Genomic DNA, 144179 nt, shown 5'->3' on the forward strand with positions numbered 1-144179 from the left:
ATGAACCTGTACCCTCCATAACCTCCCTGTCTGACTGGAAAGTACCAATGCAGAACTCCACACAAATATGCCCTGAAACTGTACTCGTCCATAACCTCCCTGTCTCACTGGAACGTACCACTGCTGAACTCCACACAAATATGCCCTGAACCTGTACCCTGCATAACCTCCCTGTCTCACCGGAACTTACCAATGCAGAATTCCACACAAATATGCCCTGAATCTCTACCCTCCATAACCTCCCTGTCTCACTGGAACGTACCATTGCAGAACACCACACAAATATGCCCTGTGCCTGTACCCCTCCATAACCTCCCTGTCTCACTGGAACGCAGCAATGACGAACTCCACTCAGATATACCCTGAACCTGTACCCTGCATAACCTCCCTGTCTCACTGGAACGTCCCATTGCAGAACACAACACAAATATGCCCTGAACCTGTACAGCTCCATAACCTCCCTGTCTCACTGGAACGTACCAATGCAGAACTCCACACAAATATGCCCTGAACCTGTACACCTCCATAACTTCCCTGTCTCACTGGAACGTACCAATGCAGAACTCCACACAAATATGCACTGAACCTGTACCCGTCCCTAACCGCCCTGTCTCACTGGAACGTCCCACTGCAGAACTCCACACAAATATGCCATGACCCTGTACCCTCCATAACCTCCCAGTCTGACTGGAAAGTTCCAATGCAGAACTCCACACAAATATGCCCTGAAACTGTACCCGTCCATAACATCCCTGTCTCACTGGAACGTACCACTGCAGAACTCCACACAACTATGCCCTGAACCTGTACCCTCCATAACCTCCCTGTCTCACTGGAACGTACCATTGCAGAACACCACACAAATATGCCCTGTTCCTGTACCCCTCCATAACCTCCCTGTCTAACTGCAACGTACCAATGCAGAACTCCACACAAATATGCCCTGAACCTGTACCTTCCATAACCTCCCTGTCTCACTGGAACGCACCAATGCCGAACTCCACTCAGATATACCCTGAACCTGTACCCTGCATAACCTCCCTGTCTCAGTGGAACGTACCATTGCAGAACACCACACAAATATGGCCTGAACCTGTACCCCTCCATAACCGCCCTGTCTCACTGGAACGTACCAATGCAGAACTCCAGACAAATATACCCTCAACCTGTACCCCTCCATAACCTTCCTGTCTCACTGGAACGTACCAATGCTGTACTCCACACAACTATGCCCTGAACTTGTACCCCTCCATAACCTCCCTGTCTCACTGGAACGCACCAATGCAGAACTCAACACAAATATGCCCTGAACCTGTACCCTCCATAACCTCCCTGTCTCACTGGGACGTACCAATGCAGAACTCCACACAAATATGCCCTGAACCTGTACCCCTCCATAACCTCCCAGTCTCACTGGAACGTACCAATGCAGAACTCCACACAAATATACCCTGAACCTGTACCCCTCCATAACCTCCCTGTCTCACTGGAACGTACCAATGCAGAACTCCACACAAATATACCCTGAACCTGTACCCTCCATAACCTCCCTGTCTCACTGGCTCGCACCAATGCAGAACTCCACACAAGTATGCCCTGAACTTGTACCCCTCCATAACCTCCCTGTCTCACTGGAACGCACCAATGCAGAACTCAACACAAAAATGCCCTGAACCTGTACCCTCCGTAACCTCCTGTCTCACTGGGACGTACCAATGCAGAACTTCACAAAAATATGCCATGAACCTGTACCCTCCATAACCTCCCTGTCTCACTGGAACGTACCATTGCCGAACACCACACAAATATGCCCTGAACCTGGACCCCTCCATAACCACCCTGTCTCACTGGAACGTACCAATGCAGAACTCCACACAAATATGCCCTTAACTTGTACCCCTCCATAACCTCCCTGTCTCACTGGAACGCACCAATGCCGAACTCAACACAAATGTGCCCTGAACCTGTACCCCTCCATAACCTCCCTGTTTCACTGGCTCGTACCAATGCAGAACGCCAAACAAATATGCCCTGAACCTGTACCCCTCCATAACCTCCCTGTCTCACTGGCTCGCACCAATGCAGAACTCCACACAAATATGCCCTGAACTTGTACCCCTCCATAACCTCCCTGTCTCACTGGAACGCACCAATGCAGAACTCAACACAAATATGCCCTGAACCTGTACCCTCCATAACCTCCCTGTCTCACTGGGACGTACCAATGCAGAACTCCACACAAATATGCCCTGAACCTGTACCCCTCCATAACCTCCCAGTCTCACAGGAACCTTCCAATGCAGAACTCCACACAAACATACCCTGAACCTGTACCCCTCCATAACCTCCCTGTCTCAGTGGAACGTACCATTGCAGAACACCACACAAATATGCCCTGAACCTGTACCCCTCCATAACCGCCCTGTCTCACTGGAACGTACCAATGCAGAACTCCAGACAAATATACCCTCAACCTGTACCCCTCCATAACCTTCCTGTCTCACTGGAACGTACCAATGCTGTACTCCACACAACTATGCCCTGAACTTGTACCCCTCCATAACCTCCCTGTCTCACTGGAACGCACCAATGCAGAACTCAACACAAATATGCCCTGAACCTGTACCCTCCATAACCTCCCTGTCTCACTGGGACGTACCAATGCAGAACTCCACACAAATATGCCCTGAACCTGTACCCCTCCATAACCTCCCAGTCTCACTGGAACGTACCAATGCAGAACTCCACACAAATATACCCTGAACCTGTACCCCTCCATAACCTCCCTGTCTCACTGGAACGTACCAATGCAGAACTCCACACAAATATACCCTGAACCTGTACCCTCCATAACCGCCCTGTCTCACTGGCTCGCACCAATGCAGAACTCCACACAAGTATGCCCTGAACTTGTACCCCTCCATAACCTCCCTGTCTCACTGGAACGCACCAATGCAGAACTCAACACAAAAATGCCCTGAACCTGTACCCTCCGTAACCTCCTGTCTCACTGGGACGTACCAATGCAGAACTTCACAAAAATATGCCATGAACCTGTACCCTCCATAACCTCCCTGTCTCACTGGAACGTACCATTGCCGAACACCACACAAATATGCCCTGAACCTGGACCCCTCCATAACCAGCCTGTCTCACTGGAACGTACCAATGCAGAACTCCACACAAATATGCCCTTAACTTGTACCCCTCCATAACCTCCCTGTCTCACTGGAACGCACCAATGCCGAACTCAACACAAATGTGCCCTGAACCTGTACCCCTCCATAACCTGCCTGTTTCACTGGCTCGTACCAATGCAGAACGCCAAACAAATATGCCCTGAACCTGTACCCCTCCATAACCTCCCTGTCTCACTGGCTCGCACCAATGCAGAACTCCACACAAATATGCCCTGAACTTGTACCCCTCCATAACCTCCCTGTCTCACTGGAACGCACCAATGCAGAACTCAACACAAATATGCCCTGAACCTGTACCCTCCATAACCTCCCTGTCTCACTGGGACGTACCAATGCAGAACTCCACACAAATATGCCCTGAACCTGTACCCCTCCATAACCTCCCAGTCTCACAGCAACCTTCCAATGCAGAACTCCACACAAACATACCCTGAACCTGTACCCCTCCATAACCTCCCTGTCTCACTGGAATGTACCAATGCAGAACTCCACACAAATATGCCCTGAACCTGTACCCCTCCATAACCTCCCTGTCTCACTGGAACGTAACAATGCAGAACTCCACACAAATATACCCTGAACCTGTAACCTCCATAACCTCCCTGTCTCACTGGAATGTACCAATGCAGAACTCCACCCAAATATGCCCTGAACCTGTATCCCTCCATAACGTCCCTGTCTCACTGGAACGTACCAATGCAGAACTCCACAAAAATATGCCCTGGACCTGTACCCGCCATAAGCTCCCTGTCTCACTGGAACGTAGCAATGCAGAACTCCACACAAATATGCCCTGAACCTGTACCCCTCCATAACCTCCCTGTCTCACTGGAACGTAACAATGCAGAACTCCACACAAATATACCCTGAACCTGTACCCTCCATAACCTCCCTGTCTCACTGGAATGTACCAATGCAGAACTCCACCCAAATATGCCCTGAACCTGTATCCCTCCATAAAGTCCCTCTCTCACTGGAACGTACCAATGCAGAACTCCACAAAAATATGCCATGAACCTGTACCCTCCATAAACTCCCTGTCTCACTGGAACGTACCACTGCAGAACTCCACACAAATATGCCCTGAACCTGTACCCTGCATAACCTCCCTGTCTCACTGGAACATACCAATGCAGAACTCCACACAAATATGCCCTGAACCTGTACAGCTCCATAACCTCCCTGTCTCACTGGAACGTACCAATGCAGAACTCCACACAAATATGCCCTGAACCTGTACACCTCCATAACTTCCCTGTCTCACTGGAACGTACCAATGCAGAACTCCACACAAATATGCACTGAACCTGTACCCGTCCCTAACCGCCCTGTCTCACTGGAACGTCCCACTGCAGAACTCCACACAAATATGCCATGACCCTGTTCCCTCCATAACCTCCCAGTCTGACTGGAAAGTTCCAATGCAGAACTCCACACAAATATGCCCTGAAACTGTACCCGTCCATAACATCCCTGTCTCACTGGAACGTACCACTGCAGAACTCCACACAAATATGCCCTGAAGCTGTACCCTGCATAACCTCCCTGTCTCACTGGAACTTACCAATGCAGAACTCCACACAAATATGCCCTGAAGCTGTACCCTCCATAACCTCCCTGTCTCACTGGAACGTACCATTGCAGAACACCACACAAATATGCCCTGTTCCTGTACCCCTCCATAACCTCCCTGTCTAACTGCAACGTACCAATGCAGAACTCCACACAAATATGCCCTGAACCTGTACCTTCCATAACCTCCCTGTCTCACTGGAACGCACCAATGCCGAACTCCACTCAGATATACCCTGAACCTGTACCCTGCATAACCTCCCTGTCTCAGTGGAACGTACCATTGCAGAACACCACACAAATATGGCCTGAACCTGTACCCCTCCATAACCGCCCTGTCTCACTGGAACGTACCAATGCAGAACTCCACACAAATATGCCCTGAAACTGTACTCGTCCATAACCTCCCTGTCTCACTGGAACGTACCACTGCTGAACTCCACACAAATATGCCCTGAACCTGTACCCTGCATAACCTCCCTGTCTCACTGGAACTTACCAATGCAGAATTCCACACAAATATGCCCTGAATCTCTACCCTCCATAACCTCCCTGTCTCACTGGAACGTACCATTGCAGAACTCCACAAAAATATGCCATGAACCTGTACCCTCCATAAACTCCCTGTCTCACTGGAACGTACCACTGCAGAACTCCACACAAATATGCCCTGAACCTGTACCCTCCATAACCTCCCTGTCTCACTGGAACGTACCAATGCAGAACTCCACACAAATATACCCTGAACCTGTACCCTCCATAACCGCCCTGTCTCACTGGCTCGCACCAATGCAGAACTCCACACAAGTATGCCCTGAACTTGTACCCCTCCATAACCTCCCTGTCTCACTGGAACGCACCAATGCAGAACTCAACACAAAAATGCCCTGAACCTGTACCCTCCGTAACCTCCTGTCTCACTGGGACGTACCAATGCAGAACTTCACAAAAATATGCCATGAACCTGTACCCTCCATAACCTCCCTGTCTCACTGGAACGTACCATTGCCGAACACCACACAAATATGCCCTGAACCTGGACCCCTCCATAACCACCCTGTCTCACTGGAACGTACCAATGCAGAACTCCACACAAATATGCCCTTAACTTGTACCCCTCCATAACCTCCCTGTCTCACTGGAACGCACCAATGCCGAACTCAACACAAATGTGCCCTGAACCTGTACCCCTCCATAACCTCCCTGTTTCACTGGCTCGTACCAATGCAGAACGCCAAACAAATATGCCCTGAACCTGTACCCCTCCATAACCTCCCTGTCTCACTGGCTCGCACCAATGCAGAACTCCACACAAATATGCCCTGAACTTGTACCCCTCCATAACCTCCCTGTCTCACTGGAAAGCACCAATGCAGAACTCAACACAAATATGCCCTGAACCTGTACCCTCCATAACCTCCCTGTCTCACTGGGACGTACCAATGCAGAACTCCACACAAATATGCCCTGAACCTGTACCCCTCCATAACCTCCCAGTCTCACAGCAACCTTCCAATGCAGAACTCCACACAAACATACCCTGAACCTGTACCCCTCCATAACCTCCCTGTCTCACTGGAATGTACCAATGCAGAACTCCACACAAATATGCCCTGAACCTGTACCCCTCCATAACCTCCCTGTCTCACTGGAACGTAACAATGCAGAACTCCACACAAATATACCCTGAACCTGTACCCTCCATAACCTCCCTGTCTCACTGGAATGTACCAATGCAGAACTCCACCCAAATATGCCCTGAACCTGTATCCCTCCATAACGTCCCTGTCTCACTGGAACGTACCAATGCAGAACTCCACAAAAATATGCCCTGGACCTGTACCCGCCATAAGCTCCCTGTCTCACTGGAACGTAGCAATGCAGAACTCCACACAAATATGCCCTGAACCTGTACCCCTCCATAACCTCCCTGTCTCACTGGAACGTAACAATGCAGAACTCCACACAAATATACCCTGAACCTGTACCCTCCATAACCTCCCTGTCTCACTGGAATGTACCAATGCAGAACTCCACCCAAATATGCCCTGAACCTGTATCCCTCCATAAAGTCCCTCTCTCACTGGAACGTACCAATGCAGAACTCCACAAAAATATGCCATGAACCTGTACCCTCCATAAACTCCCTGTCTCACTGGAACGTACCACTGCAGAACTCCACACAAATATGCCCTGAACCTGTACCCTGCATAACCTCCCTGTCTCACTGGAACATACCAATGCAGAACTCCACACAAATATGCCCTGAACCTGTACAGCTCCATAACCTCCCTGTCTCACTGGAACGTACCAATGCAGAACTCCACACAAATATGCCCTGAACCTGTACACCTCCATAACTTCCCTGTCTCACTGGAACGTACCAATGCAGAACTCCACACAAATATGCACTGAACCTGTACCCGTCCCTAACCGCCCTGTCTCACTGGAACGTCCCACTGCAGAACTCCACACAAATATGCCATGACCCTGTACCCTCCATAACCTCCCAGTCTGACTGGAAAGTTCCAATGCAGAACTCCACACAAATATGCCCTGAAACTGTACCCGTCCATAACATCCCTGTCTCACTGGAACGTACCACTGCAGAACTCCACACAAATATGCCCTGAACCTGTACCCTGCATAACCTCCCTGTCTCACTGGAACTTACCAATGCAGAACTCCACACAAATATGCCCTGAAGCTGTACCCTCCATAACCTCCCTGTCTCACTGGAACGTACCATTGCAGGACACCACACAAATATGCCCTGTTCCTGTACCCCTCCATAACCTCCCTGTCTAACTGCAACGTACCAATGCAGAACTCCACACAAATATGCCCTGAACCTGTACCTTCCATAACCTCCCAGTCTCACTGGAACGCACCAATGCCGAACTCCACTCAGATATACCCTGAACCTGTACCCTGCATAACCTCCCTGTCTCAGTGGAACGTACCATTGCAGAACACCACACAAATATGGCCTGAACCTGTACCCCTCCATAACCGCCCTGTCTCACTGGAACGTACCAATGCAGAACTCCACACAAATATGCCCTGAAACTGTACTCGTCCATAACCTCCCTGTCTCACTGGAACGTACCACTGCTGAACTCCACACAAATATGCCCTGAACCTGTACCCTGCATAACCTCCCTGTCTCACTGGAACTTACCAATGCAGAATTCCACACAAATATGCCCTGAATCTCTACCCTCCATAACCTCCCTGTCTCACTGGAACGTACCATTGCAGAACACCACACAAATATGCCCTGTGCCTGTACCCCTCCATAACCTCCCTGTCTCACTGGAACGCAGCAATGACGAACTCCACTCAGATATACCCTGAACCTGTACCCTGCATAACCTCCCTGTCTCACTGGAACGTCCCATTGCAGAACACAACACAAATATGCCCTGAACCTGTACAGCTCCATAACCTCCCTGTCTCACTGGAACGTACCAATGCAGAACTCCACACAAATATGCCCTGAACCTGTACACCTCCATAACTTCCCTGTCTCACTGGAACGTACCAATGCAGAACTCCACACAAATATGCACTGAACCTGTACCCGTCCCTAACCGCCCTGTCTCACTGGAACGTCCCACTGCAGAACTCCACACAAATATGCCATGACCCTGTACCCTCCATAACCTCCCAGTCTGACTGGAAAGTTCCAATGCAGAACTCCACACAAATATGCCCTGAAACTGTACCCGTCCATAACATCCCTGTCTCACTGGAACGTACCACTGCAGAACTCCACACAAATATGCCCTGAACCTGTACCCTCCATAACCTCCCTGTCTCACTGGAACGTACCATTGCAGAACACCACACAAATATGCCCTGTTCCTGTACCCCTCCATAACCTCCCTGTCTAACTGCAACGTACCAATGCAGAACTCCACACAAATATGCCCTGAACCTGTACCTTCCATAACCTCCCTGTCTCACTGGAACGCACCAATGCCGAACTCCACTCAGATATACCCTGAACCAGTACCCTGCATAACCTCCCTGTCTCAGTGGAACGTACCATTGCAGAACACCACACAAATATGGCCTGAACCTGTACCCGTCCCTAACCGCCCTGTCTCACTGGAACGTCCCACTGCAGAACTCCACACAAATATGCCATGACCCTGTTCCCTCCATAACCTCCCAGTCTGACTGGAAAGTTCCAATGCAGAACTCCACACAAATATGCCCTGAAACTGTACCCGTCCATAACATCCCTGTCTCACTGGAACGTACCACTGCAGAACTCCACACAAATATGCCCTGAAGCTGTACCCTGCATAACCTCCCTGTCTCACTGGAACTTACCAATGCAGAACTCCACACAAATATGCCCTGAAGCTGTACCCTCCATAACCTCCCTGTCTCACTGGAACGTACCATTGCAGAACACCACACAAATATGCCCTGTTCCTGTACCCCTCCATAACCTCCCTGTCTAACTGCAACGTACCAATGCAGAACTCCACACAAATATGCCCTGAACCTGTACCTTCCATAACCTCCCTGTCTCACTGGAACGCACCAATGCCGAACTCCACTCAGATATACCCTGAACCTGTACCCTGCATAACCTCCCTGTCTCAGTGGAACGTACCATTGCAGAACACCACACAAATATGGCCTGAACCTGTACCCCTCCATAACCGCCCTGTCTCACTGGAACGTACCAATGCAGAACTCCACACAAATATGCCCTGAAACTGTACTCGTCCATAACCTCCCTGTCTCACTGGAACGTACCACTGCTGAACTCCACACAAATATGCCCTGAACCTGTACCCTGCATAACCTCCCTGTCTCACTGGAACTTACCAATGCAGAATTCCACACAAATATGCCCTGAATCTCTACCCTCCATAACCTCCCTGTCTCACTGGAACGTACCATTGCAGAACTCCACAAAAATATGCCATGAACCTGTACCCTCCATAAACTCCCTGTCTCACTGGAACGTACCACTGCAGAACTCCACACAAATATGCCCTGAACCTGTACCCTCCATAACCTCCCTGTCTCACTGGAACGTACCAATGCAGAACTCCACACAAATATACCCTGAACCTGTACCCTCCATAACCGCCCTGTCTCACTGGCTCGCACCAATGCAGAACTCCACACAAGTATGCCCTGAACTTGTACCCCTCCATAACCTCCCTGTCTCACTGGAACGCACCAATGCAGAACTCAACACAAAAATGCCCTGAACCTGTACCCTCCGTAACCTCCTGTCTCACTGGGACGTACCAATGCAGAACTTCACAAAAATATGCCATGAACCTGTACCCTCCATAACCTCCCTGTCTCACTGGAACGTACCATTGCCGAACACCACACAAATATGCCCTGAACCTGGACCCCTCCATAACCACCCTGTCTCACTGGAACGTACCAATGCAGAACTCCACACAAATATGCCCTTAACTTGTACCCCTCCATAACCTCCCTGTCTCACTGGAACGCACCAATGCCGAACTCAACACAAATGTGCCCTGAACCTGTACCCCTCCATAACCTCCCTGTTTCACTGGCTCGTACCAATGCAGAACGCCAAACAAATATGCCCTGAACCTGTACCCCTCCATAACCTCCCTGTCTCACTGGCTCGCACCAATGCAGAACTCCACACAAATATGCCCTGAACTTGTACCCCTCCATAACCTCCCTGTCTCACTGGAACGCACCAATGCAGAACTCAACACAAATATGCCCTGAACCTGTACCCTCCATAACCTCCCTGTCTCACTGGGACGTACCAATGCAGAACTCCACACAAATATGCCCTGAACCTGTACCCCTCCATAACCTCCCAGTCTCACAGCAACCTTCCAATGCAGAACTCCACATAAACATACCCTGAACCTGTACCCCTCCATAACCTCCCTGTCTCACTGGAATGTACCAATGCAGAACTCCACACAAATATGCCCTGAACCTGTACCCCTCCATAACCTCCCTGTCTCACTGGAACGTAACAATGCAGAACTCCACACAAATATACCCTGAACCTGTACCCTCCATAACCTCCCTGTCTCACTGGAATGTACCAATGCAGAACTCCACCCAAATATGCCCTGAACCTGTATCCCTCCATAACGTCCCTGTCTCACTGGAACGTACCAATGCAGAACTCCACAAAAATATGCCCTGGACCTGTACCCGCCATAAGCTCCCTGTCTCACTGGAACGTAGCAATGCAGAACTCCACACAAATATGCCCTGAACCTGTACCCCTCCATAACCTCCCTGTCTCACTGGAACGTAACAATGCAGAACTCCACACAAATATACCCTGAACCTGTACCCTCCATAACCTCCCTGTCTCACTGGAATGTACCAATGCAGAACTCCACCCAAATATGCCCTGAACCTGTATCCCTCCATAAAGTCCCTCTCTCACTGGAACGTACCAATGCAGAACTCCACAAAAATATGCCATGAACCTGTACCCTCCATAAACTCCCTGTCTCACTGGAACGTACCACTGCAGAACTCCACACAAATATGCCCTGAACCTGTACCCTGCATAACCTCCCTGTCTCACTGGAACATACCAATGCAGAACTCCACACAAATATGCCCTGAACCTGTACAGCTCCATAACCTCCCTGTCTCACTGGAACGTACCAATGCAGAACTCCACACAAATATGCCCTGAACCTGTACACCTCCATAACTTCCCTGTCTCACTGGAACGTACCAATGCAGAACTCCACACAAATATGCACTGAACCTGTACCCGTCCCTAACCGCCCTGTCTCACTGGAACGTCCCACTGCAGAACTCCACACAAATATGCCATGACCCTGTACCCTCCATAACCTCCCAGTCTGACTGGAAAGTTCCAATGCAGAACTCCACACAAATATGCCCTGAAACTGTACCCGTCCATAACATCCCTGTCTCACTGGAACGTACCACTGCAGAACTCCACACAAATATGCCCTGAACCTGTACCCTGCATAACCTCCCTGTCTCACTGGAACTTACCAATGCAGAACTCCACACAAATATGCCCTGAAGCTGTACCCTCCATAACCTCCCTGTCTCACTGGAACGTACCATTGCAGAACACCACACAAATATGCCCTGTTCCTGTACCCCTCCATAACCTCCCTGTCTAACTGCAACGTACCAATGCAGAACTCCACACAAATATGCCCTGAACCTGTACCTTCCATAACCTCCCAGTCTCACTGGAACGCACCAATGCCGAACTCCACTCAGATATACCCTGAACCTGTACCCTGCATAACCTCCCTGTCTCAGTGGAACGTACCATTGCAGAACACCACACAAATATGGCCTGAACCTGTACCCCTCCATAACCGCCCTGTCTCACTGGAACGTACCAATGCAGAACTCCACACAAATATGCCCTGAAACTGTACTCGTCCATAACCTCCCTGTCTCACTGGAACGTACCACTGCTGAACTCCACACAAATATGCCCTGAACCTGTACCCTGCATAACCTCCCTGTCTCACTGGAACTTACCAATGCAGAATTCCACACAAATATGCCCTGAATCTCTACCCTCCATAACCTCCCTGTCTCACTGGAACGTACCATTGCAGAACACCACACAAATATGCCCTGTGCCTGTACCCCTCCATAACCTCCCTGTCTCACTGGAACGCAGCAATGACGAACTCCACTCAGATATACCCTGAACCTGTACCCTGCATAACCTCCCTGTCTCACTGGAACGTCCCATTGCAGAACACAACACAAATATGCCCTGAACCTGTACAGCTCCATAACCTCCCTGTCTCACTGGAACGTACCAATGCAGAACTCCACACAAATATGCCCTGAACCTGTACACCTCCATAACTTCCCTGTCTCACTGGAACGTACCAATGCAGAACTCCACACAAATATGCACTGAACCTGTACCCGTCCCTAACCGCCCTGTCTCACTGGAACGTCCCACTGCAGAACTCCACACAAATATGCCATGACCCTGTACCCTCCATAACCTCCCAGTCTGACTGGAAAGTTCCAATGCAGAACTCCACACAAATATGCCCTGAAACTGTACCCGTCCATAACATCCCTGTCTCACTGGAACGTACCACTGCAGAACTCCACACAAATATGCCCTGAACCAGTACCCTCCATAACCTCCCTGTCTCACTGGAACGTACCATTGCAGAACACCACACAAATATGCCCTGTTCCTGTACCCCTCCATAACCTCCCTGTCTAACTGCAACGTACCAATGCAGAACTCCACACAAACATGCCCTGAACCTGTACCTTCCATAACCTCCCTGTCTCACTGGAACGCACCAATGCCGAACTCCACTCAGATATACCCTGAACCAGTACACTGCATAACCTCCCTGTCTCAGTGGAACGTACCATTGCAGAACACCACACAAATATGGCCTGAACCTGTACCCCTCCATAACCTTCCTGTCTCACTGGAACGTACCAATGCTGTACTCCACACAACTATGCCCTGAACTTGTACCCCTCCATAACCTCCCTGTCTCACTGGAACGCACCAATGCAGAACTCAACACAAATATGCCCTGAACCTGTACCCTCCATAACCTCCCTGTCTCACTGGGACGTACCAATGCAGAACTCCACACAAATATGCCCTGAACCTGTACCCCTCCATAACCTCCCAGTCTCACTGGAACGTACCAATGCAGAACTCCACACAAATATACCCTGAACCTGTACCCCTCCATAACCTCCCTGTCTCACTGGAACGTACCAATGCAGAACTCCACACAAATATACCCTGAACCTGTACCCTCCATAACCGCCCTGTCTCACTGGAACGTCCCACTGCAGAACTCCACACAAATATGCCATGACCCTGTTCCCTCCATAACCTCCCAGTCTGACTGGAAAGTTCCAATGCAGAACTCCACACAAATATGCACTGAACCTGTACCCGTCCATAACATCCCTGTCTCACTGGAACGTACCACTGCAGAACTCCACACAAATATGCCCTGAAGCTGTACCCTGCATAACCTCCCTGTCTCACTGGAACTTACCAATGCAGAACTCCACACAAATATGCCCTGAAGCTGTACCCTCCATAACCTCCCTGTCTCACTGGAACGTACCATTGCAGAACACCACACAAATATGCCCTGTTCCTGTACCCCTCCATAACCTCCCTGTCTAACTGCAACGTACCAATGCAGAACTCCACACAAATATGCCCTGAACCTGTACCTTCCATAACCTCCCTGTCTCACTGGAACGCACCAATGCCGAACTCCACTCAGATATACCCTGAACCTGTACCCTGCATAACCTCCCTGTCTCAGTGGAACGTACCATTGCAGAACACCACACAAATATGGCCTGAACCTGTACCCCTCCATAACCGCCCTGTCTCACTGGAACGTACCAATGCAGAACTCCACACAAATATGCCCTGAAACTGTACTCGTCCATAACCTCCCTGTCTCACTGGAACGTACCACTGCTGAACTCCACACAAATATGCCCTGAACCTGTACCCTGCATAACCTCCCTGTCTCACTGGAACTTACCAATGCAGAATTCCACACAAATATGCCCTGAATCTCTACCCTCCATAACCTCCCTGTCTCACTGGAACGTACCATTGCAGAACTCCACAAAAATATGCCATGAACCTGTACCCTCCATAAACTCCCTGTCTCACTGGAACGTACCACTGCAGAACTCTACACAAATATGCCCTGAACCTGTACCCTCCATAACCTCCCTGTCTCACTGGAACGTACCAATGCAGAACTCCACACAAATATACCCTGAACCTGTACCCTCCATAACCGCCCTGTCTCACTGGCTCGCACCAATGCAGAACTCCACACAAGTATGCCCTGAACTTGTACCCCTCCATAACCTCCCTGTCTCACTGGAACGCACCAATGCAGAACTCAACACAAAAATGCCCTGAACCTGTACCCTCCGTAACCTCCTGTCTCACTGGGACGTACCAATGCAGAACTTCACAAAAATATGCCATGAACCTGTACCCTCCATAACCTCCCTGTCTCACTGGAACGTACCATTGCCGAACACCACACAAATATGCCCTGAACCTGGACCCCTCCATAACCACCCTGTCTCACTGGAACGTACCAATGCAGAACTCCACACAAATATGCCCTTAACTTGTACCCCTCCATAACCTCCCTGTCTCACTGGAACGCACCAATGCCGAACTCAACACAAATGTGCCCTGAACCTGTACCCCTCCATAACCTCCCTGTTTCACTGGCTCGTACCAATGCAGAACGCCAAACAAATATGCCCTGAACCTGTACCCCTCCATAACCTCCCTGTCTCACTGGCTCGCACCAATGCAGAACTCCACACAAATATGCCCTGAACTTGTACCCCTCCATAACCTCCCTGTCTCACTGGAACGCACCAATGCAGAACTCAACACAAATATGCCCTGAACCTGTACCCTCCATAACCTCCCTGTCTCACTGGGACGTACCAATGCAGAACTGCACACAAATATGCCCTGAACCTGTACCCCTCCATAACCTCCCAGTCTCACAGCAACCTTCCAATGCAGAACTCCACATAAACATACCCTGAACCTGTACCCCTCCATAACCTCCCTGTCTCACTGGAATGTACCAATGCAGAACTCCACACAAATATGCCCTGAACCTGTACCCCTCCATAACCTCCCTGTCTCACTGGAACGTAACAATGCAGAACTCCACACAAATATACCCTGAACCTGTACCCTCCATAACCTCCCTGTCTCACTGGAATGTACCAATGCAGAACTCCACCCAAATATGCCCTGAACCTGTATCCCTCCATAACGTCCCTGTCTCACTGGAACGTACCAATGCAGAACTCCACAAAAATATGCCCTGGACCTGTACCCGCCATAAGCTCCCTGTCTCACTGGAACGTAGCAATGCAGAACTCCACACAAATATGCCCTGAACCTGTACCCCTCCATAACCTCCCTGTCTCACTGGAACGTAACAATGCAGAACTCCACACAAATATACCCTGAACCTGTACCCTCCATAACCTCCCTGTCTCACTGGAATGTACCAATGCAGAACTCCACCCAAATATGCCCTGAACCTGTATCCCTCCATAAAGTCCCTCTCTCACTGGAACGTACCAATGCAGAACTCCACAAAAATATGCCATGAACCTGTACCCTCCATAAACTCCCTGTCTCACTGGAACGTACCACTGCAGAACTCCACACAAATATGCCCTGAACCTGTACCCTGCATAACCTCCCTGTCTCACTGGAACATACCAATGCAGAACTCCACACAAATATGCCCTGAACCTGTACAGCTCCATAACCTCCCTGTCTCACTGGAACGTACCAATGCAGAACTCCACACAAATATGCCCTGAACCTGTACACCTCCATAACTTCCCTGTCTCACTGGAACGTACCAATGCAGAACTCCACACAAATATGCACTGAACCTGTACCCGTCCCTAACCGCCCTGTCTCACTGGAACGTCCCACTGCAGAACTCCACACAAATATGCCATGACCCTGTACCCTCCATAACCTCCCAGTCTGACTGGAAAGTTCCAATGCAGAACTCCACACAAATATGCCCTGAAACTGTACCCGTCCATAACATCCCTGTCTCACTGGAACGTACCACTGCAGAACTCCACACAAATATGCCCTGAACCTGTACCCTGCATAACCTCCCTGTCTCACTGGAACTTACCAATGCAGAACTCCACACAAATATGCCCTGAAGCTGTACCCTCCATAACCTCCCTGTCTCACTGGAACGTACCATTGCAGAACACCACACAAATATGCCCTGTTCCTGTACCCCTCCATAACCTCCCTGTCTAACTGCAACGTACCAATGCAGAACTCCACACAAATATGCCCTGAACCTGTACCTTCCATAACCTCCCAGTCTCACTGGAACGCACCAATGCCGAACTCCACTCAGATATACCCTGAACCTGTACCCTGCATAACCTCCCTGTCTCAGTGGAACGTACCATTGCAGAACACCACACAAATATGGCCTGAACCTGTACCCCTCCATAACCGCCCTGTCTCACTGGAACGTACCAATGCAGAACTCCACACAAATATGCCCTGAAACTGTACTCGTCCATAACCTCCCTGTCTCACTGGAACGTACCACTGCTGAACTCCACACAAATATGCCCTGAACCTGTACCCTGCATAACCTCCCTGTCTCACTGGAACTTACCAATGCAGAATTCCACACAAATATGCCCTGAATCTCTACCCTCCATAACCTCCCTGTCTCACTGGAACGTACCATTGCAGAACACCACACAAATATGCCCTGTGCCTGTACCCCTCCATAACCTCCCTGTCTCACTGGAACGCAGCAATGACGAACTCCACTCAGATATACCCTGAACCTGTACCCTGCATAACCTCCCTGTCTCACTGGAACGTCCCATTGCAGAACACAACACAAATATGCCCTGAACCTGTACAGCTCCATAACCTCCCTGTCTCACTGGAACGTACCAATGCAGAACTCCACACAAATATGCCCTGAACCTGTACACCTCCATAACTTCCCTGTCTCACTGGAACGTACCAATGCAGAACTCCACACAAATATGCACTGAACCTGTACCCGTCCCTAACCGCCCTGTCTCACTGGAACGTCCCACTGCAGAACTCCACACAAATATGCCATGACCCTGTACCCTCCATAACCTCCCAGTCTGACTGGAAAGTTCCAATGCAGAACTCCACACAAATATGCCCTGAAACTGTACCCGTCCATAACATCCCTGTCTCACTGGAACGTACCACTGCAGAACTCCACACAAATATGCCCTGAACCAGTACCCTCCATAACCTCCCTGTCTCACTGGAACGTACCATTGCAGAACACCACACAAATATGCCCTGTTCCTGTACCCCTCCATAACCTCCCTGTCTAACTGCAACGTACCAATGCAGAACTCCACACAAACATGCCCTGAACCTGTACCTTCCATAACCTCCCTGTCTCACTGGAACGCACCAATGCCGAACTCCACTCAGATATACCCTGAACCAGTACCCTGCATAACCTCCCTGTCTCAGTGGAACGTACCATTGCAGAACACCACACAAATATGGCCTGAACCTGTACCCCTCCATAACCTTCCTGTCTCACTGGAACGTACCAATGCTGTACTCCACACAACTATGCCCTGAACTTGTACCCCTCCATAACCTCCCTGTCTCACTGGAACGCACCAATGCAGAACTCAACACAAATATGCCCTGAACCTGTACCCTCCATAACCTCCCTGTCTCACTGGGACGTACCAATGCAGAACTCCACACAAATATGCCCTGAACCTGTACCCCTCCATAACCTCCCAGTCTCACTGGAACGTACCAATGCAGAACTCCACACAAATATACCCTGAACCTGTACCCCTCCATAACCTCCCTGTCTCACTGGAACGTACCAATGCAGAACTCCACACAAATATACCCTGAACCTGTACCCTCCATAACCGCCCTGTCTCACTGGCTCGCACCAATGCAGAACTCCACACAAATATGCCCTGAACTTGTACCCCTCCATAACCTCCCTGTCTCACTGGAACGCACCAATGCAGAACTCAACACAAAAATGCCCTGAACCTGTACCCTCCGTAACCTCCTGTCTCACTGGGACGTACCAATGCAGAACTTCACAAAAATATGCCATGAACCTGTACCCTCCATAACCTCCCTGTCTCACTGGAACGTACCATTGCCGAACACCACACAAATATGCCCTGAACCTGGACCCCTCCATAACCACCCTGTCTCACTGGAACGTACCAATGCAGAACTCCACACAAATATGCCCTTAACTTGTACCCCTCCATAACCTCCCTGTCTCACTGGAACGCACCAATGCCGAACTCAACACAAATGTGCCCTGAACCTGTACCCCTCCATAACCTCCCTGTTTCACTGGCTCGTACCAATGCAGAACGCCAAACAAATATGCCCTGAACCTGTACCCCTCCATAACCTCCCTGTCTCACTGGCTCGCACCAATGCAGAACTCCACACAAATATGCCCTGAACTTGTACCCCTCCATAACCTCCCTGTCTCACTGGAACGCACCAATGCAGAACTCAACACAAATATGCCCTGAACCTGTACCCTCCATAACCTCCCTGTCTCACTGGGACGTACCAATGCAGAACTCCACACAAATATGCCCTGAACCTGTACCCCTCCATAACCTCCCAGTCTCACAGGAACCTTCCAATGCAGAACTCCACACAAACATACCCTGAACCTGTACCCCTCCATAACCTCCCTGTCTCACTGGAATGTACCAATGCAGAACTCCACACAAATATGCCCTGAACCTGTACCCCTCCATAACCTCCCTGTCTCACTGGAACGTAACAATGCAGAACTCCACACAAATATACCCTGAACCTGTACCCTCCATAACCTCCCTGTCTCACTGGAATGTACCAATGCAGAACTCCACCCAAATATGCCCTGAACCTGTATCCCTCCATAACGTCCCTGTCTCACTGGAACGTACCAATGCAGAACTCCACAAAAATATGCCCTGGACCTGTACCCGCCATAAGCTCCCTGTCTCACTGGAACGTAGCAATGCAGAACTCCACACAAATATGCCCTGAACCTGTACCCCTCCATAACCTCCCTGTCTCACTGGAACGTAACAATGCAGAACTCCACACAAATATACCCTGAACCTGTACCCTCCATAACCTCCCTGTCTCACTGGAATGTACCAATGCAGAACTCCACCCAAATATGCCCTGAACCTGTATCCCTCCATAAAGTCCCTCTCTCACTGGAACGTACCAATGCAGAACTCCACAAAAATATGCCATGAACCTGTACCCTCCATAAACTCCCTGTCTCACTGGAACGTACCACTGCAGAACTCCACACAAATATGCCCTGAACCTGTACCCTGCATAACCTCCCTGTCTCACTGGAACATACCAATGCAGAACTCCACACAAATATGCCCTGAACCTGTACAGCTCCATAACCTCCCTGTCTCACTGGAACGTACCAATGCAGAACTCCACACAAATATGCCCTGAACCTGTACACCTCCATAACTTCCCTGTCTCACTGGAACGTACCAATGCAGAACTCCACACAAATATGCACTGAACCTGTACCCGTCCCTAACCGCCCTGTCTCACTGGAACGTCCCACTGCAGAACTCCACACAAATATGCCATGACCCTGTACCCTCCATAACCTCCCAGTCTGACTGGAAAGTTCCAATGCAGAACTCCACACAAATATGCCCTGAAACTGTACCCGTCCATAACATCCCTGTCTCACTGGAACGTACCACTGCAGAACTCCACACAAATATGCCCTGAACCTGTACCCTGCATAACCTCCCTGTCTCACTGGAACTTACCAATGCAGAACTCCACACAAATATGCCCTGAAGCTGTACCCTCCATAACCTCTCTGTCTCACTGGAACGTACCATTGCAGAACACCACACAAATATGCCCTGTTCCTGTACCCCTCCATAACCTCCCTGTCTAACTGCAACGTACCAATGCAGAACTCCACACAAATATGCCCTGAACCTGTACCTTCCATAACCTCCCTGTCTCACTGGAACGCACCAATGCCGAACTCCACTCAGATATACCCTGAACCTGTACCCTGCATAACCTCCCTGTCTCAGTGGAACGTACCATTGCAGAACACCACACAAATATGGCCTGAACCTGTACCCCTCCATAACCGCCCTGTCTCACTGGAACGTACCAATGCAGAACTCCAGACAAATATACCCTCAACCTGTACCCCTCCATAACCTTCCTGTCTCACTGGAACGTACCAATGCTGTACTCCACACAACTATGCCCTGAACTTCTACCCCTCCATAAACTCCCTGTCTCACTGGAACGCACCAATGCAGAACTCAACACAAATATGCCCTGAACCTGTACCCTCCATAACCTCCCTGTCTCACTGGAAAGTAGCAATGCAGAACTCCACACAAATATGCCCTGAACCGGTACCCCTCCATAACCTCCCAGTCTCACTGGAACGTACCAATGCAGAACTCCACACAAATATACCCTGAACCTGTACCCCTCCATAACCTCCCTGTCTCACTGGAACGCACCAATGCAGAACTCAACACAAATATGCCCTGAACCTGTACCCTCCATAACATCCCTGTCTCACTGGGACGTACCAATGCAGAACTCCACACAAATATGCCCTGAACCTGTACCCGTCCATAACCTCCCAGTCTCACTGGAACGTACCAATGCAGAACTCCACACAAATATACCCTGAAACTGTACCCCTCCATAACCTCCCTGTCTCACTGGAACGTACCAATGCAGAACTCCACACAAATATACCCTGAAACTGTACCCCTCCATAACCTCCCTGTCTCACTGGAACGTACCAATGCAGAACTCCACACAAATATGCCCTGAACCTGTACCCATCCATAACCTCCCTGTCTCACTGGAACGTAACAATGCAGAACTCCACACAAATATACCCTGAACCTGTAGCCTCCATAACCTCCCTGGCTCACTGGAATGTACCAATGAAGAACTCCACCCAAATATGCCCAGAACCTGTATCCCTCCATAACCTCCCTGTCTCACTGGAACGTACCAATGCAGAACTCTACACAAATATACCCTGAACCTGTACCCCTCCATAACCTCCCAGTCTCACTGGAACGTAACAATGCAGAACTCCACACAAATATACCCTGAACCTATACCCTCCATAACCTCCCTGTCTCACTGGAATGTACCAATGCAGAACTCCAGACAAATATGCCCTGAACCTGTACCCCTCCATAACCTCCCTGTCTCACTGTCTCGCACCAATGCAGAACTCCAGACAAATATGCCCTGAACCTGTACCCCTCCAGAACCTCCCTGTCTCACGGGAACGTCCCAACGCAGAACTCCACACAAATATGCTCTGAACCTGTACCCTCAATAACCTCTCTGTCTCACTGGAAAGTACCATTGCAGAACACCACACAAATATGCCCTGAACCTGTACAGCTCCATAACCTCACTGTCTCACTGGAACGTACCAATGCAGAACTCCACACAAAAATGCCCTGAACCTTTACCCCTCCATAACTTCCCTGTCTCACTGGAACGTACCAATGCAGAACTCCACACAAATATGCCCTGAACCTGTACCCGTCCATAACCTCCCTGTCTCACTGCAACGTCCCACTGCAGAACTCCACACAAATATGCCATGAACCTGTACCCTCCATAACCTCCCTGTCTGACTGGAAAGTACCAATGCAGAACTCCACACAATTATGCCCTGAAACTGTACTCGTCCATAACCTCCCTGTCTCACTGGAACGTACCACTGCTGAACTCCACACAAATATGCCCTGAACCTGTACCCTGCATAATCTCCCTGTCTCACTGGAACTTACCAATGCAGAATTCCACACAAATATGCCCTGAATCTCTACCCTCCATAACCTCCCTGTCTCACTGGAACGTACCATTGCAGAACACCACACAAATATGCCCTGTGCCTGTACCCCTCCATAACCTCCCTGTCTCACTGGAACGCAGCAATGACGAACTCCACTCAGATATACCCTGAACCTGTACCCTGCATAACCTCCCTGTCTCACTGGAACGTCCCATTGCAGAACACAACACAAATATGCCCTGAACCTGTACAGCTCCATAACCTCCCTGTCTCACTGGAACGTACCAATGCAGAACTCCACACAAATATGCCCTGAACCTGTACACCTCCATAACTTCCCTGTCTCACTGGAACGTACCAATGCAGAACTCCACACAAATATGCACTGAACCTGTACCCGTCCCTAACCGCCCTGTCTCACTGGAACGTCCCACTGCAGAACTCCACACAAATATGCCATGACCCTGTACCCTCCATAACCTCCCAGTCTGACTGGAAAGTTCCAATGCAGAACTCCACACAAATATGCCCTGAAACTGTACCCGTCCATAACATCCCTGTCTCACTGGAACGTACCACTGCAGAACTCCACACAAATATGCCCTGAACCTGTACCCTGCATAACCTCCCTGTCTCACTGGAACTTACCAATGCAGAACTCCACACAAATATGCCCTGAAGCTGTACCCTCCATAACCTCCCTGTCTCACTGGAACGTACCATTGCAGAACACCACACAAATATGCCCTGTTCCTGTACCCCTCCATAACCTCCCTGTCTAACTGCAACGTACCAATGCAGAACTCCACACAAATATGCCCTGAACCTGTACCTTCCATAACCTCCCTGTCTCACTGGAACGCACCAATGCCGAACTCCACTCAGATATACCCTGAACCTGTACCCTGCATAACCTCCCTGTCTCAGTGGAACGTACCATTGCAGAACACCACACAAATATGGCCTGAACCTGTACCCCTCCATAACCGCCCTGTCTCACTGGAACGTACCAATGCAGAACTCCAGACAAATATACCCTCAACCTGTACCCCTCCATAACCTTCCTGTCTCACTGGAACGTACCAATGCTGTACTCCACACAACTATGCCCTGAACTTGTACACCTCCATAACCTGCCTGTCTCACTGGAACGCACCAATGCAGAACTCAACACAAATATGCCCTGAACCTGTACCCTCCATAACCTCCCTGTCTCACTGGGACGTACCAATGCAGAGCTCCACACAAATATGCCCTGAACCTGTACCCCTCCATAACCTCCCAGTCTCACTGGAACGTACCAATGCAGAACTCCACACAAATATACCCTGAACCTGTACCCCTCCATAACCTCCCTGTCTCACTGGAACGTACCAATGCAGAACTCCACACAAATATACCCTGAACATGTACCCTCCATAACCTCCCTGTCTCACTGGCTCGCACCAATGCAGAACTCCACACAAATATGCCCTGAACTTGTACCCCTCCATAACCTCCCTGTCTCACTGGAACGCACCAATGCAGAACTCAACACAAAAATGCCCTGAACCTGTACCCTCCGTAACCTCCTGTCTCACTGGGACGTACCAATGCAGAACTTCACAAAAATATGCCCTGAACCTGTACCCTCCATAACCTCCCTGTCTCACTGGAAAGTACCAAAGCAGAACTCCAAACAAATATGCCCTGAACCAGTACCCGTCCATTACCTCCCTGTCTCACTGGAACGTACCACTGCAGAACTCAACACAAATATGCCCTGATGCTGTACCCTCCATAACCTCCCTGTCTCACTGGCATGTACCAATGCAGAACTCCACACAAATATGCCCTGAACCTTTACCCCTCCATAATCTCCCTGTCTCACTGGAACGTACCAATGCAGATCTCCACACAAATATGCCCTGAACCTGTACCCTCCATAGCCTCCCTGTCTCACTGTAACGTACCAATGGAGAACTCCACACAAATAAGCCTTGAACCTGTACCCCTCCATAACCTCCCTGTCTCAATGGAACTTACCAGTGCAGAACTCCAAACAGATATGCCCTGTTCCTGAACCCCTCCATGACCTCTCTGTCTCACTGGAACTTACCAATGCAGAACTCCACACAAATATGCCCTGAACCGGTACCCCTCCATAAACTCCCTGTCTCACTGGAACGTACCAATTCAGGACTCCACACAAATATGCCCTGAACCTGCACCCTCCATAAGCTCCCTGTCTCACTGGAAAGTACCAAAGCAGAACTCCACACAAATATGCCCTGATCCTGTACCCCTCCATAACCTCCTTGTCTCAATCGAACGTACCAATGCAGAACTCCACACAAATATGCCCTGAACCTGTACCCCTCCATAACCTCCCTATCTCAATGGAATGAACCAATGCAGAACTCCACACAAATATGCCCTTTTCCTGTACCCCTCCATAAACTCCCTGTCTCACTGGAACGTACCAGTGCAGAACTCCACACAAATATGCCCTGTTCCTGAACCCCTCCATGATCTCTCTGTCTCACTAGAACTTACCAATGCAGAACTCCACACAAATATGCCCTGAACCGGTACCCCTCCATAAACTCCCTGTCTCACTGGAACGTACCAATGCAGATCTCCACACAAATATGCCCTTAACCAGTATCCTCCATAACCTCCCTGTCTCAGTGGAACGTACCAATGCAGATCTCCACACAAATATGCGGTGAACCACAATCCTCCATAACCTCCCTGTCTCACTGGAACGTACCAATGCAGAAATCCACACAAATGTGCCCTGAACATGCACCCCTCCATTAACTCCCTGTCTCACTGGACCGTACCAATGCAGAACTCCACACAAATATGCCCTGAACCTGTACCACTCCATTACCTACCCGTCTCCCTGGAACTAACCAATGCAGAACTCCACACAAATTTGCCCTGAACCTCTACCCTCCATAACATCCCTGTCTCACTGGAACGTATCAATGCAGAACTCCACACAAATATGCCCTGAACCTGTACCCCTCCATAACCTCCCTGTCTCACTGGAACATACCAATGCAGAACTCCACACAAATATGCCCTGTTCCTGTACCCCTCCATAACCTCCCTGTCTCACTGCAACGTAACAGTGCAGAACTCCACAAAAGTATGCCCTGAACCTGTACCCCTCCATAACCTCCCTTTCTCACTGGAATGTACCAATGCAGAACTCCACACAAATATGCCCTGAACCTGTACCCTCCATAACCTCCTTGTGTCACTGGAACGTACCAATGCAGAACACCACACAAATATGCCCTGAACCTGTACCCCTCCATAACCTCCCAGTCTCACTGGAACTTACCAATGCAGAACTCCACACAAAAATGCCCTGACCCTGTACACCACCATAACATGCCTGTCTGACTGGAACGAACCAATGCAGAACTCCACACAAATATGCCCTGAACCTGTACCCTCCATGACCTCCCTGTCTCACTGGAACGTACCAATTCAGAACTCCACACAAATATGCCCTGAACCCGTACCCCTCCATTACCTCCCCATCTCACTGGAACTAACCGATGCAGAACTCCACACAAATATGCCCTGAAGCTGTACCCTCCATAACCTCCCAGTCTCACTGGAATGAAACAATGCAGAACTCCACACAAATATGCCCTGTTCGTGTACCCCTCCATAACCTCTCTGTCTCACTGGTATGTACCAATGCACAACTACGCACAAATATGCCCTGAACCTGTACCCCTCCATAACCTCCCTGTCTCACTGGAACGTACCAATGCAGATCTCCACACAAATATGCCCTGAAACTGTACCCTCCATAGCCTCCCTGTCTCACTGGAACGTACCAATGGAGAACTCCACACAAATATGCCCTGAACCAGTATCCTCCATAACCTCCCTGTCTCACTGGAACGTACCAATGCAGATCTCCACACAAATATGCCCTTAACCAGTATCCTCCATAACCTCCCTGTCTCAGTGGAACGTACCAATGCAGATCTCCACACAAATATGCGGTGAACCACAATCCTCCATAACCTCCCTGTCTCACTGGAACGTACCAATGCAGAAATCCACACAAATGTGCCCTGAACATGCACCGCTCCATTAACTCCCTGTCTCACTGGACCGTACCAATGCAGAACTCCACACAAATATGCCCTGAACCTGTACCACTCCATTACCTACCCGTCTCCCTGGAACGTACCAATGCAGAACTCCACACAAATTTGCCCTGAACCTCTACCCTCCATAACATCCCTGTCTCACTGGAACGTATCAATGCAGAACTCCACACAAATATGCCCTGAACCTGTACCCCTCCATAACCTCCCTGTCTCACTGGAACATACCAATGCAGAACTCCACACAAATATGCCCTGTTCCTGTACCCCTCCATAACCTCCCTGTCTCACTGCAACGTAACAGTGCAGAACTCCACAAAAGTATGCCCTGAACCTGTACCCCTCCATAACCTCCCTTTCTCACTGGAATGTACCAATGCAGAACTCCACACAAATATGCCCTGAACCTGTACCCTCCATAACCTCCTTGTGTCACTGGAACGTACCAATGCAGAACACCACACAAATATGCCCTGAACCTGTACCCCTCCATAACCTCCCAGTCTCACTGGAACTTACCAATGCAGAACTCCACACAAAAATGCCCTGACCCTGTACACCACCATAACATGACTGTCTGACTGGAACGAACCAATGCATAACTCCACACAAATATGCCCTGAACATGTACCCTCCATGACCTCCCTGTCTCACTGGAACATACCATTGCAGAACACCACACAAATATGCCCTGTTCCTGTACCCCTCCATAACCTCCCTGTCTAACTGCAACGTACCAATGCAGAACTCCACACAAATATGCCCTGAACCTGTACCTTCCATAACCTCCCTGTCTCACTGGAACGCACCAATGCCGAACTCCACTCAGATATACCCTGAACCTGTACCCTGCATAACCTCCCTGTCTCAGTGGAACGTACCATTGCAGAACACCACACAAATATGGCCTGAACCTGTACCCCTCCATAACCGCCCTGTCTCACTGGAACGTACCAATGCAGAACTCCAGACAAATATACCCTCAACCTGTACCCCTCCATAACCTTCCTGTCTCACTGGAACGTACCAATGCTGTACTCCACACAACTATGCCCTGAACTTGTACACCTCCATAACCTGCCTGTCTCACTGGAACGCACCAATGCAGAACTCAACACAAATATGCCCTGAACCTGTACCCTCCATAACCTCCCTGTCTCACTGGGACGTACCAATGCAGAGCTCCACACAAATATGCCCTGAACCTGTACCCCTCCATAACCTCCCAGTCTCACTGGAACGTACCAATGCAGAACTCCACACAAATATACCCTGAACCTGTACCCCTCCATAACCTCCCTGTCTCACTGGAACGTACCAATGCAGAACTCCACACAAATATACCCTGAACATGTACCCTCCATAACCTCCCTGTCTCACTGGCTCGCACCAATGCAGAACTCCACACAAATATGCCCTGAACTTGTACCCCTCCATAACCTCCCTGTCTCACTGGAACGCACCAATGCAGAACTCAACACAAAAATGCCCTGAACCTGTACCCTCCGTAACCTCCTGTCTCACTGGGACGTACCAATGCAGAACTTCACAAAAATATGCCCTGAACCTGTACCCTCCATAACCTCCCTGTCTCACTGGAAAGTACCAAAGCAGAACTCCAAACAAATATGCCCTGAACCAGTACCCGTCCATTACCTCCCTGTCTCACTGGAACGTACCACTGCAGAACTCAACACAAATATGCCCTGATGCTGTACCCTCCATAACCTCCCTGTCTCACTGGCATGTACCAATGCAGAACTCCACACAAATATGCCCTGAACCTTTACCCCTCCATAATCTCCCTGTCTCACTGGAACGTACCAATGCAGATCTCCACACAAATATGCCCTGAACCTGTACCCTCCATAGCCTCCCTGTCTCACTGTAACGTACCAATGGAGAACTCCACACAAATAAGCCTTGAACCTGTACCCCTCCATAACCTCCCTGTCTCAATGGAACTTACCAGTGCAGAACTCCAAACAGATATGCCCTGTTCCTGAACCCCTCCATGACCTCTCTGTCTCACTGGAACTTACCAATGCAGAACTCCACACAAATATGCCCTGAACCGGTACCCCTCCATAAACTCCCTGTCTCACTGGAACGTACCAATTCAGGACTCCACACAAATATGCCCTGAACCTGCACCCTCCATAAGCTCCCTGTCTCACTGGAAAGTACCAAAGCAGAACTCCACACAAATATGCCCTGATCCTGTACCCCTCCATAACCTCCTTGTCTCAATCGAACGTACCAATGCAGAACTCCACACAAATATGCCCTGAACCTGTACCCCTCCATAACCTCCCTATCTCAATGGAATGAACCAATGCAGAACTCCACACAAATATGCCCTTTTCCTGTACCCCTCCATAAACTCCCTGTCTCACTGGAACGTACCAGTGCAGAACTCCACACAAATATGCCCTGTTCCTGAACCCCTCCATGATCTCTCTGTCTCACTAGAACTTACCAATGCAGAACTCCACACAAATATGCCCTGAACCGGTACCCCTCCATAAACTCCCTGTCTCACTGGAACGTACCAATGCAGATCTCCACACAAATATGCCCTTAACCAGTATCCTCCATAACCTCCCTGTCTCAGTGGAACGTACCAATGCAGATCTCCACACAAATATGCGGTGAACCACAATCCTCCATAACCTCCCTGTCTCACTGGAACGTACCAATGCAGAAATCCACACAAATGTGCCCTGAACATGCACCCCTCCATTAACTCCCTGTCTCACTGGACCGTACCAATGCAGAACTCCACACAAATATGCCCTGAACCTGTACCACTCCATTACCTACCCGTCTCCCTGGAACTAACCAATGCAGAACTCCACACAAATTTGCCCTGAACCTCTACCCTCCATAACATCCCTGTCTCACTGGAACGTATCAATGCAGAACTCCACACAAATATGCCCTGAACCTGTACCCCTCCATAACCTCCCTGTCTCACTGGAACATACCAATGCAGAACTCCACACAAATATGCCCTGTTCCTGTACCCCTCCATAACCTCCCTGTCTCACTGCAACGTAACAGTGCAGAACTCCACAAAAGTATGCCCTGAACCTGTACCCCTCCATAACCTCCCTTTCTCACTGGAATGTACCAATGCAGAACTCCACACAAATATGCCCTGAACCTGTACCCTCCATAACCTCCTTGTGTCACTGGAACGTACCAATGCAGAACACCACACAAATATGCCCTGAACCTGTACCCCTCCATAACCTCCCAGTCTCACTGGAACTTACCAATGCAGAACTCCACACAAAAATGCCCTGACCCTGTACACCACCATAACATGCCTGTCTGACTGGAACGAACCAATGCAGAACTCCACACAAATATGCCCTGAACCTGTACCCTCCATGACCTCCCTGTCTCACTGGAACGTACCAATTCAGAACTCCACACAAATATGCCCTGAACCCGTACCCCTCCATTACCTCCCCATCTCACTGGAACTAACCGATGCAGAACTCCACACAAATATGCCCTGAAGCTGTACCCTCCATAACCTCCCAGTCTCACTGGAATGAAACAATGCAGAACTCCACACAAATATGCCCTGTTCGTGTACCCCTCCATAACCTCTCTGTCTCACTGGTATGTACCAATGCACAACTACGCACAAATATGCCCTGAACCTGTACCCCTCCATAACCTCCCTGTCTCACTGGAACGTACCAATGCAGATCTCCACACAAATATGCCCTGAAACTGTACCCTCCATAGCCTCCCTGTCTCACTGGAACGTACCAATGGAGAACTCCACACAAATATGCCCTGAACCAGTATCCTCCATAACCTCCCTGTCTCACTGGAACGTACCAATGCAGATCTCCACACAAATATGCCCTTAACCAGTATCCTCCATAACCTCCCTGTCTCAGTGGAACGTACCAATGCAGATCTCCACACAAATATGCGGTGAACCACAATCCTCCATAACCTCCCTGTCTCACTGGAACGTACCAATGCAGAAATCCACACAAATGTGCCCTGAACATGCACCGCTCCATTAACTCCCTGTCTCACTGGACCGTACCAATGCAGAACTCCACACAAATATGCCCTGAACCTGTACCACTCCATTACCTACCCGTCTCCCTGGAACGTACCAATGCAGAACTCCACACAAATTTGCCCTGAACCTCTACCCTCCATAACATCCCTGTCTCACTGGAACGTATCAATGCAGAACTCCACACAAATATGCCCTGAACCTGTACCCCTCCATAACCTCCCTGTCTCACTGGAACATACCAATGCAGAACTCCACACAAATATGCCCTGTTCCTGTACCCCTCCATAACCTCCCTGTCTCACTGCAACGTAACAGTGCAGAACTCCACAAAAGTATGCCCTGAACCTGTACCCCTCCATAACCTCCCTTTCTCACTGGAATGTACCAATGCAGAACTCCACACAAATATGCCCTGAACCTGTACCCTCCATAACCTCCTTGTGTCACTGGAACGTACCAATGCAGAACACCACACAAATATGCCCTGAACCTGTACCCCTCCATAACCTCCCAGTCTCACTGGAACTTACCAATGCAGAACTCCACACAAAAATGCCCTGACCCTGTACACCACCATAACATGACTGTCTGACTGGAACGAACCAATGCATAACTCCACACAAATATGCCCTGAACATGTACCCTCCATGACCTCCCTGTCTCACTGGAACATACCAATGCAGAACTCCACACAAATTTGCCCTGAACCCGTACCCCTCCATTACCTCCCCATCTCACTGGAACTAAGCGATGCAGAACTCCACACAAATATGCCCAGAAGCTGTACCCTCCATAACCTCCCAGTCTCACTGGAATGAAACAATGCAGAACTCCACACAAATATGCCCTGTTCGTGTACCCCTCCATAACCTCCCTGTCTCACTGGAATGTACCAATGCAGAACTACACACAAATATGCCCTGAACCTGTACCCCTCCATAACCTCCCTGTCTCACTGGAACGTACCAATGCAGATCTCCACACAAATATGCCCTGAACCTGTACCCTCCATAGCCTCCCTGTCTCACTGGAACGTACCAATGGAGAACTCCACACAAATAAGCCTTGAACCTGTACCCCTCCATAACCTCCCTGTCTCAATGGAACTTACCAGTGCAGAACTCCACACAGATATGCCCTGTTCCTGAACCCCTCCATGACCTCTCTGTCTCACTGGAACTTACCAATGCAGAACTCCACACAAATATGCCCTGAACCGGTACCCCTCCATAAACTCCCTGTCTCACTGGAACGTACCAATTCAGGACTCCACACAAATATGCCCTGAACCTGCACCCTCCATAAGCTCCCTGTCTCACTGGAAAGTACCAATGCAGAACTCCACACAAATATGATCTGAACCTGTAACCCTCCATTACCTCCCTGTCTCACTGGAACGTACCAATGCAGAACTCCACACAAATATGCCCTGAACCTGTACCCGTCCATAACCTCCCTGTCTCACTGGAACGTCCCACTGCAGAACTCCACACAAATTTGCTATGAACCTGTACCCTACATAACCTCCCTGTCTGACTGGAACGTACCATTGCAGAACACCACACAAATATGCTCTGAACCTGTACCGCTCCATAACCACCCTGTCTCACTGGAACGTACCAATGCAGAACTCCACACAAATATGCCCTGAAACTGTACCCGTCCATAACCTCCGTGTCTCACTGGAAGGTACCACTGCAGAACTCCACACAAATATGCCCTGAACCTGTACCCAGCATATCCTCCCTGTCTCACTGGAACGTACCAATGCAGAACTCCACACAAATATGCCCTGAACATGTACCTGTCCATATTCTCCCTGTCTAAGTGGAACGTCCCACTGCAGAACTCCACACAAATATGCATTGAACCTGTACCCTCCATAACCTCCCTGTCTCACTGGAAAGTACCAAAGCAGAACTCCAAACAAATATGCCCTGAACCTGTACCCGTCCATTAACTCCCTGTCTCACTGGAACGTACCACTGCAGAACTCAACACAAATATGCCCTGATGCTGTACCCTCCATAACATCCCTGTCTCACTGGAATGTACCAATGCAGAACTCCACACAAATATGCCCTGAACCTGTACCCCTCCATAACCTCCTTGTCTCACTGGAACATACCAATGCAGAACTCCACACAAATATGCCCTGAACCTGTACCCCTTCATAACCACCTTGTCTCACCTGAACGTACCAATGCAGAACTCCCCACAAATATGCCCTGAACCTGTACCCTGCATAACCACCCTGTCTCACTGGAACGTACCATTGCAGAACACCACACAAATATTCCCTGAACCTGTACCCCTCCATAACCACCCTGTCTCACTGGAACGTACCAATGCAGAACTCCACACAAATATGCCCTGAACCTGTACATTGCATAACCTCCCTGTCTCACTGGAACGTACCACTGCAGAACACCACACAAATATGCCCTGAACCTGTACCCCTCCATAACCGCTCTGTCTCACTGGAACATACCAATGCAGAACTCCACACAAATATGCCCTGAACCTGTACCCCTCCATAACAACCCTGTCCCACTGGAACGTACCAATGCAGAACTCCACACAAATATGCCCTGAAAATGTAACCCTCCATAACACCCCTGTCTCACTGGAACGTACCAATGCAGAACTCCACACAAATATGCCCTGAAACTGTACCCGTCCATAACCTCCCAGTCTCAGTGAAACGCACCAATGCCGAACTCCACTCAAATATGCCCTGAATCTGTACCTTGCATAACCACCCTGTCTCACTGGAATGTACCACTGCAGAACACCACACAAATATGCCCTGAACTTGTACACCTCCATAACCGCCCTGTCTCACTGGAACGTACCAATGCAGAACTCCACACAAATATGCACTGAACATCTACCCGTCCATATTCTAACTGTCTCAGTGGAACGTCCCACTGCAGTACTCCACACAAATATGCATGGAAACTGTACCCTCCATAACCTCCCTGTCTCACTGGAACGTACCACTGCAGAACTCAACGCAAATATGCCCTGAAACTGTACCCGTCCATAACCTCCGTGTCTCACTGGAAGGTACCACTGCAGAACTCCACACAAATATGCCCTGAACCTGTACCCAGCATACCCTCCCTGTCTCACTGGAACGTACCAATGCAGAACTCCACACAAATAAGCCTTGAACCTGTACCCCTCCATAACCTCCCTGTCTCAATGGAACTTACCAGTGCAGAACTCCAAACAGATATGCCCTGTTCCTGAACCCCTCCATGACCTCTCTGTCTCACTGGAACTTACCAATGCAGAACTCCACACAAATATGCCCTGAACCGGTACCCCTCCATAAACTCCCTGTCTCACTGGAACGTACCAATTCAGGACTCCACACAAATATGCCCTGAACCTGCACCCTCCATAAGCTCCCTGTCTCACTGGAAAGTACCAAAGCAGAACTCCACACAAATATGCCCTGATCCTGTACCCCTCCATAACCTCCTTGTCTCAATGGAACGTACCAATGCAGAACTCCACACAAATATGCCCTGAACCTGTACCCCTCCATAACCTCCCTATCTCAATGGAATGAACCAATGCAGAACTCCACACAAATATGCCCTTTTCCTGTACCCCTCCATAAACTCCCTGTCTCACTGGAACGTACCAGTGCAGAACTCCACACAAATATGCCCTGTTCCTGAACCCCTCCATGATCTCTCTGTCTCACTAGAACTTACCAATGCAGAACTCCACACAAATATGCCCTGAACCGGTACCCCTCCATAAACTCCCTGTCTCACTGGAACGTACCAATGCAGATCTCCACACAAATATGCCCTTAACCAGTATCCTCCATAACCTCCCTGTCTCAGTGGAACGTACCAATGCAGATCTCCACACAAATATGCGGTGAACCACAATCCTCCATAACCTCCCTGTCTCACTGGAACGTACCAATGCAGAAATCCACACAAATGTGCCCTGAACATGCACCCCTCCATTAACTCCCTGTCTCACTGGACCGTACCAATGCAGAACTCCACACAAATATGCCCTGAACCTGTACCACTCCATTACCTACCCGTCTCCCTGGAACTAACCAATGCAGAACTCCACACAAATTTGCCCTGAACCTCTACCCTCCATAACATCCCTGTCTCACTGGAACGTATCAATGCAGAACTCCACACAAATATGCCCTGAACCTGTACCCCTCCATAACCTCCCTGTCTCACTGGAACATACCAATGCAGAACTCCACACAAATATGCCCTGTTCCTGTACCCCTCCATAACCTCCCTGTCTCACTGCAACGTAACAGTGCAGAACTCCACAAAAGTATGCCCTGAACCTGTACCCCTCCATAACCTCCCTTTCTCACTGGAATGTACCAATGCAGAACTCCACACAAATATGCCCTGAACCTGTACCCTCCATAACCTCCTTGTGTCACTGGAACGTACCAATGCAGAACACCACACAAATATGCCCTGAACCTGTACCCCTCCATAACCTCCCAGTCTCACTGGAACTTACCAATGCAGAACTCCACACAAAAATGCCCTGACCCTGTACACCACCATAACATGCCTGTCTGACTGGAACGAACCAATGCAGAACTCCACACAAATATGCCCTGAACCTGTACCCTCCATGACCTCCCTGTCTCACTGGAACGTACCAATTCAGAACTCCACACAAATATGCCCTGAACCCGTACCCCTCCATTACCTCCCCATCTCACTGGAACTAACCGATGCAGAACTCCACACAAATATGCCCTGAAGCTGTACCCTCCATAACCTCCCAGTCTCACTGGAATGAAACAATGCAGAACTCCACACAAATATGCCCTGTTCGTGTACCCCTCCATAACCTCTCTGTCTCACTGGTATGTACCAATGCACAACTACGCACAAATATGCCCTGAACCTGTACCCCTCCATAACCTCCCTGTCTCACTGGAACGTACCAATGCAGATCTCCACACAAATATGCCCTGAAACTGTACCCTCCATAGCCTCCCTGTCTCACTGGAACGTACCAATGGAGAACTCCACACAAATATGCCCTGAACCAGTATCCTCCATAACCTCCCTGTCTCACTGGAACGTACCAATGCAGATCTCCACACAAATATGCCCTTAACCAGTATCCTCCATAACCTCCCTGTCTCAGTGGAACGTACCAATGCAGATCTCCACACAAATATGCGGTGAACCACAATCCTCCATAACCTCCCTGTCTCACTGGAACGTACCAATGCAGAAATCCACACAAATGTGCCCTGAACATGCACCGCTCCATTAACTCCCTGTCTCACTGGACCGTACCAATGCAGAACTCCACACAAATATGCCCTGAACCTGTACCACTCCATTACCTACCCGTCTCCCTGGAACGTACCAATGCAGAACTCCACACAAATTTGCCCTGAACCTCTACCCTCCATAACATCCCTGTCTCACTGGAACGTATCAATGCAGAACTCCACACAAATATGCCCTGAACCTGTACCCCTCCATAACCTCCCTGTCTCACTGGAACATACCAATGCAGAACTCCACACAAATATGCCCTGTTCCTGTACCCCTCCATAACCTCCCTGTCTCACTGCAACGTAACAGTGCAGAACTCCACAAAAGTATGCCCTGAACCTGTACCCCTCCATAACCTCCCTTTCTCACTGGAATGTACCAATGCAGAACTCCACACAAATATGCCCTGAACCTGTACCCTCCATAACCTCCTTGTGTCACTGGAACGTACCAATGCAGAACACCACACAAATATGCCCTGAACCTGTACCCCTCCATAACCTCCCAGTCTCACTGGAACTTACCAATGCAGAACTCCACACAAAAATGCCCTGACCCTGTACACCACCATAACATGACTGTCTGACTGGAACGAACCAATGCATAACTCCACACAAATATGCCCTGAACATGTACCCTCCATGACCTCCCTGTCTCACTGGAACATACCAATGCAGAACTCCACACAAATTTGCCCTGAACCCGTACCCCTCCATTACCTCCCCATCTCACTGGAACTAAGCGATGCAGAACTCCACACAAATATGCCCAGAAGCTGTACCCTCCATAACCTCCCAGTCTCACTGGAATGAAACAATGCAGAACTCCACACAAATATGCCCTGTTCGTGTACCCCTCCATAACCTCCCTGTCTCACTGGAATGTACCAATGCAGAACTACACACAAATATGCCCTGAACCTGTACCCCTCCATAACCTCCCTGTCTCACTGGAACGTACCAATGCAGATCTCCACACAAATATGCCCTGAACCTGTACCCTCCATAGCCTCCCTGTCTCACTGGAACGTACCAATGGAGAACTCCACACAAATAAGCCTTGAACCTGTACCCCTCCATAACCTCCCTGTCTCAATGGAACTTACCAGTGCAGAACTCCACACAGATATGCCCTGTTCCTGAACCCCTCCATGACCTCTCTGTCTCACTGGAACTTACCAATGCAGAACTCCACACAAATATGCCCTGAACCGGTACCCCTCCATAAACTCCCTGTCTCACTGGAACGTACCAATTCAGGACTCCACACAAATATGCCCTGAACCTGCACCCTCCATAAGCTCCCTGTCTCACTGGAAAGTACCAATGCAGAACTCCACACAAATATGATCTGAACCTGTAACCCTCCATTACCTCCCTGTCTCACTGGAACGTACCAATGCAGAACTCCACACAAATATGCCCTGAACCTGTACCCGTCCATAACCTCCCTGTCTCACTGGAACGTCCCACTGCAGAACTCCACACAAATTTGCTATGAACCTGTACCCTACATAACCTCCCTGTCTGACTGGAACGTACCATTGCAGAACACCACACAAATATGCTCTGAACCTGTACCGCTCCATAACCACCCTGTCTCACTGGAACGTACCAATGCAGAACTCCACACAAATATGCCCTGAAACTGTACCCGTCCATAACCTCCGTGTCTCACTGGAAGGTACCACTGCAGAACTCCACACAAATATGCCCTGAACCTGTACCCAGCATATCCTCCCTGTCTCACTGGAACGTACCAATGCAGAACTCCACACAAATATGCCCTGAACATGTACCTGTCCATATTCTCCCTGTCTAAGTGGAACGTCCCACTGCAGAACTCCACACAAATATGCATTGAACCTGTACCCTCCATAACCTCCCTGTCTCACTGGAAAGTACCAAAGCAGAACTCCAAACAAATATGCCCTGAACCTGTACCCGTCCATTAACTCCCTGTCTCACTGGAACGTACCACTGCAGAACTCAACACAAATATGCCCTGATGCTGTACCCTCCATAACATCCCTGTCTCACTGGAATGTACCAATGCAGAACTCCACACAAATATGCCCTGAACCTGTACCCCTCCATAACCTCCCTGTCTCACTGGAACATACCAATGCAGAACTCCACACAAATATGCCCTGAACCTGTACCCCTTCATAACCACCTTGTCTCACCTGAACGTACCAATGCAGAACTCCCCACAAATATGCCCTGAACCTGTACCCTGCATAACCACCCTGTCTCACTGGAACGTACCATTGCAGAACACCACACAAATATTCCCTGAACCTGTACCCCTCCATAACCACCCTGTCTCACTGGAACGTACCAATGCAGAACTCCACACAAATATGCCCTGAACCTGTACATTGCATAACCTCCCTGTCTCACTGGAACGTACCACTGCAGAACACCACACAAATATGCCCTGAACCTGTACCCCTCCATAACCGCTCTGTCTCACTGGAACATACCAATGCAGAACTCCACACAAATATGCCCTGAACCTGTACCCCTCCATAACAACCCTGTCCCACTGGAACGTACCAATGCAGAACTCCACACAAATATGCCCTGAAAATGTAACCCTCCATAACACCCCTGTCTCACTGGAACGTACCAATGCAGAACTCCACACAAATATGCCCTGAAACTGTACCCGTCCATAACCTCCCAGTCTCAGTGAAACGCACCAATGCCGAACTCCACTCAAATATGCCCTGAATCTGTACCTTGCATAACCACCCTGTCTCACTGGAATGTACCACTGCAGAACACCACACAAATATGCCCTGAACTTGTACACCTCCATAACCGCCCTGTCTCACTGGAACGTACCAATGCAGAACTCCACACAAATATGCACTGAACATCTACCCGTCCATATTCTAACTGTCTCAGTGGAACGTCCCACTGCAGTACTCCACACAAATATGCATGGAAACTGTACCCTCCATACCCTCCCTGTCTCACTGGAACGTACCACTGCAGAACTCAACGCAAATATGCCCTGAAACTGTACCCGTCCATAACCTCCGTGTCTCACTGGAAGGTACCACTGCAGAACTCCACACAAATATGCCCTGAACCTGTACCCAGCATACCCTCCCTGTCTCACTGGAACGTACCAATGCAGAACTCCACACAAATATGCCCTGAACATGTACCTGTCCATATTCTCCCTGTCTAAGTGGAACGTCCCACTGCAGAACTCCACACAAATATGCATTGAACCTGTACCCTCCATAACCTCCCTGTCTCACTGGAAAGTACCAAAGCAGAACTCCAAACAAATATGCCCTGAACCTGTACCCGTCCATTACCTCCCTGTCTCACTGGAACGTACCACTGCAGAACTCAACACAAATATGCCCTGATGCTGTACCCTCCATAACCTCCCTGCCTCACTGGCATGTACCAATGCAGAACTCCACACAAATATGCCCTGAACCTGTACCCCTCCATAATCTCCCTGTCTCACTGGAACGTACCAATGCAGATCTCCACACAAATATGCCCTGAACCTGTACCCTCCATAGCCTCCCTGTCTCACTGTAACGTACCAATGGAGAACTCCACACAAATAAGCCTTGAACCTGTACCCCTCCATAACCTCCCTGTCTCAATGGAACTTACCAGTGCAGAACTCCACACAGATATGCCCTGTTCCTGAACCCCTCCATGACCTCTCTGTCTCACTGGAACTTACCAATGCAGAACTCCACACAAATATGCCCTGAACCGGTACCCCTCCATAAACTCCCTGTCTCACTGGAACGTACCAATTCAGGACTCCACACAAATATGCCCTGAACCTGCACCCTCCATAAGCTCCCTGTCTGACTGGAAAGTACCAAAGCAGAACTCCACACAAATATGCCCTGATCCTGTACCCCTCCATAACCTCCTTGTCTCAATGGAACGTACCAATGCAGAACTCCACACAAATATGCCCTGAACCTGTACCCCTCCATAACCTCCCTATCTCAATGGAATGAACCAATGCAGAACTCCACACAAATATGCCCTTTTCCTGTACCCCTCCATAAACTCCCTGTCTCACTGGAACGTACCAGTGCAGAACTCCACACAAATATGCCCTGTTCCTGAACCCCACCATGATCTCTCTGTCTCATTAGAACTTACCAATGCAGAACTCCACACAAATATGCCCTGAACCGGTACCACTCCATAAACTCCCTGACTCACTGGAACGTACCAATGCAGATCTCCACACAAATATGCCCTTAACCAGTATCCTCCATAACCTCCCTGTCTCAGTGGAACGTACCAATGCAGATCTCCACACAAATATGCGGTGAACCACAATCCTCCATAACCTCCCTGTCTCACTGGAACGTACCAATGCAGAAATCCACACAAATGTGCCCTGAACATGCACCCCTCCATTAACTCCCTGTCTCACTGGACCGTACCAATGCAGAACTCCACACAAATATGCCCTGAACCTGTACCACTCCATTACCTACCCGTCTCCCTGGAACTAACCAATGCAGAACTCCACACAAATTTGCCCTGAACCTCTACCCTCCATAACATCCCTGTCTCACTGGAACGTATCAATGCAGAACTCCACACAAATATGCCCTGAACCTGTACCCCTCCATAACCTCCCTGTCTCACTGGAACATACCAATGCAGAACTCCACACAAATATGCCCTGTTCCTGTACCCCTCCATAACCTCCCTGTCTCACTGCAACGTAACAGTGCAGAACTCCTCAAAAGTATGCCCTGAACCTGTACCCCTCCATAACCTCCCTTTCTCACTGGAATGTACCAATGCAGAACTCCACACAAATATGCCCTGAACCTGTACCCTCCATAACCTCCTTGTGTCACTGGAACGTACCAATGCAGAACACCACACAAATATGCCCTGAACCTGTACCCCTCCATAACCTCCCAGTCTCACTGGAACTTACCAATGCAGAACTCCACACAAAAATGCCCTGACCCTGTACACCACCATAACATGCCTGTCTGACTGGAACGAACCAATGCAGAACTCCACACAAATATGCCCTGAACCTGTACCCTCCATGACCTCCCTGTCTCACTGGAACGTACCAATTCAGAACTCCACACAAATATGCCCTGAACCCGTACCCCTCCATTACCTCCCCATCTCATTGGAACTAACCAATGCAGAACTCCACACAAATATGCCCTGAAGCTGTACCCTCCATAACCTCCCAGTCTCACTGGAATGAAACAATGCAGAACTCCACACAAATATGCCCTGTTCGTGTACCCCTCCATAACCTCTCTGTCTCACTGGAATGTACCAATGCACAACTACACACAAATATGCCCTGAACCTGTACCCCTCCATAACCTCCCTGTCTCACTGGAACGTACCAATGCAGATCTCCACACAAATATGCCCTGAAACTGTACCCTCCATAGCCTCCCTGTCTCACTGGAACGTACCAATGGAGAACTCCACACAAATAAGCCTTGAACCTGTACCCCTCCATAACCTCCCTGTCTCACTGGAACATACCAATGCAGAACTCCACACAAGTATGCCCTGAACCTGTACCCCTCCATAACCTCCCTTTCTCACTGGAATGTACCAATGCAGAACTCCACACAAATATGCCCTGAACCTGTACCCTCCATAACCTCCTTGTGTCACTGGAACGTACCAATGCAGAACACCACACAAATATGCCCTGAACCTGTACCCCTCCATAACCTCCCAGTCTCACTGGAACTTACCAATGCAGAACTCCACACAAAAATGCCCTGACCCTGTACACCACCATAACATGCCTGTCTGACTGGAACGAACCAATGCAGAACTCCACACAAATATGCCCTGAACCTGTACCCTCCATGACCTCCCTGTCTCACTGGAACGTACCAATTCAGAACTCCACACAAATATGCCCTGAACCCGTACCCCTCCATTACCTCCCCATCTCACTGGAACTAACCGATGCAGAACTCCACACAAATATGCCCTGAAGCTGTACCCTCCATTACCTCCCAGTCTCACTGGAATGAAACAATGCAGAACTCCACACAAATATGCCCTGTTCGTGTACCCCTCCATAACCTCTCTGTCTCACTGGTATGTACCAATGCACAACTACACACAAATATGCCCTGAACCTGTACCCCTCCATAACCTCCCTGTCTCACTGGAACGTACCAATGCAGATCTCCACACAAATATGCCCTGAAACTGTACCCTCCATAGCCTCCCTGTCTCACTGGAACGTACCAATGGAGAACTCCACACAAATATGCTCTGAACCAGTATCCTCCATAACCTCCCTGTCTCACTGGAACGTACCAATGCAGATCTCCACACAAATATGCCCTTAACCAGTATCCTCCATAACCTCCCTGTCTCAGTGGAACGTACCAATGCAGATCTCCACACAAATATGCGGTGAACCACAATCCTCCATAACCTCCCTGTCTCACTGGAACGTACCAATGCAGAAATCCACACAAATGTGCCCTGAACATGCACCGCTCCATTAACTCCCTGTCTCACTGGACCGTACCAATGCAGAACTCCACACAAATATGCCCTGAACCTGTACCACTCCATTACCTACCCGTCTCCCTGGAACGTACCAATGCAGAACTCCACACAAATTTGCCCTGAACCTCTACCCTCCATAACATCCCTGTCTCACTGGAACGTATCAATGCAGAACTCCACACAAATATGCCCTGAACCTGTACCCCTCCATAACCTCCCTGTCTCACTGGAACATACCAATGCAGAACTCCACACAAATATGCCCTGTTCCTGTACCCCTCCATAACCTCCCTGTCTCACTGCAACGTAACAGTGCAGAACTCCACAAAAGTATGCCCTGAACCTGTACCCCTCCATAACCTCCCTTTCTCACTGGAATGTACCAATGCAGAACTCCACACAAATATGCCCTGAACCTGTACCCTCCATAACCTCCTTGTGTCACTGGAACGTACCAATGCAGAACACCACACAAATATGCCCTGAACCTGTACCCCTCCATAACCTCCCAGTCTCACTGGAACTTACCAATGCAGAACTCCACACAAAAATGCCCTGACCCTGTACACCACCATAACATGACTGTCTGACTGGAACGAACCAATGCATAACTCCACACAAATATGCCCTGAACATGTACCCTCCATGACCTCCCTGTCTCACTGGAACATACCAATGCAGAACTCCACACAAATTTGCCCTGAACCCGTACCCCTCCATTACCTCCCCATCTCACTGGAACTAAGCGATGCAGAACTCCACACAAATATGCCCAGAAGCTGTACCCTCCATAACCTCCCAGTCTCACTGGAATGAAACAATGCAGAACTCCACACAAATATGCCCTGTTCGTGTACCCCTCCATAACCTCCCTGTCTCACTGGAATGTACCAATGCAGAACTACACACAAATATGCCCTGAACCTGTACCCCTCCATAACCTCCCTGTCTCACTGGAACGTACCAATGCAGATCTCCACACAAATATGCCCTGAACCTGTACCCTCCATAGCCTCCCTGTCTCACTGGAACGTACCAATGGAGAACTCCACACAAATAAGACTTGAACCTGTACCCCTCCATAACCTCCCTGTCTCAATGGAACTTACCAGTGCAGAACTCCACACAGATATGCCCTGTTCCTGAACCCCTCCATGACCTCTCTGTCTCACTGGAACTTACCAATGCCGAACTCCACACAAATATGCCCTGAACCGGTACCCCTCCATAAACTCCCTGTCTCACTGGAACGTACCAATTCAGGACTCCACACAAATATGCCCTGAACCTGCACCCTCCTTAAGCTCCCTGTCTCACTGGAAAGTACCAATGCAGAACTCCACACAAATATGATCTGAACCTGTAACCCTCCATTACCTCCCTGTCTCACTGGAACGTACCAATGCAGAACTCCACACAAATATGCCCTGAACCTGTACCCGTCCATAACCTCCCTGTCTCACTGGAACGTCCCACTGCAGAACTCCACACAAATTTGCTATGAACCTGTACCCTACATAACCTCCCTGTCTGACTGGAACGTACCATTGCAGAACACCACACAAATATGCTCTGAACCTGTACCGCTCCATAACCACCCTGTCTCACTGGAACGTACCAATGCAGAACTCCACACAAATATGCCCTGAAACTGTACCCGTCCATAACCTCCGTGTCTCACTGGAAGGTACCACTGCAGAACTCCACACAAATATGCCCTGAACCTGTACCCAGCATATCCTCCCTGTCTCACTGGAACGTACCAATGCAGAACTCCACACAAATATGCCCTGAACATGTACCTGTCCATATTCTCCCTGTCTAAGTGGAACGTCCCACTGCAGAACTCCACACAAATATGCATTGAACCTGTACCCTCCATAACCTCCCTGTCTCACTGGAAAGTACCAAAGCAGAACTCCAAACAAATATGCCCTGAACCTGTACCCGTCCATTAACTCCCTGTCTCACTGGAACGTACCACTGCAGAACTCAACACAAATATGCCCTGATGCTGTACCCTCCATAACATCCCTGTCTCACTGGAATGTACCAATGCAGAACTCCACACAAATATGCCCTGAACCTGTACCCCTCCATAACCTCCCTGTCTCACTGGAACATACCAATGCAGAACTCCACACAAATATGCCCTGAACCTGTACCCCTTCATAACCACCTTGTCTCACTGGAACGTACCAATGCAGAACTCCCCACAAATATGCCCTGAACCTGTACCCTGCATAACCACCCTGTCTCACTGGAACGTACCATTGCAGAACACCACACAAATATTCCCTGAACCTGTACCCCTCCATAACCACCCTGTCTCACTGGAACGTACCAATGCAGAACTCCACACAAATATGCCCTGAACCTGTACATTGCATAACCTCCCTGTCTCACTGGAACGTACCACTGCAGAACACCACACAAATATGCCCTGAACCTGTACCCCTCCATAACCGCTCTGTCTCACTGGAACATACCAATGCAGAACTCCACACAAATATGCCCTGAACCTGTACCCCTCCATAACAACCCTGTCCCACTGGAACGTACCAATGCAGAACTCCACACAAATATGCCCTGAAAATGTAACCCTCCATAACACCCCTGTCTCACTGGAACGTACCAATGCAGAACTCCACACAAATATGCCCTGAAACTGTACCCGTCCATAACCTCCCAGTCTCAGTGAAACGCACCAATGCCGAACTCCACTCAAATATGCCCTGAATCTGTACCTTGCATAACCACCCTGTCTCACTGGAATGTACCACTGCAGAACACCACACAAATATGCCCTGAACTTGTACACCTCCATAACCGCCCTGTCTCACTGGAACGTACCAATGCAGAACTCCACACAAATATGCACTGAACATCTACCCGTCCATATTCTAACTGTCTCAGTGGAACGTCCCACTGCAGTACTCCACACAAATATGCATGGAAACTGTACCCTCCATAACCTCCCTGTCTCACTGGAACGTACCACTGCAGAACTCAACGCAAATATGCCCTGAAACTGTACCCGTCCATAACCTCCGTGTCTCACTGGAAGGTACCACTGCAGAACTCCACACAAATATGCCCTGAACCTGTACCCAGCATACCCTCCCTGTCTCACTGGAACGTACCAATGCAGAACTCCACACAAATATGCCCTGAACATGTACCTGTCCATATTCTCCATGTCTAAGTGGAACGTCCCACTGCAGAACTCCACACAAATATGCATTGAACCTGTACCCTCCATAACCTCCCAGTCTCACTTGAAAGTACCAAAGCAGAACTCCAAACAAATATGCCCTGAACCTGTACCCGTCCATTACCTCCCTGTCTCACTGGAACGTACCACTGCAGAACTCAACACAAATATGCCCTGATGCTGTACCCTCCATAACCTCCCTGTCTCACTGGCATGTACCAATGCAGAACTCCACACAAATATGCCCTGAACCTGTACCCCTCCATAATCTCCCTGTCTCACTGGAACGTACCAATGCAGATCTCCACACAAATATGCCCTGAACCTGTACCCTCCATAGCATCCCTGTCTCACTGTAACGTACCAATGGAGAACTCCACACAAATAAGCCTTGAACCTGTACCCCTCCATAACCTCCCTGTCTCAATGGAACTTACCAGTGCAGAACTCCACACAGATATGCCCTGTTCCTGAACCCCTCCATGACCTCTCTGTCTCACTGGAACTTACCAATGCAGAACTCCACACAAATATGCACTGAACCGGTACCCCTCCATAAACTCCCTGTCTCACTGGAACGTACCAATTCAGGACTCCACACAAATATGCCCTGAACCTGCACCCTCCATAAGCTCCCTGTCTGACTGGAAAGTACCAAAGCAGAACTCCACACAAATATGCCCTGATCCTGTACCCCTCCATAACCTCCTTGTCTCAATGGAACGTACCAATGCAGAACTCCACACAAATATGCCCTGAACCTGTACCCCTCCATAACCTCCCTATCTCAATGGAATGAACCAATGCAGAACTCCACACAAATATGCCCTTTTCCTGTACCCCTCCATAAACTCCCTGTCTCACTGGAACGTACCAGTGCAGAACTCCACACAAATATGCCCTGTTCCTGAACCCCTCCATGATCTCTCTGTCTCATTAGAACTTACCAATGCAGAACTCCACACAAATATGCCCTGAACCGGTACCCCTCCATAAACTCCCTGACTCACTGGAACGTACCAATGCAGATCTCCACACAAATATGCCCTTAACCAGTATCCTCCATAACCTCCCTGTCTCAGTGGAACGTACCAATGCAGATCTCCACACAAATATGCGGTGAACCACAATCCTCCATAACCTCCCTGTCTCACTGGAACGTACCAATGCAGAAATCCACACAAATGTGCCCTGAACATGCACCCCTCCATTAACTCCCTGTCTCACTGGACCGTACCAATGCAGAACTCCACACAAATATGCCCTGAACCTGTACCACTCCATTACCTACCCGTCTCCCTGGAACTAACCAATGCAGAACTCCACACAAATTTGCCCTGAACCTCTACCCTCCATAACATCCCTGTCTCACTGGAACGTATCAATGCAGAACTCCACACAAATATGCCCTGAACCTGTACCCCTCCATAACCTCCCTGTCTCACTGGAACATACCAATGCAGAACTCCACACAAATATGCCCTGTTCCTGTACCCCTCCATAACCTCCCTGTCTCACTGCAACGTAACAGTGCAGAACTCCTCAAAAGTATGCCCTGAACCTGTACCCCTCCATAACCTCCCTTTCTCACTGGAATGTACCAATGCAGAACTCCACACAAATATGCCCTGAACCTGTACCCTCCATAACCTCCTTGTGTCACTGGAACGTACCAATGCAGAACACCACACAAATATGCCCTGAACCTGTACCCCTCCATAACCTCCCAGTCTCACTGGAACTTACCAATGCAGAACTCCACACAAAAATGCCCTGACCCTGTACACCACCATAACATGCCTGTCTGACTGGAACGAACCAATGCAGAACTCCACACAAATATGCCCTGAACCTGTACCCTCCATGACCTCCCTGTCTCACTGGAACGTACCAATTCAGAACTCCACACAAATATGCCCTGAACCCGTACCCCTCCATTACCTCGCCATCTCATTGGAACTAACCAATGCAGAACTCCACACAAATATGCCCTGAAGCTGTACCCTCCATAACCTCCCAGTCTCACTGGAATGAAACAATGCAGAACTCCACACAAATATGCCCTGTTCGTGTACCCCTCCATAACCTCTCTGTCTCACTGGAATGTACCAATGCACAACTACACACAAATATGCCCTGAACCTGTACCCCTCCATAACCTCCCTGTCTCACTGGAACGTACCAATGCAGATCTCCACACAAATATGCCCTGAAACTGTACCCTCCATAGCCTCCCTGTCTCACTGGAACGTACCAATGGAGAACTCCACACAAATAAGCCTTGAACCTGTACCCCTCCATAACCTCCCTGTCTCAATGGAACTTACCAGTGCAGAACTCCACACAGATATGCCCTGTTCCTGAACCCCTCCATGACCTCTCTGTCTCACTGGAACTTACCAATGCAGAACTCCACACAAATATGCCCTGAACCGGTACCCCTCCATAAACTCCCTGTCTCACAGGAACGTACCAATTCAGGACTTCACACAAATATGCCCTGAACCTGCACCCTCCATAAGCTCCCTGTCTCACTGGAAAGTACCAATGCAGAACTCCACACAAATATGCTCTGAACCTGTAACCCTCCATTACCTCCCTGTCTCACTGGAACGTACCAATGCAGAACTCCACACAAATATGCCCTGAACCTGTACCCGTCCATAACCTCCCTGTCTCACTGGAATGTCCCACTGCAGAACTCCACACAAATTTGCTATGAATCTGTACCCTACATAACCTCCCTGTCTGACTGGAACGTACCATTGCAGAACACCACACAAATATGCTCTGAACCTGTACCGCTCCATAACCACCCTGTCTCACTGGAACGTACCAATGCAGAACTCCACACAGATATGCCCTGAAACTGTACCCGTCCATAACCTCCGTGTCTCACTGGAAGGTACCACTGCAGAACTCCACACAAATATGCCCTGAACCTGTACCCAGCATATCCTCCCTGTCTCACTGGAACGTACCAATGCAGAACTCCACACAAATATGCCCTGAACATGTACCTGTCCATATTCTCCCTGTCTAAGTGGAACGTCCCACTGCAGAACTCCACACAAATATGCATTGAACCTGTACCCTCCATAACCTCCCTGTCTCACTGGAAAGTACCAAAGCAGAACTCCAAACAAATATGCCCTGAACCTGTACCCGTCCATTAACTCCCTGTCTCACTGGAACGTACCACTGCAGAACTCAACACAAATATGCCCTGATGCTGTACCCTCCATAACCTCCCTGTCTCACTGGAATGTACCAATGCAGAACTCCACACAAATATGCCCTGAACCTGTACCCCTCCATAACCTCCCTGTCTCACTGGAACATACCAATGCAGAACTCCGCACAAATATGCCCTGAACCTGTACCCCTTCATAACCACCTTGTCTCACTGGAACGTACCAATGCAGAACTCCCCACAAATATGCCCTGAATCTGTACCCTGCATAACCACCCTGTCTCACTGGAACGTACCATTGCAGAACACCACACAAATATTCCCTGAACCTGTACCCCTCCATAACCACCCTGTCTCACTGGAACGTACCAATGCAGAACTCCACACAAATATGCCCTGAACCTGTACATTGCATAACCTCCCTGTCTCACTGGAACGTACCACTGCAGAACACCACACAAATATGCCCTGAACCTGTACCCCTCCATAACCGCTCTGTCTCACTGGAACATACCAATGCAGAACTCCACACAAATATGCCCTGAACCTGTACCCCTCCATAACAACCCTGTCCCACTGGAACGTACCAATGCAGAACTCCACACAAATATGCCCTGAAAATGTAACCCTCCATAACACCCCTGTCTCACTGGAACGTACCAATGCAGAACTCCACACAAATATGCCCTGAAACTGTACCCGTCCATAACCTCCCTGTCTCACTGAAACGCACCAATGCCGAACTCCACTCAAATATGCCCTGAATCTGTACCTTGCATAACCACCCTGTCTCACTGGAATGTACCACTGCAGAACACCACACAAATATGCCCTGAACTTGTACACCTCCATAACCGCCCTGTCTCACTGGAACGTACCAATGCAGAACTCCACACAAATATGTACTGAACATCTACCCGTCCATATTCTAACTGTCTCAGTGGAACGTCCCACTGCAGTACTCCACACAAATATGCATGGAAACTGTACCCTCCATAACCTCCCTGTCTCACTGGAACGTACCACTGCAGAACTCCACACAAATATGCCCTGAACCTGTACCCAGCATACCCTCCCTGTCTCACTGGAACGTACCAATGCAGAACTCCACACAAATATGCCCTGAACATGTACCTGTCCATATTCTCCCTGTCTAAGTGGAACGTCCCACTGCAGAACTCCACACAAATATGCATTGAACCTGTACCCTCCATAACCTCCCTGTCTCACTGGAAAGTACCAAAGCAGAACTCCAAACAAATATGCCCTGAACCTGTACCCGTCCATTACCTCCCTGTCTCACTGGAACGTACCACTGCAGAACTCAACACAAATATGCCCTGATGCTGTACCCTCCATAACCTCCCTGTCTCACTGGCATGTACCAATGCAGAACTCCACACAAATATGCCCTGAACCTGTACCCCTCCATAATCTCCCTGTCTCACTGGAACGTACCAATGCAGATCTCCACACAAATATGCCCTGAACCTGTACCCTCCATAGCCTCCCTGTCTCACTGTAACGTACCAATGGAGAACTCCACACAAACAAGGCTTGAACCTGTACCCCTCCATAACCTCCCTGTCTCAATGGAACTTACCAGTGCAGAACTCCACACAGATATGCCCTGTTCCTGAACCCCTCCATGACCTCTCTGTCTCACTGGAACTTACCAATGCAGAACTCCACACAAATATGCCCTGAACCGGTACCCCTCCATAAACTCCCTGTCTCACTGGAACGTACCAATTCAGGACTCCACACAAATATGCCCTGAACCTGCACCCTCCATAAGCTCCCTGTCTGACTGGAAAGTACCAAAGCAGAACTCCACACAAATATGCCCTGATCCTGTACCCCTCCATAACCTCCTTGTCTCAATGGAACGTACCAATGCAGAACTCCACACAAATATGCCCTGAACCTGTACCCCTCCATAACCTCCCTATCTCAATGGAATGAACCAATGCAGAACTCCACACAAATATGCCCTTTTCCTGTACCCCTCCATAAACTCCCTGTCTCACTGGAACGTACCAGTGCAGAACTCCACACAAATATGCCCTGTTCCTGAACCCCTCCATGATCTCTCTGTCTCATTAGAACTTACCAATGCAGAACTCCACACAAATATGCCCTGAACCGGTACCCCTCCATAAACTCCCTGTCTCACTGGAACGTACCAATGCAGATCTCCACACAAATATGCCCTTAACCAGTATCCTCCATAACCTCCCTGTCTCAGTGGAACGTACCAATGCAGATCTCCACACAAATATGCGGTGAACCACAATCCTCCATAACCTCCCTGTCTCACTGGAACGTACCAATGCAGAAATCCACACAAATGTGCCCTGAACATGCACCCCTCCATTAACTCCCTGTCTCACTGGACCGTACCAATGCAGAACTCCACACAAATATGCCCTGAACCTGTACCCCTCCATAACCTCCCTGTCTCACTGGAACATACCAATGCAGAACTCCACACAAATATGCCCTGTTCCTGTACCCCTCCATAACCTCCCTGTCTCACTGCAACGTAACAGTGCAGAACTCCTCAAAAGTATGCCCTGAACCTGTACCCCTCCATAACCTCCCTTTCTCACTGGAATGTACCAATGCATAACACCACACAAATATGCCCTGAACCTGTACCCTCCATAACCTCCTTGTGTCACTGGAACGTACCAATTCAGAACTCCACACAAATATGCCCTGAACCCGTACCCCTCCATTACCTCCCCATCTCATTGGAACTAACCAATGCAGAACTCCACACAAATATGCCCTGAAGCTGTACCCTCCATAACCTCCCAGTCTCACTGGAATGAAACAATGCAGAACTCCACACAAATATGCCCTGAAACTGTACCCTCCATAGCCTCCCTGTCTCACTGGAACGTACCAATGGAGAACTCCACACAAATAAGCCTTGAACCTGTACCCCTCCATAACCTCCCTGTCTCAATGGAACTTACCAGTGCAGAACTCCACACAGATATGCCCTGTTCCTGAACCCCTCCATGACCTCTCTGTCTCACTGGAACTTACCAATGCAGAACTCCACACAAATATGCCCTGAACCGGTACCCCTCCATAAACTCCCTGTCTCACAGGAACGTACCAATTCAGGACTCCACACAAATATGCCCTGAACCTGCACCCTCCATAAGCTCCCTGTCTCACTGGAAAGTACCAATGCAGAACTCCACACAAATATGCTCTGAACCTGTAACCCTCCATTACCTCCCTGTCTCACTGGAACGTACCAATGCAGAACTCCACACAAATATGCCCTGAACCTGTACCCGTCCATAACCTCCCTGTCTCACTGGAATGTCCCACTGCAGAACTCCACACAAATTTGCTATGAATCTGTACCCTACATAACCTCCCTGTCTGACTGGAACGTACCATTGCAGAACACCACACAAATATGCTCTGAACCTGTACCGCTCCATAACCACCCTGTCTCACTGGAACGTACCAATGCAGAACTCCACACAGATGTGCCCTGAAACTGTACCCGTCCATAACCTCCGTGTCTCACTGGAAGGTACCACTGCAGAACTCCACACAAATATGCCCTGAACCTGTACCCAGCATATCCTCCCTGTCTCACTGGAACGTACCAATGCAGAACTCCACACAAATATGCCCTGAACATGTACCTGTCCATATTCTCCCTGTCTAAGTGGAACGTCCCACTGCAGAACTCCACACAAATATGCATTGAACCTGTACCCTCCATAACCTCCCTGTCTCACTGGAAAGTACCAAAGCAGAACTCCAAACAAATATGCCCTGAACCTGTACCCGTCCATTAACTCCCTGTCTCACTGGAACGTACCACTGCAGAACTCAACACAAATATGCCCTGATGCTGTACCCTCCATAACCTCCCTGTCTCACTGGAATGTACCAATGCAGAACTCCACACAAATATGCCCTGAACCTGTACCCCTCCATAACCTCCCTGTCTCACTGGAACATACCAATGCAGAACTCCACACAAATATGCCCTGAACCTGTACCCCTTCATAACCACCTTGTCTCACTGGAACGTACCAATGCAGAACTCCCCACAAATATGCCCTGAATCTGTACCCTGCATAACCACCCTGTCTCACTGGAACGTACCATTGCAGAACACCACACAAATATTCCCTGAACCTGTACCCCTCCATAACCACCCTGTCTCACTGGAACGTACCAATGCAGAACTCCACACAAATATGCCCTGAACCTGTACATTGCATAACCTCCCTGTCTCACTGGAACGTACCACTGCAGAACACCACACAAATATGCCCTGAACCTGTACCCCTCCATAACCGCTCTGTCTCACTGGAACATACCAATGCAGAACTCCACACAAATATGCCCTGAACCTGTACCCCTCCATAACAACCCTGTCCCACTGGAACGTACCAATGCAGAACTCCACACAAATATGCCCTGAAAATGTAACCCTCCATAACACCCCTGTCTCACTGGAACGTACCAATGCAGAACTCCACACAAATATGCCCTGAAACTGTACCCGTCCATAACCTCCCTGTCTCACTGAAACGCACCAATGCCGAACTCCACTCAAATATGCCCTGAATCTGTACCTTGCATAACCACCCTGTCTCACTGGAATGTACCACTGCAGAACACCACAAAAATATGCCCTGAACTTGTACACCTCCATAACCGCCCTGTCTCACTGGAACGTACCAATGCAGAACTCCACACAAATATGTACTGAACATCTACCCGTCCATATTCTAACTGTCTCAGTGGAACGTCCCACTGCAGTACTCCACACAAATATGCATGGAAACTGTACCCTCCATAACCTCCCTGTCTCACTGGAACGTACCACTGCAGAACTCCACACAAATATGCCCCGAACCTGTACCCAGCATACCCTCCCTGTCTCACTGGAACGTACCAATGCAGAACTCCACACAAATATGCCCTGAACATGTACCTGTCCATATTCTCCCTGTCTAAGTGGAACGTCCCACTGCAGAACTCCACACAAATATGCATTGAACCTGTACCCTCCATAACCTCCCTGTCTCACTGGAAAGTACCAAAGCAGAACTCCAAACAAATATGCCCTGAACCTGTACCCGTCCATTACCTCCCTGTCTCACTGGAACGTACCACTGCAGAACTCAACACAAATATGCCCTGATGCTGTACCCTCCATAACCTCCCTGTCTCACTGGCATGTAACAATGCAGAACTCCACACAAATATGCCCTGAACCTGTACCCCTCCATAATCTCCCTGTCTCACTGGAACGTACCAATGCAGATCTCCACACAAATATGCCCTGAACCTGTACCCTCCATAGCCTCCCTGTCTCACTGTAACGTACCAATGGAGAACTCCACACAAACAAGGCTTGAACCTGTACCCCTCCATAACCTCCCTGTCTCAATGGAACTTACCAGTGCAGAACTCCACACAGATATGCCCTGTTCCTGAACCCCTCCATGACCTCTCTGTCTCACTGGAACTTACCAATGCAGAACTCCACACAAATATGCCCTGAACCGGTACCCCTCCATAAACTCCCTGTCTCACTGGAACGTACCAATTCAGGACTCCACACAAATATGCCCTGAACCTGCACCCTCCATAAGCTCCCTGTCTGACTGGAAAGTACCAAAGCAGAACTCCACACAAATATGCCCTGATCCTGTACCCCTCCATAACCTCCTTGTCTCAATGGAACGTACCAATGCAGAACTCCACACAAATATGCCCTTTTCCTGTACCCCTCCATAAACTCCCTGTCTCACTGGAACGTACCAGTGCAGAACTCCACACAAATATGCCCTGTTCCTGAACCCCTCCATGATCTCTCTGTCTCATTAGAACTTACCAATGCAGAACTCCACACAAATATGCCCTGAACCGGTACCCCTCCATAAACTCCCTGTCTCACTGGAACGTACCAATGCAGATCTCCACACAAATATGCCCTTAACCAGTATCCTCCATAACCTCCCTGTCTCAGTGGAACGTACCAATGCAGATCTCCACACAAATATGCGGTGAACCACAATCCTCCATAACCTCCCTGTCTCACTGGAACGTACCAATGCAGAAATCCACACAAATGTGCCCTGAACATGCACCCCTCCATTAACTCCCTGTCTCACTGGACCGTACCAATGCAGAACTCCACACAAATATGCCCTGAACCTGTACCCCTCCATAACCTCCCTGTCTCACTGGAACATACCAATGCAGAACTCCACACAAATATGCCCTGTTCCTGTACCCCTCCATAACCTCCCTGTCTCACTGCAACGTAACAGTGCAGAACTCCTCAAAAGTATGCCCTGAACCTGTACCCCTCCATAACCTCCCTTTCTCACTGGAATGTACCAATGCATAACACCACACAAATATGCCCTGAACCTGTACCCTCCATAACCTCCTTGTGTCACTGGAACGTACCAATTCAGAACTCCACACAAATATGCCCTGAACCCGTACCCCTCCATTACCTCCCCATCTCATTGGAACTAACCAATGCAGAACTCCACACAAATATGCCCTGAAGCTGTACCCTCCATAACCTCCCAGTCTCACTGGAATGAAACAATGCAGAACTCCACACAAATATGCCCTGAAACTGTACCCTCCATAGCCTCCCTGTCTCACTGGAACGTACCAATGGAGAACTCCACACAAATAAGCCTTGAACCTGTACCCCTCCATAACCTCCCTGTCTCAATGGAACTTACCAGTGCAGAACTCCACACAGATATGCCCTGTTCCTGAACCCCTCCATGACCTCTCTGTCTCACTGGAACTTACCAATGCAGAACTCCACACAAATATGCCCTGAACCGGTACCCCTCCATAAACTCCCTGTCTCACAGGAACGTACCAATTCAGGACTCCACACAAATATGCCCTGAACCTGCACCCTCCATAAGCTCCCTGTCTCACTGGAAAGTACCAATGCAGAACTCCACACAAATATGCTCTGAACCTGTAACCCTCCATTACCTCCCTGTCTCACTGGAACGTACCAATGCAGAACTCCACACAAATATGCCCTGAACCTGTACCCGTCCATAACCTCCCTGTCTCACTGGAATGTCCCACTGCAGAACTCCACACAAATTTGCTATGAATCTGTACCCTACATAACCTCCCTGTCTGACTGGAACGTACCATTGCAGAACACCACACAAATATGCTCTGAACCTGTACCGCTCCATAACCACCCTGTCTCACTGGAACGTACCAATGCAGAACTCCACACAGATATGCCCTGAAACTGTACCCGTCCATAACCTCCGTGTCTCACTGGAAGGTACCACTGCAGAACTCCACACAAATATGCCCTGAACCTGTACCCAGCATATCCTCCCTGTCTCACTGGAACGTACCAATGCAGAACTCCACACAAATATGCCCTGAACATGTACCTGTCCATATTCTCCCTGTCTAAGTGGAACGTCCCACTGCAGAACTCCACACAAATATGCATTGAACCTGTACCCTCCATAACCTCCCTGTCTCACTGGAAAGTACCAAAGCAGAACTCCAAACAAATATGCCCTGAACCTGTACCCGTCCATTAACTCCCTGTCTCACTGGAACGTACCACTGCAGAACTCAACACAAATATGCCCTGATGCTGTACCCTCCATAACCTCCCTGTCTCACTGGAATGTACCAATGCAGAACTCCACACAAATATGCCCTGAACCTGTACCCCTCCATAACCTCCCTGTCTCACTGGAACATACGAATGCAGAACTCCACACAAATATGCCCTGAACCTGTACCCCTTCATAACCACCTTGTCTCACTGGAACGTACCAATGCAGAACTCCCCACAAATATGCCCTGAAACTGTACCCGTCCACAACCTCCCTGTCTCACTGGAACGCACCAATGCCGAACTCCACTCATATATGCCCTGAACCTGTACCCTGCATAACCACCCTGTCTCACTGGAACGTACCATTGCTGAACACCACACAAATATGCCCTGAACCTGTACCCCTCCATAACCACCCTGTCTCACAGGAACGTACCAATGCAGAACTCCACAGAAATATGCCCTGAACCTGTACATTGCATAACCTCCCTGTCTCACTGGAACGTACCACTGCAGAACACCACACAAATATGCCCTGAACCTGTACCCCTCCATAACCGCTCTGTCTCACTGGAACATACCAATGCAGAACTCCACACAAATATGCCCTGAACCTGTACCCGTCCATAACCACCCTGTCTCACTGGAACGTACCAATGCAGAACTCCACACAAATATGCCCTGAAACTGTACCCGTCCATAACCTCCCTGTCTCACTGGAACGCACCAATGCCGAACTCCACTCAAATATGCCCTGAACCTGTACCCTGCATAACCACCCTGTCTCACTGGAACGTACCATTGCAGAACACCACACAAATATGCCCTGAACCTGTACCCCTCCATAACAACCCTGTCTCACTGGAACGTACCAATGCAGAACTCCACACAAATATGCCCTGAAAATGTAACCCTCCATAACACCCCTGTCTCACTGGAACGTACCAATGCAGAACTCCACACAAATATGCCCTGAAACTGTACCCGTCCATAACCTCCCTTTCTCACTGAAACGCACCAATGCCGAACTCCACTCAAATATGCCCTGGACCTGTACCTTGCATAACCACCCTGTCTCACTGGAATGTACCACTGCAGAACAACACACAAATATGCCCTGAACTTGTACACCTCCATAAACGCCCTGTCTCACTGGAACGTACCAATGCAGAACTCCACACAAATATGCACTGAACATCTACCCGTCCATATTCTCACTGTCTCAGTGGAACGTCCCACTGCAGTACTCCACACAAATATGCATGGATACTGTACCCTCCATAACCTCCCTGTCTCACTGAAACGTACCACTGCAGAACTCAACGCAAATATGCCCTGAAACTGTTCCCGTCCATAACCTCCGTGTCTCACTGGAAGGTACCACTGCAGAACTCCACACAAATATGCCCTGAACCTGTACCCAGCATACCCTCCCTGTCTCACTGGAACGTACCAATGCAGAACTCCACACAAATATGCCCTGAACATGTACCTGTCCATATTCTCCCTGTCTAAGTGGAACGTCCCACTGCAGAACTCCACACAAATATGCATTGAACCTGTACCCTCCATAACCTCCCTGTCTCACTGGAAAGTACCAAAGCAGAACTCCAAACAAATATGCCCTGAACCTGTACCCGTCCATTACCTCCCTGTCTCACTGGAACGTACCACTGCAGAACTCAACACAAATATGCCCTGATGCTGTACCCTCCATAACCTCCATGTCTCACTGGCATGTACCAATGCAGAACTCCACACAAATATGCCCTGAACCTGTACCCCTCCATAATCTCCCTGTCTCACTGGAACGTACCAATGCAGATCTCCACACAAATATGCCCTGAACCTGTACCCTCCATAGCCTCCCTGTCTCACTGTAACGTACCAATGGAGAACTCCACACAAATAAGCCTTGAACCTGTACCCCTCCATAACCTCCCTGTCTCAATGGAACTTACCAGTGCAGAACTCCACACAGATATGCCCTGTTCCTGAACCCCTCCATGACCTCTCTGTCTCACTGGAACTTACCAATGCAGAACTCCACACAAATATGCCCTGAACCGGTACCCCTCCATAAACTCCCTGTCTCACTGGAACGTACCAATTCAGGACTCCACACAAATATGCCCTGAACCTGCACCCTCCATAAGCTCCCTGTCTCACTGGAAAGTACCAAAGCAGAACTCCACACAAATATGCTCTGAACCTGTAACCCTCCATTACCTCCCTGTCTCACTGGAACGTACCAATGCAGAACTCCACACAAATATGCCCTGAACCTGTACCCGTCCATAACCTCACTGTCTCACTGGAACGTCCCACTGCAGAACTCCACACAAATTTGCTATGAACCTGTACCCTCCATAACCTCCCTGTCTGACTGGAACGTACCATTGCAGAACACCACACAAATATGCCCTGAACCTGTACCCCTCCATAACCACCCTGTCTCACTGGAACGTACCAATGCAGAACTCCACACAAATATGCCCTGAAACTGTACCCGTCCATAACCTCCGTGTCTCACTGGAACGTAACACTGCAGAACTCCACACAAATATGCCCTGAACCTGTACCCAGCATATCCTCCCTGTCTCAGTGGAACGTCCCACTGCAGAACTCCACACAAATATGCATTGAACGTGTACCCTCCATAACCTCCCTGTCACACAGGAAAGTAGCAATGCAGAACTCCAAACAAATATGCCCTGAACCTGTTCCCGTCCATTACCTCCCTGTCTCACTGGAACGTACCACTGCAGAAATCAACACAAATATGCCCTGATGCTGTACCCTCCATAACCACCCTGTCTCACTGGAATGTACCAATGCAGAACTACACACAAATATGCCCTGAACCTGTACCCCTCCATAACCTCCTTGTCTCACTGGAACGTACCAATGCAGAACTCCACACAAATATGCCCTGAACCTGTACACCTCCATAACCTCCCTGTCTCACTGGAACATACCAATGCAGAAATCCACACAAATATGCCCTGAACCTGTACCCCTTCATAAGCACCCTGTCTCACTGGAACGTACCAATGCAGAACTCCCCACAAATATGCCCTGAAACTGTACCCGTCCACAACCTCCCTGTCTCACTGGAACGCACCAATGCCGAACTCCACTCAAATATGCCCTGAACCTGTACCCTGCATAACCACCCTGTCTCACTGGAACGTACCATTGCAGAACACCACACAAATATGCCCTGAACCTGTACCCTTCCATAACCACCCTGTCTCACTGGAACGTACCAATGCAGAACTCCACACAAATATGCCCTGAACCTGTACATTGCATAACCTCCCTGTCTCACTGGAACGTACCACTGCAGAGCACCACACAAATATGCCCGGAACCTGTACCCATCCATAACCGCTCTGTCTCACTGGAACATACCAATGCAGAACTCCACACAAATATGCCCTGAACCTGTACCCGTCCATAACCACCCTGTCTCACTGAAACGTACCAATGCAGAACTCCACACAAATATGCCCTGAAACTGTACCCGTCCATAACCTCCCTGTCTCACTGGAACGCACCAATGCCGAACTCCACTCAAATATGCCCTGAACCTGTACCCTGCATAACCACCCTGTCTCACTGGAACGTACCATTGCAGAATACCACACAAATATGCCCTGAACCTGTACCCCTCCATAACAACCCTGTCTCACTGGAACGTACCAATGCAGAACTCCACACAAATATGCCCTGAAAATGTAAACCTCCATAACAACCCTGTCTCACTGGAACGTACCAATGCAGAACTCCACACAAATATGCACTGAACATCTACCCGTCCATATTCTCACTGTCTCAGTGGAACGTCCCACTGCAGTACTCCACACAAATATGCATTGAAACTGTACCCTCCATAACCTCCCTGTCTCACTGGAACGTACCACTGCAGAACTCAACACAAATATGCCCTGATGCTGTACCCTCCATAACGTCCCTGTCTCACTGGAATGTACCAATGCAGAACTACACACAAATATGCCCTGAACCTGTACCCCTCCATAACCTCCTTCTCTCACTGGAACGTACCACTGCAGAACTCAACACAAATATGCCCTGATGCTGTACCCTCCATAACGTCCCTGTCTCACTGGAACGTACCAATGCAGAACTCCACACAAATATGCCCTGAACCTGTACCCCTCCATAGCTTCTGTGTCTCACTGGAACGTACCAATGCAGAACTCCACACAAATATGCCCTGAACCTGTACCCGTCCATAACCTCCCTGTCTCACTGGAACGTCCCACTGCAGAACTCCACACAAATTTGCTATGAACCTGTAATCTCCATAACCTCCCTGTCTGACTGGAAATTACCAATGCAGAACTCCACACAAATATGCCCTGAAACTGTACCCGTCCATAACCTCCCTGTCTCACTGGAACGTACCACTGCAGAACTCCACACAAATATGCCCTGAACCTGTACCCTGCATAAGCTCCCTGTCTCACTGGAACGTACCATTGCAGAACACCAAACAAATATGCCCTGAACCTGTACCCGTCCATTACCTCCCTGTCACACTGGATCGTACCACTGCAGAACTCAACACAAATATGCCCTGACGCTGTACCCTCCATAACCTCCCTGTCTCACTGGAACGTACCACTGCAGAACTCCACACAAATATGCCCTGAACCTGTACCCTGCATAACCTCCCTGTCTCACTGGAACGTACCATTGGAGAACACCACACAAATATGCCCTGAACCTGTACCCGTCCATTACCTCCCTGTCACACTGGATCGTACCACTGCAGAACTCAACACAAATATGCCCTGACGCTGTACCCTCCATAACCTCCCTGTCTCACTGGAACGTACCACTGCAGAACTCCACACAAATATGCCCTGAACCTGTACCCTGCATAACCTCCCTGTCTCACTGGAACGTACCATTGGAGAACACCACACAAATATGCCCTGAACCTGTACCCCTCCATAACCTCCTTGTTTCAATGGAACGTACCAATGCAGAACTCCAAACAAATATGCCCTGAACATGTACCCCTCCATTACCGCCCTGTCTCACTGGAACGTACCACTGCAGAACTCAACACAAATATGCCCTGGTGCTGTACCCTCCATTAACTCCCTGTCTCACTGGAATGTACCAATGCAGAACTACACACAAATATGCCCTGATCCTGTACCCCTCCATAACCTCCTTGTCTCAATGGAAAGTACCAATGCAGAACTCCACACAAATATGCCCTGAACCTGTACCCGTCCATAACCTCCCTGTCTCACTGGAACGTCCCACTGCAGAACTCCACACAAATTTGCTATGAACCTGTACCCTACATAACCTCCCTGTCTGACTGGAACGTACCATTGCAGAACACCACACAAATATGCTCTGAACCTGTACCGCTCCATAACCACCCTGTCTCACTGGAACGTACCAATGCAGAACTCCACACAAATATGCCCTGAAACTGTACCCGTCCATAACCTCCGTGTCCCACTGGAAGGTACCACTGCAGAACTCCACACAAATATGCCCTGAACCTGTACCCAGCATATCCTCCCTGTCTCACTGGAACGTACCAATTCAGAACTCCACACAAATATGCCCTGAACATGTACCTGTCCATATTCTCCCTGTCTAAGTGGAACGTCCCACTGCAGAACTCCACACAAATATGCGTTGAACCTGTACCCTCCATAACCTCCCTGTCTCACTGGAAAGTACCAAAGCAGAACTCCAAACAAATATGCCCTGAACCTGTACCCGTCCATTAACTCCCTGTCTCACTGGAACGTACCACTGCAGAACTCAACACAAATATGCCCTGATGCTGTACCCTCCATAACCTCCCTGTCTCACTGGAATGTACCAATGCAGAACTCCACACAAATATGCCCTGAACCTGTACCCCTCCATAACCTCCCTGTCTCACTGGAACATACCAATGCAGAACTCCACACAAATATGCCCTGAACCTGTACCCCTTCATAACCACCTTGTCTCACTGGAACGTACCAATGCAGAACTCCCCACAAATATGCCCTGAACCTGTACCCTGCATAACCACCCTGTCTCACTGGAACGTACCATTGCAGAACACCACACAAATATGCCCTGAACCTGTACCCCTCCATAACCACCCTGTCTCACTGGAACGTACCAATGCAGAACTCCACACAAATATGCCCTGAACCTGTACATTGCATAACCTCCCTGTCTCACTGGAACGTACCACTGCAGAACACCACACAAATATGCCCTGAACCTGTACCCCTCCATAACCGCTCTGTCTCACTGGAACATACCAATGCAGAACTCCACACAAATATGCCCTGAACCTGTACCCCTCCATAACAACCCTGTCCCACTGGAACGTACCAATGCAGAACTCCACACAAATATGCCCTGAAAATGTAACCCTCCATAACACCCCTGTCTCACTGGAACGTACCAATGCAGAACTCCACACAAATATGCCCTGAAACTGTACCCGTCCATAACCTCCCTGTCTCACTGAAACGCACCAATGCCGAACTCCACTCAAATATGCCCTGAACCTGTACCTTGCATAACCACCCTGTCTCACTGGAATGTACCACTGCAGAACACCACACAAATATGCCCTGAACTTGTACACCTCCATAACCGCCCTGTCTCACTGGAACGTACCAATGCAGAACTCCACACAAATATGCACTGAACCTGTTCCCGTCCGTTACCTCCCTGTCTCACTGGAACGTACCACTGCAGAAATCAACACAAATATGCCCTGATGCTGTACTCTCCATAACCACCCTGTCTCACTGGACAGTACCAATGCAGAACTACACACAAATATGCCCTGAACCTGTACCCCTCCATAACCTCCTTGTCTCACTGGAACGTACCAATGCAGAACACCACACAAATATGCCCTGAACCTGTACCCCTCCATAACCTCCCTGTCTCACTGGAACATACCAATGCAGAAATCCACACAAATATGCCCTGAACCTGTACCCCTTCATAAGCACCCTGTCTCACTGGAACGTACCAATGCAGAACTCCCCACAAATATGCCCTGAAACTGTACCCGTCCACAACCTCCCTGTCTCACTGGAACGCACCAATGCCGAACTCCACTCAAATATGCCCTGAACCTGTACCCTGCATAACCACCCTGTCTCACTGGAACGTACCATTGCAGAACACCACACAAATATGCCCTGAACCTGTACCCTTCCATAACCACCCTGTCTCACTGGAACGTACCAATGCAGAACTCCACAGAAATATGCCCTGAACCTGTACATTGCATAACCTCCCTGTCTCACTGGAACGTACCACTGCAGAACACCACACAAATATGCCCGGAACCTGTACCCCTCCATAACCGCTCTGTCTCATTGGAACATACCAATGCAGAACTCCACACAAATATGCCCTGAACCTGTACCCGTCCATAACCACCCTGTCTCACTGAAACGTACCAATGCAGAACTCCACACAAATATGCCCTGAAACTGTACCCGTCCATAACCTCCCTGTCTCACTGGAACGCACCAATGCCGAACTCCACTCAAATATGCCCTGAACCTGTACCCCTCCATAACAACCCTGTCTCACTGGAACGTACCAATGCAGAACTCCACACAAATATGCCCTGAAAATGTAAACCTCCATAACAACCCTGTCTCACTGGAACGTACCAATGCAGAACTCCACACAAATATGCACTGAACATCTACCCGTCCATATTCTCACTGTCTCAGTGGAACGTCCCACTGCAGTACTCCACACAAATATGCATTGAAACTGTACCCTCCATAACCTCCCTGTCTCACTGGAACGTACCACTGCAGAACTCAACACAAATATGCCCTGATGCTGTACCCTCCATAACGTCCCTGTCTCACTGGAATGTACCAATGCAGAACTACACACAAATATGCCCTGAACCTGTACCCCTCCATAACCTCCTTCTCTCACTGGAACGTACCACTGCAGAACTCAACACAAATATGCCCTGATGCTGTACCCTCCATAACGTCCCTGTCTCACTGGAACGTACCAATGCAGAACTCCACACAAATATGCCCTGAACCTGTACCCCTCCATAGCTTCTGTGTCTCACTGGAACGTACCAATGCAGAACTCCACACAAATATGCCCTGAACCTGTACCCGTCCATAACCTCCCTGTCTCACTGGAACGTCCCACTGCAGAACTCCACACAAATTTGCTATGAACCTGTAAACTCCATAACCTCCCTGTCTGACTGGAAATTACCAATGCAGAACTCCACACAAATATGCCCTGAAACTGTACCCATCCATAACCTCCCTGTCTCACTGGAACGTACCACTGCAGAACTCCACACAAATATGCCCTGAACCTGTACCCTGCATAAGCTCCCTGTCTCACTGGAACGTACCATTGCAGAACACCAAACAAATATGCCCTGAACCTGTACCCGTCCATTACCTCCCTTTCACACTGGATCGTACCACTGCAGAACTCAACACAAATATGCCCTGACGCTGTACCCTCCATAACCTCCCTGTCTCACTGGAACGTACCACTGCAGAACTCCACACAAATATGCCCTGAACCTGTACCCTGCATAACCTCCCTGTCTCACTGGAACGTACCATTGCAGAACACCACACAAATATGCCCTGAACCTGTACCCCTCCATAACCTCCTTGTTTCAATGGAACGTACCAATGCAGAACTCCAAACAAATATGCCCTGAACATGTACCCGTCCATTACCGCCCTGTCTCACTGGAACGTACCACTGCAGAACTCAACACAAATATGCCCTGGTGCTGTACCCTCCATTAACTCCCTGTCTCACTGGAATGTACCAATGCAGAACTACACACAAATATGCCCTGATCCTGTACCCCTCCATAACCTCCTTGTCTCAATGGAAAGTAACAATGCAGAACTCCACACAAATATGCCCTGAACCTGTACCCGTCCATAACCTCCCTGTCTCACTGGAACGTCCCACTGCAGAACTCCACACAAATTTGCTATGAACCTGTACCCTACATAACCTCCCTGTCTGACTGGAACGTACCATTGCAGAACACCACACAAATATGCTCTGAACCTGTACCGCTCCATAACCACCCTGTCTCACTGGAACATACCAATGCAGAACTCCACACAAATATGCCCTGAAACTGTACCCGTCCATAACCTCCGTGTCCCACTGGAAGGTACCACTGCAGAACTCCACACAAATATGCCCTGAACCTGTACCCAGCATATCCTCCCTGTCTCACTGGAACGTACCAATGCAGAACTCCACACAAATATGCCCTGAACATGTACCTGTCCATATTCTCCCTGTCTAAGTGGAACGTCCCACTGCAGAACTCCACACAAATATGCATTGAACCTGTACCCTCCATAACCTCCCTGTCTCACTGGAAAGTACCAAAGCAGAACTCCAAACAAATATGCCCTGAACCTGTACCCGTCCATTAACTCCCTGTCTCACTGGAACGTACCACTGCAGAACTCAACACAAATATGCCCTGATGCTGTACCCTCCATAACCTCCCTGTCTCACTGGAATGTACCAATGCAGAACTCCACACAAATATGCCCTGAACCTGTACCCCTCCATAACCTCCCTGTCTCAATTGAACATACCAATGCAGAACTCCACACAAATATGCCCTGAACCTGTACCCCTTCATAACCACCTTGTCTCACTGGAACGTACCAATGCAGAACTCCCCACAAATATGCCGTGAACCTGTACCCTGCATAACCTCCCTGTCTCACTGGAACGTACCACTGCAGAACACCACACAAATATGCCCTGAACCTGTACCCCTCCATAACAACCCTGTCCCACTGGAACGTACCAATGCAGAACTCCACACAAATATGCCCTGAAAATGTAACCCTCCATAACACCCCTGTCTCACTGGAACGTACCAATGCAGAACTCCACACAAATATGCCCTGAAACTGTACCCGTCCATAACCTCCCTGTCTCACTGAAACGCACCAATGCCGAACTCCACTCAAATATGCCCTGAACCTGTACCTTGCATAACCACCCTGTCTCACTGGAATGTACCACTGCAGAACACCACACAAATATGCCCTGAACTTGTACACCTCCATAACCGCCCTGTCTCACTGGAACGTACCAATGCAGAACTCCACTCAAATATGCACTGAACATCTACCGTCCATATTCTCACTGTCTCAGTGGAACGTCCCACTGCAGTACTCCACACAAATATGCATGGAAACTGTACCCTCCATAAACTCCCTGTCTCACTGGAACGTACCACTGCAGAACTCAACGCAAATATGCCCTGAAACTGTACCCGTCCATAACCTCCGTGTCTCACTGGAAGGTACCACTGCAGAACTCCACACAAATATGCCCTGAACCTGTACCCAGCATACCCTCCCTGTCTCACTGGAACGTACCAATGCAGAACTCCACACAAATATGCCCTGAACATGTACCTGTCCATATTCTCCCTGTCTAAGTGGAACGTCCCACTGCAGAACTCCACACAAATATGCATTGAACCTGTACCCTCCATAACCTCCCTGTCTCACTGGAAAGTACCAAAGCAGAACTCCAAACAAATATGCCCTGAACCTGTACCCGTCCATTACCTCCCTGTCTCACTGGAACGTACCACTGCAGAACTCAACAGAAATATGCCCTGATGCTGTACCCTCCATAACCTCCCTGTCTCACTGGCATGTACCAATGCAGAACTCCACACAAATATGCCCTGAACCTGTACCCCTCCATAATCTCCCTGTCTCACTGGAACGTACCAATGCAGATGTCCACACAAATATGCCCTGAACCTGTACCCTCCATAGCCTCCCTGTCTCACTGTAACGTACCAATGGAGAACTCCACACAAATAAGCCTTGAACCTGTACCCCTCCATAACCTCCCTGTCTCAATGGAACTTACCAGTGCAGAACTCCACACAGATATGCCCTGTTCCTGAAACCCTCCATGACCTCTCTGTCTCACTGGAACTTACCAATGCAGAACTCCACACAAATATGCCCTGAACCGGTACCCCTCCATAAACTCCCTGTCTCACTGGAACGTACCAATTCAGGACTCCACACAAATATGCCCTGAACCTGCACCCTCCATAAGCTCCCTGTCTCACTGGAATGTACCAAAGCAGAACTCCACACAAATATGCCCTGATCCTGTACCCCTCCATAACCTCCTTGTTTCAATGGAACGTACCAATGCAGAACTCCAAACAAATATGCCCTGAACATGTACCCGTCCATTACCGCCCTGTCTCACTGGAACGTACCACTGCAGAACTCAACACAAATATGCCCTGGTGCTGTACCCTCCATTAACTCCCTGTCTCACTGGAATGTACCAATGCAGAACTACACACAAATATGCCCTGATCCTGTACCCCTCCATAACCTCCTTGTCTCAATGGAAAGTACCAATGCAGAACTCCACACAAATATGCCCTGAACCTGTACCCGTCCATAACCTCCCTGTCTCACTGGAACGTCCCACTGCAGAACTACACACAAATTTGCTATGAACCTGTACCCTACATAACCTCCCTGTCTGACTGGAACCTACAATTGCAGAACACCACACAAATATGCTCTGAACCTGTACCGCTCCATAACCACCCTGTCTCACTGGAACGTACCAATGCAGAACTCCACACAAATATGCCCTGAAACTGTACCCGTCCATAACCTCCGTGTCCCACTGGAAGGTACCACTGCAGAACTCCACACAAATATGCCCTGAACCTGTACCCAGCATATCCTCCCTGTCTCACTGGAACGTACCAATGCAGAACTCCACACAAATATGCCCTGAACATGTACCTGTCCATATTCTCCCTGTCTAAGTGGAACGTCCCTCTGCAGAACTCCACACAAATATGCATTGAACCTGTACCCTCCATAACCTCCCTGTCTCACTGGAAAGTACCAAAGCAGAACTCCAAACAAATATGCCCTGAACCTGTACCCGTCCATTAACTCCCTGTCTCACTGGAACGTACCACTGCAGAACTCAACACAAATATGCCCTGATGCTGTACCCTCCATAACCTCCCTGTCTCACTGGAATGTACCAATGCAGAACTCCACACAAATATGCCCTGAACCTGTACCCCTCCATAACCTCCCTGTCTCACTTGAACATACCAATGCAGAACTCCACACAAATATGCCCTGAACCTGTACCCCTTCATAACCACCTTGTCTCACTGGAACGTACCAATGCAGAACTCCCCACAAATATGCCCTGAACCTGTACCCTGCATAACCACCCTGTCTCACTTGAACGTACCATTGCAGAACACCACACAAATATGCCCTGAACCTGTACCCCTCCATAACCACCCTGTCTCACTGGAACGTACCAATGCAGAACTCCACACAAATATGCCCTGAACCTGTACATTGCATAACCTCCCTGTCTCACTGGAACGTACCACTGCAGAACACCACACAAATATGCCCTGAACCTGTACCCCTCCATAACAACCCTGTCCCACTGGAACGTACCAATGCAGAACTCCACACAAATATGCCCTGAAAATGTAACCCTCCATAACACCCCTGTCTCACTGGAACGTACCAATGCAGAACTCCACACAAATATGCCCTGATGCTGTACCCGTCCATTAACTCCCTGTCTCACTGGAACGTACCACTGCAGAACTCAACACAAATATGCCCTGATGCTGTACCCTCCATAACCTCCCTGTCTCACTGGAATGTACCAATGCAGAACTCCACACAAATATGCCCTGAACCTGTACCCCTCCATAACCTCCCTGTCTCAATTGAACATACCAATGCAGAACTCCACACAAATATGCCCTGAACCTGTACCCCTTCATAACCACCTTGTCTCACTGGAACGTACCAATGCAGAACTCCCCACAAATATGCCGTGAACCTGTACCCTGCATAACCTCCCTGTCTCACTGGAACGTACCACTGCAGAACACCACACAAATATGCCCTGAACCTGTACCCCTCCATAACAACCCTGTCCCACTGGAACTTACCAATGCAGAACTCCACACAAATATGCCCTGAAAATGTAACCCTCCATAACACCCCTGTCTCACTGGAACGTACCAATGCAGAACTCCACACAAATATGCCCTGAAACTGTACCCGTCCATAACCTCCCTGTCTCACTGAAACGCACCAATGCCGAACTCCACTCAAATATGCCCTGAACCTGTACCTTGCATAACCACCCTGTCTCACTGGAATGTACCACTGCAGAACACCACACAAATATGCCCTGAACTTGTACACCTCCATAACCGCCCTGTCTCTCTGGAACGTCCCACTGCAGTACTCCACACAAATATGCATGGAAACTGTACCCTCCATAAACTCCCTGTCTCACTGGAACGTACCACTGCAGAACTCAACGCAAATATGCCCTGAAACTGTACCCGTCCATAACCTCCGTGTCTCACTGGAAGGTACCACTGCAGAACTCCACACAAATATGCCCTGAACCTGTACCCAGCATACCCTCCCTGTCTCACTGGAACGTACCAATGCAGAACTCCACACAAATATGCCCTGAACATGTACCTGTCCATATTCTCCCTGTCTAAGTGGAACGTCCCACTGCAGAACTCCACACAAATATGCATTGAACCTGTACCCTCCATAACCTCCCTGTCTCACTGGAAAGTACCAAAGCAGAACTCCAAACAAATATGCCCTGAACCTGTACCCGTCCATTACCTCCCTGTCTCACTGGAACGTACCACTGCAGAACTCAACAGAAATATGCCCTGATGCTGTACCCTCCATAACCTCCCTGTCTCACTGGCATGTACCAATGCAGAACTCCACACAAATATGCCCTGAACCTGTACCCCTCCATAATCTCCCTGTCTCACTGGAACGTACCAATGCAGATCTCCACACAAATATGCCCTGAACCTGTACCCTCCATAGCCTCCCTGTCTCACTGTAACGTACCAATGGAGAACTCCACACAAATAAGCCTTGAACCTGTACCCCTCCATAACCTCCCTGTCTCAATGGAACTTACCAGTGCAGAACTCCACACAGATATGCCCTGTTCCTGAACCCCTCCATGACCTCTCTGTCTCACTGGAACTTACCAATGCAGAACTCCACACAAATATGCCCTGAACCGGTACCCCTCCATAAACTCCCTGTCTCACTGGAACGTACCAATTCAGGACTCCACACAAATATGCCCTGAACCTGCACCCTCCATAAGCTCCCTGTCTCACTGGAATGTACCAAAGCAGAACTCCACACAAATATGCCCTGATCCTGTACCCCTCCATAACCTCCTTGTCTCAATGGAACGTACCACTGCAGAACTCCACACAAATATGCCCTGAAGCTGTACCCTGCATAACCTCCCTGTCTCACTGGAACGTACCATTGCAGAACACCACACAAATATGCCCTGAACCTGTACCCCTCCATAAACTCCTTGTTTCAATGGAACGTACCAATGCAGAACTCCAAACAAATATGCCCTGAACATGTACCCGTCCATTACCGCCCTGTCTCACTGGAACGTACCACTGCAGAACTCAACACAAATATGCCCTGGTGCTGTACCCTCCATTAACTCCCTGTCTCACTGGAATGTACCAATGCAGAACTACACACAAATATGCCCTGATCCTGTACCCCTCCATAACCTCCTTGTCTCAATGGAAAGTACCAATGCAGAACTCCACACAAATATGCCCTGAACCTGTACCCGTCCATAACCTCCCTGTCTCACTGGAACGTCCCACTGCAGAACTACACACAAATTTGCTATGAACCTGTACCCTACATAACCTCCCTGTCTGACTGGAACCTACCATTGCAGAACACCACACAAATATGCTCTGAACCTGTACCGCTCCATAACCACCCTGTCTCACTGGAAAGTACCAATGCAGAACACCACACAAATATGCCCTGAAACTGTACCCGTCCATAACCTCCGTGTCCCACTGGAAGGTACCACTGCAGAACTCCACACAAATATGCCCTGAACCTGTACCCAGCATATCCTCCCTGTCTCACTGGAACGTACCAATGCAGAACTCCACACAAATATGCCCTGAACATGTACCTGTCCATATTCTCCCTGTCTAAGTGGAACGTCCCTCTGCAGAACTCCACACAAATATGCATTGAACCTGTACCCTCCATAACCTCCCTGTCTCACTGGAAAGTACCAAAGCAGAACTCCAAACAAATATGCCCTGAACCTGTACCCGTCCATTAACTCCCTGTCTCACTGGAACGTACCACTGCAGAACTCAACACAAATATGCCCTGATGCTGTACCCTCCATAACCTCCCTGTCTCACTGGAATGTACCAATGCAGAACTCCACACAAATATGCCCTGAACCTGTACCCCTCCATAACCTCCCTGTCTCACTTGAACATACCAATGCAGAACTCCACACAAATATGCCCTGAACCTGTACCCCTTCATAACCACCTTGTCTCACTGGAACGTACCAATGCAGAACTCCCCACAAATATGCCCTGAACCTGTACCCTGCATAACCACCCTGTCTCACTTGAACGTACCATTGCAGAACACCACACAAATATGCCCTGAACCTGTACCCCTCCATAACCACCCTGTCTCACTGGAACGTACCAATGCAGAACTCCACACAAATATGCCCTGAACCTGTACATTGCATAACCTCCCTGTCTCACTGGAACGTACCACTGCAGAACACCACACAAATATGCCCTGAACCTGTACCCCTCCATAACAACCCTGTCCCACTGGAACGTACCAATGCAGAACTCCACACAAATATGCCCTGAAAATGTAACCCTCCATAACACCCCTGTCTCACTGGAACGTACCAATGCAGAACTCCACACAAATATGCCCTGAAACTGTACCCGTCCATAACCTCCCTGTCTCACTGAAACGCACCAATGCCGAACTCCACTCAAATATGCCCTGAACCTGTACCTTGCATAACCACCCTGTCTCACTGGAATGTACCACTGCAGAACACCACACAAATATGCCCTGAACTTGTACACCTCCATAACCGCCCTGTCTCACTGGAACGTACCAATGCAGAACTCCACACAAATATGCACTGAACATCTACCCGTCCATATTCTCACTGTCTCAGTGGAACATCCCACTGCAGTACTCCACACAAATATGCATGGAAACTGTACCCTCCATAACCTCCCTGTCTCACTGGAACGTACCACTGCAGAACTCAACGCAAATATGCCCTGAAACTGTACCCGTCCATAACCTCCGTGTCTCACTGGAAGGTACCACTGCAGAACTCCACACAAATATGCCCTGAACCTGTACCCAGCATACCCTCCCTGTCTCACTGGAACGTACCAATGCAGAACTCCACACAAATATGCCCTGAACATGTACCTGTCCATATTCTCCCTGTCTAAGTGGAACGTCCCACTGCAGAACTCCACACAAATATGCATTGAACCTGTACCCTCCATAACCTCCCTGTCTCACTGGAAAGTACCAAAGCAGAACTCCAAACAAATATGCCCTGAACCTGTACCCGTCCATTACCTCCCTGTCTCACTGGAACGTACCACTGCAGAACTCAACAGAAATATGCCCTGATGCTGTACCCTCCATAACCTCCCTGTCTCACTGGCATGTACCAATGCAGAACTCCACACAAATATGCCCTGAACCTGTACCCCTCCATAATCTCCCTGTCTCAATGGAACTTAACAGTGCAGAACTCCACACAGATATGCCCTGTTCCTGAACCCCTCCATGACCTCTCTGTCTCACTGGAACTTACCAATGCAGAACTCCACACAAATATGCCCTGAACCGGTACCCCTCCATAAACTCCCTGTCTCACTGGAACGTACCAATTCAGGACTCCACACAAATATGCCCTGAACCTGCACCCTCCATAAGCTCCCTGTCTCACTGGAATGTACCAAAGCAAAACTCCACACAAATATGCCCTGTTCCTGAACCCCTCCATGATCTCTCTGTCTCATTAGAACTTACCAATGCAGAACTCCACACAAATATGCCCTGAACCGGTACCCCTCCATAAACTCCCTGTCTCACTGGAACGTACCAATGCAGATCTCCACAGAAATATGCCCTTAACCAGTATCCTCCATAACCTCCCTGTCTCAGTGGAACGTACCAATGCAGATCTCCACACAAATATGCGGTGAACCACAATCCTCCATAACCCCCCTGTCTCACTGGAACGTACCAATGCAGAAATCCACACAAATGTGCCCTGAACATGCACCCCTCCATTAACTCCCTGTCTCACTGGACCGTACCAATGCAGAACTCCACACAAATATGCCCTGAACCTGTACCCCTCCATATCCTCCCTGTCTCACTGGAACATAACAATGCAGAACTCCACACAAATATGCCCTGTTCCTGTACCCCTCCATAACCTCCCTGTCTCACTGCAACGTAACAGTGCAGAACTCCTCAAAAGTATGCCCTGAACCTGTACCCCTCCATAACCTCCCTTTCTCACTGGAATGTACCAATGCAGAACTCCACACAAATATGCCCTGAACCTGTACCCTCCATAACCTCCTTGTGTCACTGGAACGTACCAATGCAGAACACCACACAAATATGCCCTGAACCTGTACCCCTCCATAACCTCCCAGTCTCACTGGAACTTACCAATGCAGAACTCCACACAAAAATGCCCTGACCCTGTACACCACCATAACATGCCTGTCTGACTGGAACGAACCAATGCAGAACTCCACACAAATATGCCCTGAACCTGTACCCTCCATGACCTCCCTGTCTCACTGGAACGTACCAATTCAGAACTCCACACAAATATGCCCTGAACCCGTACCCCTCCATTACCTCCCCATCTCATTGGAACTAACCAATGCAGAACTCCACACAAATATGCCCTGAAGCTGTACCCTCCATAACCACCCAGTCTCACTGGAATGAAACAATGCAGAACTCCACACAAATATGCCCTGTTCGTGTACCCCTCCATAACCTCTCTGTCTCACTGGAATGTACCAATGCACAACTACACACAAAAATGCCCTGATCCTGTACCCCTCCATAACCTCCCTGTCTCACTGGAACGTACCAATGCAGATCTCCACACAGATATGCCCTGAAACTGTACCCTCCATAGCCTTCCTGTCTCACTGGAACGTACCAATGGAGAACTCCACACAAATAAGCCTTGAACCTGTACCCCTCCATAACCTCCCTGTCTCAATGGAACTTACCAGTGCAGAACTCCACACAGATATGCCCTGTTCCTGAACCCCTCCATGACCTCTCTGTCTCACTGGAACTTACCAATGCAGAACTCCACACAAATATGCCCTGAACCGGTACCCCTCCATAAACTCCCTGTCTCACAGGAACGTACCAATTCAGGACTCCACACAAATATGCCCTGAACCTGCACCCTCCATAAGCTCCCTGTCTCACTGGAAAGTACCAATGCAGAACTACACACAAATATGCCCTGAACCTGTACCCCTCCATAACCTCCTTGTCTCACTGGAACGTACCAATGCAGAACTCCACACAAATATGCCCTGAACCTGTACCCCTCCATAACCTCCCTGTCTCACTGGAACATACCAATGCAGAACTCCACACAAATATGCCCTGAACCTGTACCCCTTCATAACCACCCTGTCTCACTGGAACGTACCAATGCAGAACTCCCCACAAATATGCCCTGAACCTGTACCCGTCCATAACATCCCTGTCTCACTGGAACGTCCCACTGCAGAACTCCACACAAATTTGCTATGAACCTGTACCCTCCATAACCTCCCGGTCTCACTGGAACGTACCAATGCAGAACTCCCCACAAATATGCCCTGAACCTGTACCCCTCCATAACCACCCTGTCTCACTGGAACGTACCAATGCAGAACTCCACACAAATATGCCCTGAAACTGTACCCGTCCATAACCTCCGTGTCTCACTGGAACGTAACACTGCAGAACTCCACACAAATATGCCCTGAACCTGTACCCAGCATATCCTCCCTGTCTCAGTGGAACGTCCCACTGCAGAACTCCACACAAATATGCATTGAACCTGTACCCTCCATAACCTCCCTGTCACACAGGAAAGTAGCAATGCAGAACTCCAAACAAATATGCCCTGAACCTGTACCCCTCCATTACCTCCCTGTCTCACTGGAACGTACCACTGCAGAAATCAACACAAATATGCCCTGATGCTGTACCCTCCATAACCTCCCTGTCTCACTGGAATGTAGCAATGCAGAACTACACACAAATATGCCCTGAACCTGTACCCCTCCATAACCTCCTTGTCTCACTGGAACGTACCAATGCAGAACTCCACACAAATATGCCCTGAACCTGTACCCCTCCATAACCTCCCTGTCTTACTGGAACATACCAATGCAGAACTCCACACAAATATGCCCTGAACCTGTACCCCTTCATAACCACCCTGTCTCACTGGAACGTACCAATGCAGAACTCCCCACAAATATGCCCTGAAACTGTACCCGTCCACAACCTCCCTGTCTCACTGGAACGCACCAATGTCGAACTCCACTCAAATATGCCCTGAACCTGTACCCTGCATAACCACCCTGTCTCACTGGAACGTACCGTTGAAGAACACCACACAAATATGCCCTGAACCTGTACCCCTCCATAACCACCCTGTCTCACTGGAACGTACCAATGCAGAACTCCACACAAATAGGCCCTGAACCTGTACATTGCATAACCTCCCTGTCTCACTGGAACTTACCACTGCAGAACACCACACAAATATGCCCTGAACCTGTACCCCTCCATAACCGCTCTGTCTCACTGGAACATACCAATGCAGAACTCCACACAAATATGCCCTGAACCTGTACCCGTCCATAACCACCCTGTCTCACTGGAACGTACCAATGCAGAACTCCCCACAAATATGCCCTGAAACTGTACCCGTCCACAACCTCCCTGTCTCACTGGAACGCACCAATGCCGAACTCCACTCAAATATGCCCTGAACCTGTACCCTGCATAACCACCCTGTCTCACTGGAACGTACCATTGCAGAACACCACACAAATATGCCCTGAACCTGTACCCCTCCATAACCTCCTTGTCTCACTGGAACGTACCAATGCAGAACTCCACACAAATATGCCCTGAACCTGTACATTGCATAACCTCCCTGTCTCACTGGAACGTACCACTGCAGAACACCACGCAAATATGCCCTGAACCTGTACCCCTCCATAACCGCTCTGTCTCACTGGAACATACCAATGCAGAACTCCACACAAATATGCCCTGAACCTGTACCCGTCCATAACCACCCTGTCTCACTGGAACGTACCAATGCAGAACTCCACACAAATATGCCCTGAAACTGTACCCGTCCATAACCTCCCTGTCTCACTGGAACGCACCAATGCCGAACTCCACTCAAATATGCCCTGAACCTGTACCCTGCATAACCCACCTGTCTCACTGGAACGTACCATTGCAGAACACCACACAAATATGCCCTGAACATCTACCCGTCCATATTCTCACTGTCTCAGTGGTACGTCCCACTGCAGTACTCCACACAAATATGCATTGAAACAGTACCCTCCATAACCTCCCTGTATCACTGGAACGTACCACTGCAGAACTCAACACAAATATGCCCTGATGCTGTACCCTCCATAACGTCCCTGTCTCACTGGAATGTACCAATGCAGAACTGCACACAAATATGCCCTGAACCTGTACCCCTCCATAACCTCCTTCTCTCACTGGAACGTACCACTGCAGAACTGAACACAAATATGCCCTGATGCTGTACCCTCCATAACGTCCCCGTCTCACTGGAACGTACCAGTGCAGAACTCCACACAAATATGCACTGAACCTGTACCCCTCCATAGCTTCTGTGTCTCACTGGAACGTACCAATGCAGAACTCCACACAAATATGCCCTGAACCTGTACCCGTCCATAACCTCCCTGTCTCACTGGAACGTCCCACTGCAGAACTCCACACAAATTTGCTATGAACCTGTACCCTCCATAACCTCCCTGTCTGACTGGAAATTACCAATGCAGAACTCCACACAAATATGCCCTGAAACTGTACCCGTCCATAACCTCCCTGTCTCACTGGAACGTTCCACTGCAGAACTCCACACAAATATGCCCTGAACCTGTACCCTGCATAACCTCCCTGTCTGACTGGAACGTACCATTGCAGAACACCACACAAATATGCCCTGAACCTGTACCCCTCCATAACCACCCTGTCTCACTGGAACGTACCAATGCAGAACTCCAAACAAATATGCCCTGAACCTGTACCCGTCCATTACCTCCCTGTCACACTGGAACGTACCACTGCAGAACACAACACAAATATGCCCTGACGCTGTACCCTCCATAACCTCCCTGTCTCACTGGAACGTACCACTGCAGAACTCCACACAAATATGCCCTGAACCTGTACCCTGCATAACCTCCCTGTCTCACTGGAACGTACCATTGCAGAACACCACACAAATATGCCCTGAACCTGTACCCGTCCATTACCTCCCTGTCTCACTGGAACGTACCACTGCAGAAATCAACACAAATATGCCCTGATGCTGTACCCTCCATAACCTCCCTCTCTCACTGGAATGTACCAATGCAGAACTACACACAAATATGCCCTGAACCTGTACCGCTCCATAACCTCCTTGTCTCACTGGAACGTACCAATGCAGAACTCCACACAAATATGCCCTGAACCTGTACCCCTCCATAACCTCCCTGTCTCACTGGAACATACCAATGCAGAACTCCACACAAATATGCCCTGAACCTGTACCCCTTCATAACCACCCTGTCTCACTGGAACGTACCAATGCAGAACTCCCCACAAATATGCCCTGAAACTGTACCCGTCCACAACCTCCCTGTCTCACTGGAACGCACCAATGCCGAACTCCACTCAAATATGCCCTGAACCTGTACCCTGCATAACCACCCTGTCTCACTGGAACGTACCATTGCAGAACACCACACAAATATGCCCTGAACCTGTACCCCTCCATAACCTCCTTGTCTCACTGGAACGTACCAATGCAGAACTCCACACAAATATGCCCTGAACCTGTACATTGCATAACCTCCCTGTCTCACTGGAACGTACCACTGCAGAACACCACGCAAATATGCCCTGAACCTGTACCCCTCCATAACCGCTCTGTCTCACTGGAACATACCAATGCAGAACTCCACACAAATATGCCCTGAACCTGTACCCGTCCATAACCACCCTGTCTCACTGGAACGTACCAATGCAGAACTCCACACAAATATGCCCTGAAACTGTACCCGTCCATAACCTCCCTGTCTCACTGGAACGCACCAATGCCGAACTCCACTCAAATATGCCCTGAACCTGTACCCTGCATAACCCACCTGTCTCACTGGAACGTACCATTGCAGAACACCACACAAATATGCCCTAAACCTGTACCCCTCCATAACAACCCTGTCTCACTGGAACGTACCAATGCAGAACTCCACACAAATATGCCCTGAAAATGTAACCCTCCATAACAACCCTGTCTCAATGGAACGTACCAATGCAGAACTCCACACAAATATGCCCTGAAACTGTACCCGTCCATAACCTCCCTGTCTCACTGAAACGCACCAATGCCGAACTCCACTCAAATATGCCCTGAACCTGTACCTTGCATAACCACCCTGTCTCACTGGAACGTACCACTGCAGAACACCACACAAATATGCCCTGAACTTGTACACCTCCATAACCGCCCTGTCTCACTGGAACGTACCAATGCAGAACTCCACACAAATATGCACTGAACATCTACCCGTCCATATTCTCACTGTCTCAGTGGTACGTCCCACTGCAGTACTCCACACAAATATGCATTGAAACTGTACCCTCCATAACCTCCCTGTCTCACTGGAACGTACCACTGCAGAACTCAACACAAATATGCCCTGATGCTGTACCCTCCATAACGTCCCTGTCTCACTGGAATGTACCAATGCAGAACTACTCACAAATATGCCCTGCACCTGTACCCCTCCATAACCTCCTTCTCTCACTGGAACGTACCACTGCAGAACTCAACACAAATATGCCCTGATGCTGTACCCTCCATAACGTCCCTGTCTCACTGGAACGTACCAGTGCAGAACTCCACACAAATATGCACTGAACCTGTACCCCTCCATAGCTTCTGTGTCTCACTGGAACGTACCAATGCAGAACTCCACACAAATATGCCCTGAACCTGTACCCGTCCATAACCTCCCTGTCTCACTGGAACGTCCCACTGCAGAACTCCACACAAATTTGCTATGAACCTGTACCCTCCATAACCTCCCTGTCTGACTGGAAATTACCAATGCAGAACTCCACACAAATATGCCCTGAAACTGTACCCGTCCATAACCTCCCTGTCTCACTGGAACGTTCCACTGCAGAACTCCACACAAATATGCCCTGAACCTGTACCCTGCATAACCTCCCTGTCTCACTGGAACGTACCATTGCAGAACACCACACAAATATGCCCTGAACCTGTACCCCTCCATAACCACCCTGTCTCACTGGAACGTACCAATGCAGAACTCCAAACAAATATGCCCTGAACCTGTACCCGTCCATTACCTCCCTGTCACACTGGAACGTACCACTGCAGAACTCAACACAAATATGCCCTGACGCTGTACCCTCCATAACCTCCCTGTCTCACTGTAACGTACCACTGCAGAACTCCACACAAATATGCCCTGAACCTGTACCCTGCATAACCTCCCTGTCTCACTGGAACGTACCATTGCAGAACACCACACAAATATGCCCTGAACATGTACCCGTCCATTACCGCCCTGTCTCACTGGAACGTACCACTGCAGAACTCAACACAAATATGCCCTGGTGCTGTACCCTCCATAACCTCCCTGTCTCACTGGAATGTACCAATGCAGAACTACACACAAATATGCCCTGATCCTGTACCCCTCCATAACCTCCTTGTCTCAATGGAACGTACCAATGCAGAACTCCACACAAATATGCCCTGAACCTGTACCCCTCCATAACCTCCCTGTCTCACTGGAACATACCAATGCAGAACTCCACACAAATATGCCCTGAACCTGTACCCCTCCATAATCACCCTGTCTCACTGGAACGTACCAATGCAGAGCTCCACACAAATATGCCCTGATGCTGCACCCTCCATAACGTCCCTGTCTCACTGGAACGTACCAATGCAGAACTCCACACAAATATGCCCTGAACCTGTACGCCTCCATTACCTCCCCATCTCCCTGGAACTAACCAATGCAGAACGCCACACAAATTTGCCCTGAACCTGTACCCTCCATAAACTCCCTGTCTCACTGGAACGTACCAATGCAGAACTCCACACAAATATGCCCTGAACCTGTACCCCTCCATAACCTCCCTGTCTCACTGGAACGTACCAATGCAGAACTCCACACAAATATGCCCTGTTCCTGTACCCCTTTATAACCTCCCTGTCTCACTGAAACGTAACAGTGCAGAACTCCACAAAAGTATGCCCTGAACCTGTACCCCTCCATAACCTCCCTTTCTCACTGGAATGTACCAATGCAGAACTCCACACAAATATGCCCTGAACCTGTACCCTCCATAACCTCCTTGTGTCACTGGAACGTTCCAATGCAGAACTCCGCACAAATATGCCCTGAACCTGTACCCCTCCATTACCTCCCCGTCTCACTGGAACTAACCGATGCAGAACTCCACACAAATATGCCCTGAAGCTGTACCATCCATAACCTCCCAGTCTCACTGGAACGTAACAATGCAGAACTCCACACAAATATGCCCTGTTCGTGTACCCCTCCATAACCTTCCTGTCTCACTGTAAAGTACCAATGCAGATCTCCACACAAATAAGCCCTGAACCTGTACCCCTCCATAAAATCCCTGTCTCACTGGAACGTACCAATGCAGATCTCCACACGAATATGCCCTGAACCAGTATGCTCCATAACCTCACTGTCACACTGGAACGTACCAATGCAGAACTCCACACAAATATGCCCTGTACCTGTACCCCTCCATAACCTCCCTGTCTCAATGGAATGTACCAATGCAGAACTCCACAAAAATATGCCCTGTTCCTGTACCCCTCCATAAACTCCCTGTCTCACTGGAACGTACCAGTGCACAACTCCACACAAATATGCCCTGTTCCTGAACCCCTCCATGATCTCTCTGTCTCACTAGAACTTACCAATGCAGAACTCCACACAAATATGCCCTGAACCGGTACGCCTCCATAAACTCCCTGTCTCACTGGAACGTACCAATGCAGAACTCCACACATATATGCCCTGAACCTGTACCCTCCATAACCTCACTGTCTCACTGGAAATTACCAATGCAGAACTCCACACAAATTTGCTATGAACCTGTACCCTCCATAACCTCCCTGTCAGACTGGAAATTACCAATGCAGAACTCCACACAAATATGCCCTGAACCAGTACCCCTCCATAACCTCCCTGTCTCACTGGAACGTTCCACTGCAGAACTCCACACAAATATGCCCTGAACCTGTACCCTGCATAACCTCCCTGTCTCACTGGAACGTACCATTGCAGAACACCACACAAATATGCCCTGAAACTGTACCCCTCCATAACCACCCTGTCTCACTGGAACGTACCAATGCAGAACTCCAAACAAATATGCCCTGAATCTGTACCCGTCCATTACCTCCCTGTCACACTGGAACGTACCACTGCAGAACTCAACACAAATATGCCCTGACGCTGTACCCTCCATAACCTCCCTGTCTCACTGGAACGTACCACTGCAGAACTCCACACAAATATGCCCTGAACCTGTACCCTGCATAACCTCCCTGTCTCACTGGAACGTACCATTGCAGAACACCACACAAATATGCCCTGAACATGTACGCGTCCATTACCGCCCTGTCTCACTGGAACGTACCACTGCAGAACTCAACACAAATATGCCCCGGTGCTGTACCCTCCATAACCTCCCTGTCTCACTGGAATGTACCAATGCAGAACTACACACAAATATGCCCTGATCCTGTACCCCTGCATAACCTCCTTGTCTCAATGGAACGTACCAATGCAGAACTCCACAAAAATATGCCCTGAACCTGTACCCCTCCATAACCTCCCTGTCTCACTGGAACGTACCAATGCAGAGCTCCACACAAATATGCCCTGATGCTGTACCCTGCATAACGTCCCTGTCTCACTGGAACGTACCAATGCAGAACTCCACACAAATATGCCCTGAACCTGTACCCCTCCATAACATCCCTGTCTCACTGGAACGTACCAATGCAGAACTCCACACAAATATGCCCTGTTCCTGTACCCCTTTATAACCTCCCTGTCTCACTGAAACGTAACAGTGCAGAACTCCACAAAAGTATGCCCTGAACCTGTACCCCTCCATAACCTCCCTTTCTCACTGGAATGTACCAATGCAGAACTCCACACAAATATGCCCTGAACCTGTACCCTCCATAACCTCCTTGTGTCACTGGAACGTACCAATGCAGAACTCCGCACAAATATGCCCTGAACCTGTACCCCTCCATTACCTCCCCGTCTCACTGGAACTAACCGATGCAGAACTCCACACAAATATGCCCTGAAGCTGTACCATCCATAACCTCCCAGTCTCACTGGAACGTAACAATGCAGAACTCCACACAAATATGCCCTGTTCGTGTACCCCTCCATAACCTTCCTGTCTCACTGTAAAGTACCAATGCAGATCTCCACACAAATATGCCCTGAACCTGTACCCCTCCATAAAATCCCTGTCTCACTGGAACGTACCAATGCAGATCTCCACACGAATATGCCCTGAACCAGTATGCTCCATAACCTCACTGTCACACTGGAACGTACCAATGCAGAACTCCACACAAATATGCCCTGTACCTGTACCCCTCCATAACCTCCCTGTCTCAATGGAATGAACCAATGCAGAACTCCACAAAAATATACCCTGTTCCTGTACCCCTCCATAAACTCCCTGTCTCACTGGAACGTACCAGTGCAGAACTCCACACAAATATGCCCTGTTCCTGAACCCCTCCATGAACTCTCTGACTCACTAGAACTTACCAATGCAGAACTCCACACAAATATGCCCTGAACCGGTACGCCTCCATAAACTCCCTGTCTCACTGGAACGTACCAATGCAGAACTCCACACATATATGCCCTGAACCTGTACCCTCCATAACCTCACTGTCTCACTGGAAAGTACTAATGCAGAACTCCACACAAATATGCTCTGAACCTGTAACCCTCCATTACCTCCCTGTCTCACAGCAACGTACCAATGCAGATCTCCACACAAATATGCCCTGAACCAGTATCCTCCATAACCTCCCTGTCTCACTGGAACGTACCAATGCAGATCTCCACACAAATATGCCCTTAACCAGTATCCTCCATAACCTCCCTGTCTCAGTGGAACGTACCAATGCAGATCTCCACACAGATATGCCCTGAACCACAATCCTCCTTAACCTCCCTGTCTCACTGGAACGTACCAATGCAGAACTCCACACAAATGTGCCCTGAACATGCACCCCTCCATTAACTCCCTGTCTCACTGGACCGTACCAATGCAGAACTCCACACAAATATGCCCTGTTCCTGAACCCCTTTATAACCTCCCTGTCTCACTGAAACGTAACAGTGCAGAACTCCACAAAAGTATGCCCTGAACCTGTACCCCTCCATAACCTCCCTTTCTCACTGGAATGTACCAATGCAGAACTCCACACAAATATGCCCTGAACCTGTACCCTCCATAACCTCCTTGTGTCACTGGAACGTACCAATGCAGAACTCCGCACAAATATGCCCTGAACCTGTACCCCTCCATTACCTCCCCGTCTCACTGGAACTAACCGATGCAGAACTCCACACAAATATGCCCTGAAGCTGTACCATCCATAACCTCCCAGTCTCACTGGAACGTAACAATGCAGAACTCCACACAAATATGCCCTGTTCGTGTACCCCTCGATAACCTTCCTGTCTCACTGTAAAGTACCAATGCAGATCTCCACACAAATAAGCCCTGAACCTGTACCCCTCCATAAAATCCCTGTCACACTGGAACGTACCAATGCAGAACTCCACACAAATATGCCCTGTACCTGTACCCCTCCATAACCTCCCTGTCTCAATGGAATGTACCAATGCAGAACTCCACAAAAATATGCCCTGTTCCTGTACCCCTCCATAAACTCCCTGTCTCACTGGAACGTACCAGTGCAGAACTCCACACAAATATGCCCTGTTCCTGAACCCCTCCATGAACTCTCTGACTCACTAGAACTTACCAATGCAGAACTCCACACAAATATGCCCTGAACCGGTACGCCTCCATAAACTCCCTGTCTCACTGGAACGTACCAATGCAGAACTCCACACATATATGCCCTGAACCTGTACCCTCCATGACCTCCCTGTCACACAGGAAAGTAGCAATGCAGAACTCCAAACAAATATGCCCTGAACCTGTACCCGTCCATTACCTCCCTGTCTCACTGGAACGTACCACTGCAGAAATCAACACAAATATGCCCTGATGCTGTACCCTCCATAACCTCCCTCTCTCACTGGAATGTACCAATGCAGAACTACACACAAATATGCCCTGAACCTGTACCGCTCCATAACCTCCTTGTCTCACTGGAACGTACCAATGCAGAACTCCACACAAATATGCCCTGAACCTGTACCCCTCCATAACCTCCCTGTCTCACTGGAACATACCAATGCAGAACTCCACACAAATATGCCCTGAACCTGTACCCCTTCATAACCTCCCTGTCTCACTGGAACGCACCAATGCCGAACTCCACTCAAATATGCCCTGAACCTGTACCCTGCATAACCACCCTGTCTCACTGGAACGTACCATTGCAGAACACCACACAAATATGCCCTGAACCTGTACCCCTCCATAACCTCCTTGTCTCACTGGAACGTACCAATGCAGAACTCCACACAAATATGCCCTGAACCTGTACATTGCATAACCTCCCTGTCTCACTGGAACGTACCACTGCAGAACACCACGCAAATATGCCCTGAACCTGTACCCCTCCATAACCGCTCTGTCTCACTGGAACATACCAATGCAGAACTCCACACAAATATGCCCTGAACCTGTACCCGTCCATAACCACCCTGTCTCACTGGAACGTACCAATGCAGAACTCCACACAAATATGCCCTGAAACTGTACCCGTCCATAACCTCCCTGTCTCACTGGAACGCACCAATGCCGAACTCCACTCAAATATGCCCTGAACCTGTACCCTGCATAACCCACCTGTCTCACTGGAACGTACCATTGCAGAACACCACACAAATATGCCCTGAACCTGTACCCCTCCATAACAACCCTGTCTCACTGGAACGTACCAATGCAGAACTCCACACAAATATGCCCTGAAAATGTAACCCTCCATGACAACCCTGTCTGACTGGAACGTACCAATGCAGAACTCCACACAAATATGCCCTGAAACTGTACCCGTCCATAACCTCCCTGTCTCACTGAAACGCACCAATGCCGAACTCCACTCAAATATGCCCTGAACCTGTACCTTGCATAACCACCCTGTCTCACTGGAACGTACCACTGCAGAACACCACACAAATATGCCCTGAACTTGTACACCTCCATAACCGCCCTGTCTCACTGGAAAGTACCAATGCAGAACTCCACACAAATATGCACTGAACATCTACCCGTCCATATTCTCACTGTCTCAGTGGTACGTCCCACTGCAGTACTCCACACAAATATGCATTGAAACTGTACCCTCCATAACCTCCCTGTCTCACTGGAACGTACCACTGCAGAACTCAACACAAATATGCCCTGATGCTGTACCCTCCATAACGTCCCTGTCTCACTGGAATGTACCAATGCAGAACTACACACAAATATGCCCTGAACCTGTACCCCTCCATAACCTCCTTCTCTCACTGGAACGTGCCACTGCAGAACTCAACACAAATATGCCCTGATGCTGTACCCTCCATAACGTCCCTGTCTCACTGGAACGTACCAGTGCAGAACTCCACACAAATATGCACTGAACCTGTACCCCTCCATAGCTTCTGTGTCTCACTGGAACGTACCAAAGCAGAACTCCACACAAATATGCCCTGAACCTGTACCCGTCCATAACCTCCCTGTCTCACTGGAACGTCCCACTGCAGAACTCCACACAAATTTGCTATGAACCTGTACCCTCCATAACCTCCCTGTCTGACTGGAAATTACCAATGCAGAACTCCACACAAATATGCCCTGAAACTGTACCCGTCCATAACCTCCCTGTCTCACTGGAACGTTCCACTGCAGAACTCCACACAAATATGCCCTGAACCTGTACCCTGCATAACCTCCCTGTCTCACTGGAACGTACCATTGCAGAACACCACACAAATATGCCCTGAACCTGTACCCCTCCATAACCACCCTGTCTCACTGGAACGTACCAATGCAGAACTCCAAACAAATATGCCCTGAACCTGTACCCGTCCATTACCTCCCTGTCACACAGGAACGTACCACTGCAGAACTCAACACAAATATGCCCTGACGCTGTACCCTCCATAACCTCTCTGTCTCACTGGAACGTACCACTGCAGAACTCCACACAAATATGCCCTGAACCTGTATCCTGCATAACCTCCCTGTCTCACTGGAACGTACCATTGCAGAACACCACACAAATATGCCCTGAACATGTACCCGTCCATTACCGCCCTGTCTCACTGGAACGTACCACTGCAGAACTCAACACAAATATGCCCTGGTGCTGTACCCTCCATAACCTCCCTGTCTCACTGGAATGTACCAATGCAGAACTACACACAAATATGCCCTGATCCTGTACCCCTCCATAACCTACTTGTCTCAATGGAACGTACCAATGCAGAACTCCACACAAATATGCCCTGAACCTGTACCCCTCCATAACCTCCCTGTCTCACTGGAACATACCAATGCAGAACTCCACACAAATATGCCCTGAAACTGTACCCCTCCATAATCACCCTGTCTCACTGGAACGTACCAATGCAGAGCTCCACACAAATATGCCCTGATGCTGTACCCTCCATAACGTCCCTGTCTCACTGGAACGTACCAATGCAGAACTCCACACAAATATGCCCTGAACCTGTACGCCTCCATTACCTCCCCGTCTCCCTGGAACTAACCAATGCAGAACACCACACAAATTTGCCCTGAACCTGTACCTTCCATAACCTCCCTGTCTCACTGGAACGTACCAATGTAGAACTCCACACAAATATGCCCTGAACCTGTACCCCTCCATAACCTCCCTGTCTCACTGGAACGTACCAATGCAGAACTCCACACAAATATGCCCTGTTCCTGTACCCCTTTATAACCTCCCTGTCTCACTGAAACGTAACAGTGCAGAACTCCACAAAAGTATGCCCTGAACCTGTACCCGTCCATTACCTCCCTGTCACACTGGAACGTACCACTGCAGAACTCAACACAAATATGCCCTGACGCTGTACCCTCCATAACCTCCCTGTCTCACTGGAACGTACCACTGCAGAACTCCACACAAATATGCCCTGAACCTGTACCCTGCATAACCTCCCTGTCTCACTGGAACGTACCAATGCAGAACTCCACACAAATATGCCCTGAACCTGTACCCCTCCATAACCTCCCTGTCTCACTGGAACGTACCAATGCAGAACTCCACACAAATATGCCCTGTTCCTGTACCCCTTTATAACCTCCCTGTCTCACTGAAACGTAACAGTGCAGAACTCCACAAAAGTATGCCCTGAACCTGTACCCCTCCATAACCTCCCTTTCTCACTGGAATGTACCAATGCAGAACTCCACACAAATATGCCCTGAACCTGTACCCTCCATAACCTCCTTGTGTCACTGGAACGTACCAATGCAGAACTCCGCACAAATATGCCCTGAACCTGTACCCCTCCATTACCTCCCCGTCTCACTGGAACTAACCGATGCAGAACTCCACACAAATATGCCCTGAAGCTGTACCATCCATAACCTCCCAGTCTCACTGGAACGTAACAATGCAGAACTCCACACAAATATGCCCTGTTCGTCTACCCCTCCATAACCTTCCTGTCTCACTGTAAAGTACCAATGCAGATCTCCACACAAATAAGCCCTGAACCTGTACCCCTCCATAAAATCCCTGTCTCACTGGAACGTACCAATGCAGATCTCCACACGAATATGCCCTGAACCAGTATGCTCCATAACCTCACTGTCACACTGGAACGTACCAATGCAGAACTCCACACAAATATGCCCTGTACCTGTACCCCTCCATAACCTCCCTGTCTCAATGGAATGTACCAATGCAGAACTCCAAAAAATATGCCCTGTTCCTGTACCCCTCCATAAACTCCCTGTCTCACTGGAACGTACCAGTGCACAACTCCACACAAGTATGCCCTGTTCCTGAACCCCTCCATGATCTCTCTGTCTCACTAGAACTTACCAATGCAGAACTCCACACAAATATGCCCTGAACCGGTACGCCTCCATAAACTCCCTGTCTCACTGGAACGTACCAATGCAGAACTCCACACATATATGCCCTGAACCTGTACCCTCCATAACCTCACTGTCTCACTGGAAATTACCAATGCAGAACTCCACACAAATTTGCTATGAACCTGTACCCTCCATAACCTCCCTGTCAGACTGGAAATTACCAATGCAGAACTCCACACAAATATGCCCTGAAACTGTACCCGTCCATAACCTCCCTGTCTCACTGGAACGTTCCACTGCAGAACTCCACACAAATATGCCCTGAACCTGTACCCTGCATAACCTCCCTGTCTCACTGGAACGTACCATTGCAGAACACCACACAAATATGCCCTGAAACTGTACCCCTCCATAACCACCCTGTCTCACTGGAACGTACCAATGCAGAACTCCAAACAAATATGCCCTGAACCTGTACCCGTCCATTACCTCCCTGTCACACTGGAACGTACCACTGCAGAACTCAACACAAATATGCCCTGACGCTGTACCCTCCATAACCTCCCTGTCTCACTGGAACGTACCACTGCAGAACTCCACACAAATATGCCCTGAACCTGTACCCTGCATAACCTCCCTGTCTCACTGGAACGTACCAATGCAGAACTCCACAAAAATATGCCCTGAACCTGTACCCCTCCATAACCTCCCTGTCTCACTGGAACATACCAATGCAGAACTCCACACAAATATGCCCTGAACCTGTACCCCTCCATAATCACCCTGTCTCACTGGAACGTACCAATGCAGAGCTCCACACAAATATGCCCTGATGCTGTACCCTGCATAACGTCCCTGTCTCACTGGAACGTACCAATGCAGAACTCCACACAAATATGCCCTGAACCTGTACCCCTCCATAACCTCCCTGTCTCACTGGAACGTACCAATGCAGAACTCCGCACAAATATGCCCTGAACCTGTACCCCTCCATTACCTCCCCGTCTCACTGGAACTAACCGATGCAGAACTCCACACAAATATGCCCTGAAGCTGTACCATCCATAACCTCCCAGTCTCACTGGAACGTAACAATGCAGAACTCCACACAAATATGCCCTGTTCGTGTACCCCTCCATAACCATCCTGTCTCACTGTAAAGTACCAATGCAGATCTCCACACAAATATGCCCTGAACCTGTACCCCTCCATAAAATCCCTGTCTCACTGGAACGTACCAATTCAGATCTCCACACGAATATGCCCTGAACCAGTATGCTCCATAACCTCACTGTCACACTGGAACGTACCAATGCAGAACTCCACAAAAATATGCCCTGAACCTGTACCCCTCCATAACCTCCCTGTCTCACTGGAACATACCAATGCAGAACTCCATACAAATATGCCCTGAACCTGTACCCCTCCATAATCACCCTGTCTCACTGGAACGTACCAATGCAGAGCTCCACACAAATATGCCCTGATGCTGTACCCTGCATAACGTCCCTGTCTCACTGGAACGTACCAATGCAGAACTCCACACAAATATGCCCTGAACCTGTACCCGTCCATAACCTCCCTGTCTCACTGGAACGTACCAATGCAGAACTCCACACAAATATGCCCTGTTCCTGTACCCCTTTATAACCTCCCTGTCTCACTGAAACGTAACAGTGCAGAGCTCCACAAAAGTATGCCCTGAACCTGTACCCCTCCATAACCTCCCTTTCTCACTGGAATGTACCAATGCAGAACTCCACACAAATATGCCCTGAACCTGTACCCTCCATAACCTCCTTGTGTCACTGGAACGTACCAATGCAGAACTCCGCACAAATATGCCCTGAACCTGTACCCCTCCATTACCTCCCCGTCTCACTGGAACTAACCGATGCAGAACTCCACACAAATATGCCCTGAAGCTGTACCATCCATAACCTCCCAGTCTCACTGGAACGTAACAATGCAGAACTCCACACAAATATGCCCTGTTCGTGTACCCCTCCATAACCTTCCTGTCTCACTGTAAAGTACCAATGCAGATCTCCACACAAATATGCCCTGAACCTGTACCCCTCCATAAAATCCCTGTCTCACTGGAACGTACCAATGCAGATCTCCACACGAATATGCCCTGAACCAGTATGCTCCATAACCTCACTGTCACACTGGAACGTACCAATGCAGAACTCCACACAAATATGCCCTGTACCTGTACCCCTCCATAACCTCCCTGTCTCAATGGAATGAACCAATGCAGAACTCCACAAAAATATGCCCTGTTCCTGTACCCCTCCATAAACTCCCTGTCTCACTGGAACGTACCAGTGCAGAACTCCACACAAATATGCCCTGTTCCTGAACCCCTCCATGATCTCTCTGACTTACTAGAACTTACCAATGCAGAACTCCACACAAATATGCCCTGAACCGGTACGCCTCCATAAACTCCCTGTCTCACTGGAACGTACCAATGCAGAGCTCCACACATATATGCCCTGAACCTGTACCCTCCATAACCTCACTGTCTCACTGGAAAGTACTAATGCAGAACTCCACACAAATATGCTCTGAACCTGTAACCCTCCATTACCTCCCTGTCTCACAGCAACGTACCAATGCAGATCTCCACACAAATATGCCCTGAACCAGTATCCTCCATAACCTCCCTGTCTCACTGGAACGTACCAATGCAGATCTCCACACAAATATGCCCTTAACCAGTATCCTCCATAACCTCCCTGTCTCAGTGGAACGTACCAATGCAGATCTCCACACAGATATGCCCTGAACCACAATCCTCCATAACCTCCCTGTCTCACTAGAACGTACCAATGCAGAACTCCACACAAATGTGCCCTGAACATGCACCCCTCCATTAACTCCCTGTCTCACTGGACCGTACCAATGCAGAACTCCACACAAATATGCCCTGAACCTGTACCACTCCATTACCTACCCGTCTCCCTGGAACTAACCAATGCAGAACTCCACACAAATTTGCCCTGAACCTCTACCCTCCATAACATCCCTCTCTCACTGGAACGTACCAATGCAGAACTCCACACAAATTTGCCCTGAACCTGTACCCCTCCATAACCTCCCGGTCTCACTGGAACATACCAATGCAGAACTCCACACAAATATGCCCTGTTCCTGTACCCCTCCATAACCTCCCTGTCTCACTGCAACGTAACAGTGCAGAACTCCACAAAAGTATGCCCTGAACCTGTACCCCTCCATAACCTCCCTTTCTCACTGGAAGGTACCAATGCAGAACTCCACACAAATATGCCCTGAACCTGTACCCTCCATAACCTCCTTGTGTCACTGGAACGTACCAATGCAGAACACCACACAAATATGCCCTGAACCTGTACCCCTCCATAACCTCCCAGTCTCACTGGAACTTACCAATGCAGAACTCCACACAAATATGCCCTGAACCTGTACCCTCCATGACCTCCCTGTCTCGCTGGAACGTACCAATGCAGAACTCTACACAAATATGCCCTGAACCTGTACCCCTCAATTACCTCCCCATCTCACTGGAACTAACCGATGCAGAACTCCACACAAATATGCCCTGAAGCTGTACCCTCCATAACCTCCCAGTCTCACTGGAATGAAACAATGCAGAACTCCACACAAATATGCCCTGTTCGTGTACCCCTCCATAACCTCCCTGTCTCACTGGAATGTACCAATGCAGAACTACACACAAATATGCCCTGAACCAGTACCCCTCCGTAACCTCCCGGTCTCAGTGGAACGTACCAATGCAGATCTCCACACAAATATGCCCTGAACCTGTACCCTCCATAGCCTCCCTGTCTCACTGGAACGTACCAATGGAGAACTCCACACAAATAAGCCTTGAACCTGTACCCCTCCATAACCTCCCTGTTTCAATTGAACTTACCAGTGCAGAACTCCACACAGATATGCCCTGTTCCTGAACCCCTCCATGACCTCTCTGTCTCACTGGAACTTACCAATGCAGAACTCCACACAAATATGCCACGAACCTGCACCCTCCATAAGCTCCCTGTCTCACTGGAAAGTACCAATGCAGAACTCCACACAAATATGCTCTGAACCTGTAACCCTCCATTACCTCCCTGTCTCACTGGAACGTACCAATGCAGAACTCCACACAAATATGCCCTGAACCTGTACCCGTCCATAACCTCCCTGTCTCACTGGAACTTCCCACTGCAGAACTCCACACAAATTTGCTATGAACCTGTACCCTACATAACCTCCCTGTCTGACTGGAACGTACCATTGCAGAACACCACACAAATATGCCCTGAACCTGTACCGCTCCATAACCACCCTGTCTCACTGGAACGTACCAATGCAGAACTCCACACAAATATGCCCTGAAACTGTACCCGTCCATAACCTCCGTGTCTCACTGGAAGGTACCACTGCAGAACTCCACACAAATATGCCCTGAACCTGTACCCAACATATCCTCCCTGTCTCACTGGAACGTACCAATGCAGACCTCCACACAAATATGCCCTGAGCATGTACCCGTCCATATTCTCCCTGTCTAAGTGGAACGTCCCACTGCAGAACTCAACACAAATATGCCCTGATGCTGTACCCTCCATAACCTCCCTGTCTCACTGGAATGTACCAATGCAGAACTCCACACAAATATGCCCTGAACCTGTACCCCTCCATAATCTCCCTGTCTCACTGGAACGTAACAATGCAGATCTCCACACAAATATGCCCTGAACCTGTACCCTCCATAGCCTCCCTGTCTCACTGTAACGTACCAATGGAGAACTCCACACAAATAAGCCTTGAATCAGTACCCCACTATAACCTCCCTGTCTCAATGGAACTTACCAGGGCAGAACTCCACACAGATATGCCCTGTTCCTGAACCCCTCCATGACCTCTCTGTCTCGCTGGAACTTACCAATGCAGAACTCCACACAAATATGCCCTGAACCTGCACCCTCCATAAGCTCCCTGTCTCACTGGAAAGTACCAATGCAGAACTCCACACAAATATGCTCTGAACCTGTAACCCTCCATTACCTCCCTGTCTCACTGGAACGTACCAATGCAGAACTCCACACAAATATGCCCTGAACCTGTACCCGTCCATAACCTCCCTGTCTCACTGGAACGTCCCACTGCAGAACTCTACACAAATTTGCTATGAACCTGTACCCTCCATAACCTCCCTGTCTGACTGTAACGTACCATTGCAGAACACCACACAAATATGCCCTGAACCTGTACCCCTCCATAACCACCCTGTCTCACTGGAACGTACCAATGCAGAACTCCACACAAATATGCCCTGATGCTGTACCCTCCATAACGTCCCTGTCTCACTGGAACGTACCAATGCAGAACTCCACACAAATATGCACTGAACCTGTACCCCTCCATAACCTCCTTGTCTCACTGGAACGTACCACTGCAGAACTCAACTCAAATATGCCCTGATGCTGTACCCTCCATAACGTCCCTGTCTCACTGGAACGTACCAATGCAGAACTCCACACAAATATGCACTGAACCTGTACCCCTCCATAGCTTCTGTGTCTCACTGGAACGTACCAATGCAGAACTCCACACAAATATGCCCTGAACCTGTACCCGTCCATAACCTCCCTGTCTCACTGGAACGTCCCACTGCAGAACTCCACACAAATTTGCTATGAACCTGTACCCTCCATAACCTCCCTGTCTGACTGGAAATTACCAATGCAGAACTCCACACAAATATGCCCTGAAACTGTACCCGTCCATAACCTCCCTGTCTCACTGGAACGTACCACTGCAGAACTCCACACAAATATGCCCTGAACCTGTACCCTGCATAACCTCCCTGTCTCACTGGAACGTACCATTGCAGAACACCACACAAATATGCCCTGAACCTGTACCCCTCCATAACCTCCTTGTCTCAATGGAAAGTACCAATGCAGAACTCCAAACAAATATGCCCTGAACATGTACCCGTCCATTACCGCCCTGTCTCACTGGAACGTACCACTGCAGAACTCAACACAAATATGCCCTGGTGCTGTACCCTCCATAACCTCCCTGTCTCACTGGAATGTACCAATGCAGAACTACACACAAATATGCCCTGATCCTGTACCCCTCCATAACCTCCTTGTCTCACTGGAAAGTACCAATGCAGAACTCCACACAAATATGCTCTGAACCTGTAACACTCCATAACCTCCCTGTCTCACTGGAACATACCAATGCAGAACTCCACACAAATATGCCCTGAACCTGTACCCCTTCATAACCACCCTGTCTCACTGGAACGTACCAATGCAGAACTCCACACAAATATGCCCTGAAACTGTACCCGTCCACAACCTCCCTGTCTCACTTGAACGCACCAATGCCGAACTCCACTCAAATATGCCCTGAACCTGTACCCTGCATAACCACCCTGTCTCACTGGAACGTATCATTGCAGAACACCAAACAAATATGCCCTGAACCTGTACCCCTCCATAACCACCCTGTCTCACTGGAACGTACCAATGCAGAACTCCACACAAATATGCCCTGAACCTGTACATTGCATAACCTCCCTGTCTCACTGGAACGTACCACTGCAGAACACCACACAAATATGCCCTGAACCTGTACCCGTCCATAACCGCTCTGTCTCACTGGAACATACCAATGCAGAACTCCACACAAATATGCCCTGAACCTGTACCCGTCCATAACCACCCTGTCTCACTGGAACGTACCAATGCAGAACTCCACACAAATATGCCCTGAAACTGTACCCGTCCATAACCTCCCTGTCTCACTGGAAAGCACCAATGCCGAACTCCACTCAAATATGCCCTGAACCTGTACCCTGCATAACCACCCTGTCTCACTGGAACGTACCATTGCAGAACACCACACAAATATGCCCTGAACCTGTACCCCTCCATAACAACCCTGTCTCACTGGAACGTACCAATGCAGAACTCCACACAAATATGCCCTGAAAATGTACCCCTCCATAACCTCCCTGTCTCACTGAAACGCACCAATGCCGAACACCACTCAAATATGCCCTGAAACTGTACCCTGCATAACCACCCTGTCTCACTGGAACGTACCACTGCAGAACACCACACAAATATGCCCTGAACTTGTACACCTCCATAACCGCCCTGTATCACTGGAACGTACCAATGCAGAACTCCACACAAATATGCACTGAACATCTACCCGTCCATATTCTCACTGTCTCAGTGGAAAGTCCCACTGCAGTATTCCACACAAATATGCATTGAAACTGTACCCTCCATAACCTCCCTGTCTCACTGGAACGTACCACTGCAGAACTCAACACAAATATGCCCTGATGCTGTACCATCCATAACGTCCCTGTCTCACTGGAACGTACCAATGCAGAACTCCACACAAATATGCCCTGAACCTGTACCCCTCCATAGCTTCTGTGTCTCACTGGAACGTACCAATGCAGAACTCCACACAAATATGCCCTGAACCTGTACCCGTCCATAACCTCCCTGTCTCACTGGAACGTCCCACTGCAGATCTCCACACAAATTTGCTTTGAACCTGTACCCTCCATAACCTCCCTGTCTGACTGGAAATTACCAATGCAGAACTCCACACAAATATGCCCTGAAACTGTACCCGTCCATAACCTCCTTGTCTCACTGGAACGTACCACTGCAGAACTCCACACAAATATGCCCTGAACCTGTACCCTGCATAACCTCCCTGTCTCAATGGAACGTACCAATGCAGAACTCCAAACAAATATACCCTGAACATGTACCCGTCCATTACCGCCCTGTCTCACTGGAACGTACCACTGCAGAACTCAACACAAATATGCCCTGGTGCTGTAACCTCCATAACCTCCCTGTCTCACTGGAATGTACCAATGCAGAACTACACACAAATATGCCCTGATCCTGTACCCAGCATATCCACCCTGTCTCACTGGAATGTACCAATGCAGAACTACTCACAAATATGCCCTGAACCTGTACCCCTCCATAACCTCCTTGTCTCACTGGAACGTACCAATGCAGAACTCCACACAAATATGCCCTGAACCTGTACCCCTCCATAACCTCCCTGTCTCACTGGAACATACCAATGCAGAACTCCACACAAATATGCCCTGAACCTGTACCCCTTCATAACCACCCTGTCTCACTGGAACGTACCAATGCAGAACTCCACACAAATATGCCCTGAAACTGTACCCGTCCACAACCTCCCTGTCTCACTGGATCGCACCAATGCCGAACTCCACTCAAATATGCCCTGAACCTGTACATTGCATAACCTCCCTGTCTCACTGGAATGTACCACTGCAGAACACCACACAAATATGCCCTGAACCTGTACCCCTCCATAACCGCTCTGTCTCACTGGAACATACCAATGCAGAACTCCACACAAATATGCCCTGAACCTGTACCCGTCCATAACCACCCTGTCTCACTGGAACGTACCAATGCAGAACTCCACACAAATATGCCCTGAAACTGTACCCGTCCATAACCTCCCTGTCTCACTGGAACGCACCAATGCCGAACTCCACTCAAATATGCCCTGAACCTGTACCCTGCATAACCACGCGGTCTCACTGGAACGTACCACTGCAGAACACCACACAACTATGCCCTGAACTTGTACACCTCCATAACCGCCCTATCTCACTGGAACGTACCAATGCAGAACACCACACTAATATGCCCTGAACCTGTACCCCTCCATAACCGCTCTGTCTCACTGGAACATACCAACGCAGAACTCCACACAAATATGCCCTGAACCTGTACCCGTCCATAACCACCCTGTCTCACTGGAACGTACCAATGTAGAACTCCACACAAATATGCCCTGAAACTGTACCCGTCCATAACCTCCCTGTCTCACTGGAACTCACCAATGCCGAACTCCACTCAAATATGCCCTGAACCTGTACCCTGCATAACCACCCTGCCTCACTGGAACGTACCATTGCAGAACACCACACAAATATGCCCTGAACCTGTACCCCTCCATAACAACCCTGTCTCACTGGAACGTACAAATGCAGATCTCCACACAAATATGCCCTGAACCTGTACCCGTCCATAACCTCCCTGTCTCACTGGAACGTCCCACTGCAGAACTCTACACAAATTTGCTATGAACCTGTACCCTCCATAACCTCCCTGTCTGACTGGAACCTACCATTGCAGAACACCACACAAATATGCCCTGAACCTGTACCCCTCCATAACCACCCTGTCTCACTGGAACGTACCAATGCAGAACTCCACACAAATATGCCCTGATGCTGTACCCTCCATAACGTCCCTGTCTCACTGGAACGTACCAATGCAGAACTCCACACAAATATGCACTGAACCTGTACCCCTCCATAACCTCCTTGTCTCACTGGAACGTACCACTGCAGAACTCAACTCAAATATGCCCTGAACCTGTACCCGTCCATAACCTCCCTGTCTCACTGGAACGTCCCACTGCAGAACTCCACACAAATTTGCTATGAACCTGTACCCTCCATAACCTCCCTGTCTGACTGGAAATTACCAATGCAGAACTCCACACAAATATGCCCTGAAACTGTACCCGTCCATAACCTCCCTGTCTCACTGGAACGTACCACTGCAGAACTCCACACAAATATGCCCTGAACCTGTACACTGCATAACCTCCCTGTCTCACTGGAACGTACCATTGCAGAACACCACACAAATATGCCCTGAACCTGTACCCCTCCATAACCTCCTTGTCTCAATGGAACGTACCAATGCAGAACTCCAAACAAATATGCCCTGAACATGTACCCGTCCATTACCGCCCTGTCTCACTGGAACGTACCACTGCAGAACTCAACACAAATATGCCCTGGTGCTGTACCCTCCATAACCTCCCTGTCTCACTGGAATGTACCAATGCAGAACTACACACAAATATGCCCTGATCCTGTACCCCTCCATAACCTCCTTGTCTCACTGGAAAGTACCAATGCAGAACTCCACACAAATATGCTCTGAACCTGTAATCCTCCATAACCTCCCTGTCTCACTGGAACATACCAATGCAGAACTCCACACAAATATGCCCTGAACCTGTACCCCTTCATAACCACCCTGTCTCACTGGAACGTACCAATGCAGAACTCCACACAAATATGCCCTGAAACTGTACCCGTCCACAACCTCCCTGTCTCACTGGAACGTCCCACTGCAGAACTCCACACAAATTTGCTATGAACCTGTACCCTCCATAACCTCCCTGTCTGACTGGAACGTACCAATGCAGAACTGCACACAAATATGCCCTGAAACTGTACCCGTCCATAACCTCCGTGTGTCACTGGAACGTACCACTGCAGAACTCCACACAAATATGCCCTGAACCTGTACCCAGCATATCCTCCCTGTCTCACTGGAATGTACCAATGCAGAACTACTCACAAATATGCCCTGAACCTGTACCCCTCCATAACCTCCTTGTCTCACTGGAACGTACCAATGCAGAACTCCACACAAATATGCCCTGAACCTGTACCCCTCCATAACCTCCCTGTCTCACTGGAACATACCAATGCAGAACTCCACACAAATATGCCCTGAACCTGTACCCCTTCATAACCACCCTGTCTCACTGGAACGTACCAATGCAGAACTTCACACAAATATGCCCTGAAACTGTAACCGTCCACAACCTCCCTGTCTCACTGGAACGCACCAATGCCGAACTCCACTCAAATATGCCCTGAACCTTTACCCTGCATAACCACCCTGTCTCACTGGAACGTACCATTGCAGAACACCACACAAATATGCCCTGAACCTGTACCCCTCCATAACCACCCTATCTCACTGGAACGTACCAATGCAGAACTCCACACAAATATGCCCTGAACCTGTACATTGCATAACCTCCCTGTCTCACTGGAACGTACCACTGCAGAACACCACACAAATATGCCCTGAACCTGTACCCGTCCATAACCACCCTGTCTCACTGGAACGTACCAATGCAGAACTCCACACAAATATGCCCTGAACCTGTACCCTGCATAACCACCCTGTCTCACTGGAACGTACCACTGCAGAACACCACACAACTATGCCCTGAACTTGTACACCTCCATAACCGCCCTATCTCACTGGAACGTACCAATGCAGAACACCACACAAATATGCCCTGAACCTGTACCCCTCCATAACCGCTCTGTCTCACTGGAACATACCAATGCAGAACTCCACACAAATATGCCCTGAACCTGTACCCGTCCATAACCACCCTGTCTCACTGGAACGTACCAATGTAGAACTCCACACAAATATGCCCTGAAACTGTACCCGTCCATAACCTCCCTGTCTCACTGGAACTCACCAATGCCGAACTCCACTCAAATATGCCCTGAACCTGTACCCTGCATAACCACCCTGCCTCACTGGAACGTACCATTGCAGAACACCACACAAATATGCCCTGAACCTGTACCCCTCCATAACAACCCTGTCTCACTGGAACATACCAATGCAGAACTCCACACAAATATGCCCTGAACCTGTACCCGTCCATAACCTCCCTGTCTCACTGGAACGTCCCACTGCAGAACTCTACACAAATTTGCTATGAACCTGTACCCTCCATAACCTCCCTGTCTGACTGGAACCTACCATTGCAGAACACCACACAAATATGCCCTGAACCTGTACCCCTCCATAACCACCCTGTCTCACTGGAACGTACCAATGCATAACTCCACACAAATATGCCCTGATGCTGTACCCTCCATAACGTCCCTGTCTCACTGGAACGTACCAATGCAGAACTCCACACAAATATGCACTGAACCTGTACCCCTCCATAACCTCCTTGTCTCACTGGAACGTACCACTGCAGAACTCAACTCAAATATGCCCTGAACCTGTACCCGTCCATAACCTCCCTGTCTCACTGGAACGTCCCACTGCAGAACTCCACACAAATTTGCTATGAACCTGTACCCTCCATAACCTCCCTGTCTGACTGGAAATTACCAATGCAGAACTCCACACAAATATGCCCTGAAACTGTACCCGTCCATAACCTCCCTGTCTCACTGGAACGTACCACTGCAGAACTCCACACAAATATGCCCTGAACCTGTACCCTGCATAACCTCCCTGTCTCACTGGAACGTTCCATTGCAGAACACCACACAAATATGCCCTGAACCTGTACCCCTCCATAACCTCCTTGTCTCAATGGAACGTACCAATGCAGAACTCCAAACAAATATGCCCTGAACATGTACCCGTCCATTACCGCCCTGTCTCACTGGAACGTACCACTGCAGAACTCAACACAAATATGCCCTGGTGCTGTACCCTCCATAACCTCCCTGTCTCACTGGAATGTACCAATGCAGAACTACACACAAATATGCCCTGATCCTGTACCCCTCCATAACCTCGTTGTCTCACTGGACAGTACCAATGCAGAACTCCACACAAATATGCTCTGAACCTGTAACCCTCCATAACCTCCCTGTCTCACTGGAACATACCAATGCAGAACTCCACACAAATATGCCCTGAACCTGTACCCCTTCATAACCACCCTGTCTCTCTGGAACGTACCAATGCAGAACTCCACACAAATATGCCCTGAAACTGTACCCGTCCACAAACTCCCTGTCTCACTGGAACGCACCAATGCCGAACTCCACTCAAATATGCCCTGAACCTGTACCCTGCATAACCACCCTGTCTCACTGTAACGTACCATTGCAGAACACCACACAAATATGCCCTGAACCTGTACCCCTCCATAACCACCCTGTCTCACTGGAACGTACCAATGCAGAACTCCACACAAATATGCCCTGAACCTGTACATTGCATAACCTCCCTGTCTCACTGGAACGTACCACTGCAGAACACCACACAAATATGCCCTGAACCTGTACCCGTCCATAACCGCTCTGTCTCACTGGAACATACCAATGCAGAACTCCACACAAATATGCCCTGAACCTGTACCCGTCCATAACCACCCTGTCTCACTGGAACGTACCAATGCAGAACTCCACACAAATATGCCCTGAAACTGTACCCGTCCATAACCTCCCTGTCTCACTGGAACGCAACAATGCCGAACTCCACTCAAATATGCCCTGAACCTGTACCCTGCATAACCTCCCTGTCTCACTGGAACGTACCATTGCAGAACACCACACAAATATGCCCTGAACATGTACCCGTCCATTACCGCCCTGTCTCACTGGAACGTACCACTGCAGAACTCAACACAAATATGCCCTGGTGCTGTACCCTCCATAACATCCCTGTCTCACTGGAATGTACCAATGCAGAACTACACACAAATATGCCCTGATCCTGTACCCCTCCATAACCTCCTTGTCTCAATGGAACGTACCAATGCACAACTCCACACAAATATGCCCTGAACCTGTACCCCTCCATAACCTCCCTGTCTCACTGGAACATACCAATGCAGAACTCCACACAAATATGCCCTGAACCTGTACCCCTCCATAATCACCCTGTCTCACTGGAACGTACCAATGCAGAGCTCCACACAAATATGCCCTGATGCTGTACCCTCCATAACGTCCCTGTCTCACTGGAACGTACCAATGCAGAACTCCACACAAATATGCCCTGAACCTGTACGCCTCCATTACCTCCCCGTCTCCCTGGAACTAACCAATGCAGAACGCCACACAAATTTGCCCTGAACCTGTACCCTCCATAACCTCCCTGTCTCACTGGAACGTACCAATGCAGAACTCCACACAAATATGCCCTGAACCTGTACCCCTCCATAACCTCCTTGTGTCACTGGAACGTACCAATGCAGAACTCCGCACAAATATGCCCTAAACCTGTACCCCTCCATTACCTCCCCGTCTCACTGGAACTAACCGATGCAGAACTCCACACAAATATGCCCTGAAGCTGTACCATCCATAAACTCCCTGTCTCACTGGAACGTACCAATGCAGAACTCCACACATATATGCCCTGAACCTGTACCCTCCATAACCTCACTGTCTCACTGGAAATTACCAATGCAGAACTCCACACAAATTTGCTATGAACCTGTACCCTCCATAACCTCCCTGTCAGACTGGAAATTACCAATGCAGAACTCCACACAAATATGCCCTGAAACTGTACCCGTCCATAACCTCCCTGTCTCACTGGAACGTTCCACTGCAGAACTCCACACAAATATGCCCTGAACCTGTACCCTGCATAACCTCCCTGTCTCACTGGAACGTACCATTGCAGAACACCACACAAATATGCCCTGAAACTGTACCATTCCATAACCACCCTGTCTCACTGGAACGTACCAATGCAGAACTCCAAACAAATATGCCCTGAACCTGTACCCGTCCATTACCTCCCTGTCACACTGGAACGTACCACTGCAGAACTCAACACAAATATGCCCTGACGCTGTACCCTCCATAACCTCCCTGTCTCACTGGAACGTACCACTGCAGAACTCCACACAAATATGCCCTGAACCCGTACCCTGCATAACCTCCCTGTCTCACTGGAACGTACCATTGCAGAACACCACACAAATATGCCCTGAACATGTACGCGTCCATTACCGCCCTGTCTCACTGGAACGTACCACTGCAGAACTCAACACAAATATGCCCCGGTGCTGTACCCTCCATAACCTCCCTGTCTCACTGGAATGTACCAATGCAGAACTACACACAAATATGCCCTGATCCTGTACCCCTCCATAACCTCCTTGTCTCAATGGAACGTACCAATGCAGAACTCCACAAAAATATGCCCTGAACCTGTACCCCTCCATAACCTCCCTGTCTCACTGGAACATACCAATGCAGAACTCCACACAAATATGCCCTGAACCTGTACCCCTCCATAACCACCCTGTCTCACTGGAACGTACCAATGCATAACTCCACACAAATATGCCCTGATGCTGTACCCTCCATAACGTCCCTGTCTCACTGGAACGTACCAATGCAGAACTCCACACAAATATGCACTGAACCTGTACCCCTCCATAACCTCCTTGTCTCACTGGAACGTACCACTGCAGAACTCAACTCAAATATGCCCTGAACCTGTACCCGTCCATAACCTCCCTGTCTCACTGGAACGTCCCACTGCAGAACTCCACACAAATTTGCTATGAACCTGTACCCTCCATAACCTCCCTGTCTGACTGGAAATTACCAATGCAGAACTCCACACAAATATGCCCTGAAACTGTACCCGTCCATAACCTCCCTGTCTCACTGGAACGTACCACTGCAGAACTCCACACAAATATGCCCTGAACCTGTACCCTGCATAACCTCCCTGTCTCACTGGAACGTTCCATTGCAGAACACCACACAAATATGCCCTGAACCTGTACCCCTCCATAACCTCCTTGTCTCAATGGAACGTACCAATGCAGAACTCCAAACAAATATGCCCTGAACATGTACCCGTCCATTACCGCCCTGTCTCACTGGAACGTACCACTGCAGAACTCAACACAAATATGCCCTGGTGCTGTACCCTCCATAACCTCCCTGTCTCACTGGAATGTACCAATGCAGAACTACACACAAATATGCCCTGATCCTGTACCCCTCCATAACCTCCTTGTCTCACTGGACAGTACCAATGCAGAACTCCACACAAATATGCTCTGAACCTGTAACCCTCCATAACCTCCCTGTCTCACTGGAACATACCAATGCAGAACTCCACACAAATATGCCCTGAACCTGTACCCCTTCATAACCACCCTGTCTCTCTGGAACGTACCAATGCAGAACTCCACACAAATATGCCCTGAAACTGTACCCGTCCACAAACTCCCTGTCTCACTGGAACGCACCAATGCCGAACTCCACTCAAATATGCCCTGAACCTGTACCCTGCATAACCACCCTGTCTCACTGTAACGTACCATTGCAGAACACCACACAAATATGCCCTGAACCTGTACCCCTCCATAACCACCCTGTCTCACTGGAACGTACCAATGCAGAACTCCACACAAATATGCCCTGAACCTGTACATTGCATAACCTCCCTGTCTCACTGGAACGTACCACTGCAGAACACCACACAAATATGCCCTGAACCTGTACCCGTCCATAACCGCTCTGTCTCACTGGAACATACCAATGCAGAACTCCACACAAATATGCCCTGAACCTGTACCCGTCCATAACCACCCTGTCTCACTGGAACGTACCAATGCAGAACTCCACACAAATATGCCCTGAACCTGTACCCTGCATAACCTCCCTGTCTCACTGGAACGTACCATTGCAGAACACCACACAAATATGCCCTGAACATGTACCCGTCCATTACCGCCCTGTCTCACTGGAACGTACCACTGCAGAACTCAACACAAATATGCCCTGGTGCTGTACCCTCCATAACATCCCTGTCTCACTGGAATGTACCAATGCAGAACTACACACAAATATGCCCTGATCCTGTACCCCTCCATAACCTCCTTGTCTCAATGGAACGTACCAATGCACAACTCCACACAAATATGCCCTGAACCTGTACCCCTCCATAACCTCCCTGTCTCACTGGAACATACCAATGCAGAACTCCACACAAATATGCCCTGAACCTGTACCCCTCCATAATCACCCTGTCTCACTGGAACGTACCAATGCAGAGCTCCACACAAATATGCCCTGATGCTGTACCCTCCATAACGTCCCTGTCTCACTGGAACGTACCAATGCAGAACTCCACACAAATATGCCCTGAACCTGTACGCCTCCATTACCTCCCCGTCTCCCTGGAACTAACCAATGCAGAACGCCACACAAATTTGCCCTGAACCTGTACCCTCCATAACCTCCCTGTCTCACTGGAACGTACCAATGCAGAACTCCACACAAATATGCCCTGAACCTGTACCCCTCCATAACCTCCTTGTGTCACTGGAACGTACCAATGCAGAACTCCGCACAAATATGCCCTGAACCTGTACCCCTCCATTACCTCCCCGTCTCACTGGAACTAACCGATGCAGAACTCCACACAAATATGCCCTGAAGCTGTACCATCCATAACCTCCCAGTCTCACTGGAACGTAACAATGCAGAACTCCACACAAATATGCCCTGTTCGTGTACCCCTCCATAACCTTCCTGTCTCACTGTAAAGTACCAATGCAGATCTCCACACAAATAAGCCCTGAACCTGTACCCCTCCATAAAATCCCTGTCTCACTGGAACGTACCAATGCAGATCTCCACACGAATATGCCCTGAACCAGTATGCTCCATAACCTCACTGTCACACTGGAACGTACCAATGCAGAACTCCACACAAATATGCCCTGTACCTGTACCCCTCCATAACCTCCCTGTCTCAATGGAATGTACCAATGCAGAACTCCACAAAAATATGCCCTATTCCTGTACCCCTCCATAAACTCCCGGTCTCACTGGAACGTACCAGTGCACAACTCCACACAAATATGCCCTGTTCCTGAACCCCTCCATGATCTCTCTGTCTCACTAGAACTTACCAATGCAGAACTCCACACAAATATGCCCTGAACCGGTACGCCTCCATAAACTCCCTGTCTCACTGGAACGTACCAATGCAGAACTCCACACATATATGCCCTGAACCTGTACCCTCCATAACCTCACTGTCTCACTGGAAATTACCAATGCAGAACTCCACACAAATTTGCTATGAACCTGTACCCTCCATAACCTCCCTGTCAGACTGGAAATTACCAATGCAGAACTCCACACAAATATGCCCTGAAACTGTACCCGTCCATAACCTCCCTGTCTCACTGGAACGTTCCACTGCAGAACTCCACACAAATATGCCCTGAACCTGTACCCTGCATAACCTCCCTGTCTCACTGGAACGTACCATTGCAGAACACCACACAAATATGCCCTGAAACTGTACCATTCCATAACCACCCTGTCTCACTGGAACGTACCAATGCAGAACTCCAAACAAATATGCCCTGAACCTGTACCCGTCCATTACCTCCCTGTCACACTGGAACGTACCACTGCAGAACTCAACACAAATATGCCCTGACGCTGTACCCTCCATAACCTCCCTGTCTCACTGGAACGTACCACTGCAGAACTCCACACAAATATGCCCTGAACCTGTACCCTGCATAACCTCCCTGTCTCACTGGAACGTACCATTGCAGAACACCACACAAATATGCCCTGAACATGTACGCGTCCATTACCGCCCTGTCTCACTGGAACGTACCACTGCAGAACTCAACACAAATATGCCCCGGTGCTGTACCCTCCATAACCTCCCTGTCTCACTGGAATGTACCAATGCAGAACTACACACAAATATGCCCTGATCCTGTACCCCTCCATAACCTCCTTGTCTCAATGGAACGTACCAATGCAGAACTCCACAAAAATATGCCCTGAACCTGTACCCCTCCATAACCTCCCTGTCTCACTGGAACATACCAATGCAGAACTCCACACAAATATGCCCTGAACCTGTACCCCTCCATAATCACCCTGTCTCACTGGAACGTACCAATGCAGAGCTCCACACAAATATGCCCTGATGCTGTACCCTGCATAACGTCCCTGTCTCACTGGAACGTACCAATGCAGAACTCCACACAAATATGCCCTGAACCTGTACCCCTCCATAACCTCCCTGTCTCACTGGAACGTACCAATGCAGAACTCCACACAAATATGCCCTGTTCCTGTACCCCTTTATAACCTCCCTGTCTCACTGAAACGTAACAGTGCAGAACTCCACAAAAGTATGCCCTGAACCTGTACCCTCCATAACCTCCTTGTGTCACTGGAACGTACCAATGCAAAACTCCGCACAAATATGCCCTGAACCTGTACCCCTCCATAACCTCCCTGTCTCACTGGAACGTACCAATGCAGAACTCCACACAAATATGCCCTGTTCCTGTACCCCTTTATAACCTCCCTGTCTCACTGAAACGTAACAGTGCAGAACTCCACAAAAGTATGCCCTGAACCTGTACCCCTCCATAACCTCCCTTTCTCACTGGAATGTACCAATGCAGAACTCCACACAAATATGCCCTGAACCTGTACCCTCCATAACCTCCTTGTGTCACTGGAACGTACCAATGCAGAACTCCGCACAAATATGCCCTGAACCTGTACCCCTCCATTACCTCCCCGTCTCACTGGAACTAACCGATGCAGAACTCCACACAAATATGCCCTGAAGCTGTACCCCTCCATAACCGCTCTGTCTCACTGGAACGTACCAATGCAGAACTCCACACAAATATGCCCTGAACCTGTACCCCTCCATAACCTCCCTGTCTCACTGGAACATACCAATGCAGAACTCCACACAAATATGCCCTGAACCTGTACCCCTTCATAACCACCCTGTCTCACTGGAACGTACCAATGCAGAACTCCACACAAATATGCCCTGAAACTGTACCCGTCCACAACCTCCCTGTCTCACTGGAACGCACCAATGCCGAACTCCACTCAAATATGCCCTGAACCTGTACATTGCATAACCTCCCTGTCTCACTGGAATGTACCACTGCAGAACACCACACAAATATGCCCTGAACCTGTACCCCTCCATAACCGCTCTGTCTCACTGGAACATACCAATGCAGAACTCCACACAAATATGCCCTGAACCTGTACCCGTCCATAACCACCCTGTCTCACTGGAACGTACCAATGCAGAACTCCACACAAATATGCCCTGAAACTGTACCCGTCCATAACCTCCCTGTCTCACTGGAACGCACCAATGCCGAACTCCACTCAAATATGCCCTGAACCTGTACCCTGCATAACCACGCGGTCTCACTGGAACGTACCACTGCAGAACACCACACAACTATGCCCTGAACTTGTACACCTCCATAACCGCCCTATCTCACTGGAACGTACCAATGCAGAATACCACACTAATATGCCCTGAACCTGTACCCCTCCATAACCGGTCTGTCTCACTGGAACATACCAACGCAGAACTCCACACAAATATGCCCTGAACCTGTACCCGTCCATAACCACCCTGTCTCACTGGAACGTACCAATGTAGAACTCCACACAAATATGCCCTGAAACTGTACCCGTCCATAACCTCCCTGTCTCACTGGAACTCACCAATGCCGAACTCCACTCAAATATGCCCTGAACCTGTACCCTGCATAACCACCCTGCCTCACTGGAACGTACCATTGCAGAACACCACACAAATATGCCCTGAACCTGTACCCCTCCATAACAACCCTGTCTCACTGGAACGTACAAATGCAGATCTCCACACAAATATGCCCTGAACCTGTACCCGTCCATAACCTCCCTGTCTCACTGGAACGTCCCACTGCAGAACTCTACACAAATTTGCTATGAACCTGTACCCTCCATAACCTCCCTGTCTGACTGGAACCTACCATTGCAGAACACCACACAAATATGCCCTGAACCTGTACCCCTCCATAACCACCCTGTCTCACTGGAACGTACCAATGCAGAACTCCACACAAATATGCCCTGATGCTGTACCCTCCATAACGTCCCTGTCTCACTGGAACGTACCAATGCAGAACTCCACACAAATATGCAATGAACCTGTACCCCTCCATAACCTCCTTGTCTCACTGGAACGTACCACTGCAGAACTCAACTCAAATATGCCCTGAACCTGTACCCGTCCATAACCTCCCTGTCTCACTGGAACGTCCCACTGCAGAACTCCACACAAATTTGCTATGAACCTGTACCCTCCATAACCTCCCTGTCTGACTGGAAATTACCAATGCAGAACTCCACACAAATATGCCCTGAAACTGTACCCGTCCATAACCTCCCTGTCTCACTGGAACGTACCACTGCAGAACTCCACACAAATATGCCCTGAACCTGTACACTGCATAACCTCCCTGTCTCACTGGAACGTACCATTGCAGAACACCACACAAATATGCCCTGAACCTGTACCCCTCCATAACCTCCTTGTCTCAATGGAACGTACCAATGCAGAACTCCAAACAAATATGCCCTGAACATGTACCCGTCCATTACCGCCCTGTCTCACTGGAACGTACCACTGCAGAACTCAACACAAATATGCCCTGGTGCTGTACCCTCCATAACCTCCCTGTCTCACTGGAATGTACCAATGCAGAACTACACACAAATATGCCCTGATCCTGTACCCCTCCATAACCTCCTTGTCTCACTGGAAAGTACCAATGCAGAACTCCACACAAATATGCTCTGAACCTGTAATCCTCCATAACCTCCCTGTCTCACTGGAACATACCAATGCAGAACTCCACACAAATATGCCCTGAACCTGTACCCCTTCATAACCACCCTGTCTCACTGGAACGTACCAATGCAGAACTCCACACAAATATGCCCTGAAACTGTACCCGTCCACAACCTCCCTGTCTCACTGGAACGTCCCACTGCAGAACTCCACACAAATTTGCTATGAACCTGTACCCTCCATAACCTCCCTGTCTGACTGGAACGTACCAATGCAGAACTGCACACAAATATGCCCTGAAACTGTACCCGTCCATAACCTCCGTGTGTCACTGGAACGTACCACTGCAGAACTCCACACAAATATGCCCTGAACCTGTACCCAGCATATCCTCCCTGTCTCACTGGAATGTACCAATGCAGAACTACTCACAAATATGCCCTGAACCTGTACCCCTCCATAACCTCCTTGTCTCACTGGAACGTACCAATGCAGAACTCCACACAAATATGCCCTGAACCTGTACCCCTCCATAACCTCCCTGTCTCACTGGAACATACCAATGCAGAACTCCACACAAATATGCCCTGAACCTGTACCCCTTCATAACCACCCTGTCTCACTGGAACGTACCAATGCAGAACTTCACACAAATATGCCCTGAAACTGTACCCGTCCACAACCTCCCTGTCTCACTGGAACGCACCAATGCCGAACTCCACTCAAATATGCCCTGAACCTTTACCCTGCATAACCACCCTGTCTCACTGGAACGTACCATTGCAGAACACCACACAAATATGCCCTGAACCTGTACCCCTCCATAACCACCCTATCTCACTGGAACGTACCAATGCAGAACTCCACACAAATATGCCCTGAACCTGTACCCGTCCATAACCACCCTGTCTCACTGGAACGTACCAATGCAGAACTCCACACAAATATGCCCTGAACCTGTACCCTGCATAACCACCCTGTCTCACTGGAACGTACCACTGCAGAACACCACACAACTATGCCCTGAACTTGTACACCTCCATAACCGCCCTATCTCACTGGAACGTACCAATGCAGAACACCACACAAATATGCCCTGAACCTGTACCCCTCCATAACCGCTCTGTCTCACTGGAACATACCAATGCAGAACTCCACACAAATATGCCCTGAACCTGTACCCGTCCATAACCACCCTGTCTCACTGGAACGTACCAATGTAGAACTCCACACAAATATGCCCTGAAACTGTACCCGTCCATAACCTCCCTGTCTCACTGGAACTCACCAATGCCGAACTCCACTCAAATATGCCCTGAACCTGTACCCTGCATAACCACCCTGCCTCACTGGAACGTACCATTGCAGAACACCACACAAATATGCCCTGAACCTGTACCCCTCCATAACAACCCTGTCTCACTGGAACATACCAATGCAGAACTCCACACAAATATGCCCTGAACCTGTACCCGTCCATAACCTCCCTGTCTCACTGGAACGTCCCACTGCAGAACTCTACACAAATTTGCTATGAACCTGTACCCTCCATAACCTCCCTGTCTGACTGGAACCTACCATTGCAGAACACCACACAAATATGCCCTGAACCTGTACCCCTCCATAACCACCCTGTCTCACTGGAACGTACCAATGCAGAACTCCACACAAATATGCCCTGATGCTGTACCCTCCATAACGTCCCTGTCTCACTGGAACGTACCAATGCAGAACTCCACACAAATATGCACTGAACCTGTACCCCTCCATAACCTCCTTGTCTCACTGGAACGTACCACTGCAGAACTCAACTCAAATATGCCCTGAACCTGTACCCGTCCATAACCTCCCTGTCTCACTGGAACGTCCCACTGCAGAACTCCACACAAATTTGCTATGAACCTGTACCCTCCATAACCTCCCTGTCTGACTGGAAATTACCAATGCAGAACTCCACACAAATATGCCCTGAAACTGTACCCGTCCATAACCTCCCTGTCTCACTGGAACGTACCACTGCAGAACTCCACACAAATATGCCCTGAACCTGTACCCTGCATAACCTCCCTGTCTCACTGGAACGTTCCATTGCAGAACACCACACAAATATGCCCTGAACCTGTACCCCTCCATAACCTCCTTGTCTCAATGGAACGTACCAATGCAGAACTCCAAACAAATATGCCCTGAACATGTACCCGTCCATTACCGCCCTGTCTCACTGGAACGTACCACTGCAGAACTCAACACAAATATGCCCTGGTGCTGTACCCTCCATAACCTCCCTGTCTCACTGGAATGTACCAATGCAGAACTACACACAAATATGCCCTGATCCTGTACCCCTCCATAACCTCCTTGTCTCACTGGACAGTACCAATGCAGAACTCCACACAAATATGCTCTGAAACTGTACCCGTCCATAACCTCCCTGTCTCACTGGAACGCAACAATGCCGAACTCCACTCAAATATGCCCTGAACCTGTACCCTGCATAACCTCCCTGTCTCACTGGAACGTACCATTGCAGAACACCACACAAATATGCCCTGAACATGTACCCGTCCATTACCGCCCTGTCTCACTGGAACGTACCACTGCAGAACTCAACACAAATATGCCCTGGTGCTGTACCCTCCATAACATCCCTGTCTCACTGGAATGTACCAATGCAGAACTACACACAAATATGCCCTGATCCTGTACCCCTCCATAACCTCCTTGTCTCAATGGAACGTACCAATGCACAACTCCACACAAATATGCCCTGAACCTGTACCCCTCCATAACCTCCCTGTCTCACTGGAACATACCAATGCAGAACTCCACACAAATATGCCCTGAACCTGTACCCCTCCATAATCACCCTGTCTCACTGGAACGTACCAATGCAGAGCTCCACACAAATATGCCCTGATGCTGTACCCTCCATAACGTCCCTGTCTCACTGGAACGTACCAATGCAGAACTCCACACAAATATGCCCTGAACCTGTACGCCTCCATTACCTCCCCGTCTCCCTGGAACTAACCAATGCAGAACGCCACACAAATTTGCCCTGAACCTGTACCCTCCATAACCTCCCTGTCTCACTGGAACGTACCAATGCAGAACTCCACACAAATATGCCCTGAACCTGTACCCCTCCATAACCTCCTTGTGTCACTGGAACGTACCAATGCAGAACTCCGCACAAATATGCCCTAAACCTGTACCCCTCCATTACCTCCCCGTCTCACTGGAACTAACCGATGCAGAACTCCACACAAATATGCCCTGAAGCTGTACCATCCATAAACTCCCTGTCTCACTGGAACGTACCAATGCAGAACTCCACACATATATGCCCTGAACCTGTACCCTCCATAACCTCACTGTCTCACTGGAAATTACCAATGCAGAACTCCACACAAATTTGCTATGAACCTGTACCCTCCATAACCTCCCTGTCAGACTGGAAATTACCAATGCAGAACTCCACACAAATATGCCCTGAAACTGTACCCGTCCATAACCTCCCTGTCTCACTGGAACGTTCCACTGCAGAACTCCACACAAATATGCCCTGAACCTGTACCCTGCATAACCTCCCTGTCTCACTGGAACGTACCATTGCAGAACACCACACAAATATGCCCTGAAACTGTACCATTCCATAACCACCCTGTCTCACTGGAACGTACCAATGCAGAACTCCAAACAAATATGCCCTGAACCTGTACCCGTCCATTACCTCCCTGTCACACTGGAACGTACCACTGCAGAACTCAACACAAATATGCCCTGACGCTGTACCCTCCATAACCTCCCTGTCTCACTGGAACGTACCACTGCAGAACTCCACACAAATATGCCCTGAACCCGTACCCTGCATAACCTCCCTGTCTCACTGGAACGTACCATTGCAGAACACCACACAAATATGCCCTGAACATGTACGCGTCCATTACCGCCCTGTCTCACTGGAACGTACCACTGCAGAACTCAACACAAATATGCCCCGGTGCTGTACCCTCCATAACCTCCCTGTCTCACTGGAATGTACCAATGCAGAACTACACACAAATATGCCCTGATCCTGTACCCCTCCATAACCTCCTTGTCTCAATGGAACGTACCAATGCAGAACTCCACAAAAATATGCCCTGAACCTGTACCCCTCCATAACCTCCCTGTCTCACTGGAACATACCAATGCAGAACTCCACACAAATATGCCCTGAACCTGTACCCCTCCATAACCACCCTGTCTCACTGGAACGTACCAATGCATAACTCCACACAAATATGCCCTGATGCTGTACCCTCCATAACGTCCCTGTCTCACTGGAACGTACCAATGCAGAACTCCACACAAATATGCACTGAACCTGTACCCCTCCATAACCTCCTTGTCTCACTGGAACGTACCACTGCAGAACTCAACTCAAATATGCCCTGAACCTGTACCCGTCCATAACCTCCCTGTCTCACTGGAACGTCCCACTGCAGAACTCCACACAAATTTGCTATGAACCTGTACCCTCCATAACCTCCCTGTCTGACTGGAAATTACCAATGCAGAACTCCACACAAATATGCCCTGAAACTGTACCCGTCCATAACCTCCCTGTCTCACTGGAACGTACCACTGCAGAACTCCACACAAATATGCCCTGAACCTGTACCCTGCATAACCTCCCTGTCTCACTGGAACGTTCCATTGCAGAACACCACACAAATATGCCCTGAACCTGTACCCCTCCATAACCTCCTTGTCTCAATGGAACGTACCAATGCAGAACTCCAAACAAATATGCCCTGAACATGTACCCGTCCATTACCGCCCTGTCTCACTGGAACGTACCACTGCAGAACTCAACACAAATATGCCCTGGTGCTGTACCCTCCATAACCTCCCTGTCTCACTGGAATGTACCAATGCAGAACTACACACAAATATGCCCTGATCCTGTACCCCTCCATAACCTCCTTGTCTCACTGGACAGTACCAATGCAGAACTCCACACAAATATGCTCTGAACCTGTAACCCTCCATAACCTCCCTGTCTCACTGGAACATACCAATGCAGAACTCCACACAAATATGCCCTGAACCTGTACCCCTTCATAACCACCCTGTCTCTCTGGAACGTACCAATGCAGAACTCCACACAAATATGCCCTGAAACTGTACCCGTCCACAAACTCCCTGTCTCACTGGAACGCACCAATGCCGAACTCCACTCAAATATGCCCTGAACCTGTACCCTGCATAACCACCCTGTCTCACTGTAACGTACCATTGCAGAACACCACACAAATATGCCCTGAACCTGTACCCCTCCATAACCACCCTGTCTCACTGGAACGTACCAATGCAGAACTCCACACAAATATGCCCTGAACCTGTACATTGCATAACCTCCCTGTCTCACTGGAACGTACCACTGCAGAACACCACACAAATATGCCCTGAACCTGTACCCGTCCATAACCGCTCTGTCTCACTGGAACATACCAATGCAGAACTCCACACAAATATGCCCTGAACCTGTACCCGTCCATAACCACCCTGTCTCACTGGAACGTACCAATGCAGAACTCCACACAAATATGCCCTGAACCTGTACCCTGCATAACCTCCCTGTCTCACTGGAACGTACCATTGCAGAACACCACACAAATATGCCCTGAACATGTACCCGTCCATTACCGCCCTGTCTCACTGGAACGTACCACTGCAGAACTCAACACAAATATGCCCTGGTGCTGTACCCTCCATAACATCCCTGTCTCACTGGAATGTACCAATGCAGAACTACACACAAATATGCCCTGATCCTGTACCCCTCCATAACCTCCTTGTCTCAATGGAACGTACCAATGCACAACTCCACACAAATATGCCCTGAACCTGTACCCCTCCATAACCTCCCTGTCTCACTGGAACATACCAATGCAGAACTCCACACAAATATGCCCTGAACCTGTACCCCTCCATAATCACCCTGTCTCACTGGAACGTACCAATGCAGAGCTCCACACAAATATGCCCTGATGCTGTACCCTCCATAACGTCCCTGTCTCACTGGAACGTACCAATGCAGAACTCCACACAAATATGCCCTGAACCTGTACGCCTCCATTACCTCCCCGTCTCCCTGGAACTAACCAATGCAGAACGCCACACAAATTTGCCCTGAACCTGTACCCTCCATAACCTCCCTGTCTCACTGGAACGTACCAATGCAGAACTCCACACAAATATGCCCTGAACCTGTACCCCTCCATAACCTCCTTGTGTCACTGGAACGTACCAATGCAGAACTCCGCACAAATATGCCCTGAACCTGTACCCCTCCATTACCTCCCCGTCTCACTGGAACTAACCGATGCAGAACTCCACACAAATATGCCCTGAAGCTGTACCATCCATAACCTCCCAGTCTCACTGGAACGTAACAATGCAGAACTCCACACAAATATGCCCTGTTCGTGTACCCCTCCATAACCTTCCTGTCTCACTGTAAAGTACCAATGCAGATCTCCACACAAATAAGCCCTGAACCTGTACCCCTCCATAAAATCCCTGTCTCACTGGAACGTACCAATGCAGATCTCCACACGAATATGCCCTGAACCAGTATGCTCCATAACCTCACTGTCACACTGGAACGTACCAATGCAGAACTCCACACAAATATGCCCTGTACCTGTACCCCTCCATAACCTCCCTGTCTCAATGGAATGTACCAATGCAGAACTCCACAAAAATATGCCCTATTCCTGTACCCCTCCATAAACTCCCGGTCTCACTGGAACGTACCAGTGCACAACTCCACACAAATATGCCCTGTTCCTGAACCCCTCCATGATCTCTCTGTCTCACTAGAACTTACCAATGCAGAACTCCACACAAATATGCCCTGAACCGGTACGCCTCCATAAACTCCCTGTCTCACTGGAACGTACCAATGCAGAACTCCACACATATATGCCCTGAACCTGTACCCTCCATAACCTCACTGTCTCACTGGAAATTACCAATGCAGAACTCCACACAAATTTGCTATGAACCTGTACCCTCCATAACCTCCCTGTCAGACTGGAAATTACCAATGCAGAACTCCACACAAATATGCCCTGAAACTGTACCCGTCCATAACCTCCCTGTCTCACTGGAACGTTCCACTGCAGAACTCCACACAAATATGCCCTGAACCTGTACCCTGCATAACCTCCCTGTCTCACTGGAACGTACCATTGCAGAACACCACACAAATATGCCCTGAAACTGTACCATTCCATAACCACCCTGTCTCACTGGAACGTACCAATGCAGAACTCCAAACAAATATGCCCTGAACCTGTACCCGTCCATTACCTCCCTGTCACACTGGAACGTACCACTGCAGAACTCAACACAAATATGCCCTGACGCTGTACCCTCCATAACCTCCCTGTCTCACTGGAACGTACCACTGCAGAACTCCACACAAATATGCCCTGAACCTGTACCCTGCATAACCTCCCTGTCTCACTGGAACGTACCATTGCAGAACACCACACAAATATGCCCTGAACATGTACGCGTCCATTACCGCCCTGTCTCACTGGAACGTACCACTGCAGAACTCAACACAAATATGCCCCGGTGCTGTACCCTCCATAACCTCCCTGTCTCACTGGAATGTACCAATGCAGAACTACACACAAATATGCCCTGATCCTGTACCCCTCCATAACCTCCTTGTCTCAATGGAACGTACCAATGCAGAACTCCACAAAAATATGCCCTGAACCTGTACCCCTCCATAACCTCCCTGTCTCACTGGAACATACCAATGCAGAACTCCACACAAATATGCCCTGAACCTGTACCCCTCCATAATCACCCTGTCTCACTGGAACGTACCAATGCAGAGCTCCACACAAATATGCCCTGATGCTGTACCCTGCATAACGTCCCTGTCTCACTGGAACGTACCAATGCAGAACTCCACACAAATATGCCCTGAACCTGTACCCCTCCATAACCTCCCTGTCTCACTGGAACGTACCAATGCAGAACTCCACACAAATATGCCCTGTTCCTGTACCCCTTTATAACCTCCCTGTCTCACTGAAACGTAACAGTGCAGAACTCCACAAAAGTATGCCCTGAACCTGTACCCTCCATAACCTCCTTGTGTCACTGGAACGTACCAATGCAAAACTCCGCACAAATATGCCCTGAACCTGTACCCCTCCATAACCTCCCTGTCTCACTGGAACGTACCAATGCAGAACTCCACACAAATATGCCCTGTTCCTGTACCCCTTTATAACCTCCCTGTCTCACTGAAACGTAACAGTGCAGAACTCCACAAAAGTATGCCCTGAACCTGTACCCCTCCATAACCTCCCTTTCTCACTGGAATGTACCAATGCAGAACTCCACACAAATATGCCCTGAACCTGTACCCTCCATAACCTCCTTGTGTCACTGGAACGTACCAATGCAGAACTCCGCACAAATATGCCCTGAACCTGTACCCCTCCATTACCTCCCCGTCTCACTGGAACTAACCGATGCAGAACTCCACACAAATATGCCCTGAAGCTGTACCCCTCCATAACCGCTCTGTCTCACTGGAACGTACCAATGCAGAACTCCACACAAATATGCCCTGAACCTGTACCCCTCCATAACCTCCCTGTCTCACTGGAACATACCAATGCAGAACTCCACACAAATATGCCCTGAACCTGTACCCCTTCATAACCACCCTGTCTCACTGGAACGTACCAATGCAGAACTCCACACAAATATGCCCTGAAACTGTACCCGTCCACAACCTCCCTGTCTCACTGGAACGCACCAATGCCGAACTCCACTCAAATATGCCCTGAACCTGTACATTGCATAACCTCCCTGTCTCACTGGAATGTACCACTGCAGAACACCACACAAATATGCCCTGAACCTGTACCCCTCCATAACCGCTCTGTCTCACTGGAACATACCAATGCAGAACTCCACACAAATATGCCCTGAACCTGTACCCGTCCATAACCACCCTGTCTCACTGGAACGTACCAATGCAGAACTCCACACAAATATGCCCTGAAACTGTACCCGTCCATAACCTCCCTGTCTCACTGGAACGCACCAATGCCGAACTCCACTCAAATATGCCCTGAACCTGTACCCTGCATAACCACGCGGTCTCACTGGAACGTACCACTGCAGAACACCACACAACTATGCCCTGAACTTGTACACCTCCATAACCGCCCTATCTCACTGGAACGTACCAATGCAGAATACCACACTAATATGCCCTGAACCTGTACCCCTCCATAACCGGTCTGTCTCACTGGAACATACCAACGCAGAACTCCACACAAATATGCCCTGAACCTGTACCCGTCCATAACCACCCTGTCTCACTGGAACGTACCAATGTAGAACTCCACACAAATATGCCCTGAAACTGTACCCGTCCATAACCTCCCTGTCTCACTGGAACTCACCAATGCCGAACTCCACTCAAATATGCCCTGAACCTGTACCCTGCATAACCACCCTGCCTCACTGGAACGTACCATTGCAGAACACCACACAAATATGCCCTGAACCTGTACCCCTCCATAACAACCCTGTCTCACTGGAACGTACAAATGCAGATCTCCACACAAATATGCCCTGAACCTGTACCCGTCCATAACCTCCCTGTCTCACTGGAACGTCCCACTGCAGAACTCTACACAAATTTGCTATGAACCTGTACCCTCCATAACCTCCCTGTCTGACTGGAACCTACCATTGCAGAACACCACACAAATATGCCCTGAACCTGTACCCCTCCATAACCACCCTGTCTCACTGGAACGTACCAATGCAGAACTCCACACAAATATGCCCTGATGCTGTACCCTCCATAACGTCCCTGTCTCACTGGAACGTACCAATGCAGAACTCCACACAAATATGCAATGAACCTGTACCCCTCCATAACCTCCTTGTCTCACTGGAACGTACCACTGCAGAACTCAACTCAAATATGCCCTGAACCTGTACCCGTCCATAACCTCCCTGTCTCACTGGAACGTCCCACTGCAGAACTCCACACAAATTTGCTATGAACCTGTACCCTCCATAACCTCCCTGTCTGACTGGAAATTACCAATGCAGAACTCCACACAAATATGCCCTGAAACTGTACCCGTCCATAACCTCCCTGTCTCACTGGAACGTACCACTGCAGAACTCCACACAAATATGCCCTGAACCTGTACACTGCATAACCTCCCTGTCTCACTGGAACGTACCATTGCAGAACACCACACAAATATGCCCTGAACCTGTACCCCTCCATAACCTCCTTGTCTCAATGGAACGTACCAATGCAGAACTCCAAACAAATATGCCCTGAACATGTACCCGTCCATTACCGCCCTGTCTCACTGGAACGTACCACTGCAGAACTCAACACAAATATGCCCTGGTGCTGTACCCTCCATAACCTCCCTGTCTCACTGGAATGTACCAATGCAGAACTACACACAAATATGCCCTGATCCTGTACCCCTCCATAACCTCCTTGTCTCACTGGAAAGTACCAATGCAGAACTCCACACAAATATGCTCTGAACCTGTAATCCTCCATAACCTCCCTGTCTCACTGGAACATACCAATGCAGAACTCCACACAAATATGCCCTGAACCTGTACCCCTTCATAACCACCCTGTCTCACTGGAACGTACCAATGCAGAACTCCACACAAATATGCCCTGAAACTGTACCCGTCCACAACCTCCCTGTCTCACTGGAACGTCCCACTGCAGAACTCCACACAAATTTGCTATGAACCTGTACCCTCCATAACCTCCCTGTCTGACTGGAACGTACCAATGCAGAACTGCACACAAATATGCCCTGAAACTGTACCCGTCCATAACCTCCGTGTGTCACTGGAACGTACCACTGCAGAACTCCACACAAATATGCCCTGAACCTGTACCCAGCATATCCTCCCTGTCTCACTGGAATGTACCAATGCAGAACTACTCACAAATATGCCCTGAACCTGTACCCCTCCATAACCTCCTTGTCTCACTGGAACGTACCAATGCAGAACTCCACACAAATATGCCCTGAACCTGTACCCCTCCATAACCTCCCTGTCTCACTGGAACATACCAATGCAGAACTCCACACAAATATGCCCTGAACCTGTACCCCTTCATAACCACCCTGTCTCACTGGAACGTACCAATGCAGAACTTCACACAAATATGCCCTGAAACTGTACCCGTCCACAACCTCCCTGTCTCACTGGAACGCACCAATGCCGAACTCCACTCAAATATGCCCTGAACCTTTACCCTGCATAACCACCCTGTCTCACTGGAACGTACCATTGCAGAACACCACACAAATATGCCCTGAACCTGTACCCCTCCATAACCACCCTATCTCACTGGAACGTACCAATGCAGAACTCCACACAAATATGCCCTGAACCTGTACCCGTCCATAACCACCCTGTCTCACTGGAACGTACCAATGCAGAACTCCACACAAATATGCCCTGAACCTGTACCCTGCATAACCACCCTGTCTCACTGGAACGTACCACTGCAGAACACCACACAACTATGCCCTGAACTTGTACACCTCCATAACCGCCCTATCTCACTGGAACGTACCAATGCAGAACACCACACAAATATGCCCTGAACCTGTACCCCTCCATAACCGCTCTGTCTCACTGGAACATACCAATGCAGAACTCCACACAAATATGCCCTGAACCTGTACCCGTCCATAACCACCCTGTCTCACTGGAACGTACCAATGTAGAACTCCACACAAATATGCCCTGAAACTGTACCCGTCCATAACCTCCCTGTCTCACTGGAACTCACCAATGCCGAACTCCACTCAAATATGCCCTGAACCTGTACCCTGCATAACCACCCTGCCTCACTGGAACGTACCATTGCAGAACACCACACAAATATGCCCTGAACCTGTACCCCTCCATAACAACCCTGTCTCACTGGAACATACCAATGCAGAACTCCACACAAATATGCCCTGAACCTGTACCCGTCCATAACCTCCCTGTCTCACTGGAACGTCCCACTGCAGAACTCTACACAAATTTGCTATGAACCTGTACCCTCCATAACCTCCCTGTCTGACTGGAACCTACCATTGCAGAACACCACACAAATATGCCCTGAACCTGTACCCCTCCATAACCACCCTGTCTCACTGGAACGTACCAATGCAGAACTCCACACAAATATGCCCTGATGCTGTACCCTCCATAACGTCCCTGTCTCACTGGAACGTACCAATGCAGAACTCCACACAAATATGCACTGAACCTGTACCCCTCCATAACCTCCTTGTCTCACTGGAACGTACCACTGCAGAACTCAACTCAAATATGCCCTGAACCTGTACCCGTCCATAACCTCCCTGTCTCACTGGAACGTCCCACTGCAGAACTCCACACAAATTTGCTATGAACCTGTACCCTCCATAACCTCCCTGTCTGACTGGAAATTACCAATGCAGAACTCCACACAAATATGCCCTGAAACTGTACCCGTCCATAACCTCCCTGTCTCACTGGAACGTACCACTGCAGAACTCCACACAAATATGCCCTGAACCTGTACCCTGCATAACCTCCCTGTCTCACTGGAACGTTCCATTGCAGAACACCACACAAATATGCCCTGAACCTGTACCCCTCCATAACCTCCTTGTCTCAATGGAACGTACCAATGCAGAACTCCAAACAAATATGCCCTGAACATGTACCCGTCCATTACCGCCCTGTCTCACTGGAACGTACCACTGCAGAACTCAACACAAATATGCCCTGGTGCTGTACCCTCCATAACCTCCCTGTCTCACTGGAATGTACCAATGCAGAACTACACACAAATATGCCCTGATCCTGTACCCCTCCATAACCTCCTTGTCTCACTGGACAGTACCAATGCAGAACTCCACACAAATATGCTCTGAACCTGTAACCCTCCATAACCTCCCTGTCTCACTGGAACATACCAATGCAGAACTCCACACAAATATGCCCTGAACCTGTACCCCTTCATAACCACCCTGTCTCACTGGAACGTACCAATGCAGAACTCCACACAAATATGCCCTGAAACTGTACCCGTCCACAAACTCCCTGTCTCACTGGAACGCACCAATGCCGAACTCCACTCAAATATGCCCTGAACCTGTACCCTGCATAACCACCCTGTCTCACTGTAACGTACCATTGCAGAACACCACACAAATATGCCCTGAACCTGTACCCCTCCATAACCACCCTGTCTCACTGGAACGTACCAATGCAGAACTCCACACAAATATGCCCTGAACCTGTACATTGCATAACCTCCCTGTCTCACTGGAACGTACCACTGCAGAACACCACACAAATATGCCCTGAACCTGTAACCGTCCATAACCGCTCTGTCACACTGGAACATACCAATGCAGAACTCCACACAAATATGCCCTGAACCTGTACCCGTCCATAACCACCCTGTCTCACTGGAACGTACCAATGCAGAACTCCACACAAATATGCCCTGAAACTGTACCCGTCCATAACCTCCCTGTCTCACTGGAACGCAACAATGCCGAACTCCACTCAAATATGCCCTGAACCTGTACCCTGCATAACCTCCCTGTCTCACTGGAACGTACCATTGCAGAACACCACACAAATATGCCCTGAACATGTACCCGTCCATTACCGCCCTGTCTCACTGGAACGTACCACTGCAGAACTCAACACAAATATGCCCTGGTGCTGTACCCTCCATAACATCCCTGTCTCACTGGAATGTACCAATGCAGAACTACACACAAATATGCCCTGATCCTGTACCCCTCCATAACCTCCTTGTCTCAATGGAACGTACCAATGCACAACTCCACACAAATATGCCCTGAACCTGTACCCCTCCATAACCTCCCTGTCTCACTGGAACATACCAATGCAGAACTCCACACAAATATGCCCTGAACCTGTAGCCCTCCATAATCACCCTGTCTCACTGGAACGTACCAATGCAGAGCTCCACACAAATATGCCCTGATGCTGTACCCTCCATAACGTCCCTGTCTCACTGGAACGTACCAATGCAGAACTCCACACAAATATGCCCTGAACCTGTACGCCTCCATTACCTCCCCGTCTCCCTGGAACTAACCAATGCAGAACGCCACACAAATTTGCCCTGAACCTGTACCCTCCATAACCTCCCTGTCTCACTGGAACGTACCAATGCAGAACTCCACACAAATATGCCCTGAACCTGTACCCCTCCATAACCTCCTTGTGTCACTGGAACGTACCAATGCAGAACTCCGCACAAATATGCCCTGAACCTGTACCCCTCCATTACCTCCCCGTCTCACTGGAACTAACCGATGCAGAACTCCACACAAATATGCCCTGAAGCTGTACCATCCATAACCTCCCAGTCTCACTGGAACGTAACAATGCAGAACTCCACACAAATATGCCCTGTTCGTGTACCCCTCCATAACCTTCCTGTCTCACTGTAAAGTACCAATGCAGATCTCCACACAAATAAGCCCTGAACCTGTACCCCTCCATAAAATCCCTGTCTCACTGGAACGTACCAATGCAGATCTCCACACGAATATGCCCTGAACCAGTATGCTCCATAACCTCACTGTCACACTGGAACGTACCAATGCAGAACTCCACACAAATATGCCCTGTACCTGTACCCCTCCATAACCTCCCTGTCTCAATGGAATGTACCAATGCAGAACTCCACAAAAATATGCCCTATTCCTGTACCCCTCCATAAACTCCCGGTCTCACTGGAACGTACCAGTGCACAACTCCACACAAATATGCCCTGTTCCTGAACCCCTCCATGATCTCTCTGTCTCACTAGAACTTACCAATGCAGAACTCCACACAAATATGCCCTGAACCGGTACGCCTCCATAAACTCCCTGTCTCACTGGAACGTAACAATGCAGAACTCCACACATATATGCCCTGAACCTGTACCCTCCATAACCTCACTGTCTCACTGGAAATTACCAATGCAGAACTCCACACAAATTTGCTATGAACCTGTACCCTCCATAACCTCCCTGTCAGACTGGAAATTACCAATGCAGAACTCCACACAAATATGCCCTGAAACTGTACCCGTCCATAACCTCCCTGTCTCACTGGAACGTTCCACTGCAGAACTCCACACAAATATGCCCTGAACCTGTACCCTGCATAACCTCCCTGTCTCACTGGAACGTACCATTGCAGAACACCACACAAATATGCCCTGAAACTGTACCATTCCATAACCACCCTGTCTCACTGGAACGTACCAATGCAGAACTCCAAACAAATATGCCCTGAACCTGTACCCGTCCATTACCTCCCTGTCACACTGGAACGTACCACTGCAGAACTCAACACAAATATGCCCTGACGCTGTACCCTCCATAACCTCCCTGTCTCACTGGAACGTACCACTGCAGAACTCCACACAAATATGCCCTGAACCTGTACCCTGCATAACCTCCCTGTCTCACTGGAACGTACCATTGCAGAACACCACACAAATATGCCCTGAACATGTACGCGTCCATTACCGCCCTGTCTCACTGGAACGTACCACTGCAGAACTCAACACAAATATGCCCCGGTGCTGTACCCTCCATAACCTCCCTGTCTCACTGGAATGTACCAATGCAGAACTACACACAAATATGCCCTGATCCTGTACCCCTCCATAACCTCCTTGTCTCAATGGAACGTACCAATGCAGAACTCCACAAAAATATGCCCTGAACCTGTACCCCTCCATAACCTCCCTGTCTCACTGGAACATACCAATGCAGAACTCCACACAAATATGCCCTGAACCTGTACCCCTCCATAATCACCCTGTCTCACTGGAACGTACCAATGCAGAGCTCCACACAAATATGCCCTGATGCTGTACCCTGCATAACGTCCCTGTCTCACTGGAACGTACCAATGCAGAACTCCACACAAATATGCCCAGAACCTGTACCCCTCCATAACCTCCCTGTCTCACTGGAACGTACCAATGCAAAACTCCGCACAAATATGCCCTGAACCTGTACCCCTCCATAACCTCCCTGTCTCACTGGAACGTACCAATGCAGAACTCCACACAAATATGCCCTGTTCCTGCACCCCTTTATAACCTCCCTGTCTCACTGAAACGTAACAGTGCAGAACTCCACAAAAGTATGCCCTGAACCTGTACCCCTCCATAACCTCCCTTTCTCACTGGAATGTACCAATGCAGAACTCCACACAAATATGCCCTGAACCTGTACCCTCCATAACCTCCTTGTGTCACTGGAACGTACCAATGCAGAACTCCGCACAAATATGCCCTGAACCTGTACCCCTCCATTACCTCCCCGTCTCACTGGAACTAACCGATGCAGAACTCCACACAAATATGCCCTGAAGCTGTACCATCCATAACCTCCCAGTCTCACTGGAACGTAACAATGCAGAACTCCACACAAATATGCCCTGTTCGTGTACCCCTCCATAACCTTCCTGTCTCACTGTAAAGTACCAATGCAGATCTCCACACAAATAAGCCCTGAACCTGTACCCCTCCATAAAATGCCTGTCTCACTGGAACGTACCAATGCAGATCTCCACACGAATATGCCCTGAACCAGTATGCTCCATAACCTCACTGTCACACTGGAACGTACCAATGCAGAACTCCACACAAATATGCCCTGTACCTGTACCCCTCCATAACCTCCCTGTCTCAATGGAATGTACCAATGCAGAACTCCACAAAAATATGCCCTGTTCCTGTACCCCTCCATAAACTCCCTGTCTCACTGGAACGTACCAGTGCACAACTCCACACAAATATGCCCTGTTCCTGAACCCCTCCATGATCTCTCTGTCTCACTAGAACTTACCAATGCAGAACTCCACACAAATATGCCCTGAACCTGTACCCTCCATAACCTCACTGTCTCACTGGAAATTACCAATGCAGAACTCCACACAAATTTGCTATGAACCTGTACCCTCCATAACCTCCCTGTCAGACTGGAAATTACCAATGCAGAACTCCACACAAATATGCCCTGAAACTGTACCCGTCCATAACCTCCCTGTCTCACTGGAACGTTCCACTGCAGAACTCCACACAAATATGCCCTGAACCTGTACCCTGCATAACCTCCCTGTCTCACTGGAACGTACCATTGCAGAACACCACACAAATATGCCCTGAAACTGTACCCCTCCATAACCACCCTGTCTCACTGGAACGTACCAATGCAGAACTCCAAACAAATATGCCCTGAACCTGTACCCGTCCATTACCTCCCTGTCACACTGGAACGTACCACTGCAGAACTCAACACAAATATGCCCTGACGCTGTACCCTCCATAACCTCCCTGTCTCACTGGAACGTACCACTGCAGAACTCCAAACAAATATGCCCTGAACCTGTACCCTGCATAACCTCCCTGTCTCACTGGAACGTACCATTGCAGAACACCACACAAATATGCCCTGAACATGTACGCGTCCATTACCGCCCTGTCTCACTGGAACGTACCACTGCAGAACTCAACACAAATATGCCCCGGTGCTGTACCCTCCATAACCTCCCTGTCTCACTGGAATGTACCAATGCAGAACTACACACAAATATGCCCTGATCCTGTACCCCTCCATAACCTCCTTGTCTCAATGGAACGTACCAATGCAGAACTCCACAAAAATATGCCCTGAACCTGTACCCCTCCATAACCTCCCTGTCTCACTGGAACATACCAATGCAGAACTCCACACAAATATGCCCTGAACCTGTACCCCTCCATAATCACCCTGTCTCACTGGAACGTACCATTGCAGAGCTCCACACAAATATGCCCTGATGCTGTACCCTGCATAACGTCCCTGTCTCACTGGAACGTACCAATGCAGAACTCCACACAAATATGCCCTGAACCTGTACCCCTCCATAACCTCCCTGTCTCACTGGAACGTACCAATGCAGAACTCCACACAAATATGCCCTGTTCCTGTACCCCTTTATAACCTCCCTGTCTCACTGAAACGTAACAGTGCAGAACTCCACAAAAGTATGCCCTGAACCTGTACCCCTCCATAACCTCCCTTTCTCACTGGAATGTACCAATGCAGAACTCCACACAAATATGCCCTGAACCTGTACCCTCCATAACCTCCTTGTGTCACTGGAACGTACCAATGCAGAACTCCGCACAAATATGCCCTGAACCTGTACACCTCCATTACCTCCCCGTCTCACTGGAACTAACCGATGCAGAACTCCACACAAATATGCCCTGAAGCTGTACCATCCATAACCTCCCAGTCTCACTGGAACGTAACAATGCAGAACTCCACACAAATATGCCCTGTTCGGGTACCCCTCCATAACCTTCCTGTCTCACTGTAAAGTACCAATGCAGATCTCCACACAAATATGCCCTGAACCTGTACCCCTCCATAAAATCCCTGTCTCACTGGAACGTACCAATGCAGATCTCCACACGAATATGCCCTGAACCAGTATGCTCCATAACCTCACTGTCACACTGGAACGTACCAATGCAGAACTCCACACAAATATGCCCTGTACCTGTACCCCTCCATAACCTCCCTGTCTCAATGGAATGAACCAATGCAGAACTCCACAAAAATATGCCCTGTTCCTGTACCCCTCCATAAACTCCCTGTCTCACTGGAACGTACCAGTGCAGAACTCCACACAAATATGCCCTGTTCCTGAACGCCTCCATGATCTCTCTGACTCACTAGAACTTACCAATGCAGAACTCCACACAAATATGCCCTGAACCGGTACGCCTCCATAAACTCCCTGTCTCACTGGAACGTACCAATGCAGAACTCCACACATATATGCTCTGAACCTGTAACCCTCCATTACCTCCCTGTCTCACAGCAACGTACCAATGCAGAACTCCACACAAATATGCCCAGAAACTGTACCCGTCCATAACCTCCCTGTCTCACTGGAACGTTCCACTTCAGAACTCCACACAAATATGCCCTGAAACTGTACCCCTCCATAACCACCCTGTCTCACTGGAACGTACCAATGCAGAACTCCAAACAAATATGCCCTGAACCTGTACCCGTCCATTACCTCCCTGTCACACTGGAACGTACCACTGCAGAACTCAACACAAATATGCCCTGACGCTGTACCCTCCATAACCTCCCTGTCTCACTGGAACGTACCACTGCAGAACTCCACACAAATATGCCCTGAACCTGTACCCTGCATAACCTCCCTGTCTCACTGGAACGTACCATTGCAGAACACCACACAAATATGCCCTGAACATGTACGCGTCCCTACCGCCCTGTCTCACTGGAACGTACCACTGCAGAACTCAACACAAATATGCCCCGGTGCTGTACCCTCCATAACCTCCCTGTCTCACTGGAATGTACCAATGCAGAACTACACACAAATATGCCCTGATCCTGTACCCCTCCATAACCTCCTTGTCTCAATGGAACGTACCAATGCAGAACTCCACAAAAATATGCCCTGAACCTGTACCCCTCCATAACCTCCCTGTCTCACTGGAACATACCAATGCAGAACTCCACACAAATATGCCCTGAACCTGTACCCCTCCATAATCACCCTGTCTCACTGGAACGTACCAATGCAGAGCTCCACACAAATATGCCCTGATGCTGTACCCTGCATAACGTCCCTGTCTCACTGGAACGTACCAATGCAGAACTCCACACAAATATGCCCTGAACCTGTACCCCTCCATAACCTCCCTGTCTCACTGGAACGTACCAATGCAGAACTCCACACAAATATGCCCTGTTCCTGTACCCCTTTATAACCTCCCTGTCTCACTGAAACGTAACAGTGCAGAACTCCACAAAAGTATGCCCTGAACCTGTACACTCCATAACCTCCTTGTGTCACTGGAACGTACCAATGCAGAACTCCGCACAAATATGCCCTGAACCTGTACCCCTCCATAACCTCCCTGTCTCACTGGAACGTACCAATGCAGAACTCCACACAAATATGCCCTGTTCCTGTACCCCTTTATAACCTCCCTGTCTCACTGAAACGTAACAGTGCAGAACTCCACAAAAGTATGCCCTGAACCTGTACCCCTCCATAACCTCCCTTTCTCACTGGAATGTACCAATGCAGAACTCCACACAAATATGCCCTGAACCTGTACCCTCCATAACCTCCTTGTGTCACTGGAACGTACCAATGCAGAACTCCGCACAAATATGCCCTGAACCTGTACCCCTCCATTACCTCCCCGTCTCACTGGAACTAACCGATGCAGAACTCCACACAAATAAGCCCTGAAGCTGTACCATCCATAACCTCCCAGTCTCACTGGAACGTAACAATGCAGAACTCCACACAAATATGCCCTGTTCGTGTACCCCTCCATAACCTTCCTGTCTCACTGTAAAGTACCAATGCAGATCTCCACACAAATAAGCCCTGAACCTGTACCCCTCCATAAAATCCCTGTCTCACTGGAACGTACCAATGCAGATCTCCACACGAATATGCCCTGAACCAGTATGCTCCATAACCTCACTGTCACACTGGAACGTACCAATGCAGAACTCCACACAAATATGCCCTGTACCTGTACCCCTCCATAACCTCCCTGTCTCAATGGAATGTACCAATGCAGAACTCCACAAAAATATGCCCTGTTCCTGTACCCCTCCATAAACTCCCTGTCTCACTGGAACGTACCAGTGCACAACTCCACACAAATATGCCCTGTTCCTGAACCCCTCCATGATCTCTCTGTCTCACTAGAACTTACCAATGCAGAACTCCACACAAATATGCCCTGAACCGGTACGCCTCCATAAACTCCCTGTCTCACTGGAACGTACCAATGCAGAACTCCACACATATATGCCCTGAACATGTACCCTCCATAACCTCACTGTCTCACAGGAAATTACCAATGCAGAACTCCACACAAATTTGCTATGAACCTGTACCCTCCATAACCTCCCTGTCAGACTGGAAATTACCAATGCAGAACTCCACACAAATATGCCCTGAAACTGTACCCGTCCATAACCTCCCTGTCTCACTGGAACGTTCCACTGCAGAACTCCACACAAATATGCCCTGAACCTGTACCCTGCATAACCTCCCTGTCTCACTGGAACGTACCATTGCAGAACACCACACAAATATGCCCTGAAACTGTACCCCTCCATAACCACCCTGTCTCACTGGAACATACCAATGCAGAACTCAACACAAATATGCCCCGGTGCTGTACCCTCCATAACCTCCCTGTCTCACTGGAATGTACCAATGCAGAACTACACACAAATATGCCCTGATCCTGTACCCCTCCATAACCTCCTTGTCTCAATGGAACGTACCAATGCAGAACTCCACAAAAATATGCCCTGAACCTGTACCCCTCCATAACCTCCCTGTCTCACTGGAACATACCAATGCAGAACTCCACACAAATATGCCCTGAACCTGTACCCCTCCATAATCACCCTGTCTCACTGGAACGTACCAATGCAGAGCTCCACACAAATATGCCCTGATGCTGTACCCTGCATAACGTCCCTGTCTCACTGGAACGTACCAATGCAGAACTCCACACAAAAATGCCCTGAACCTGTACCCCTCCATAACCTCCCTGTCTCACTGGAACGTACCAATGCAGAACTCCACACAAATATGCCCTGTTCCTGTACCCCTTTATAACCTCCCTGTCTCACTGAAACGTAACAGTGCAGAACTCCACAAAAGTATGCCCTGAACCTGTACACTCCATAACCTCCTTGTGTCACTGGAACGTACCAATGCAGAACTCCGCACAAATATGCCCTGAACCTGTACCCCTCCATAACCTCCCTGTCTCACTGGAACGTACCAATGCAGAACTCCACACAAATATGCCCTGTTCCTGTACCCCTTTATAACCTCCCTGTCTCACTGAAACGTAACAGTGCAGAACTCCACAAAAGTATGCCCTGAACCTGTACCCCTCCATAACCTCCCTTTCTCACTGGAATGTACCAATGCAGAACTCCACACAAATATGCCCTGAACCTGTACCCTCCATAACCTCCTTGTGTCACTGGAACGTACCAATGCAGAACTCCGCACAAATATGCCCTGAACCTGTACCCCTCCATTACCTCCCCGTCTCACTGGAACTAACCGATGCAGAACTCCACACAAATAAGCCCTGAAGCTGTACCATCCATAACCTCCCAGTCTCACTGGAACGTAACAATGCAGAACTCCACACAAATATGCCCTGTTCGTGTACCCCTCCATAACCTTCCTGTCTCACTGTAAAGTACCAATGCAGATCTCCACACAAATAAGCCCTGAACCTGTACCCCTCCATAAAATCCCTGTCTCACTGGAACGTACCAATGCAGATCTCCACACGAATATGCCCTGAACCAGTATGCTCCATAACCTCACTGTCACACTGGAACGTACCAATGCAGAACTCCACACAAATATGCCCTGTACCTGTACCCCTCCATAACCTCCCTGTCTCAATGGAATGTACCAATGCAGAACTCCACAAAAATATGCCCTGTTCCTGTACCCCTCCATAAACTCCCTGTCTCACTGGAACGTACCAGTGCACAACTCCACACAAATATGCCCTGTTCCTGAACCCCTCCATGATCTCTCTGTCTCACTAGAACTTACCAATGCAGAACTCCACACAAATATGCCCTGAACCGGTACGCCTCCATAAACTCCCTGTCTCACTGGAACGTACCAATGCAGAACTCCACACATATATGCCCTGAACATGTACCCTCCATAACCTCACTGTCTCACAGGAAATTACCAATGCAGAACTCCACACAAATTTGCTATGAACCTGTACCCTCCATAACCTCCCTGTCAGACTGGAAATTACCAATGCAGAACTCCACACAAATATGCCCTGAAACTGTACCCGTCCATAACCTCCCTGTCTCACTGGAACGTTCCACTGCAGAACTCCACACAAATATGCCCTGAACCTGTACCCTGCATAACCTCCCTGTCTCACTGGAACGTACCATTGCAGAACACCACACAAATATGCCCTGAAACTGTACCCCTCCATAACCACCCTGTCTCACTGGAACATACCAATGCAGAACTCAACACAAATATGCCCCGGTGCTGTACCCTCCATAACCTCCCTGTCTCACTGGAATGTACCAATGCAGAACTACACACAAATATGCCCTGATCCTGTACCCCTCCATAACCTCCTTGTCTCAATGGAACGTACCAATGCAGAACTCCACAAAAATATGCCCTGAACCTGTACCCCTCCATAACCTCCCTGTCTCACTGGAACATACCAATGCAGAACTCCACACAAATATGCCCTGAACCTGTACCCCTCCATAATCACCCTGTCTCACTGGAACGTACCAATGCAGAGCTCCACACAAATATGCCCTGATGCTGTACCCTGCATAACGTCCCTGTCTCACTGGAACGTACCAATGCAGAACTCCACACAAATATGCCCTGAACCTGTACCCCTCCATAACCTCCCTGTCTCACTGGAACGTACCAATGCAGAACTCCACACAAATATGCCCTGTTCCTGTACCCCTTTATAACCTCCCTGTCTCACTGAAACGTAACAGTGCAGAACTCCACAAAAGTATGCCCTGAACCTGTACACTCCATAACCTCCTTGTGTCACTGGAACGTACCAATGCAGAACTCCGCACAAATATGCCCTGAACCTGTACCCCTCCATAACCTCCCTGTCTCACTGGAACGTACCAATGCAGAACTCCACACAAATATGCCCTGTTCCTGTACCCCTTTATAACCTCCCTGTCTCACTGAAACGTAACAGTGCAGAACTCCACAAAAGTATGCCCTGAACCTGTACCCCTCCATAACCTCCCTTTCTCACTGGAATGTACCAATGCAGAACTCCACACAAATATGCCCTGAACCTGTACCCTCCATAACCTCCTTGTGTCACTGGAACGTACCAATGCAGAACTCCGCACAAATATGCCCTGAACCTGTACCCCTCCATTACCTCCCCGTCTCACTGGAACTAACCGATGCAGAACTCCACACAAATAAGCCCTGAAGCTGTACCATCCATAACCTCCCAGTCTCACTGGAACGTAACAATGCAGAACTCCACACAAATATGCCCTGTTCGTGTACCCCTCCATAACCTTCCTGTCTCACTGTAAAGTACCAATGCAGATCTCCACACAAATAAGCCCTGAACCTGTACCCCTCCATAAAATCCCTGTCTCACTGGAACGTACCAATGCAGATCTCCACACGAATATGCCCTGAACCAGTATGCTCCATAACCTCACTGTCACACTGGAACGTACCAATGCAGAACTCCACACAAATATGCCCTGTACCTGTACCCCTCCATAACCTCCCTGTCTCAATGGAATGTACCAATGCAGAACTCCACAAAAATATGCCCTGTTCCTGTACCCCTCCATAAACTCCCTGTCTCACTGGAACGTACCAGTGCACAACTCCACACAAATATGCCCTGTTCCTGAACCCCTCCATGATCTCTCTGTCTCACTAGAACTTACCAATGCAGAACTCCACACAAATATGCCCTGAACCGGTACGCCTCCATAAACTCCCTGTCTCACTGGAACGTACCAATGCAGAACTCCACACATATATGCCCTGAACATGTACCCTCCATAACCTCACTGTCTCACAGGAAATTACCAATGCAGAACTCCACACAAATTTGCTATGAACCTGTACCCTCCATAACCTCCCTGTCAGACTGGAAATTACCAATGCAGAACTCCACACAAATATGCCCTGAAACTGTACCCGTCCATAACCTCCCTGTCTCACTGGAACGTTCCACTGCAGAACTCCACACAAATATGCCCTGAACCTGTACCCTGCATAACCTCCCTGTCTCACTGGAACGTACCATTGCAGAACACCACACAAATATGCCCTGAAACTGTACCCCTCCATAACCACCCTGTCTCACTGGAACGTACCAATGCAGAACTCCAAACAAATATGCCCTGAACCTGTACCCGTCCATTACCTCCCTGTCACACTGGAACGTACCACTGCAGAACTCAACACAAATATGCCCTGACGCGGTACCCTCCATAACCTCCCTGTCTCACTGGAACGTACCACTGCAGAACTCCACACAAATATGCCCTGAACCTGTACCCTGCATAACCTCCCTGTCTCACTGGAACGTACCATTGCAGAACACCACACAAATATGCCCTGAACATGTACGCGTCCATTACCGCCCTGTCTCACTGGAACGTACCACTGCAGAACTCAACACAAATATGCCCTGATCCTGTACCCCTCCATAACCTCCTTGTCTCAATGGAACGTACCAATGCAGAACTCCACAAAAATATGCCCTGAACCTGTACCCCTCCATAACCTCCCTGTCTCACTGGAACATACCAATGCAGAACTCCACACAAATATGCCCTGAACCTGTACCCCTCCATAATCACCCTGTCTCACTGGAACGTACCAATGCAGAGCTCCACACAAATATGCCCTGATGCTGTACCCTGCATAACGTCCCTGTCTCACTGGAACGTACCAATGCAGAACTCCACACAAATATGCCCTGAACCTGTACCCCTCCATAACCTCCCTGTCTCACTGGAACGTACCAATGCAGAACTCCACACAAATATGCCCTGTTCCTGTACCCCTTTATAACCTCCCTGTCTCACTGAAACGTAACAGTGCAGAACTCCACAAAAGTATGCCCTGAACCTGTACCCCTCCATAACCTCCCTTTCTCACTGGAATGTACCAATGCAGAACTCCACACAAATATGCCCTGAACCTGTACCCTCGATAACCTCCTTGTGTCACTGGAACGTACCAATGCAGAACTCCGCACAAATATGCCCTGAACCTGTACACCTCCATTACCTCCCCGTCTCACTGGAACTAACCGATGCAGAACTCCACACAAATATGCCCTGAACCTGTACCCCTCCATAAAATCCCTGTCTCACTGGAACGTACCAATGCAGATCTCCACACGAATATGCCCTGAACCAGTATGCTCCATAACCTCACTGTCACACTGGAACGTACCAATGCAGAACTCCACACAAATATGCCCTGTAACTGTACCCCTCCACAACCCCCCTGTCTCAATGGAATGAACCAATGCAGAACTCCACAAAAATATGCCCTGTTCCTGTACCCCTCCATAAACTCCCTGTCTCACTGGAACGTACCAGTGCAGAACTCCACACAAATATGCCCTGTTCCTGAACCCCTCCATGATCTCTCTGACTCACTAGAACTTACCAATGCAGAACTCCACACAAATATGCCCTGAACCGGTACGCCTCCATAAACTCCCTGTTTCACTGGAACGTACCAATGCAGAACTCCACACATATATGCCCTGAACCTGTACCCTCCATAAACTCACTGTCTCACTGGAAAGTACTAATGCAGAACTCCACACAAATATGCTCTGAACCTGTAACCCTCCATTACCTCCCTGTCTCACAGCAACGTACCAATGCAGATCTCCACACAAATATGCCCTGAACCAGTATCCTCCATAACCTCCCTGTCTCAGTGGAACGTACCAATGCAGATCTCCACACAAATATGCCCTTAACCAGTATCCTCCATAACCTCCCTGTCTCAGTGGAACGTACCAATGCAGATCTCCACACAGATATGCCCTGAACCACAATCCTCCATAACCTCCCTGTCTCACTGGAACGTACCAATGCAGAACTCCACACAAATATGCCCTGAACCTGTATCCCTCCATAACCTCCCTGTCTCACTGGAACATACCAATGCAGAACTCCACACAAATATGCCCTGAACCTGTACCCCTCCATAATCACCCTGTCTCACTGGAACGTACCAATGCAGAGCTCCACACAAATATGCCCTGATGCTGTACCCTGCATAACGTCCCTGTCTCACTGGAACGTACCAATGCAGAACTCCACACAAATATGCCCTGAACCTGTACCCCTCCATAACCTCCCTGTCTCACTGGAACGTACCAATGCAGAACTCCACACAAATATGCCCTGTTCCTGTACCCCTTTATAACCTCCCTGTCTCACTGAAACGTAACAGTGCAGAACTCCACAAAAGTATGCCCTGAACCTGTACCCCTCCATAACCTCCCTTTCTCACTGGAATGTACCAATGCAGAACTCCACACAAATATGCCCTGAACCTGTACCCTCGATAACCTCCTTGTGTCACTGGAACGTACCAATGCAGAACTCCGCACAAATATGCCCTGAACCTGTACACCTCCATTACCTCCCCGTCTCACTGGAACTAACCGATGCAGAACTCCACACAAATATGCCCTGAACCTGTACCCCTCCATAAAATCCCTGTCTCACTGGAACGTACCAATGCAGATCTCCACACGAATATGCCCTGAACCAGTATGCTCCATAACCTCACTGTCACACTGGAACGTACCAATGCAGAACTCCACACAAATATGCCCTGTACCTGTACCCCTCCACAACCCCCCTGTCTCAATGGAATGAACCAATGCAGAACTCCACAAAAATATGCCCTGTTCCTGTACCCCTCCATAAACTCCCTGTCTCACTGGAACGTACCAGTGCAGAACTCCACACAAATATGCCCTGTTCCTGAACACCTCCATGATCTCTCTGACTCACTAGAACTTACCAATGCAGAACTCCACACAAATATGCCCTGAACCGGTACGCCTCCATAAACTCCCTGTCTCACTGGAACGTACCAATGCAGAACTCCACACATATATGCCCTGAACCTGTACCCTCCATAAACTCACTGTCTCACTGGAAAGTACTAATGCAGAACTCCACACAAATATGCTCTGAACCTGTAACCCTCCATTACCTCCCTGTCTCACAGCAACGTACCAATGCAGATCTCCACACAAATATGCCCTGAACCAGTATCCTCCATAACCTCCCTGTCTCACTGGAACGTACCAATGCAGATCTCCACACAAATATGCCCTTAACCAGTATCCTCCATAACCTCCCTGTCTCAGTGGAACGTACCAATGCAGATCTCCACACAGATATGCCCTGAACCACAATCCTCCATAACCTCCCTGTCTCACTGGAACGTACCAATGCAGAACTCCACACAAATATGCCCTGAACCTGTACCCTCCATAACCTCCTTGTGTCACTGGAACGTACCAATGCAGAACTCCGCACAAATATGCCCTGAACCTGTACACCTCCATTACCTCCCCGTCTCACTGGAACTAACCGATGCAGAACTCCACACAAATATGCCCTGAAGCTGTACCATCCATAACCTCCCAGTCTCACTGGAACGTAACAATGCAGAACTCCACACAAATATGCCCTGTTCGGGTACCCCTCCATAACCTTCCTGTCTCACTGTAAAGTACCAATGCAGATCTCCACACAAATATGCCCTGAACCTGTACCCCTCCATAAAATCCCTGTCTCACTGGAACGTACCAATGCAGATCTCCACACGAATATGCCCTGAACCAGTATGCTCCATAACCTCACTGTCACACTGGAACGTACCAATGCAGAACTCCACACAAATATGCCCTGTACCTGTACCCCTCCATAACCTCCCTGTCTCAATGGAATGAACCAATGCAGAACTCCACAAAAATATGCCCTGTTCCTGTACCCCTCCATAAACTCCCTGTCTCACTGGAACGTACCAGTGCAGAACTCCACACAAATATGCCCTGTTCCTGAACGCCTCCATGATCTCTCTGACTCACTAGAACTTACCAATGCAGAACTCCACACAAATATGCCCTGAACCGGTACGCCTCCATAAACTCCCTGTCTCACTGGAACGTACCAATGCAGAACTCCACACATATATGCCCTGAACCAGTACCCTCCATAACCTCACTGTCTCACTGGAAAGTACTAATGCAGAACTCCACACAAATATGCTCTGAACCTGTAACCCTCCATTACCTCCCTGTCTCACAGCAACGTACCAATGCAGAACTCCACACAAATATGCCCAGAAACTGTACCCGTCCATAACCTCCCTGTCTCACTGGAACGTTCCACTTCAGAACTCCACACAAATATGCCCTGAAACTGTACCCCTCCATAACCACCCTGTCTCACTGGAACGTACCAATGCAGAACTCCAAACAAATATGCCCTGAACCTGTACCCGTCCATTACCTCCCTGTCACACTGGAACGTACCACTGCAGAACTCAACACAAATATGCCCTGACGCTGTACCCTCCATAACCTCCCTGTCTCACTGGAACGTACCACTGCAGAACTCCACACAAATATGCCCTGAACCTGTACCCTGCATAACCTCCCTGTCTCACTGGAACGTACCATTGCAGAACACCACACAAATATGCCCTGAACATGTACGCGTCCCTACCGCCCTGTCTCACTGGAACGTACCACTGCAGAACTCAACACAAATATGCCCCGGTGCTGTACCCTCCATAACCTCCCTGTCTCACTGGAATGTACCAATGCAGAACTACACACAAATATGCCCTGATCCTGTACCCCTCCATAACCTCCTTGTCTCAATGGAACGTACCAATGCAGAACTCCACAAAAATATGCCCTGAACCTGTACCCCTCCATAACCTCCCTGTCTCACTGGAACATACCAATGCAGAACTCCACACAAATATGCCCTGAACCTGTACCCCTCCATAATCACCCTGTCTCACTGGAACGTACCAATGCAGAGCTCCACACAAATATGCCCTGATGCTGTACCCTGCATAACGTCCCTGTCTCACTGGAACGTACCAATGCAGAACTCCACACAAATATGCCCTGAACCTGTACCCCTCCATAACCTCCCTGTCTCACTGGAACGTACCAATGCAGAACTCCACACAAATATGCCCTGTTCCTGTACCCCTTTATAACCTCCCTGTCTCACTGAAACGTAACAGTGCAGAACTCCACAAAAGTATGCCCTGAACCTGTACACTCCATAACCTCCTTGTGTCACTGGAACGTACCAATGCAGAACTCCGCACAAATATGCCCTGAACCTGTACCCCTCCATAACCTCCCTGTCTCACTGGAACGTACCAATGCAGAACTTCACACAAATATGCCCTGTTCCTGTACCCCTTTATAACCTCCCTGTCTCACTGAAACGTAACAGTGCAGAACTCCACAAAAGTATGCCCTGAACCTGTACCCCTCCATAACCTCCCTTTCTCACTGGAATGTACCAATGCAGAACTCCACACAAATATGCCCTGAACCTGTACCCTCCATAACCTCCTTGTGTCACTGGAACGTACCAATGCAGAACTCCGCACAAATATGCCCTGAACCTGTACCCCTCCATTACCTCCCCGTCTCACTGGAACTAACCGATGCAGAACTCCACACAAATAAGCCCTGAAGCTGTACCATCCATAACCTCCTTGTGTCACTGGAACGTACCAATGCAGAACTCCGCACAAATATGCCCTGAACCTGTACCCCTCCATTACCTCCCCGTCTCACTGGAACTAACCGATGCAGATCTCCACACAAATAAGCCCTGAACCTTTACCCCTCCATAAAATCCCTGTCTCACTGGAACGTACCAATGCAGATCTCCACACGAATATGCCCTGAACCAGTATGCTCCATAACCTCACTGTCACACTGGAACGTACCAATGCAGAACTCCACACAAATATGCCCTGTACCTGTACCCCTCCATAACCTCCCTGTCTCAATGGAATGTACCAATGCAGAACTCCACAAAAATATGCCCTGTTCCTGTACCCCTCCATAAACTCCCTGTCTCACTGGAACGTACCAGTGCACAACTCCACACAAATATGCCCTGTTCCTGAACCCCTCCATGATCTCTCTGTCTCACTAGAACTTACCAATGCAGAACTCCACACAAATATGCCCTGAACCGGTACGCCTCCATAAACTCCCTGTCTCACTGGAACGTACCAATGCAGAACTCCACACATATATGCCCTGAACATGTACCCTCCATAACCTCACTGTCTCACAGGAAATTACCAATGCAGAACTCCACACAAATTTGCTATGAACCTGTACCCTCCATAACCTCCCTGTCAGACTGGAAATTACCAATGCAGAACTCCACACAAATATGCCCTGAAACTGTACCCGTCCATAACCTCCCTGTCTCACTGGAACGTTCCACTGCAGAACTCCACACAAATATGCCCTGAACCTGTACCCTGCATAACCTCCCTGTCTCACTGGAACGTACCATTGCAGAACACCACACAAATATGCCCTGAAACTGTACCCCTCCATAACCACCCTGTCTCACTGGAACGTACCAATGCAGAACTCCAAACAAATATGCCCTGAACCTGTACCCGTCCATTACCTCCCTGTCACACTGGAACGTACCACTGCAGAACTCAACACAAATATGCCCTGACGCGGTACCCTCCATAACCTCCCTGTCTCACTGGAACGTACCACTGCAGAACTCCACACAAATATGCCCTGAACCTGTACCCTGCATAACCTCCCTGTCTCACTGGAACGTACCATTGCAGAACACCACACAAATATGCCCTGAACATGTACGCGTCCATTACCGCCCTGTCTCACTGGAACGTACCACTGCAGAACTCAACACAAATATGCCCTGATCCTGTACCCCTCCATAACCTCCTTGTCTCAATGGAACGTACCAATGCAGAACTCCACAAAAATATGCCCTGAACCTGTACCCCTCCATAACCTCCCTGTCTCACTGGAACATACCAATGCAGAACTCCACACAAATATGCCCTGAACCTGTACCCCTCCATAATCACCCTGTCTCACTGGAACGTACCAATGCAGAGCTCCACACAAATATGCCCTGATGCTGTACCCTGCATAACGTCCCTGTCTCACTGGAACGTACCAATGCAGAACTCCACACAAATATGCCCTGAACCTGTACCCCTCCATAACCTCCCTGTCTCACTGGAACGTACCAATGCAGAACTCCACACAAATATGCCCTGTTCCTGTACCCCTTTATAACCTCCCTGTCTCACTGAAACGTAACAGTGCAGAACTCCACAAAAGTATGCCCTGAACCTGTACCCCTCCATAACCTCCCTTTCTCACTGGAATGTACCAATGCAGAACTCCACACAAATATGCCCTGAACCTGTACCCTCGATAACCTCCTTGTGTCGCTGGAACGTACCAATGCAGAACTCCGCACAAATATGCCCTGAACCTGTACACCTCCATTACCTCCCCGTCTCACTGGAACTAACCGATGCAGAACTCCACACAAATATGCCCTGAACCTGTACCCCTCCATAAAATCCCTGTCTCACTGGAACGTACCAATGCAGATCTCCACACGAATATGCCCTGAACCAGTATGCTCCATAACCTCACTGTCACACTGGAACGTACCAATGCAGAACTCCACACAAATATGCCCTGTAACTGTACCCCTCCACAACCCCCCTGTCTCAATGGAATGAACCAATGCAGAACTCCACAAAAATATGCCCTGTTCCTGTACCCCTCCATAAACTCCCTGTCTCACTGGAACGTACCAGTGCAGAACTCCACACAAATATGCCCTGTTCCTGAACCCCTCCATGATCACTCTGACTCACTAGAACTTACCAATGCAGAACTCCACACAAATATGCCCTGAACCGGTACGCCTCCATAAACTCCCTGTCTCACTGGAACGTACCAATGCAGAACTCCACACATATATGCCCTGAACCTGTACCCTCCATAAACTCACTGTCTCACTGGAAAGTACTAATGCAGAACTCCACACAAATATGCTCTGAACCTGTAACCCTCCATTACCTCCCTGTCTCACAGCAACGTACCAATGCAGATCTCCACACAAATATGCCCTGAAGCTGTACCCTCCATAACCTCCCAGTCTCACTGGAATGAAACAATGCAGAACTCCACACAAATATGCCCTGTTCGTGTACCCCTCCATAACCTCCCTGTCTCACTGGAATGTACCAATGCAGAACTACACACAAATATGCCCTGAACCAGTACCCCTCCGTAACCTCCCGGTCTCACTGGAACGTACCAATGGAGAACTCCACACAAATATGCCCTGAACCTGTACCCTCCATAGCCTCCCTGTCTCACTGGAACGTACCAATGGAGAACTCCACACAAATAAGCCTTGAACCTGTACCCCTCCATAACCTCCCTGTTTCAATGGAACTTACCAGTGCAGAACTCCACACAGATATGCCCTGTTCCTGAACCCCTCCATGACCTCTCTGTCTCACTGGAACTTACCAATGCAGAACTCCACACAAATATGCCCTGAACCGGTACCCCTCCATAAACTCCCTGTCTCACTGGAACGTACCAATTCAGGACTCCACACAAATATGCCCTGAACCTGCACCCTCCATAAGCTCCCTGTCTCACTGGAACATACCAATGCAGAACTCCACACAAATATGCCCTGAACCTGTACCCCTCCATAATCACCCTGTCTCACTGGAACGTACCAATGCAGAGCTCCACACAAATATGCCCTGATGCTGTACCCTGCATAACGTCCCTGTCTCACTGGAACGTACCAATGCAGAACTCCACACAAATATGCCCTGAACCTGTACCCCTCCATAACCTCCCTGTCTCACTGGAACGTACCAATGCAGAACTCCACACAAATATGCCCTGTTCCTGTACCCCTTTATAACCTCCCTGACTCACTGAAACGTAACAGTGCAGAACTCCACAAAAGTATGCCCTGAACCTGTACCCCTCCATAACC

The sequence above is a fragment of the Hemitrygon akajei genome, unplaced genomic scaffold (genome assembly GCF_048418815.1).
Source record: "Hemitrygon akajei unplaced genomic scaffold, sHemAka1.3 Scf000049, whole genome shotgun sequence".
Lineage (NCBI taxonomy): Eukaryota > Metazoa > Chordata > Chondrichthyes > Myliobatiformes > Dasyatidae > Hemitrygon > Hemitrygon akajei.